Source organism: Oncorhynchus masou, chromosome 31, assembly GCF_036934945.1.
Source record: "Oncorhynchus masou masou isolate Uvic2021 chromosome 31, UVic_Omas_1.1, whole genome shotgun sequence".
Lineage (NCBI taxonomy): Eukaryota > Metazoa > Chordata > Actinopteri > Salmoniformes > Salmonidae > Oncorhynchus > Oncorhynchus masou.
Window position 1 is genome coordinate 24,176,853 of NC_088242.1, and position 121,896 is coordinate 24,298,748.

At 43.2% G+C, this 121,896-nt stretch overlaps 2 protein-coding genes across 3 annotated transcripts; both read left to right on the forward strand.

The window, feature by feature from the left end:
* Positions 1 to 1,927: 1,927 nt before the first annotated feature.
* On the forward strand, positions 1,928 to 3,923 carry LOC135523606 (large ribosomal subunit protein eL38). The gene is made up of 5 exons (XM_064950387.1): positions 1,928 to 2,003; positions 2,211 to 2,237; positions 2,892 to 2,952; positions 3,149 to 3,271; positions 3,851 to 3,923. Exons 2-5 carry the CDS (start codon positions 2,235 to 2,237, stop codon positions 3,874 to 3,876), a joined length of 213 nt encoding a protein of 70 aa, XP_064806459.1. The 5' UTR covers positions 1,928 to 2,003; positions 2,211 to 2,234; the 3' UTR covers positions 3,877 to 3,923.
* A 3,471-nt stretch (positions 3,924 to 7,394) lies between these two features.
* LOC135523607 (protein tweety homolog 2-like) lies at positions 7,395 to 120,575 on the forward strand. 2 transcript variants are annotated; one of them, XM_064950388.1, is made up of 15 exons: positions 7,395 to 7,820; positions 38,486 to 38,658; positions 69,460 to 69,571; positions 87,992 to 88,212; positions 91,702 to 91,797; positions 98,389 to 98,461; positions 107,916 to 107,985; positions 108,143 to 108,198; positions 115,318 to 115,410; positions 115,504 to 115,596; positions 115,751 to 115,893; positions 116,212 to 116,403; positions 116,623 to 116,701; positions 118,081 to 118,107; positions 118,815 to 120,575. In XM_064950388.1, the coding sequence occupies exons 1-15, from the start codon at positions 7,692 to 7,694 to the stop codon at positions 118,893 to 118,895; spliced, it is 1,638 nt and encodes a 545-aa protein (XP_064806460.1). In that variant the 5' UTR covers positions 7,395 to 7,691; the 3' UTR covers positions 118,896 to 120,575. The 2 variants fall into 2 exon arrangements, with proteins under 2 accessions (XP_064806460.1, XP_064806461.1); XM_064950389.1 differs by lacking the exon at positions 118,081 to 118,107.
* The last annotated feature ends 1,321 nt before the right edge of the window (positions 120,576 to 121,896 follow it).

The window sequence follows — 121,896 nt, forward strand, 5'->3', positions numbered from 1 at the left end:
ATTTGGCAAAAGTCACAAAATACACTTTAATATATTTCTGCAAATATGTAGCTAAATACCCCGGGAGTCCTCTTATATTTGGGAACTTTACAGTTCTATTTTTAGACCTTTATTTAACCAGGTAGGCAAGTTGAGAACAAGTTCTCATTTACAATGTCGACCTGGCCAAGATAAAGCAAAGCAGTTCGACACATACAACAACTCAGAGTTACACATGGAGTAAAACAAACATACAGTCAATAATACAGTAGAAAAAATAAGTCTATATACAATGTGAGCAAATGAGGTGAGATACGGGAGGTAAAGGCAAAAAAAGGCCATGGTGGCAAAGTAAATACAATATAGCAAGTAAAACACTGGATTGGTAGATTTGCAGTAGAAGAATATGCAAAGTAGAGATAGAAATAATGGGGTGCAAAGGAGCAAAATAAATAAATACAGTAGGGGGAGAGGTAGTTGTTTGGGCTAAATTATAGATGGGCTATGTACAGGTGCAGATAGCTAGCTAGCTAGCTATGCTTAACGACTGTTATCCAGGTAGCATATCTATTTAATTGGCAAATTCACTCCAGCTAGCTATCTACTCTGATTTCAGAGCACTCTTGTCTGAGTGTGCCAGAGCACAGAATGACTGATGAATTTACCAACACCTATCACCTGCTGAAAATGACCGGTGTCAGTAAACATAGGCAAAAAACGTAATAGTTAGTCATGGACACTCTATATAACATGTTAACAGCCTAACCAGCTCTGCTAGGTCAACTAAAATAAGCTAGCCAACTGTAGCCAGTTAGCTTGGTTGGGACAACACCGTATGCATTGGCAGGCAATTATGATGGCCAACTAGCTGAAAAAGTTTGAGAGTTTGAGCAATAGTGAAGGCCATCATTGTAAATAACAATTTGTTCTTAACTGACTTGCCTAGTTAAATAAAGGTTAAATAAATACAACATCTAGCTCATGTGTTTTTTGATTGCTACATATATAGATACGCTAGCATATTAGCCACATTATGACTGACTTGTGATCATTGCCCTTGCTAGTTTGATTGTATTGACATTTCCAGCCTTAGGTACACTTGTCAGTTTTTGTCCAAAATATTGAGTCATTGAACCTGAAACAGTTCATCCCGGATGGAGGCAGCAAACAACGTCCCAGGCCAGCTGTGATATACAACCTGATAGCAATATTTTTTGGACTATCATGAAATTAATTGGTGAATTATATGAATCATGCATTGAACTGCATCCATCTATTCTGCCAACAATACCTTAGTGTATGTCATGGAACTTTGAGTTACATATAACCTATTTTCAAAACCTCCTATGAAGCTTGTTTTGTAACATAAACAGGGAATTTGATATATGTGACTGATTGTCTGTTTTGTTTCATATCTGCAAAGCAGTCCAAATGCTATCAGTTCCGCTTTAATGTTTAGGTAAGGATACATTTGTGAAAGAGAAAGCAAAAAGGAAGAGAGGCCCAATTTGTCAGAATCTGTCTCCCTCCAGCAGGTGGTGTTTTTTCGTTGTTTCGCCCACCAATCACGGAGTTTTTGTATGGAGGTCAATGTGAGTGTCGAATTTAGCCAACAAAAACATGTATGGCTTATTTGGTCGAATTGAAGTTTCGTAATGCTTAAATTGTTAGGAGTGTACTGATATAAGTAGGACACGTGACATCACAGCAACTGCGAGAAGAAAAAAAGCGTTATATAGGAGTTGTCTCGAAATGGCTATGCATATTAATTTCATAAGGCTAGTAGCATAGCGTCTCGCCATTGAATACCGGCGGTTGACGTCAACAACCGTCATCGAATAATCAGGACAGTGTCGCTTTGTGGACAACAACCTCCGTTTTGACGGAAAGACATATCAGTACATCCATACTCTTTGGAGAAAGTAGTCCGTATTACATTTGTCCTCCATGAGTCGCCGTAACTTGACTATAAAGATTGCGTCAGCGGAAGTTCCACCCTCTTCATCCCCTCTCTTGCAGGCTGTGTAAGTTGCACATTTTTCATACATACAGAATGGAAAGTAAAATCATTATTCATCCTTCTTATAACTGACAAATACATCCACGAAATAATTCAACAAAGATCTTAGAAACATTAGTCCACATAATTCCGCAGTTATTTAGTTTTCCATGGATTGTTATTCGACCTTAAATATATGTATACTAACCCTTGTATTTCTTCCGTGTTCCAGGCTTCAGTCCGCAGACACCGCAAGATGGTGAGGACCGTTTTCGCTACATTTACATATCTATAATTGCACGATAAACAACATTTTCATTAGCCTAGTGCGGATTAACGAAAATGGGCATAACGTTACCGCTAATTTATCTTTGCCGTGTTGTCACAGCTAGTTATGGTAGCTAGCCGAGTAGGCTAATCGCTTGTACGGGCCACAGCCGGTGCGGCCTTAACGGTAGCCAACGTTAGTACATTGTTAACTAACAAACTGAGGTGGTGTAATGTGTCTTTCGTTAACGTGAACTGAAATGTCAACAAATCCAGCGGTAATAATTTGCATTGAAAGGCATATCTGTCAGCCATGTTCTAGTTAGTAGAGCATGTCTTCGCAAGTTGTCCAAACATCACAGGCTGTCTCGTGCATGTGATGCATTTACACGCTTGCCAGAATAAGGATGGACCTAGTGCTAATTTTCGATTTAACCAGAATCTTTAGTTCCACCGGTCCACTGACAATCTTCATATTACTTTTTACTTAGGTGTTCTCCCCATGGCTAGTTAACCACATTGCTAACATAGCTAGTTATCATGCCATGTTAAGGTCCTTACGTTGAGGTTACCTCTGGTTGGGTGATTAGTTGTTGCAGAAAATGGTATAGCTGCTGTGTACTTATTCTTCCCTGTTTTATTTTAGCCACGCAAAATTGAAGAAATAAAAGATTTCCTGCTTACAGCAAGAAGGAAGGATGCCAAGTGTAAGTATTGCATTGTTGCCCACTACTCTGCTTTTCTGACGGACTAAAGCTGATGGTATTTATAGTAATTTAAGTAAGCATTTCACTGTTTACGAAGCATGTGACTAATTTGATTTCTCCCCCCACATAGTATTTTGCATTAATTCCAACTGCAAACCATGGTGTTGAATGTTCAGATTCATCTGTTGTCCCACAGCTGTAAAGATCAAGAAGAACAAGGACAATGTCAAGTTCAAGGTGCGTTGCAGCAGGTACCTGTACACCCTCGTCATCACGGACAAGGAGAAGGCCGAGAAGCTGAAGCAGTCCCTGCCCCCAGGTAAGATTCTCATCTTTCATCACATGGATTGTAGTTGGGATAGTAAAACCGATGCATCTTGTGTCTTATAGGTACGTCTAGAAAGACCTTGGTCCCGAAGAGTAGTGACAATGTCCGGTCTAAAGATGTGTCTCTTGTCAATGCATAGTGATTACAAATTGAATGTGGTTATGAAGTAATCCTATTGGTTGTTGTGCAAGTTGTCCAAACACTACATGCTGCTTGGTGCTAGTGGTGCATTTACACGCTTGCTAGAATAATGATGGGCCTAGTGCTTGATTTCGACTATCAGAAATTGAGTTCCACCGGTTCACTGACATGTGTATGCCTAAATGTTTTTAGCTGTCAATCTGGACAAAACAGAAAAATAGATTTTTAGGGGGGATGGGTTCTGATAGAAACACTGCTTGCCTCAAGTTGTCAAATATCAATACCAAATTTAGAGATTAAGCATTCTACTCTTTCCTGAACAGTCTAATCATGTTAATAGTTCATTTGTAACTTTACCACTGAAAGTATGCAGTGAGGATGGACACAATGCACATGTAGTTTTTAACCATCTCTCATTTCTCTCTTCAGGTCTGGCTGTGAAGGAGCTCAAGTAGAGGACCATCTTTGTGTACAGTGAATTGTAATAAAAAGAGGAAAACAATTTTGTCTTGGTTATGTTATGCCACTACAGTACATATGTCAATGCTTTGTGGCTCGTAATTGGAGCAAGGCATCAGTGAATGTATGCCCAATTAAGTTACTATGGATTCATTTGAAGGGCTGGTTTCCCAGACAGATGAAGCCTACTCCTGGATTTTGGAGCGCTTTCAATTAAGATTCTCAAATGGAAAATACTATTTAGTCTAGGACTAGGCTTACTCGTCTGGAAAACTGTCCCTAAAAATAAGAAATGACATGGATCTGTGGAGTTGTCAAATCAAAGTTACTGACTACAGATGGGCCCAATACTCCAGAAATGGTGTAATCAGATCGCAATTGGTGGCTACTAGCATGGTGACTGCTTACACCTATCCAATCTCTTATAGACCTGTGCTTACCTCAAAGACCGATGCCTTCATTTATACCTAAATATAAAGTAAAATGTCAACGCTTTTACTGAGTTACAGTTCAAATAAGGAAATCGGTCAATTGCAAAAAATTCATTAGGTACTAATCTATGCATTTCACACAACCGGGCTGGTGCACAGCTAGTAGTGGGCCTGGGGGAGCATAGGCCCACCCACTTGGGAACCAGGTCCAGCCAATCAAAGTGAGTTTTCCCACAAAAGGGCTTTAATAGAGAACTTAGTTTCATCAGCTGTCTCAGACAATCCCACAAGTGAAGCTGGTTGTGGAGGTCTTGGGCTGGCGTGGTTACCTGTGGTTGTGATGCCTGTTAAACATACTGACAAATCCTCAAAATGACTGAGGTGGCTTATGATAGAGAAATTAGCAATTATTTACCACTTTTCCCTCCCCAATTTGTAGTTAAGTCCCATCGCTGTACCTCCCCTACGGACTCAGGAGAGGTGACGGTTGAGAAGCCATGCATCCTCCGAAACAACCATGCCAAGATGCACTGCTTCTTAACATTGCTCGCTTAACCAGCGCCTTAGACTGCTGCGCCACCTGGGAGGCCCGAACATTCAATTCACTAACAGCTGTAGTACACATTCTTGCAGTCAGCATGCCAATTGCATGTGCTCTCAAAACTAGAGATGTGGCATTATGTTGGGCACATTTTAGTGGCCTTGTATTTTCCCAGCACAAGGTGTGACTATTGTTTAATCAGCTTATTGATATGCTGCACTCGTCAGGTGGATGGATTATCTTGGTAAAGGACAAATGCTCACTAACGTGGATGTAAACAAATTAGAGAAATACGCTTTTGCTTATGGAACAATTCTGGCATCTTTTATTTCTGTTCATGAAACATGGGACCAACACTTTATATATTTTTTGTTGTTGTAGAGGTGTTGACAAAATAGTAAACTAGATGAGAAAAAAAAAAGCATTCGCGCACAGTTATGCTGATCCTGGAATTGACCTGGGCCTGGTTTCTGATAGCAATGGATTTTGGGTGTATGAGTAAACATGTATCTTACTTTTTCCACCACTAGTTTACCCAATGGCATTTCATACCTTAGGGACAAGAATATTATAATAGATGTAGGCTATTATAGTACTCTTCTGATGGCTGGAGTGGTAAGGAAAGTGAATGTCCACATGCTAATTGTGGCCATTATTGAAAGTTAAGTTTGGCAGGCTAAATTCCTTAAGCATGATTAACTGAAGAACAGGCAGTGTATGGCACAATAGACATGCACGTGTATGGGTAAAATGCTGGATTTCTATACCAGCTGTCAGACCAGTGCATAGTGATCATAATCGGTCTCATAAGAAGACTCATCCACTTCATAGAACGTTCATGTTGTTTGTTACAGCAGGCTCATTAATATTGTACAGTGTTTTAGTTTATCGGACACTGTTGGAATGACCATAGCATTGGCTACTGTCTACAACAAAGTAGACTAGACAGACTGCCTCACCACTGTGATCTGCTTGGATAAAAAGTTTTGCATCCCAAATTGCACCCTATTCCAAATGTAAAACCATTTTACCAGAATCCTATTCCCCATACTATATAGGGTGTTTGCAATAGGGGAATTGGCTCTTCTGCTTTTGGAGAACCCACTATGGATGCTGTCAACACTGGGGCAATGTACAGAAGCTGATTGCAGACTGAAGACTTGGCCAAATATTGAAAATGCAAATCTTATACAGAAGCAATTTTCTGAGGTACAGTGCATTCGGAAAGTATTCAGACCTCTTGACTTTCCAAATGTTACTTTACAGCCCTATTCTAAAATAGATTAAATGTTTTTTTTCCCTCCATCAATCTACACACAATACCCCATAATGACAAAGCATGTTTGCTCATTTATTTAAAAAAAAAAGGAAATATAAAATCGATGCAAGTATTCAGACCCTTTACTAAGTACTTTGTTGAAGCACCTTTGGCAGCGATTACAGCCTCAAGACTTCTTGGATATGACGCTACAAGTTTGGCACAACTGTATTTGGGGAGTTTCTCCCATTCTTCTCTGCAGATCCTCAAGCTCTGTCAGGTTGTATAGGGAGCATCGCTGTACAGCTATTTTCAGGTCTCCAGAGATTTTTGATGTGGTTCAAGTCTGGGCCCTGGCTGGGCCACTCAAGGACATTTGTCCCTGCAGAACTACAGCCAGTGACTGTCCAGCTTTTGCCAACGACCTTTCTTTCTCGGGGCTGTAAACCCAGACCAGCTCACCAGACTCAGAGTGCCTCCTCCAGGTGTGCACATTATTGTTTATTTTCTGCCTCACACCTGCGCTCATAAGCTGGTCATTGGCGAAAGTGTGGGCTGTGTCCTGGAGTCTCCTGGCATACTCCCTGAATGCCATCTCTGCAGGGGTGCAGATTCATCCTCTGAATGGCACACATACACAATCAATGTCTCAATTATCTCAAGTCTTAAACATGATTTGTTAACCTGTCTCCTCCCCTTCATCTACACTGATGGGATTTAACAGGTGACATCAATAAGAGATAATCGCTTTCACCTGGATTTACCTGGTCAGTCTGTCATGGAAAGAGCAGTTGTTCCAAATGTTTTGTCCACTCAGTGTATATATTTATATTCTGGTTTCTGACATTACTCATTCTGATACTTCTTAATGTATCTTTTTTTTTGCGGATTGTGTGTGTTTTTTGTAATTAAAAAAAATGTGCTAGGTATTACTGCATTCATTTCTGGAGCTAGAAGCACAAGCATTTTGCTGCACCTGAGTTAACATCTGCAAATCTGTGTACATGACCAATAAACTTTGATTTGAGTTGTTGCTTATACATTACTTTGACATTCAGGAAAAAAATAACATCTTATTAAAATATGTCTATCTTTAGCCTATAAGTTGCATCTTTCCATGCCATACTTTTTCCCATTCTACTTATTTTCCTTAGACTACCATTCAGGTTCCTGGGATATGTCTATGCTCCCTGCAGGTTCTGCGCGCCTTCGCCTCGTGTCCCGTGCCCCTTATTCATGCGCGCTCCCGTACAGGGACATTTCTTTTCTGTGGTGGGATCGCTCAAATGTGAAAGACTGGACCAGCGGACAGGATGGCCGTGGCTGAAACGGCGTGCTAATTTTATTTTTCCCAGATAATGTTGGGATGCTTTCCTTTAACGACTTCCCTGCATCTTTTGTCTACTGTGCGTTTCAACGGGTCTACACTATCCAGCATGCTTTTCCATAATAATAGCTTATTATTGCTTTGTTACAGAAGACGGAACTGATGAGGATACTTCCAACAGCAGATGAGCTGTCTGTTTACGAAAGACAATAAACGAACTGTACTAGATCTTGGATAACAAAACTAGTGCCGGGATGTCTTCGATACGGGATGATTATATTGCACCTTGGTGGACTTATTGGCTACACAATTTTCCTCATGTCAACCTGAACTTCCAGCCCATCGATAGCACCTTCACCCCCCAGGATCAGAACTACCAGCAGGTTAGTTGTGCAGACTCAGATTTGACCCACGCCGGGTCTCATAATTTGTATCCCAAATGGAACCTTATTTATTAGTGCACTACTTTTCACCAGGACCCATAGAGCTCTGGTCAAAACAAGGGTTTAAATAAATATATGCGATGTGTTATTGGATATGGTCTAAACCCCCAAAAGATCCCCTTCCATCAGGATGATCAAATGAACCAATTGCTGAATCTGATCATTTCTGCCAACAGCAGAAGTTTGATAGGCCTATAGGACAGTCTGCAATGCAATGTTTATTTGGAACATTACATTTAATCTGTGTTATTACATATAATATCATTGTCATTTCTGGGCTACTCTATATCTCTCAGCTGACTATTCTCAAATGTCTATTATAAACTGAGTGGTATGAGCCCTGAATGCTGATTGGCTGACAGCAGTGGTATATCAGACCATATATGACAAAACATTTATTTTAACTGCTCTAATTACATTGGTAACCAGTTTATTATAGTAATAAGGCAACTCTGTTTTTTTTAAATATATGGCCAATATACCACGGCTAAGAGCTGTGTCCAGGCACTCCGTGTTGTGTCGTGGTAAGGAACAGCCCTTAGCCGTGGTAAATTGGGCATATACCACACCCCCTCGGGCGTTATTGCTTAAGTATCTTGCTGATACATTTGGGAACCCCCAGCATGTTTCTATGGCTTAATCCCAAATGCCACCCTACTATTCCTTATATAGGGCACTACTTAATGAAAGTAATCATGTGTGAACATCAGACTCAGTATATTTCAAATGTATCTTGCAATCACACATAACAGAGTTGATGCTTGTAGTTTTTACAATAGCATAAATCTGTTTAGCTTTTGGCTTGGGTTGAACTACAGAGACCGTGCACATTGTTTCCTCAAACCTCTAAATGGCTAATCAAGCCTTGGGATGAGTAATGTTTCAGCTGTTACTTTCCACAAAGACTGGGTTTATTTCAAGGATTCTGTTATTTTCTATAGTGTAGAGTCAGTGTAGAATAGACAGTCTAAAATAGGGGCAGACACCATACAGTACTTTTTCAAAGCAGCTATAGTGAGACACCCACTCTATGTCTGCTGGTTGTAATTAAGTCATTATTGTGGAACCTTTGCTGTGGGGGTGAACAAGTTTAATGGGAAAGCGTTAGGAAGAGAGAAAGGGATAGTGAGCGAGCAGAGAGGGGGTAGAGAGATGGGGAGAGAAAGTGGGAGAGGAGCTATGTAGGTCCAGTGTGGCTCAGTTGGTAGCGCGTAGCATTTGCAATGTCAGGGTTGTGGGTTTGATTCCTACAGGGCACCAGTATGAACAAATATGGAATCGTATACACTCACTACTGTAAGTTGCTTTGGATAAGGTGGTCTGCTAAAATACCCACAGTTGTAATCAGAAGTTTACCTACACCTTAGCCAATTACATTTCAACTCTGTTTTTCAAAATTCCCTGTTTTAGGTCAGTTAGGATCACCACTTTATTTTAAGAATGTGACATGTCAGAATAATAGTAGAGAGAATAAATTATTGAAGCTTTTATTTCTATCATCACATTCCCAGTGGGTTAGAAGTTTACATACACTCAATTAGTCAACTCAGCAAAAAAAGAAACGTCCTCTCACTGTCAACTGCATTTATTTTCAGCAAACTTAACATGTGTAAATATTTGTATGAACATAACAAGATTCAACAACTGAGACATAAATTGAACAAGTTCCACAGACATGTGACTAACAGAAATGTAATAATGTGTCCCTGAACAAAGTGGGGGTCAAAATCAAAAATAACAGTTAGTATCGGGTGTGGCCACCAGCTGCATTAAGTACTGCAGTGCATCTCCTTCTCATGGACTGCACCAGATTTGCCAGTTCTTGCTGTGAGATGTTACCCTAATCTTCCACCAAGGCAACTGCAAGTTCCCGGACATTTCTGGGGGGAATGACCCTAGCCCTCACCCTCCAATCCAACAGGTCCAAGACGTGCTCAATGGGATTGAGATTTGGGTTCTTTGCTGGCCATGGCAGAACACTGACATACCTGTCTTGCAGGAAATCACGCACAGAACGAGCAGTATGGCTGGTGGCATTGTCATGCTGGAGGGTCATGTCAGGATGAGTCTGCAGGAAGGGTGCTACATGAGGAAGGAGGATGTCTTCCCTGTAACGCACAGCGTTGAGATTGCCTGTGACACACCGGCCCAGACCATGACGGACCCTCCACCTCCAAATCTATCCCACTCCAGAGTACAGGCCTCAGTGTAAAGCTGAAAAAAAATGTTTGCTGAGTTTATTTGGTAGCATTGCCGAAAATTGTTTAACTTGGGTCAAACGTTTCGGGTAGCCTTCCACAAGCTTCCCACAATAAGTGTCAGGATTTGGCCAGGGTTGTTCCGGTTTTTGGTCACTAGATGCCCCCATTGTGCTTTTTGACCTTTTGCTTTCCCTTGATCCCCATTATTATTTGCACCTGTGCCTCGTTTCCCCTGATTGTATTTAAACCCTTAGTTTCCCTCAGTTCTTTGCTCTGTGTTTGTATGTTAGCACCCAGCCCTAGTATTCTGTGTACTCTTGTTGATCCCGGTGGACGCTCTTGTGGAATTCTGTTTTTTTGTTCTTGTTTATTTATTTTTGAGTATCTTTTGAGGCTTTTTATGCTTTACCTAACACCTTGTGGATTTACCTTTTTGTCTTGGAGGATTACCTTGTGGATTACCTTGTTCTTGTGGAATTCCTTTTGAGGTTGTGGAGTTACATGTTTTCCTGAAGGACTTCACTTTTTACTTTATTAAATACACCGTCTCAAGTACTGCTGTGTCTGCCTCCTCTCCTGGTTCTGCTGACTATTCGTGGCTCAGTTGGTTAAGTGACTGTTTCTCACTCCGGAGACCCGGGTTCGTAACCGGGTCCTGACAATAAGTTGGGGGAATTTTGGCCCATTCCACCTGACAGAGCTGATGTAACTGAGTCAGGTTTGTCGGCCTCCTTGCTCGCACACGCTTTTTCAGTTCTGCCCACAATTTGTCTATCGGATTGAGGTCAGAGCTTTGTGATGGCCATTCCAATACCTTGACTTTGTTGTCCTTAAGCCATTTTGCCACAACTTTGGAAATATGCTTGGGGTCATTGTCCATTTGGAAGACCCATTTGCAACCAAGCTTTAACTTCATGACTGATGTCTCGAGATGTTGATTCAATACATCCACGTAATTTTCCTCTCCCATGATGCCATCTATTTTGTGAAGTGCACCAGTCCCTTCTGCAGCGAAGCACCCCCACAACATGATGCTGCCACCCTCGTGCTTCACAGTTGGGATGGTGTCCTTCGGCTTGCAAGCCTCCCCCTTTTTCCTCCAAACATAATGTTATTATGGCCAAACACTTCTATTTTTGTTTCATCAGACCAGAGGACATTTCTCAACAAAGTACGATCTTTGTCCCCATGTGCAGTTGCAAACCGTAGTCTGGCTTTTTTATGGTGGTTTTGGAACAGTGGCTTCTTCCTTGCTGAGCGGCCTTTCAGGTTATGTCGATATAGGGCTCGTTTTATTATTGTGGATATAGATACTTTTGTACCTGTTTCCTCCAGGATCTTCACAGGGTCCTTTGCTGTCGTTCTGGGATTGATTTGCACTTTTCACACCAAAGTACGTTCATCTCTAGGAGACAGAACTTGTTTCCTTCCTGAGCGGTATGATGGCTGCGTGGTCCCATGGTGTTTATACTTGCGTACTATTGTTTGTACAGATGAACGTGGTACCTTCAGGTGTTTGGAAATTGCTCCCAAGGATGAACCAGACTTGTGGAGGTCTACAATTGTTTATCTGTGGTTTTGGCTAATTTCTTTTGATTTTCCCATGATGTCAAGAAAAGAGGCACTGAGTTTGAAGGTAGGCCTTGAAATACATCCACAGGTACACCTCCAATTGACTCAAATTATGGCAATTAGCCTATCAGAAACTTCTAAAGCCATGACATAATTTTCTGGAATTTTCCAAGCTGTTTAAAGGCACAGTCAACTCAGTGTATGTAAACTTCTGACCCACTGGAATTGTGATACAGTGAAATATAAGTTAAATAATCTGTCTGTAAACAATTGTTGGGAAAATTACTTGTGTCATGCACAAAGTAGATGTCCTAACCGACTCTCAGGCCAAAGAGTTCAGTCTTGGTTCCAAACTTCTTCCATTTAAGAATGATGGAGGCGGCCTCCCGAGTGGGGCATTGGTCTAAGGCACTGCATCACAGTGCTAGCTGTGCCACTAGAGATTCTGGGTTCAAGTCCAGGCTCTCTCTTAGCCAACCGCGACCAGTAGACCCTTGGGGTGGCGCACAATTGGCCCAGCGTCTTCCAGGTTAGTGGAGGGTTTGGCCGGCAAGGATCTCCTTGTCCTGTTGTGCACTAGTGACTCCTGAGGCGGGCCGGGTGCAGTCTCCAGTTGTCCGGTGTTTCCTCTGCATCATTGGTGCGGCTGGCTTCTGAGTTAAGTGGGCATTGTGTCAAGAAACAGTGCAGCTTGGTTGGGTTGTGTTTCGGAGGACCGGCACGCAACATTTTCACAAAAGGTACATTGCGCCTGGCCACGAAACGAACCGAAAATGCAGTCACCTACAACGTGAAACTTTTTCCGGATTAACTACATAATATCGACCGAAACATGGCAAACGTTGTTTGGAATCAATCTCAAGGTGTTTTTTCACATATCTTCATTGACATTTGATCTGCCTACAAATACGTCACAATGCTGCAGACACCTTCTTTCACAGCCATATAAGGAGATCATGAAAGACAGAGCCTCAAAATCCTTGTCATTTCCTGGATGCCAAGTCATCTTGGTTTTGCCTGAAGCTCACGTTAAAGGGCACGCACAGAGAAGATATTTGTATTTCTGGACACGTTCGAGCATCTTTTTGTGACAAAATATCTTGTTTAAAACGGGGACGTTTTTCTTCCAAAAATGAAATAGCGCCACCATAGGTGTAAGAGGTTAACCTTTGCCTCTCCCGAGTCTGTACGGGAGTTGCCCTGATGAGACAAGACTGTAACTACCAATTGGGGAGAAAAATGGTTAAAAAAATAAATAAAAATAGAAGTATGATGGAGGCCTCTGTGTTCTTGGGGACCTTCAATGCTGCATTCATTTTTTAGGTACCCTTCCATAGATCTGTGCCTTGACACAATGCTGTCTCTGAGCTTTACAGACCATTCCTTCGACCTCATGGCTTGGTTTTTGCTCTGACTTGGACTGTCAACTGTGCGATCTTATATAGACAGTTGTGTGCCTTTCCAAATCATGTCCAATCAATTGCATTTTTCACAGGTGGACTCCAATCAAGTTGTAGAAACATCTCAAGGCTGATCAAAGGAAACAGGATGCACCTGAGTTCAATTTTCGAGTCTCATAGCAAAAGGTCTGAATACTTATGTAAATAAGGTATTTCTGTTTTTCATTTGTAATAGATTTAGAAAAATAAAAAATAAAACTTTCACTTCGTCATTATGGGGTATTGTGTGTAGATTGATGAGGAAAAAAATAGACAAACATTGGCAGTAGACTGACCTTACTGAAGAGCTCAGTGACTTTCAACGTAGCACTGTCATAGGATGCCACCAATCCAACAAGTCAGTTCGTATTTTTTTTTGCCCTGCTAGAGCTGGCCCTGTTATTGTGAAGTGGAAACGTCTAGGAGGAACAACAGCTCAGCCACAAAGTGGTAGGCCACACAAGCTCACAGATCAGGACAGCTGAGTGTTGAGACACTCCCTACCGAGTTCCAAACTGCCTCTGGTTCATCGGGAGCTTCATGAAATGGGTTTCCATGGCCGATTAGCCGCACACAAGCCTAAGATCACCATGTGCAATGCCAAGCGTCAGCTGTAGTGGTGTAAAACTCGCCGTTTTGGACTCTAAGGGTTTTCCTCTTCTGAGGAGGAGTAGCAGGAAGGATCGGAGGACAAATGCGAAGCGTGGTACGTGTTCATATTGCTTACTTTCAATAGAATACTGAAAAGTACAAAATAACAACATCAATAAATGAAACAACGAAACGAAACAGTCCTGTCTGGTAACATACACAAAGACAGAAAATAATCACCCACGAAACACAACAGAAAGCTGGCTACCTAAATATGGTTCTCAATCAGAGACAACGATTGACAGCTGCCTCTGATTGAGAACCATACCAGGCCAAACACAGAAATAGCAAATCATAGAAAAACTAACATAGACAACCCACCCAACTCACGCCCTGACCATTCTAAAACAAAGACATATAACAAAAGAACTAAGTTCAGAACGTGACACTCTGGAGCAATAGGAACGTGTTCTCTGGAGAGATGAATCACCCCTCACCACCTGGCAGTCCGACGGATGAATCTGGGTTTGGCAGATGCCGGAAGAACGCTACCTGCCCCAACATCAGTGCACGACCTGACTAATGCTCTTGTGGCTGAATGGAAGCAAGTCCCTGCAGCAATGTTCCAACATCTAGTTGAAAGCCTTCCCAGAAGAGTTGAGGCTGTTATATCAGCAAAGTGTGGACCAACTCCATATTAATGCCCATGATTTTGGAATGAGATGTTTGATAAGCAGGTGTCCACATACTTTTGGTCATGTAGTACACATTTATCCCTATTAATTTCTCCTGAGACCAGATAGGCCCACCAACCCTCCTCTTCCGACTCCCACCCTCACACTGTCAGTCCACAGAGCACTTAACACTAGGAAGGAAATGGCTGTGGTATGAGAGAGAGAGAAAGAGAGAGAGAGAGGGGGAGAGAGATGGGGATAGGGAGAGAAACCCCTACTCAGCGCTCCGAACTGACTATGGTATGAGTGAGAGCGAGAGGGGGGGGGGAGTGCTGGTCTCTGTAGCTGTCTGTTTCCATTAGCTGTGACAGCGTGGGGAGAGGGGAAAGTCAGGGCTGTTAGGGGTGGGAGGAGAGAGGATGAAGGATCTCCATGGGAGACCACTGAATCCTGCTGGTACGACCATCAACCACCACCATGCAGCCTGATAGCCCATAGCGAGGGGTGGAACTTTAGAGCACTACGCTACACTAGCCTTCCACACGCGCCCGAACATACACACACGTACAGACACACAGACAGTACGCTAGCTGGTCACACGCTGCTATCTCAATCTGTCCCTGTACTAGGCTTCTTTGCAGTAATGCTGCAATTTGAAGGCAATAAATTGACACAGTAGTCAGACCATAACATTCCATAAGTTATGGCTCCCACAGTGATTATTGATCACTACAGCTGCTTTGACCATGCTATTACTGGTGATAGTCAGTAGAACTGATGGACACTGAAGATCACTAGTCCCTCTTTATTATCCCTTAATTGCAGGTCAGTGACCATATTGAAAGAGAATTGACTCCAATCAGCCTACTCGCCCACCAATGCATTGTGGAACCGGCTATGCGCTACTCTGTCTGGCACCAAAAGCCGGAGTAAGTCAATAATGTGTCTAAATGTATCCACGTACACGCCTCTCTGTACTGTATTGTACTGTATTGAATACAGTAGAACTGCTGGTTGGTTGAGGATATGATTCCTTTCTACAGACAGTGCTATGGTGACCGAACAAACTTTAGCCTATTCAATGTAGAAAGCTAAGTGTTAGACAATAAAGAATTCAAATTAGGAAACAAGACGGTATCCAATTCTCTCTACTCAGTTTGAGCAGATATTGCTGTCGTCGATCTCTCCACACAGTCAGACTGTAGAGGGAGGTTATTGAGTGGCTCCCCATGCATGGCTCAGACTGCATGTCAGAATGAGCTGTAATTGGCCAGTTTGAGCAGAGCCAATGTTTGTGAATTCCTCCGGTTGGCTGGTTGGCTGTGGTCCACAGAAGAATGAGGTGGAATTCAGGGTCACGGTCTTAGTGAGGGCTGCTTTCTTTCTGTTGGGTTTAGTATGTGTGTGTATTATGGAAAGGATTGCTGATTCTCAAGTATGCCTGGCCTGTAGATTCTCACCCACCCTTGGACAGAAAGAACACTGCTCATGTGAATCACCTGACCTGACCTGAGAAATGAATGAACTGCAGAATGTTCCTCAATGGTAATTTAGCCTAATGCTCTTCGGACAAAAATAATGTTTTAATGTTTTAGCATCATGTCTTCTGTTTGGTATGTGTCTTTGGACTTTTGTTGGATGTCTGTGTAGAAGCTAATGAATTTTAGATAGCTACAATTCATTTGTCTATGTCTTTAGTCACGTGTTAGTCATTTTGGCCTCAGCATGCATTGCGTTCCCTGCAGTAAGATCTGTACTGCTCCTCATCTCACTCACCAGAACAAGAAAGGAGGGCACAGCCCAAAAAGAGTTCTCACAAAAATAGGTCAGCGCCCTATTTCTCCTCATATCGCACTGCCAGCCTCAGAGTGTGTGTGTGTGTGTGTGTGTGTGTGTGTGTGTTCGTCAGAGAGGAAGAAATGTCTCATTACAGAGGAGTGGATAGGTCAAAGGGTCCCTATCCATATGATTCATCCACTTCCTTCCCTGCTCTGTGACCCAAAGCTGTTCATGAGAGGGAACAGGGATGTGGTGTGGTTTATGTTTGTATTATGCAATTCAATTGGATCAGAGTCTTCACTAGAGGCCCACAACTGAGGCAAGGCAAGCAAGTTGTTACGACCGTTACATCATTTATTTGTTGAATATCTTAGTCTTTTGGCAAATGGTCAGAAACAACAGGTAATAGGCCTAACTTGTAAATAAATCATGTCATTGGTGCTAAATAGCTGCTAATGTACTGTATGGAAATACTTAGGCTTCATCTCATAGGCAAAAACGTTGAGTCAGCTGTATAAACCTGCAGCTGTATGTTTATATCTGCATCCCAAATGGCACCCTATTCCCTATATAGTATACAAATGTTGACCCAAGCCCTATGACGTGACATTTGAGTCGTAACCTATCAGTCCATGGAGAGGTTCTTTAGGAGCTGTACTGTTGAGACCCTCTTGGGAGACTGTGATAACACAGGTCAGGGTTGGGCAGCTGTGGTACAGGGCACGCACAAACACACCAGGACCCTGCAGGGCTGGCCACATTGGGGTTCTTCCTTCCTGCTAGCTGACTTTGATGTCATATCCTGTCAGGTGGCCAACACTACTGTATGTAGATTAGACTATCCAAAGATTTGTCCCACTGACTCAATATTCGAGATAGGGGGAAAAAATATACAGTTGACAATATCGCAATATTATTTTTGCCCTAGTTTGCTGTATCTGCACCAAAACACCAGTATTTTTCCTTCATAGCTTGTTTTACATGTTCTTTTGAAATAGGGGAGCCAATTCATTTTCAGCACTTTTATTTTCATGACTGATCAAAACTAGTTGGCTTATGCTCGCTCTTGTCTCTCTGGAGCAGACATACTGTATAGTGAGCAATATATTTGGAACATCAAATCGCAATAAAATAACATATAGAATCACAATACATATAGAATCGTAAGATACGCAATACATATCCATATTCAGATTCAGAAAGCTTTAATGTCCTCAGAGGCTAATCATCTTGCAGCAGCCATAAAACATATAACATCTAAAAATGTCAAATAAAGAGCAAAGGATATTTACAAACAAATAGGCAGGGTAAGTGCAATTTCATAGTGCAAGTGCTAAGTGCAATTAGTCCAACATTTGTTAAGTTGCAGAATTGCATGTTATTTTTTTTTACCTTCGGTAGTCTGTATGTAGGTCCAGAGGGGAGGAGCTGGAATTCAGGGTGGAGTGGATGGGAAGAGTCAACCACTGTTTTATTCACCTTATGAAGGACTCTGCCCAGGTAGAGAGATGACAGCCCTTGCTGTTGCTGCCCAATGATTTTTCTGCAAGTCCTGACTATCTTGCCCAACCTATTTGTCTGTGCAACCTTGATATTCCCAAACCAGCAGGTCAAGCAGTAGGACAGAATGCTCTCAATGAATGATTCATAAAAGAGAACCATGATGGTTAGATCAACCTTAAAAAAAGTTCAGTTTCTGTAGAAAATACAGTCTCTGTTGGCCTTTCTTAAATATAGCGTCAGTACATTGTTCCCAGGACAGTTTGTTGTCAATAACTAGCCCAAGGTATTTGTACTCCTCCACTATTTCAACAGGCTCACCTTTTTATCAGTGATGGTGTGTGCATGGTAGTGTTCCTTCCGAAGTCATCACCATGCCTTTTGTTTTTGATGTATTTAATATTAGATGGGAGGACTCACACCAGACAGTAACATCCTATTGGCACCTAAGTATCGTGATAATATCATGAGGTCTCTAGCCATTCCCAGCCCTACTCAATATGGTCCATCTCAAGTTATCATTTAGCTCGATTGGACTCTCACTACGTGGTTGATTTATGCACAACCGGTTAGAGAGGTGTGCAGATGGTACAGGGCATGGCCCACAGTAGTACTACTACAGACTGTACATGTGGTCATTATGCAAAAATATCCCATGTTCAAATGGAAACAGTAGTCACCTGTTGGTTTTAACATGTTAAGACCTTATCCAACATTGTTAATAACCCAGGGATGACTAGGAGAGGATCAGACACTCACTGGCCTTTCAACTCCACTCAGTTCACCTCAAAACCCCTCCTCCTGCCATACAGGCCTGCTCTCGGTCGATGGCCCACTGTAGATCAGAGTAACCTATAGCCATAGATGGGCAGCATCTCTGTGTATTTGTAATACGTTTCTTTATAGCTGTTCACAATTTTGTGGCCCCCTTTTACCCTACATTGGGATCAAAAGTCTGATGGCACTACAGTGTGATGAGAGCTACTGCTAAATGAACTAAATGTTAATGTACATGCAAAAATGAACCATTACAAAGCATGCTGTGTATTAAGAAGTCTACACAGAATACGTAAGAGATGGACGTTCTGCTTCTTCGCTAGGACGAGAAACACGATTGGATGGAAGAGGAAACTGAGGTGGATGAAGCTAACAGTACAGAAAGTGAGAATGAGTGGGTTTCAGTGGCAAATACAAAGGGATACAAGAAAAGTAAAGCTGTGGTGGAAACTGCTAGACTCGTTTGTTACTGTTCTTTGATGAAGAGTCTCTCCCTTCTCATAAAAAGTTAGGATTCATGAGATACCCTGTTAGAGCTTTTGTGCACAAGCCCCTTCAGTGTCATACATGTAAAAGATTTGGTCATGTGTCAAGTGGGAAGAGTATCGTATGCCAGATGAAGCGAAATGCTGCAACTATGGAGGTGAACATGCGTCTGAATTCCTGGAGTGCCCTGTTAGGGTGAAGGAGAATGAGGTGGCAGGGGTGAGGAGTGTCCAGCGTGTCTCCTATATGGAGGCGGTGAGGAGATTGGAAGGAACGAGTGTCGGGGAAGAAACAACAGTAGTCGAGCCACCATGACAGTGAAGGGTTCTCATCAATTGAGGGACAGTGAAATGCTAAATGTTAAAAATGTGGACTTTGTATTTTTTATTGCAATGGTCATAAACTGTACAGCACAATCGGAGAAGAAGTCTAAGAAAATGTGAGTCATTGTGAAAGCCGCTGAACGTTTTTGGGGTCTTCGTGATTTCACAGCCAAGGCCGTGCAAGAAATCCTGTCGGTGAATGTACCTCCATCACAGGCCCCTGAGCCTGTGTAGGGATGGATGTCTTTTGGAGTGGACTGTGATTGAAGAAGTGTCTCTGTCCAGTTTCGAGGAGCGTCTGTCCAAACTGGTGAGACATACTGTACGAGAACTTTTACAACCCTTCGATGCGGTTGTATTCAGAGAAGCACGCAAAAGAAAACAGCTGAAGGGAGATATCACGGATATCACAAAATTTGAACATCGATACTGACATGAAAGAAACATGGAAAAGGATTTGGAACCGGTATGTTCGCAATCTGAAAAGGGTGAAGGAGACAAGGAATGGGGCTGCCTCTGGTGTGTGTCCAACAAAAGTCGTCTAAAATAAATCAAATCAAAATCAAATCCAATTTATTGGTCACATACACGTGTTTAGCAGATGTTATTGCGGGTGTAGTGAAATGCTTGTGTTTCTAGCTCCAACAGTAATATATATATCCTGCAGTAATATCTAACAAATAATATCTAACAATTTCACAACAATACACACAAACCTAAGTAAAGGAATGGAATTAAGAATATATGAATATATGGACGAGCAATGTCAGAGCGGCATAGACTAAGATACAGTAGAATAGAATAAAATACAATATATACAGTGGGGCAAAAATGTATTTAGTCAGCCACCAATTGCGCAAGTTCTCCCACTTAAAAAGTGTAATTTTCATCATAGGTACACATCAACTATGACAGACAAAATTAGGAAAAAAATCCAGAAAATCACATTGTAGGATTTTTTATGAATTTATTTGCAAATTATGCTGGAAAATAAGTATTTGGTCACCTACAAACAAGCAAGATTTCTGGCTCTCACAGACCTTTGAGGCTCCTTTTAAAGAACAAAAGTTTATCTCAATACTTTGTTATATACCCTTTGTTGGCAATGACAGAGGTCAAATGTTTTCTGTAAGTCTTCACAAGGTTTTCACACACTGTTGCTGGTATTTTGGCCCATTCCTCCATGCAGATCTCCTCTAGAGCAGTGATGTTTTGGGGCTGTTGCTGGGCAACACAGACTTTCAACTCCCTCCAAAGATGTTCTATTGGGTTGAGATCTGGAGACTGGCTTGGCCACTCCAGGACTTTGAAATGCTTCTTACGAAGCCACTCCTTCGTTGGTCGGGCGGTGTGTTTGGGATGATTGTCATGCTAAAAGACCCAGCCACGTTTCATCTTCAATGCCCTTGCTGATGGAAGGAGGTTTTCACTCAAAATCTCACAATACATGGCCCCATTCATTCTTTCCTTTACATGGATCAGTCGTCCTGGTCCCTTTGCAGACAAACAGCTCCAAAGCATGATGTTTCCACCCCCATGCTTCACAGTAGGTATGGTGTTCTTTGGATGCAACTCAGCATTCTTTGTCCTCCAAACACGACGAGTTGAGTTTTTACCAAAAAGTTATATTTTGGTTTCATCTGACCATATGACATTCTCCCAATCTTCTTCTGGATCATCCAAATGCTCTCTAGCAAACTTCAGACGGGCCTGGACATGTACTGTCTTAAGCAGGGGGACACGTCTGGCACTGCAGGATTTGAGTCCCTGGCAGCGTAGTGTGTTACTGATGGTAGGCTTTGTTACTTTGGTCCCAGCTCTCTGCAGGTCATTCACTAGGTCCCCCCGTGTGGTTCTGGAATTTTTGCTCACTGTTCTTGTGATCATTTTGACCCCACGGGGTGAGATCTGGAGCCCCAGATCGAGGGAGATTATCAGTGGTCTTGTATGTCTTCCATTTCCTAATAATTGCTCCCACAGTTGATTTCTTCAAACCAAGCTGCTTACCTTTTGAAGATTCAGTCTTCCCAGCCTGGTGCAGGTCTACAATTTTGTTTCTGGTGTCCTGTGACAACTCTTTGGTCTTGGCCATAGTGGAGTCTGGAGTGTGACTGTTTGAGGTTGTGGACAGGTGTCTTTTATACTGATAACAACTTCAAACAGGTGCCATTAATACAGGTAACGAGTGGAGGACAGAGGAGCCTCTGAAAGAAGAAGTTACAGGTCTGTGAGAGCCAGAATTCTTGCTTGTTTGTAGGTGACCAAATACTTATTTTCCACCATAATTTGCGAATAAATTCATAAAAAATCCTACAATGTGATTTTCTGGATTTTTTTTCTCATTTTGTCTGTCATAGTTGAAGTGTACATATGATGAAAATTACAGGCCTCTCTCATCTTTTTAAGTGGGAGAACTTGCACAATTGGTGGCTGACTAAATACTTTTTTGCCCCACTGTACATATGAGATGAGTAATGCAAAATATGTAAACGTTATTAAAGTGACTAGTGTTCCATTATTAATGTGGCCAGTGATTTAAAGTCTATGTGCTAGTGATGGTTATGTAACAGTCTGATGACCAGTCTACGGTTTTACTGGCTATAAAAACGGAGTCATTACTGAATTAAGTAATGTAACAAATCCAACATTAAACCTTGTAAACAATTCATTTAGACCCAGCGTTTATTTGAAACAGGTGTTAATTTTCTGAAATGTGTGCCGTTGTCCGGCTAATGAAAGGGACAATCGGCTATTTGAGGCTCTTATGTTTAATTGAAGTTTTACGGTATTTTCTTTATGCAGATTCTAGAGTAATGGAATTACCACAGCCTCTAATCTGGTTTAACCAGGCTAGAATACATGTGGAATGACCGCATCCTCTAGTCTGGTTTAACCAGGCTAGAATACATGTGGAATGACCGCATCCTCTAGTCTGGTTTCACCAGGTTAGTATACATGTGGAATGACCGCAGTCTCTAATCTGGTTTAACCAGGCTACAATACATGTGGAATGACCGCAGCCTCTAATCTGGTTTAACCAGGTTAGAATACATGTGGAATGACCGCAGCCTCTAATCTGGTTTAACCAGGCTACAATACATGTGGAATGACCGCAACCTCTAACCTGGTTTAACAAGGCTATAATACATGTGGAATGACCACAACCTCTAATCTGGTTTAACCAGGCTACAATACATGTGGAATGACCGCAACCTCTAATCTGGTTTAACCAGGCTACAATACATGTGGAATGACCGCAGCCTCTAATCTGGTTTAACCAGGCTAGAATACATGTGTAATGACCGCAACCTCTAATCTGGTTTAACCAGGCTAGAATACATGTGGAATGACCGCAGCCTCTAATCTGGTTTAACCAGGCTACAATACATGTGGAATGACCACAGCCTCTAATCTGATTTAACCAGGCTAGAATATGTGTGCTGACTGACTATAACCACTTCTATATATCCTAATTGTAGAGAACTTGGTTTAATTTGACACCGGGGCTTGGTGGAGATTCTCAGATAGCCAGCCAGGCTGAAAGAAGAATCGTTTGCATCGGGACAAAAGATGTCTGCCAACCACGTCTAGCCGTCCAATCTCAGTTGTACGCCACAAACACGTGTTTCTATAAAAAGCACTTTAAGAGGCCGCTCACACGTTCTATAAGTGTGCCATGGCTGCGTGGAGTGATATAGGCCGAATGAATAGACTTTCAGTTATGCACTTACACACTACTAGAACACACACACATACACCGATCTTTCTGCCTTATGGCTTTGCCTCCAGAGACTCCTTGGGAATAATGTTCCGCTTCAGTGCCTACAAACAATCCCTTCCTACAGACCTCCTCCTTTCTGTTGTCTTCATTCCTCCTTCCTTCCTCCCTCCTTTGCTACCTCCTTCATCTGTTTATCAGTGGTTCTCTCATCTCTGCCTCTCCCCCCATCTTATATAGATGAAAGAACCATTGTGTGTGAGCCATTGAAATAAACAACATGGTGTTGATTCAACAGCAGACGTCCTACGATATGGGACATGAGAATTCTTGTGGCTGGAGTTATGAGGAAAAAGCATGTGGGGTGTTTCTCCTTCTTTCCCATCCAATGTAGAGATGATATCGAATATCTACAGTGCATTTGGAAAGTATTCAGACCTCATCCCTTTTCCACATTTTGTTATGTTAAACTGAGCAAGGCCTTGGTCAGGAAGATGACCAATAACCCGATGGTCACTCTGACAGAGCCACAGATTTCCTCTGTAGAGATGGGAGAAACTTCCAGCAGGACAACCATCTTTGCAGCACTCCACCAATCAGGCCTTTCTGATAGAGTGGCCAGACGGAAGCCACTCCTCAGTATAAGGCACATGACAGCCCGCTTGGAGTTAAAGGCAGCTAAAGTACCCTCATACCATGAGAAACAAGATTCTCTGCTTTGATGAAATCAAGAGTGAACTCTTTTTTTTTTCTTATTGCCATTCATCACATCTGGAGTAAACCTGGCACCATCCCTACGGTGAAGCATGGTGGTGGCAGCATCATACTGTGGGGATGTTTTTCAGAGGCAGGGACTGGGAGACTAGTAAGGATCGAGGCAAAGATGAACAGAGAAAAGTACAGAGAGATCCTTGATAAAAACCCGCTCCAGAGCACTCAGGACCTCAGACTGGGGCAAAGGTTCACCTTCCAACAGGACAATGACCCTAAGCACACAGCCAAGACAATGCAGGAGTGGCTTCAGGACAAGTCTCTGAATGTCCTTGAGTGGCCCAGCCAGAGCCAGGATTTGAACCTGATCGAACATCTCTGGAGAGACCTGAAAATGGCTGTGCAGCGATGCTCCCCATCCAACCTGACAGAGCTTGAGAGGATCTGCAGATAAGAATTGGAGAAGCTCCCTAAGTACAGATGTGCCAAGCTTGTAGCGTCATACCCAAGAAGACTAGAGGCTGTAATCCCAGCCAAAGGTGCTTCAACAAAGTACTGAGTAAAGGGGCTGAATACTTATGTAAATGTGATATTTCAGGTTTTTTTTTAATACGTTTTCAAAAAGATCTAGACACCTGTTTTTGCTTTGTCATTATGGGTTATTTTGTGTAGATTGATGAGTTTAAAAAAAATATTTAATACATTTTAGAATAATGCTGTAATGTAACAAAAGGTGGAAAAAGTCAAGGGGTGTGAATACATTCTGAATGCACTGAAAGTCCTTTCATTTGATGTCTTTATGTTTATTAAAGTCTACACTGAGCTAAGCTTTTGTCCTTTGATTTGTGATTATGTCATTTGAAACATTTTCACTCAATTGCTGAGATTTTCTCTGGCTCGTGTGATGGGGTTGGGCCGGGAAATGGGACAGTGGTCAGGGTTTAAAACTATGGCTCTACTGTTGTGGAACTACATTTGACCTGTCTATCCTCCTGGGAAAAAGAGAAACTGACCGCTGCCAGTTTTGGCCTGACAGTTTAGGTCTGAGCATGGTTTGTCTGAAGTATGACCATTGTATTCTCTCAAGTTACTTTTGTTGGCTTGTCTGTCTGTTTGTTTGTTTGTTTCGCTGTCGATAAAGTGGATTCTGCCTCTGGGTATGAGTTTAGATTGTTAATGGTATTTGTTTCTGTTGGCTCTGTCTCTCCCTGAGGTTTCAAACTGTGGCTAGGTTAGCTATAAGGGTCCGCAGATGGATGATAGGATCGTTAAATTAAATACATTTTTAGATCAGGAAAATAACTTCCCACAAGTCCACTTGCCATATGTGTAATGCGGTTTCAAAATGAACAAACACTGTTAGTCCAGTTGTAATGGAAAACCAAGACCCTTCTCATTTGATGGATATTTTATGGCTTTGTCCGCAAGCATATCGATCTTTTCACACGGCTTATGGCTTTGCAGATTTGCTGTCTCGTTTTCTCTCCTCATCTCTCTCTCTCTCTCTCTCTCTCTCTCTTTCTTTCTCTCTCTCTCTCTCTCTCTTGTTCTCTCCCTCCTCTCCTCATCTCCTCCCCCATTTCCCTCCTTTACTCTCTCTCCCCCCTGTCTCTCCCCCAAACAGCAGTGTGTACCCTAATTGTCATAGCTCACAGTGATTCACTTTAGACTACTTAGCTCCTGTGTTGACTATTTGAGATGTCTATTCCATGTAGTCATCCTCATCCTATGCCTCATACGTAATCCGTTGTGAGCGGTGGTCACACACACACACACACACACACACACACACACACACACACACACACACACACACACACACACACACACACACACACACACACACACACACACACACACACACACACACACACAAACAGTGCCACAGGCAAGCAGGCCCCCTCTAGCCCAGCAGAAGGTCATTAACCTCAATCTGTCTCCATCCAGATAGGGTTCTGTTGATTAGCATCGCTCCTTATTGCCATCTATGGAGCTGGGACTGCAAATGTACTGTTGTTGTGTTCACATGGGCTGTCTGTCCTTCTGTCCACCCCTGGTACTGATCTTACAAGACAAGTCACTATACTGTATTATGTAATGTAGGCATCAAGGTTTATTCTTGTCTAATGTCCATAAACAGGCCTTTGACCAAAGCAAAGTGAATGCGACCAGCAATGGGATCCTTTTACAGACTCCCTTGTGTGTATTGGTATTTCTCATTTTCTTACAGTCTATGCATTTTATAACAAAGCACAAACACGGTTGTTCTTTTGTTATCAAGGCCAGGCTTTATAAGGTGTGTGTGAGAGAGTGTTTGTTTGCCAAGCACGGCTCCACCAATGTTTTGTGAGCTAGGACGACAGGACAAGTGGATTCATGCAGCAGGCAAGTGAAATTCCCTCCAGCAGAACATAGTGGATGCCTGCTATAGTAACCGGGTTGGACAGGGGTGGCTGTGTGGGGGTCTGCGATGGATGGGGGATGGGTCTTCTCTTTGTTGTGTGGTAGGAGTATCACACACTGACCTCTCCAAGGCCCCTGGGGTGAGGGTTGGGGTTCAGGGTCTGGGAGGAGGGTTAAGGGAATGGGTAAATACTCCAACCTTGATTGTACACAGCATAAAGGCATGAACAGATCGCTAGGATTGTTGAGAGTCTGCCGGGCGAGAGTACTTAGCACGTCTGAATAGAGTCTCGACCGTAATTGCAAACTGATTCTACGTGTAGAAACGTAAGAAAATGTAAGAGGCTGTCGCCAACGCCGGGTGGTCCCTATAATAACACACCACTCCGACACCAAGCGAATGAACGGCAGACTGACGATCGGTCTTGTTAGTTTCCTCCTTAAATGTTGCCCTGGTGGAGATACCTACCTGACTCTGCTGGGATGGTCAAATTAACTCTTGCTTTACTAACTAAGAATATACCCACTGGGCCCACATTGGTTGAATCCATGTTGTTTCCACATAATTTTAATGAAATGGAATAGACGTTGAATTGACATCTGTACCCAGTGGGTTGCCTAAGGTTGGTGACAATACTGAAGTTATTCTCCTCACACACGGTGTGCGGATGCGCCCACACAACCACAGACACACACACACCCTCACACACCACCTCGTTTACCCCCAGAGATGGCCTGTGTTGAATAACACAGTGCAGGCCAGCATGACAGATTCTCTGAGACCTTTAGCATTGGGTTGTAGTAGTGATGCAGAATTGTAGAGGAGGAGACAGAAGAACTTCCCCATCCCCCTCTTCCCGTCTCATCCATAACCCATGACTCCTCCGCTTTCTACTTCTCTAGCTTTCCTCTTCCCTGCCCTCCTCTCCCTGTCCTCTGCTCTGCTCTGCAGGGACTTTATGGTGTCCTAGCTGTACATGGGCAGGGCTCTATCCACATCTCCGCCTAAATTGAACAAAGTAGGCGCACACAAACAAATTTAGGAGCACAATTAAAAATATTTGAGGTAATAAATCCTTAGACTCCTTATTTTTCTGCGCGGCAGGTAGCCTAGTGGTTAGACCGTTAGACCGTTGGGCCAGTAACCGAAAGGTTGCTGGATCAAATCCCTGAGCTGACAAAGTAAAAATCTGTCATTCTGTGCCTGATCAAGGGAGTTAACCCACTGTTCCCTGGGTGCTGAAGACTTGCATATTGATTATGTCAGCCCCCCGCACCTCTCAGATTCAGAAGGGCTGGGTTAAATGCAGAAGACACATTTCAGTTGAAGGTATTCAGTTGTACAACTGACAACGTATCCCTCTTTCCCCTTCCCCCTAAAATGGTCGCACTGTAGAGCCCTGATAGGCAGGCCCAGCTGAGTGCACTCTTCTGGAAACACCCTCCACGTGTCAGAGTAGAACAGTCAGAGACTGGGAGAATTAAGGAAGACACTGGGGCAGACTGCTTCATTGGCATTTAGAGAGTGTTGCCTCTCACCTGCCTTGTAATTATTCCGTCTTTACTGCCTTAACTGTATCCAAACTCCCAGAGCAAGTTCTCAAGGCAGTGTGTGTAGGTTAGTGATGCGGGGTAGACGGTTTCAAGGAAAGGTCAACCGATTAACCGGAAGGGCCGATTTCAAGTTTTCATAACAATCGGAAATCTGTATTTTTGGCCACCGATTTGGCCAATTATTTTTTACACCTTTATTTAACTAAGCAAGTCAGTTAAGAACACATTCTTATTTTCAATGACGGCCTAGGAACAGTGGGTTAACTGCCCTGTTCAGGGGCAGAATGACAGATTTTTACCTTGTCAACTCGGGGATTCGTTTTTGCAACCTTCCGGTTACTAGTCCAATGCTCTAACCACCTGCCTTACATTGCACTCCACGAGCAGCCTGCATGGCAGGCTGACTACCTGTTGCTCGAGGGTAGCAAGAAGCCAAGGTAAGTTGCTAGCTAGCATTAAATGTATCTTATAAAAAACAATCAATCTTAACATAATCACTAGTTCACTACACATGGTTGATGATATTACTAGTTTATCTATCGTGTCCTGCATTGCATATAATCGATGCGGTGCCTGTTAATTTCTCAACGAATCACAGCCTACTTCGCCAAACAGGTGACTATTTAGTACTGGCGTTGCACCAAACCTAACCATAAACATCAATGCCTTTCTTTAAAATCAGTACACAAGTATATATATTTAAACCTGCATATTTAGTTAATATTGCCTGCTAACATGAATTTCTTATAATTAGGGAAATTGTGTCACTTCTCTTGCGTTCCTTGCAAGCAGTCAGGGTATATGCAGCAGTTTGCCTGGCTCGTTGTGAACTGTGTGAAGTGTGAACTGTGTGAAGTCCATTTATTCCTAACAAAGACCGTAATTAATTTGCCAGAATTGTACATAATTATGACATAACATTGAAGGTTGTACAATGTAACAGCAATATATAGATTTAGGGATGCCACCCATTAGATAAAATACGGAACAGTTCCGTATTTCACTCAAAGAATAAACGTTTTGTTTTCAAAATTATCGTTTCCGGATTCGACCATATCAATGACCAAAGGCTGTTATTTCTGTGTGTTATTATGTTATAATTAAGTCTATAATTTGATATTTGATAGAGCAGTCTGACTAAGCAATGGTAGGAGGCAGCAGGCTCGTAAGCATTCATTCAAACAGCACTCTTCATTGTGCTTCAAGCATTGAGCTGTTTATGACTTCAAGCCTATCAACTCCCGAGATTAGGCAGGTGTAACCGATGTGAAATGGCTAGCTAGTTAGCTAGGTGCGCGCTAATAGCATTTCAATCGGTGACGTCACTCGCTCTGAGACTTGGAGCAGTTGTTCGCCCTGCTCTGCAAGGGCCGCGGCTTTTGTGGAGCGATGGGTAACGATGCTTCGAGGGTCTCTGTTGTCGATGTGTTCCTGGTTCGAGCCCAGGTAGGGGCGAGGAGAGTGATGGAAGCTATACTGTTACACTGGCAATACTAAAGGGCCTATAAGAACATCCAATAGTCAAAGGTATATGAAATACAAATGGTATAATAGAGAAAAATAGTCCTATTATTCCTATAATAACTACAACCTAAAACTTCTTACCTGGGAATATTGAGGACTCATGTAAAAAGGAACCACCAAATTGAACATGTTTCATTATTTATTTGAGGCTAAATTGATTTTATTGATGTATTATATTAAGGTAAAATAAAAGTGTTCATTCAGTATTGTTGTAATTGTCATAATTACAAATAAATCGGTATCAGCTTTTTTTTGGTCCTCCAATAATCGGTATCAGCGTTGAAAAATCATAATCTGTCGACCTCTAGTTTCAAGGTCATTAAATATTATGTGCTGAAGGGTGGTTGAATAAAGAGAAACAATACCTTAAAAATTCCATAAATGTATAATTATTGTTACATTTATATAGGCTACATTGAGGTTTTTCTTTTATTATTTTAAGCTATTTTAAGCCTAAACTTTAGGGTTTAACTGAACGTGCGCCAAACAGCCCACACAGCCAATGGCCAGAAAAAGTTAACGTCAATCTACAGAGTTAAAAAGGACATTGTTGAAGTTAATTCAGTAAGACAAAAGCTGTGAAAAGAGAGTTGAAAATAAAGAGAGAGAGAGGAGGGCCAGAAAGTACTGATTGAAAAAGATTTGGTGAGGTAGTAAAAGATTGTGAGGCTCTATACATATTTTACAGTCACAAGACCGGACTTCAAATAGGCCTATGGCATCTCAAGGGAACTGTAGCCTACTGTTTAGATGGGTTAAATGGAAACTGAAATCTTGACATTGACTAACCAGAATAGCCTACAGTTTTTTGGCAAACTCCAAAGACCTCTCACAGGTGTTGCTCGCGGTTTGAGCAAGAAAACAATAACTTTTTTATTTGATAAATTTAATGAAGTGCTGCCCATAGCCTATAGATGAAGGGCCTACATGTATCAGCTTTCACAGTGAATGCTTTTGTTTATACGTTTTGTGCAAATGAATTGAACATCGCCAAAAGCATCATCAAAAAAGATTGCGCCTCTGGAGTAACGGACATTCTGGGGTAATAAATAGATAACCGTTCTCTTGTAATACTCGTCCCGTGCGAATAGAACTATAGCCTTAATAATAACTCCTGCAGAATTAAGCATTTATTGCATTAAAATTATACACCAAATGTAGGCAAAATTTGGACTTGGAAACAGGAGTGGAGAAATATGATATATTTATTTATGCATCTTGAGAGAATACAATGCTCAGTTAGATACCATCTGTAGAGGTCCTGTCTGCATCATAAAAGCTGATAATATTTCAACCACATAAAATATGTATCGAAGCCAAACTGAAATCTTATCTAAAACACGTTGGGTCATTTTCACAGCATTCTTTTTTTCCGTATGACTGGTCAAACTAATGTAATTTGGACGTTTTGCCCAGAAAATCTTGCCCCCTTTATTTTGCTTTATTGTATTTTCTCCCCAGTCCCTAAATGTCTTTGCTCAGCGAAAGCTGAGAGAGAGAACTTCACCGATGTCAATTAGATTGAAGAGAAGAAAAAAAAGAGAAGCTAGCTATATGTATCTAATTATAGACAAGTTGACAAACAAATAGCCGACCAAAATGTCAGAAATGTTCACTTTATCACATATAGTTGGGCGGTTGCAGATGAACAAACAGCTGACCAGCGCACCACTAGTGTAGGTCTTCACTTGCCCGAACTGTATGTATGTAACTGTATGTATGTATGTATGTATGTATGTATGTATGTATGTATGTATGTATGCATGTATGTATGTATGTATGTATGTATGTTGTCTTTGTAAAAGTGTACTCTCCACTGTCAGAGCACAGGAGCACATAAGCTTATAAGCTTGCTTGTATCTTCTTTAAATCACTGACGTGACTCGTTCATCCCCTGTCCTCATCAGTATATGTCACTAGTGTGTTCAAAGCTGTCATCAAGGCTAAGGGTGGCAACTTTGAAGAATCTAAAATGTATTTTGATTTGTTTTTTGGTTACTACATGATTCCACATGTGTTATTTCGTAGTTTTGATGTCTTCACTGTTATTCTACGAGCTCGATGCCTTCTGTGCTCGCTTCGAGGCGGGCGGCACTGGGGCATGCACGGGAGTGCCAGCTGTTCTGGATGACTGTGTGATGCCACTCTTGGTGGCCGATGTGGACAAGGCCTTTGAGCAGGTCGGCCCTCACAGAGCAGCTGGGCGGACAGATTGCCGGGACGTGTGCTCGGAGCATGCGCGGACCGGCTGTCGGGTGTCTTCACTGACATTTTCAGTGTCAGAGTCTGAAGTGCCTACGTGTTTCAGGCGGACCGCCATGGTCCCTGTGCCCAGGGAGGCGAGGGTAACTTGCCAAGATGATTGCCGCCTCGTTTGGAGCATGCGCGGACCGGCTGTCGGGTGTCTTCACTGACATTTTCAGTGTCAGAGTCTGAAGTGCCTACGTGTTTCAGGCGGACCGCCATGGTCCCTGTGCCCAGGGAGGCGAGGGTAACTTGCCAAGATGATTGCCGCCTCGTGGCACTCACGTCAGTAGCCATGAAGTGCTCATGGCTTACATCAACGGCATCCTCCCAGACACCCGAGACTCACTCCAATTCGCATACAGCCCCAACAAATCCACAGATGACGCAATCTCAATCGCACTCCACACTGCCGTTTCTCACCTGGACAAAAGGAACACCTATGTGGGAATTCTGTTCATTGACTACAGCTCAGCGTTCAACACCATAGTGTCCACGAAGCTCATCACTAAGCTAAGAACTATGGGAATAAATACCTCCCACTGCAACTGGATCCTGGGCTTCCTGACAGACTGCCCTCAGGTGGTAAGAGTAGGCAACAACACGTACGCCACACTGATCCTTAACACTGGGGCCCCTCAGGGGTGTGTACTTAGTCCCCTCCTGTATTCCCTGTTCACCCACGACTGCGTGGCCAAACACAACTCCAACACCATCATTAAGTTTGCTGACAATACAACAGTGGTAGGCCTGATCACCGACAACGATGAGACAGCCTATAGGGAGGAGGTCAGAGACCTGGCAGTGTGGTGCCAGGACAACAACATCTCCCTCAATGTGAGCAAGACTAAGGAGTTGATCGTGGACTACAGGAAAAGGCGGGCCCAACAGTCCCCCATTAACATCGACGGGGTTGTAGTGGAGCGAGTCGAGAGTTTTAAGTTCCTAGGTGTCCACATCACCAACAAAATATCATTGTCCAAATATACCAAGGCAGCCGTGAAGAGAGCACGGCAAAACCTTTTCCCCCTCAGGAGACTGAAGGGATTTGGCATGGCTCCCCAGATCCTCAAGAGGAACTGCGGCTGCACCAACGAGAGCCTCCTGACCGGTTGCATCGCCGCCTGGTGTGGCAACTGCTTGGCATCTGACCGTGGGGCGCTGCGGAGGGTAGTGCGAGCAGCCCGGTACATCGCTGGGGCCAGGCTTCCTGCCATCCAGGACCTATATAATATAATAGGAAAGTCCATAAAATTGTCAGAGACTCCAGTCACCCAAGTTATGGACTGTTTTCTCTGCTACCGCACGGCAAGCAGTACCGGAGCGCCAAGTCTAGGACCAAAACAGCTTCTACCCCCAAGCCATAAGACTGCTGAACAATTCATAAAATTGCCACCTGTCACGCCCTGGCCTTAGTTATCTTAGTTTTCTTTATTATTTTGGTTAGGTCAGGGTGTGACATGGGGGATTTATGTGTTTTGTCTGGTCTAGGGGTTTTGTATGTTTATGGGGTGTTTTCTGGTCTCTGTGTTTATGTAAGTCTATGGTTGCCTAGGTTGGTTCTCAATTAGAGGCAGGTGTTTATCATTGTCTCTGATTGGGAACCATATTTAGGCCGCCATGTTCTTTGGGTATTTTGTGGGTGGTTGTTTCCTGTGTCAGTGTTTGTGCCACACGGGACTTTTTCGTTGCCAGTTCACTTTGTTATTTTGTATTTGTGTTCATGTTCATGTTGAGTTTTCTTATTAAATACCATGGACACTTACCACGCTGCATATTGGTCCAATCCTTGCTACACCTCCTCTTCAGAGGACTCGGTACCGGTGTCCCTTGTATATAGCCTCATTATTCTTATTGTGTTACTTTTTATTATTACTTTTTATTTTAGTCTACTTGGTAAATATTTTCTTCTTTTTGAACTGCACTGTTGGTTAAGGGCTTGTAAGTAAGCATTTCACGGTAAAGTCTCTTGTTGTATTCGGCGCATGTGACAAAGTTTGATTTGATTTGACTTCTCAAACCCCAAACCCTGGGCTGGTCTACTTGGTCTGTTCCCGGAAGTCTCGCGATTTTGCACATCTGGGTTTAAAAACTCTGTGGTTGTAATGTAAACCACTCCCTCGTTGCCTCCTTGGAGATTTATTTTCCCTGCCTTTTGGCAGCACATGATGCTGCCTCTTTTGTCCCAACAGTCCCATGCTCCCTTGGTGCAGCAGTGTGAGAACCAGTGCTTGTAAGCTACAAACTGTTCCCGTCCAGCCTCAGCCTGTAAATGGTTGAGGCTATTCAAGAAGGTGTGTGATGGACGGCTGAAAAGGCTGTCTGTCTGTCTCAGCTGGGACTGGGAGTGATACTTATAGCAAGACTGCTCTCGACGTCAAGTCAGTTAACCTGACAGGAATGAAAGGACGAAACCAGACTGCATTATCCAAATTGTCGGTCACGATGCTGAGAAACTGCAATCGGCTATTAGTTAGTTAGGCTAGTCGTTGCTGTGGCTGAAGCACCTCTTTTGTTCTCCCATGTCCTTATCATGGCCGACTCCTGCCCCCCTCCCGCCCCCCTCTCTCTTCCGCTATCCTTCTCCTCTACCCCATTCTCTCTCTTTCTCATCTCTCCACACACCATGTTGTTTTTCTATACTCATCATCCAATATTATGTTTTACTCCCTCCTCCACCCCCTCTCATCCCTTCCTTCCCTCTCTCCCTGGGAATTCATTTCTGCTGAGCTACATCTTCCTATCTTCCTCTCCTCCATCACTGCCTCCAAGTCCCCCCCTCCCCCCATCAAGGGATGAGGTAGAAACAAAAAGTGGGGATGTGGTGGTGGTGGGTGAGTGGAGGAAGGAGGGTGTTGCCTGCTTAGTCCAAGCCCAGTAGAAACTGGGGCAGCTCTGAGCTCTGCAAAGCAAACCCATCGATTCTCACCTCTGCGTTTATTTCTGTAGTAAAACAAGTTACAAATGATGGATGAAATGTAGCACATTGGAGTAAAATCAGTCTAAAATCAGTCTAAAATACTTTGTATGAATAATGGTGTGTGTTTCTGGCCTGAGAGTGATAAATTGTGTCTTCAGGGAGAATGATCAAGCTATTTACTATAAAATTACATTTTACTCTGATGCCTAGTGATGGTCTCTTCTCTCAGTGTGTGTGTGTGTGGGGGGGGGGTTACCAATAATCCCCAAAATTTTCCACAAAGATAGGCGTTAGGTTTAGTGTGAGGTTTAGGGTTAGGGGTTAGGGAAAATAGGATTTTGAATTTAGGTTCCTACAAGGATAGTACAACATATGCAGTGTGTGTGTGTGTGTGTGTATTTCCCAGCTCAGTGCAGAATACAGTTGATCCCATTATAATTTTTTAAAAAGTATGTATTTTTCCACCCCCACTCTTTTACATGAGAGAAATGACAGGAGACAGGGAGACAGAGAGAGTGGGGAGTGATTTTGTTAAAACCGTGAGTGCAGACACTGAATCAACTCTCCAACTCTTCATAATATCCTAGTTTATTAATTGAATGCCTTATAGCTCTTAGCCCTATCCTCACCATGTTCCATATTCTCTCTCTCTCCATTTTTCTTTTCTGTCATCCACCACATAGGCCTATTCATTCCTTACCTCCGTACCTCCCTGTTTGCTCAAGAGGAATCACAAGATGCAGTGTGTGTGGCTTCAGCAGGGCTGCCTGTCACATGCTGCTTAATTCAAATAGGCTGGGAGTGATAATTCCCCTTTTCACTCATCCTCAGTGCTCCCTCGACAGAGACCAAGGGCAACCACCAAACCTGGCCGTTGCCATGGCGATGCGAAGGGGGGCGGGGGGAAGGTTAGTGGAGCTCATTTGCCCCTTCCCAACTCCCATCTCCTAGCCAAGTGGTTTCATTCCGACCCCTCCCCCATAATCTCACCCCAACAGCCCCCCTGTAGCCCCCATCTCATCTAATATCCTCACCTAAAATGCACTGCAGGACCCCCTCCATCTTCTCTCATCCCCTTTTGAGTACTTCTCACTCCAGGGTTGTTAACCCTCCACCTCCAAGTCACTCCCGCACTCAGGGTCATCACCCCCATCCAACCCCCACCCCTTAACCTAACCAGGGTCCGATTTGATTTGTTTTACCAAGAGCACCTTTTAACCCATTTAAGCTAAGTGGGTGCCTTTTTTTGACCACACACACACAGAGACACCAATAAACATCTGTGCTACAGCGAACAGACTGTTTCTCTCTACACACATGCTCACACCTCTATCATCAAACATGTTCTACGGTAGGGATGGGCATCTGCAGCCCCTCATGAAGAGTTCAGATTTTGTGGTCCCCACCCCCATCAAAGTTGCCCATCCCTGTTCTACAGGGGATGGGTGGGCAGTATGACAGAAGGGTAAGAAAAGGGGGGATGGGGATGAGGGTCCTATGGTCTTTTGATTGAACTGGCCCCCTCTGGACACTTCCTCTATGGTAGCATTCCTAATGGTACCCCTATATAGTGGACTACAGGGCTCTGATCAAAAATAGTGGACTACATGCAGAATGGGGTGCCATTTGGAATACAGCCTATGTTTTATAGCTGGGTATTGATTTCACCAGATGAGCCCTTTCTCCCCTTACCTCCCCCTCTCTGCAGGAGAGGCATGTAGCCATGAAAATGGGACATGAGGCATCAGGCATCCCTCCCTCACTCCTCAACAGATGGAGGTGAGGTTGGAGGATTAGGAAGACGGGGCATAATGGCGATTAATCAGGATGCAAAGAGGCGTGAGGAATTAAGATAACTAGCCTGGTATGTATGCATACTGTACGCATTGAGGTATTATGGTTATGGGCTTACATTCAGAACAGCTCTAACTATAATGCCCTCAATAGTATTACAGAACAGGTGACATCATCACAGCACGTAAACAGACAGATGGCTATGGACAGACAGGCAGACAAGCAGAAAGGCAAACCGGCAGAAAGGCAAACAGACATACAGGCAGGCAGGCTGGCAGACATACAGCCATACGGACAGACAGATAGACAAACGTAAGATTGACAAAGAGGGTGAGACAGAGAAAGAGGCATAATAATATGGAACAACAAATAATACTATTGCTGTCTTGGGTTGCTGTCTGGGTAGCTATTCTTGTCCCATCCCCTTCACCTCTCTCTGGAGGAGGGAGGGATGGTGTGAGGGAGTGAGGAGGGATGTGGAAGGAATAAGAGAGGGGTATGAGAAAGCACCTGCTCCCCAGATGAAACTGAAGGAAGAAGGGATCCTCCTCTCTACTCACCTCTCCCCTCTCATCTCCTTTCTTTTCCTCTCTACTCTCCCTTCCTCTCCCCTTCTCTCTTCTCCTCTCTTCTCACCTCACCCTCTGCTCCTTCCCTCATCTCCTCTCCCCTCCTCTACTCACCTCTTCTCCCTCTACTCACCTCTCTCCTCCTCTCTACTCCCTCTCCCTCCTCTACTCACCTCTTCTCTTCATCTCTCCTCTCTACTCCCTCTCCTCTCCTTCCCTCTCTCTCTCCTCCTCTCCTCTCTCTCCCTCTACTCACCTCTCCCTCCTCTCTTCTCCTCTCTACTCACCTCTCCCCTCCTCTCATCTCCTCTCCCCTCCTCTCTCCACTCCTCTCCCCTTCCATCCCCTCCCTCCTCTCATCTTCTCCCCTCTACTCATCTTCCCCTTCTCATCTCCTCTCCTCCCTCTCACTCATCTCTCCCCCATCCCCCTCCTCTCATCTCCTCCCCTCCTCCTCTCATCTCATCTCCTCACCCCTCCTCTCCCCTCTTCTCTTCTCCTCTCTACTCACCTCTCGCCTCCTCTCCCCTTCTATCTTCTCCTTTCTACTCACCTCTCATCTCCTATCCCCCCTCTCTTATCCTCCCTACTAACCCCACCTCACCTCTCCCCTCCTCTCATCTCCTCTCCCTTCCTCTCATCTCCTCTCCCCTCCTCTCCTCTCCCCTCCTCTCCTCTCCCCTCCCCTACTCTCTTATCCTCTCTACTCACCCCTCCCCTCCTCTCCCCTCCTCTCCTCTCCCCTCCTTTCATCTCCTCTCCCCTCCTCTCATCTCTTCTCATTTCCTCTCCCCACTCCTCTCCCCTCCTCTCTTCTCCTCTCATCTCCTCTCACAGGTTCATGACTACATTTCTCCTCCTTTGGCTCTTATCCACACACATTCAAATGATGTGCCATTTATGCAGAATACTTTGCTCTCCTCATTCAATTACATTTCAATCCAATTTAATGGCTTTATTGGCATGGAAAACATATGTTAACATTGCCAGAGAAAGTGAACTAGATAATAAAGAAAAGGGAAATAAACAATACAAATGGACAGTAAATATTATACTCACAAACGTTCCACAAGAATAAAGACATTACAGATGTCATATTATGTGCAAATAGTTAAAGTACAAAAGGAAAAAAAATAAACATAAATATGGGTTATATTTACAATGGTGTTTGTTCTTAACTGGTTGCCCTCTTCACAAATCTTGCTGCTGTGATGGCACACTGTGGTATTTCACCCAATAGATATGGGAGTTTATCAAAATTGGGTTTGTTCAAATTCTTTGTGTATCTGTGTTCTCTGACTGTCATCACTCAAGCTTCATTCAATCTTTATCTGGATCCTCAAAGGATCAGAGAGTGATGAGTGTCAGTGCTGATGCTGTGTGTTTGGTGTACCTATGCATCAGTATGCAAACTGAACAAATGCTCAAAGAAATTACATCTAAAATAGCTGTAGTGAATGAGTTGCCATGCAGAGTGAGTCCCGAGGTTGAGGATACCTTCTACTGTGTGTTCTGTTTTTGACATTGACATTGATATCCAGTTATTTAACACTCTCTCCCCTCTCTCTCTCCTCTATTTCTCACTCTCTCCTCTATTTAACACTCTCTCCTCTATTTAACACTCTCTCCCCTCTCTCTCTCCTCTATTTATCTCTCTCTCCTCTATTTCTCTCTCTATATATATATATATATATATATATATATATATATATATATATATATATATATATATATATATATATATATATATATGTCTCTCTCTTTCTATCTCTATCCTCTATCACCCCCGTCTCTCTTGCTCTCTCTCCCTCCATCTCTCCCAACAGTCATTAATCTTCCTGGGCTGTGTGGCGGCTGCGGGCCTGGGCCTGAATCTGCTCTGTCTGGCTATCTACCTGAGCTGTCTGTGCTGCTGTCGGAAAGACGAGGATGAGGAGAGCAAGAGGCCCAACTCCTGCTGTGTCACCTGGTCCGCCGTTGCCGCTGGACTCATCAGCTGGTGAGAAAGACACTATTACAATTACTAACCCACCTACAGTATGTCATGGTAGTCTGTTATGGGACTAGTGGCGGGCTCATAGTCCTGAGAAAATAGAAAATGTCCACAGACAATTGGGTAGGTAGGCGGCCGCAGCACTCCAAATGTTTCATTAATAAAAGTCATCCGTGTAAGGGAATTCCGTCTTTTTTCACCCAACTTTGAACCTAAATCCAATGACATGGTGACATTTTCTGTGGATTTCACGTTAATTGACAACTCAACCAAATGTAAATCAAAACTAGAAGTTCAACTGACGTCTGTACCCAGTGGGTTGTTTCCCCTCATCAATGTTGTTATATATCAAGGGAAGTACTTAGAATGACATTAGCTGAAAGAATTCCCTTTGATCAAAGACAAGGAGACAAACAAAAATGTACTTCAAAGAACTTTTCACAACCTCACTCTCTTTGTGGTAAAACTTTACAAAGGCTTAAATTATCTAATAGAATCTGTCTGTCAATAGGGTCTGTGGGGAACCCCTTGGCATGTGGGTTACATCATCTGATCTGTATTGATAAGGTGTCCCAAATAGCACCCTATTCCCTATTTAGTAAAATAATTTTGACGGGGTTTATAGGGCTCTGGTCAAAAGTAGTGCGCTATGTAGGGAATAGGGTGTCATTAGGGATTCATCCGAGATGGTCGTCCGCACAAAGTGCCCTAATTGAATCTGTTTGGAGCAGTGGGCACTTGTGTCCTCCATCTCATGACTGTCATCATCTCAGCCCAGTGCTCTGCTCTTATTGAGTTATGCTGGTCACTGGCATTTCCTCCCGTCAGCCATGCTGCAGACACACACACAAACACATGCACACACACACACACACACACGCAAACACACACACACACGCACACACACACACAAACACACACACACACACACGCAAAACACACACACACACGCAAACACACACACACACACGCACACGCAAACAGACACACACACAGACTCACATTGCATTCAGGAAGTATTCAGACCCTTTTTGTTACGTTACAGCTTTATTATAAAATGTATTAAATATATTTTTTTCCTCATCAATCTATACACAATACCTCATCATTTTTACAAAATTATAAAAATGTAAAACTCGCGTCTTCTTGGGTATGACACTACAAGCTTGGCACACCTGTATTTGGGGAGTTTCTCCCATTCTTCTCTGCAGATCAATTCAAGCTCAGTCAGGTTTGATGGGGAGTGTCACTTCACAGCTATTTTCAGGTCTCTCCAGAGATGTTCAATCGGGTTCAAGTCCCTGGCTGGGCCACTCAAGGACATTCAGAGACTTGTCCGGAAACCACTCCTGCATTTTCTTGGCTGTGTGCTTCTGGTCGTTGTCCTGTAGGAAGGTGAACCTTCGCCCCAGTCTGAGGTCCTGAGCGCTCTGGAGAAGGTTTTCATCAAGGATCTCTCTGTACTTTACTCCGTCTCCCAGTCCCTGCCGCTGAAAAACATCCCCACAGCATGATGCTGCCACCACCATACTTTACCGTAGGAATAGTGCCAGGTTTCCCCAAGACGTGACGCTTGGCATTCAATCCAAAGAGTTCAATCTTGGTTTCATCAGACCAAAGAATCTTTAGGTGCCTTTTGGCAAACTCCAAGCGGGGTGTCATGTTCCTTTTACTGAGGAGTGGATTCCGTCTGGCCACTCTACCATAAAGGCCTGATTGGTGGAGTGCTGCAGAGAGGGTTGTCCTTCTGGAAGGTTCTCCCATCTCCACAGAGGAACTCTGGAGCTCTGTCAGAGTGACCATTGAGTTCTTGGTCACCTTCTCTGACCAAGGCCCTTCTCCCCCATTGCTCAGTTTGGCCGGGCGACCAGCTCTAGGAAGGGTCTTGGTGGTTCCAAACTTCTTCCATTTAAGAATGATAGAGGCCACTGTTTTTTAGGGACTTTCAATGCTGAAGACATTTTTTGGTACCCTTCTCCAGATCTGTGCCTCAATACATTCCTGTCTCGGCACTTTCCTTCAACCTCATGGCTTGGTTTTTGCTCTGACATGCACTGTCAACTGTGGGACCTTAGATAGACAGGTGTGTGCCTTTCCAAATCATGTCCAAATAATTGCATTTACCACAGGTGGACTCCAATCAAGTTGTAGAAACATCTCAAGGATGAGCAATGCAAAGGGTCTGAATACTTATGTAAACAAGGTATTTCTGTTTTTTATTTTGAATTGCAAAATTTCTAAAAACCTATTTTTACTTTGTCATTATGGGGTATTGTGTGAAGATTGATTAGGATTTGTATTTAATCTGTTTTAGAATACGTCTGTAACGTAGAAAAATGTGGAATAAGTCACGGGGTCTGAATACTTTCTGAATGCACTGTACATAAATATACACACACACACACACACACACACATTAAGTGCAGTGGGGTGATCAATGTTAACAGATACCTTATTTAACTCTTTCAGTTCACTGCTGTTGATAAAGACACAAACAGAGGCACAATAATGAATCTCATTGTCTTTAGGCTAGGGTATATTGTTAAACCACACTGACACCACTTTAAGGGATAATCCACCCCAAACCACTAATTCCTTTGATTAAAAGTGTGAAATAGTGTTAAATCCCACAATGCTTGCAGTTAGTCTCTGCCCAGAGTGAGGGCAGAGTATGTTTCTTTCCCACAGAGATACTTTGAGGAGATGGGAAACTCCATTAGAATCGTATTAATGCCCATTGTGTATGTGGCCCTTGCGTTGTCATTGGACCGCGCCGTGCATTCTGGAAGATTCTGAGACAAGGAGAGCTCTCTTTCAATGAGTGAATGGGAAACTATTGAGCACTAGCTCAAAAAACGAACATTAGCATGCATTCCATGAACAAGAAGTACAACATTGCAAATCTTTTCCAAGATGTGAGATAATTAACTTGTTCTCTGTAATATCGTATAGCTTTGGAGTCATGACATTACATACTTTCGAGGAAAATAGGCAAGTTTCTGGACTCATACCCTGAATTTGAAAAGGGATTGCGTGACGATTAGCTTAGCAACTGCGTGATGCAGCATGACAACGTGAATGCGATGAGTCGACAGCCAGTTGGGTGGGGCATTTCTCCACTCATTGCCCAATGGGATTCCTATCTCCTCTTTTCTGTATTATCTCTGTTTCCCACATCTAAGCGAAATATATACTTTGTCATGAGGATATAAACGGATGGATGTGTTCTACACAAGTAGGCCCATACGATCTATTGGCTGATTTGGTGATCTGGAATGGAGGTCATTGTTTTTAAAGCGTTATGAAACGTGACAGTGTGTTATCCTCTATCTCCAGTGACGAGGATTGTCACTATGATGCGTTCCTACACGATTATCTGATTTCCACATACGGACCAATTAGAAGATCAATTATGGGGATTTTTTTTATTTTACCCACTGATGGAACATGTTCTTTCACCAAATTGACCGGAGATTTATGATTTTTATTTCTGGGAGTGGATTATCCCTTTAAGGCTGAACAGCTATACCCTAGTTGTTTACGGTTAAGTGTGTTGTCTGACACATTTACTCTGATTTCTCTCTACTCAGATATCCTGCTTTGTCTCATCAACTGTACTGCAGTCAGAAGACACTGAGTTAAAAGACACTTACATTTTCATTACGTGTGACAGCATCCTACTTCCGGCGCCGACAGAGATTAGTACCCCAGGTCATTAGTACCCCAGGTCATCTTAGGTTTCATTACATACAGCCGAGAAGAACTACTGTATATAAGATCAGCGTCAACTCACCATCAGTACGACCAAGAATATGTTTTTCGCGACGCGGATCCTGTGTTCTGCTTTACAAACAGGACAACGGAATGGATCGCATGCAGCGACCCAAAAAAAAGACTCCGAAAAAGAGGGAAACGTGGCGGTTTTCTGGTCAGACTACGGAGACGGGCACATCGTGCCCCACTTCCTAGCATTCTTCTTGCCAATGTCCAGTCTCTTGACAACAAGGTTGATGAAATCCGAGCAAGGGTAGCATTCCAGAGGGACATCAGAGACTGTAACATTCTGTGCTTCACGGAAACATGGCTCACTGGAGAGACGCTATCCGAAGAGGTGCAGCCAACGGGTTTCTCCACGCATCGCGCCGACAGAAACAAACACCTTTCTGGTAAGAAGAGGGGTGGGGGTGTATGCCTTATGGCTAACGAGGCATGGTGCGATGAAAGAAACATACAGGAACTCAAATCCTTCTGTTCACCTGATTTAGAATTCCTCACAATCAAATGTAGACCGCATTATCTACCAAGAGAATTCTCTTCGATTATAATCACAGCCGTATATATCCCCCCAAGCAGACACATCGATGGCTCTGAACAAACTTTATTTAACTCTTTGCAAACTGGAAACCATTTATCCGGAGGCTGCATTCATCGTTGTTGGGGATTTTAACAAGGCTAATCTGAAAACAAGACTCCCTAAATTTTATCAGCATATCGATTGCGCAACCAGGGGCGGAAAAACCTTGGATCACTGTTACTCTAACTTCCGCGACGCATATAAGGCCCTGCCGCGCCCCCCTTTCGGAAAAGCTGACCACGACTTCATTTTGCTGATACCTTCCTACAGACAAAAGCTAAAAAAAGAAGCTCCCACGCTGAGGTCTGTCCAACGCTGGTCCGACCAAGCTGACTCCACACTCCAAGACTGCTTCCATCACGTGGACTGGGACATGTTTCGTATTACAGTCAATCACGTCAAATAACAACATTGACGAATACGCTGATTCGGTGTGCGAGTTCATTAGAACGTGCGTTGAAGATGTCGTTCCCATAGCAACGATTAAAACATTCCCTAACCAGACACCTTGGATTGATGGCAAATAGGTCCACAGACGATGCAATCTCAACCACACTGCACACTGCCCTAACCCATCTGGACAAGAGGAATACCTATGTGAGAATGCTGTTCATCGACTACAGCTCGGCATTCAACACCATAGTACTCTCCAAGCTCGTCATCAAGCTCGAGACCCTGGGTCTCGACCCCGCCCTGTGCAACTGGGTACTGGACTTCCTGACGGGCCACCCCCAGGTGGTGAGGGTAGGTAACAACATCTCCTCCCCGCTGATCCTCAACACTGGGGCCCCACAAGGGTGCGTTCTCGAGACCCCTCTCCTGTGGACTCCCTGTTCACCAACACGACTGCGTGGCCACGCACGCCTCCAACTCAATCATCAAGTTTGCGGACGACACAACAGTGGTAGGCTTGATTACCAACAACGACGAGACAGCCTACAGGGAGGAGGTGAGGGCCCTCGGAGTGTGGTGTCAGGAAAATAACCTCACACTCAACGTCAACAAAACTAAGGAGATGATTGTGGACTTCAGGAAACAGCAGAGGGAACACCCCCCTATCCACATCGATGGAACAGTAGTGGAGAGAGTAGCAAGTTTTAAGTTCCTCGGCATACACATCACAGACAAACTGAATTGGTCCACTCACACAGACAGCATCGTGAAGAAGGCGCAGCAGCGCCTCTTCAACCTCAGGAGGCTGAAGAAATTTGGCTTGTCACCAAAAGCACTCACAAACTATGTGACAAATAAAATTTGATTTGATTTGATTATTTAAGCCTGTTGCCTAAAATGGAGAATGGGTCATCTGTATCACTCCCTCTCTTTTTAACAATTAATTAAGTTATTATTATTTTGGGATGGTGCATGCAAGCCGTCAGTCCTGGCCTGGGCAAAGGTAGGATAAGTGTCTTTAAGCTCTTGAGTCCCAACATGTTAAACCAGGGATGTCCCAAAGGAATATATTTTTTACACAAAAGGCTAAACATGTTAACTTCCCTCATTAGAAGACTTTTCAACATAAAAAAGACTGTCGCAACAAATATCAATGAAGACATGAAAGGCAACCTTTTCAGACCTCCATGAATGGAAATGTTGCTTCAGTTAGTATTTTTTATAATATCACATACTTCAATGTCAAACACGATGGTGTTTTTTCCTCTGACAACACTGCTTTGAGTTGTCTGTATCATCCTCTCTAATTCGCTAAGTGTCTTTTCCAAATGTGATAATAGTGTGTGTCCCAAATGGCACCCTATTCCCTATGTAGTGCACTACTTTTGACCTGGGCCCATATGGCTCTGGTCAGAAGTAGTGCACTGTATAGGGAATAGGGTAATATTTGAGATACATCCAAACAAACAGCAATTGAGCCATGTATTCTCGTAGTAATTAAGTCTCCTAGCAGCTAATGTGATATTTATTGTGGGTTCTCCAGGTTGTGGACTGACTTCGGCTCTGGGCTGTCTATAGATGGAGTCTTTCGTAATATTATTATAGTGTCCAGATCCTGGTTATTTGTCTCCTTCAATGCCTGTGTGAAATGAGATAGATGTCTCTAGAGAGAGTCATTGTGTAATGTACACAATGGGAAACCCAGCACTCCAACTAGAAGTGTGTCACAAAACAAACAATACCTCACAATAATGGGATTCAAAGAACTGAACTAAATAGTGTCTGATAATGACATACAGGTGTGTGAACAGGTGATCAGAATTCAGGTGATTGGGATCTGGAGAGTGAGCTGTGTTCAGGGGATCTACGTGTTTGAGAGTGTGAGTTCGAAGCAGACGTTACACATTGGGGCTCCTTTTGTTTTGAAACTGGTGTAGCGGACAGATACTAATCCCGTTACTTTGACCCTTGGTGTCTGGGGGAGATTTAAAGAGCTTATGTGAATATAATTTAAACGTGTATACAGACTAGTTCTCTATTTTCACATGAATTGTGTGACTGTGATCGCATTACACTTTTATTATGACGTATTCAACAGTTGATGGTAGTGATAGTCTGATGGTAGTGACATAAAAGAAAAGCGTGATGGTGCCGGAGAGGATGGCTGCCATTTTATTTGCTCTTATTGGCTCTTAACCAACCGTGCTTTTTTTGTTGCATTGTTTGTAACTTATTTTGTACATAATGTTGCTGCTGCCGTCTCTTGTAACCGAAAAGAGCTTCTGGACATCAGAACAGTGATTACTCACCTCGACTTGGACAAATAATTTTTCTTTAATGAGTCGGACACAAAGGATATACTCCAAACACCCGACAGGCCCTTATCCCTGTCATTCGCTGGAGAAAGAAACAGAAATTTAGCAGAAGGAGATCGGGGTGCCTTGTGAGGATCTGGCGACGAGTCGCTAATCTGCCTTTGCCATCCATATTGTTAGCAAACGTTCAATCGCTGGAAAATAAATGGGACAAACTGAAAGCATGTATATCCTTCCAACCGGACATTAAAAACTGTAATATCTTATGTTTCACAGAGTTATGGCTAAATGACGACATTAATAGCATACATGTGGCAGGTTATACACTATCGGCAGGATAGAACAGCAGCCTCTGGTAAGACATGGGGCGGCGGCCTATCTATATTTGTAAACAACAGCTGGTGCACGATATCTAAGGAAGTCTCAAGGTTTTGCTCGCCTGAAGTAGAGTATCTGACCAGAATGTCTTGCTCCCAGACAGACTAAACAACTTTTATTTGCTCGCTTTGAGGACAATACAGTGCCACTGACACGGCCCGCTACCAAAACCTGTGGACTCTCCTTCACTGCAGCCGACGTGAATAAAACATTTAAATGTGTTAACCCTCGCAAGGCTGCAGGCCCAGACGACATCCCCAGCCGCGTCCTCAGAGCTTGCGTAGGCCAGCTGGCTGGTGTGTTTACAGACATATTCAATCAATCCTTATCCCAGTCTGCTGTTCCCACATGCTTCAAGAGGGCCAGCATTGTTCCTGTTCCCAAGAAAGCTAAGGTAACTGAACTAAACGACTACCGCCCCGTAGCACTCACTTCTGTCATCATGAAGTTCTTTGAAAGACTAGTCAAGGACCACCCTGGGTCTCGACCCCGCCCTGTGCAACTGGGTACTGGACTTCCTGACAGGCAGCCCCCAGGTGGTGAGGGTAGGTAACAACATCTCCATCCCGCTGATCCTCATCACTGGAGCCCCAGTGTGCGTTCTGAGCCCTCTCCTGTACTCCCTGTTCACCCACGGATGCGTGGCCATGCACGACTCCAACTTAATCATCAAGTTTGCAGACGACACCACAGTGGTAGGCTTGATTACCAACAACGACGAGACGGCCTACAGGGAGGAGGTGAGGGCCCTCGGAGTGTGGTGTCAGGAAAATAACCTCACACTCAACATCAACAAAACAAAGGAGATGATCGTGGACTTCAGGAAACAGCAGAGGGAGCACCCCCTATCCACATCGACGGGACAGTAGTGGAGAGGGTAGTAGTTTTAAGTTCCGCGGTGTACACATAACAGACAAACTGAATTGGTCCACCCACACAGACAGCGTGGTGAAGAAGGTGCAGCAGCACCTCAAGAGGCTGAAGAAATTTGGCTTGTCACCAAAAGCACTCACAAACTTTTACACGTTCACAATCGAGAGCATCCTGTTGGGCTATATCACCGCCTGGTACGGCAACTGCTCTGCCCACAAGGCTTTCCAGAGGGTAATGAGGTCTGCACAACGCATCACCGAGGGTAAACTACCTGCCTTCCAGGACACCTACACCACCCGATGTCACAGGAAGGCCATAAAGATCATCAAGGACAACAAGCACCCGAGCCACTGCCTGTTCACCCCACTATCATCCAGAAGGCGAGGTCAGTACAGGTGCATCACAACAGGGACCGAGAGACTGAAAAACAGCTTCTTTCTCAAGGCCATCAGACTATTTGTCACGGCTGGCTGAAGGACTGGACCAAGGTGCAGCATGGTAAGCGTACATTTTATCTTTATTAAAAATGACACCGACAAAACAAAGAACAAAACCAAACCATGAAGCTTTGGGCTATGTGCCCTGAACAAAGTTAACTTCCCACAAAACAGGTGGGGGAAAAAGGTACCTAAGTATGGTTCTCAATCAGAGACAATGATAGACAGCTGTCCCTGATTGAGAACCATACCAGGCCAAGATATAGAAATACAAAACATAGAAAAAAGGACATAGAATGCCCACCCTAGTCACACCCTGGCTTAACCAAAATAGAGAATAAAAAGCCTCTCTATGGCCAGGGCGTGACACTGTTAAACAGCCACCACTAACATTGAGTGGCTGCTGCCAACATACTGACTCAACTCCAGCCACTTTAATAATGTAAAAATGTATGTAAAAATGTATCACTAGCCACTTTAAAACAATGCCACTTTTATATGTTACATACCCTACATTACTCATCTTATATGTATATACTGTACTCGATACCATCTACTGCATCTTGCCTATGCCTTTCTGTACCATCACTCATTCATATATTTTTATGTACATATTCTTCATCCCTTTAGATAGTTGTTTTGAAATCGCTAGGTTAGATTACTCGTTGGGTATTACTGCATTGTCGGAACTAGAAGCACAAGCATTTTGCTACACTCGCATTAAAGTCGGCAGGGGAGCTAAGTGGTTAGAGTGTTGGACTAGTAACCGAAAGTACAGGAAAACACTCATCCAGAGGCTGTGCTCCTAGTGGCCGGGGACTTTAATGCAAGGAAACTTAAATCCGTTTGACCTAATTCTATCCTCCTGATTCCTGCTTACATGCGAAAATTAAAGCAGGAAGCACCAGTGACTCGGCCTATAAAGTTGTCAGATGAAGCAGATGCTGAACTACAGGACTGTTATGCTAGCACAGATTGGAATATATTCCGGGATTCTTCCGATGGCATTGAGGAGTACACCACATCAGTTGCTGGCTTCATCAATAAGTGCCTCATTGACGTCGTCCCCACAGTGACTGTACGTACAAACCCCAACCAGAAGCCATAGATTACAGGAAACATATGCGCAGAGCTAAAGGGTAGAGCTGCCGCTTTGAAGGAGCGGGACTCTAACCCGGAAGCTTATAAGAAATCCCGCTATGCCCTCCGACAAACCATCAAACAGGCAAAGCGTCAATACAGGACTAAGATTGAATCAAGCGTCAATACAGGACTAAGATTGAATCAATCTACACCAGCTCCGATGCTCATCGGATCTGGCAAGGCTTGCAAACTATTACAGACTGCAAACTATTACAGACTACAGACTACAAAAACAGCCAAGAGCTGCCCAGTGACACGAGCAAACCAGACGAGCTAAACTACTTCTATGCTTTCTTCGAGGCAAGTAACGCTAAAACATGCATGAGAGCATCAGCTGTTCCAGAAGACTGTGTGATCACGCTCTCCGCAACCAATGTGAGTAAGACCTTTAAACAGGTCAACATTCACAAGGCCACAGGGCCAGACGGATTACCAGGACGTGTACTCCGAGCATGCGCTGACCAACTGGCAAGTCTCTTCAGTGACATTTTGAACCTCTCCCTGTCTGAGTCTGTAATATCAACATGTTTCAAGCAGACCACCATAGTCCCTGTGCCCAAGAACACTAAGGTAACCTGCCTAAATGACTTCCGACCACTAGCACTCACATCTGTAGCCATGAAGTGCTTTGAAAGGCTGGTCATGGCTCACATCAACAGCATTATCCCAGATACCATAGACTAGAGGTCGACCGATTAATCGGAATGGCCGATTAATTAGGGCCGATTTCATGTTTTCATAACAATCGGAAAATCTGTATTTTTGGGCAATGATTTCCGTTTCTTTTTTTTTTGTTTTAAATGAGATTTTTATACCATTTATTTAACTAGGCAAGTGAGTTAAGAACGCATTCTTATTTTCAATGACTGCCTAGGAACTGTGGGTTAACTGCCTTGTTCAGGGGCAGAACGACAAATTTTCATCTTGTCAGCTCAGGGGTACCAATCTTGCAACTGCACAGTTAACTAGTCCAACGCTCTAACCATTGCACTCCACGAGTAGCCTGCCTGTTACGCGAATGCAGTAGAAGCCAAGGTAAATTGCTAGCTAGCATTAAACTTATCTTATAAAAAACAATCAATCATAATCACTAGTTATAACTACTAATCCAGTTTAGCAGGCAATATTAACCAGGTGAAATTGTGTAATTTCTCTTGCGTTCAATGCACGCAGACTCAGGGTATATGCAACAGTTTGGGCTGCCTGGCTCATTGCGAACTAATTTGCCAGAATTTTACGTAATTATGACATACATTGAAGGTTGTGCAATGTAACAAGAATATTTAGACTTCGGGATGCCACCCGTTAGATAAAATACCGAACGGTTCCATATTTCACTGAAATAATAAACTGTTTTCGAAATTATAGTTTCCGGATTCAATCATATTAATGACCAAAGACTCGTATTTCTGTGTGTTATTATGTTATAATTAAGTCTGATTTGATAGAGTAGTCTGATTGAGCAGCAGCAGGCCTGTAATCATTCATTCAAACAGCACTTTCATGCGTTTTGCCAGCAGCTCTTCGCAAGCACAGCGCTGTTTATGACTTCAAGCCTATCAGCCTAATGGCTGGTGTAACCAATGTGAAATGGCTAGCTAGTTAGCTGGGTGTGCGCTAATACTGTTTCAAACGTCACTCGCTTTTAGATTTGGAGTAGTTATTCCCCTTGCGCTGCAAGGGCCGCAGCTTTTGTGGAGCGATGGGTAACGATGCTTCGAGTGTGGATGTTGTCGATATGTTCCTGGTTCGAGCCCAGGTAGGGGCGAGGAGGGACGGAAGCTATACTGTTACACTGGCAATACTATAGTGCCTATAAGAACATCCAATAGTCAAAGGTATATGAAATACAAATAAAGAGAGAAATAGTCCTATAAATACTAAATTAACTACAACCTAAAACCTCTTACCTTGGAATATTGAAGTCTCATGTTAAAAGGAACCACCAACTTTCATATGTTCTCATGTTCTGAGCAAGGAACTTAAACGTTAGCTTTTTTACATGGCACATATTTTACATGGCACACATTACTTTTGCATTATTTAAACCAAATTGAACATGTTTCATTATTTATTTGAGGCTAAATTGATTTTATTGATGTTTTATATTAAGTTAAAATAAGTGTTAATTCAGTATTGTTGTAATTGTCATTATTACAAATTGTAAAATCAGCCGATTAATCGGTATCTGCTTTTTTGGTCCTCCAAGAATCGGTATTGGTATCGGCATTGAAAAATCATAAACAGTCGATCTCTACCATAGACCCACTCCAATTTGCATACAGCCCCACCTGGACAAAATGAACACCTGTGTGAGAATGCTATTCATTGACTACAGCTCAGTGTTCAACACCATAGTGCCCTCAAAGCTCATCCACAAGCTAAGAACCCTGGGACTAAACACTTCCCTCTGCAACTGGATCCTGAACTTCCTGATGCCCCCCTGATCGGTTGCATCACTGCCTGGTATGGCAACTGTTCGGCCTCTGACCACAAGGCACTATACCAGGCGGTGTCAGAGAAGGCCCTAAAAAAAAAGACTCCAGCCACCCTAGTCATAGACTGTTCTCTCTGCTACCGCACGGCAAGCGGTACCGGACCGCTAAGTCTAGGTCCAAGAGGCAACTAAACAGCTGATACCCCCAAGAAATAAGACTCCTAAACATCTAATCAAATGTCTACCCAGACTATTTGTATTATCTATGCATTGTCACTTTAATAACTCTACCTACATGTACATATTACCTCAATTACCTCGACACCGGTGCCACAGCACATTGACTCTGTACCGGTACCCCCTGTATATAGCCCCACTTATTGTTATTTTACTGCTGCGCTATAATTATTTGTTATTTTTATCTTTTACTTTTTTTTAGGTATTTTCTTAACTGCATTGTCAGTTAAGGGCTTGTAAGTAAGCATGTCACTGTCACTGTAAGGTCTACCTGTTGTATTCGGCACATGTGACAAATATCATTCAATTTGATTTACTGTAACTGCTAACTAGACAACAGAGAAAGAGTATCATGGTGCATTTCCAATGAAGATTTACCCTGGTGTTTTACCCAGATAGCCTCAGATAGCCTTTTCTGTTTCCAGCTCCACGGTCCGGGTCCTGGGACTCACTGGGCCTTGACCAGAGGCCAAGGCAAGGCGGCTGGGGCTTTTCAGGCAGAATTTACATAACAATGGCTAACTGTGAACACAGGTTTACACCTTTGATGGTTAACACCTTCTCACAAACCAACTGTTTTGATTATGCAGAGTTTGTTGATTCTGCTCTCCACTGTCAAACCTAGCTACGGAAAAACAATTCCCCCACAATAACATAAGTGTGTATACACTAGTGTAAGACTGGTGTTGTAGGTGAAAAGCAGCAGAGCATTAGTCAAGGTGTCCCCCACTCCCTCTCTCAATTTCAATTTCAATTTAAGGGGCTTTATTAGCATGGGAAACATATGTTTACATAGTCAAAGCAAGTGAAATAGTTAATAATAATGAACAGTAAACATTACACTCAAAAGTTCCAAAGGAAATAAAGACATTTCATATGTCATATTATGGCTGTGTACAGTGTTGTAACGACGTGAAAATAGTACCAAAGAAAAAATAAATAAACATAAATATGGATTGTATTTAACATACATATAAATGGTGTTTGTTCTTCACTGGTTGCCCTTTTCTTGTGGCAACAGGAGTTTATCCAAATTGGATTTGTTTTGAATTCTTTGTGGGTCTGTGTAATCTGAGGGAAGTATGTGTCTCTAATATGGTCATACATTTGGCAGGAGGTTAGGAAGTGCAGCTCAGTTTCCAGCTCATTTTGTGGGCAGTGTGCACATAGCCTGTCTTCTCTCGAGAGCCAGGTCTGCCTACGGCGACCTTTCTCAATAGCAAGGCTATGCTCACTGAGTCTGTACATAGTCAAAGCTTTCCTTACATTTTGGGTCGGTCACTATGGTCAGGTATTCTTCCACTGTGTACTCTCTGGTTAGGGGCAAATATCATTCCAGTTTGCTCTGTTTTTTTGTTAATTATTTCCAATGTCTCAAGTAGTTATATTTTTGTTTTCTCATGATTTGGTTGGGTCTAATTGTGTTGCTGTCCTGGGGCTTTGTGGGGTCTGTTTGTGAACAGAGCCCCCAGACCAGCTTGCTTAGGGGAATCTTCTCCAGGTTTTTCATCTCTCTGTAGGTGATGGCATTGTTATGGAAGGTTTGGGAATCGCTTCGTTTTAGGCGATTGCAGAATTTAACGTCTCTTTTCTGGATTTTGATCATCAGCGTGTATCGGCCTAATTCTGCTCTGCATGCATTATTTGGTATTTTATGTTGTACACTTGGGGATATTTTAGAAGAATTCTGCATGCAATGGGTTCTATAAAAGATTCAAGTATTTTTTGCCAGATCCTAATTGGTATGTCGAATTTTATGTTCCTTTTGATGGAATAGAACGCCTATCTTGCCTTGTCTCTCAGATCGTTCACAGCTTTGTGGAAGTTACCTGTGGCACTGATGTCTCTCTCTCCCTCGCTCTCTTCCACTCTCCCTCCCCCTCTCCTTTCCTCCCTCCATCCCTCCTCTCCTTACTACAGTATCTGATTATGTTTGGCACATGCTAGCTGCTGATCTGTTGTGACGTACTGCAATTGTTGTCTGTGACGCCACATGTAGCAGCTGGCTGGTAGTTGTGGGTATGTGTAGTGCTAGCTCTGTGTAGTACTGGGTCCTGTCCTGTCCTGCCTGGCTCTGCCTCCCATCATTAGCACACAAACGCTGCCCAATTAGCCCCACATAGCTGGCCCTTTATGGAGGCTGTGGGTGACGCTGTGGACATCTGGACCAGACCTGGGTTCAAATAGTGTTTGTTTTCTTTGAATTACGGAGTGTTTGATTGAGCCTGGCTGGAGTGTCAGATGGACTGCCAAACAAATACTACTTGAACCTATGTCTGATCTGGTCTTAGACCAATAACACCAGAGCCGTTACAACAAATCAAATCAAATGTTTTCTGTTACATGCGCCGAATACAACAGGCAACCTTACCATGAAATTCTTACTTACTGTAATACAATACAATAGCTGGGTTATAAACAGGGAGTAACAGTACCGAGTCAATGTGGGGGGGGTACAAGTTAGTCAAGGTCAATTAGATAATATGTACATGTAGCACAGGAGGTTGGTGGCACCTTAGTTGGTAAGAACGGACTCATGGTAATGGCTGGAGCGGAATGAGTTGAACGGTATCAAATACATCAAACGCATGTTTTCCAGGTGTTCGATGCCATTCCATTTACTCCATTCCAGCCATTAGTATGAGCCGTCCACCCCCCAGCAGCCTCCACTGACATGTTGGTAGGGGTAAAGTGCCTATTCATAGATAATATTCACCAAGTAGCGGGGGGGGGGTCAATGCAAATAGTCTGGGTAGCTATTTGATTAGCTGTTCAGCAGTCTTATGGCTTGGGGGTAGAAGCTGTTAAAACTTCTTTGGGATAGGGGGCAGCATTTTCACTTTTGGATGAATAGCGTGCCCAGAGTAAACTGCCTCCTACTCAGTCCCAGATGCTAATATATGCATATTATTATTAGTATTGGATAGAAAACACTCTGAAGTTCCTAAAACTGTTTAAATGATGTCTGTGAGTATAACGGAACTCATATGGCAGGCAAAAACCTGAGAAACAATCCAAACAGGAAGTGGGAAATCTGAGGTTTGTAGTTTTTGAACTCAGCCCCTATCGAATACCCAGTGGGATATGGGTTATTTTGCACTTCCTAAGGCTTCTACTGTGAAGTGGGAGCGAATGAGAGCTGTTTGACTAAGGGGTCTGGCAGCAGCCTCGTTCTCAGTCACGCGCGTTCACATGAGAGGTATCTCTCGTTCCATTGCTTTTCTACAGACAATGGCATTCTCCGGTTGGAACATTATTGAACATTAATGATAAAAACATCCTAAAGATTGATTCTATACTTAGTTTGACAAGTTTCTTCGACCTGTAATATAACTTTTTGAACTTTTCATCCCGACTGGACCTGAACGCGCGTTTGGATTTGTTTACCTAACGCCCTAACAAAAGAAGCTATTTGGACATAAATTATGGACATTATCGAACAAAACAAACATTTATTGTGGAACTGCGATTCCTGGGAGTGCATTCTGATGAAGATCATCAAAGGTAAGTTAATATTTCTAATGCTATTTTTCACTAATGTTGACTGCGCAACATGGCGGATATTTATTTTGGCTGGTTTGGGCTCTGAGCACCGTACTCAGATTATGCTTTTTCCGTAAAAGTTTTTTTGAAATCTGACACAGTGGTTGCTTTATCTTCTTGCGACTAGGTGGCGCTATTAAACATTTTGGATGAAAAACGTTCCCGTTTTAAACAAGATATTTTGTCATGAAAAGATGCTTGACTATGCATATAATTGACAGCTTTGGAAAGAAAACACTCTGACGTTTCCAAAACTGCAAAGAATTTGTCTGCGAGTGCCACAGAACTGATGTTACAGGCGAAACCCAGATAAAAATCCAACCAGGAAGTGCCGCATTTTTTTAAACCGCCTCATGCCAACGATTAACGAGAATTTTATCTTTAAAATGGTGCCTAATACTTGTCTGTTTGAGAAATTTGATTTATGAGATTTCTGTTGATTTGTATTTGGCAACCCTGCAATTTCATTGGCTGTTGGCGAGGGGTTCCGCTAGTGGAACGGGTTTGCGTTCCCCAGTCCTAGACAGGTTAGGAAGCCTTTTGAACCTAGACTTGGCGCTCCGGTAACTCTTGCTGTGGGGTAGCATAGAAAACAGACTATGACTAGGGTGGCTGGAGTCTTTGACAATTTTTAGGGCCTTCCTCTGACACTGCCTGGTATAGAGGTCCTGGATGGCAGGAAGCTTGGCCTCAGTTATGTACTGGGCTGTATGCACTATCCTCTGTAATGCCTTGTGGTTGGATGCTGAGCAGTTGCCATACTTGGCGGTGATGCAACCAGTAAGGATGCTCTTGATGGTGCAGCTGTGGAACTTTTTGAGTATCTGAGGACCCATGCCAAATCTTTTCAGACTCCTGAGTGGGAATAGGCGTTGTCGTGCCTTCTTTGCTATTGTCTTTGGACCCTGTAGTCCATGATCATCTAATTTGTCTTGATCACGTTGAGAGAGAGGTTGTTGTCCTTGCACCACACAGCCAGGTCTCTGACCTCATCCCTATAGGCTGTCTCATCGTTGTCAGTGATCAGGACTACACTACAACCATTGTGTCGTCAGCAAACCTAATGATGGTGTTGGAGTCGTGCAGGATCTAGTTGCAGAGGGAGGTGTTTAGTCCAGGGGTTCTTATCTTAGTGATGAGCTTTGAGAGCACTATGTTGATGAACGCTGAGCTGTCATCAATGAACAGTTTTCTCACATAGGTGTTCCTTTTGTCCAGGTGGGAAAGGGCAGTATGGAGTGTAATAGAGTCATCAGCGTCATCAGTGGATCTGTTGGGGTGGTAGGCAATTTGGAGTGGGTCTAGGGTTTCTGGGATGATGTGAGCCATGACCAGCCTTTCAAAGCACTTCGTGGCTACAGACGTGAGTGCTACGGGTCGGTAGTCATTTAGGCAGGTTACCTTGGTGTTCTTAGGCACAAGGACTATGGTGGTCTGCTTGAAACATGTTGGTATTACAGACTCGGTCAGGGACAGGTTGAAAATGTCGGTGAAGACACTTGCCAGTTGGTCAGCGCATACTCTGAGTACACGTTCTGGTAATCAGCCTTGTGAATATTGACCTGTTTAAAGATCTTACTCACAGTGGCTACGGAGAGCGTGATCACACAACAACAGTTGTTGCTCTCATGCATGCTTCATTGTTGCTTGCCTCGAAGCACACATAGAAGTCAATTAGATCATCTGGTAGGCTTGTGTCACTGGGAAGGTCGCGGCTGCGATTCCCTTTGTAGTCCGTAATAGTTTGCAAGCCCTGTCACATCCAACGAGCGTCAGAGGCGGTGTAGTAGGATTCTATATTAGTCCTGTATTGACGCTTTGCCTTTTTGATGGTTGGTTGGAGGGCATAGCAGGATTTCTTTTAAGCGGTTAGAGTCCCGTTCCTTGAAAGCGGCAGCTCTACCCTTTAGCTCAGTGAGGATGTTGCCTGTAATCCGTGACTTCTGGTTTGGGTATGTACGTATGTACGGTCACTGTGGGGACGATGTCATCAATGCACTTATTGATGAAGCTGGTGACTGATGTGGTATACTCCTCAATGTCATCGGATGAATCCCGGAACATATTCCAGTCTGTGCTAGCAAAACAGTCCTGTGGCTTAGCATCTGCGTCATCTGGGAGTCAGTTGTACTTCCTGCTTTTGCTTGTAAGTAGGAATCAGGAGGATAGAATTATGGTCAGATTTACCAAATGGAGGGCGAGGGAGAGATTTGTACGCGTCTCTGTGTGGAGTAAAGGTGGTCTAGTTTTCTTTCCTCATGTTACACATGTAACAAGCTGGTAGAAAGAGGTACAGTGGGGCAAAAAAGTATTTAGTCAGCCACCAATTGTGCAAGTTCTCCCACATAAAAAGATGAGAGAGGCCTATAATTTTCATTGATTGGGAAGATTGGGAGAATGTCATATGGTCAGATGAAACCAAAATATAACTTTTTGGTAAAAACTCAACTCGTCGTGTTTGGAGGACAAAGAATGCTGAGTTGCATCCAAAGAACACCATACCTACTGTGAAGCATGGGGGTGGAAACATCTTGCTTTGGGGCTGTTTTTCTGCAAAGGGACCAGGACGACTGATCCATGTAAAGGAAAGAATGAATGGGGCCATGTATCGTGAGATTTTGAGTGAAAACCTCCTTCCATCAGCAAGGGCATTGAAGATGAAACGTGACTGGATCTTTCAGCATGACAATGATCCCAAACACACCGCCCGGGCAAAGAAGGAGTATCTTCGTAAGAAGCATTTCAAGGTCCTGGAGTCTCCAGATCTCAACCCCATAGAAAATCTTTGGAGGGAGTTGAAAGTCTGTGTTGCCCAGCAACAGCCCCAAAACATCACTGCTCTAGAGGAGATCTGCATGGAGGAATGGGCCAAAATAACTTGTGAAGACTTACAGAAAATGTTTGACCTCTGTCGTTGCCAACAAAGGGTATATAACAAAGTATTGAGATAAACTTTTGTTATTGACCAAATACTTATTTTCCACCGTAATTTGCAAATAAATTCATAAAAAATCCTACAATGTGATTTTCTGGATCTTTTTTTTCTCGTTTTGTCTGTCATAGTTGAAGTGTACCTATGATGTAAATTACAGGCCTTTCTCATCTTTTTAAGTGGGAGAACTTGTACAATTGGTGGCTGACTAAATACTGTTATTGGCAAACAGACACGGACCATTTGGTGAAACATAAGATATTACAGTTTGTAATGTCCAGTTGGTAGGATAGTCTCGAACAGAACTCATCCAGTTTTTTATCCAATGATTGCACGTTGGCCAATAGGACGGATGGTAGAGGGGGGTTACCCACTCGCCGACGAATTCTCACAAGGCACACCGGACCAGCATCACCTGTATCATTGTCGCTTCTTCATGCGAATGATGGGGATTTGACCCTGGTCCTGTATCAGCAGTAAATCCTTTGCGTTAACTCATTGAAGGAAACATCTTCATCCTGTTTGAGGTGAGTAATCGCTGTTCTGATATCTTTTCGGTCCTAAGAGACTGTGACAGAAACATTATGTACAAAATAAGTTACGAAGAACGCCATTTATCTCACAATTACAATAAATAAATATTCACTTTGATTCTCCCATACATTTACAGTGACATAATGGGGCATATAAGAGAGGGACAAAGGATGGTGCACTTTTACGAGCTCTTAGAGAGAGTTCTATTACAGTTCAGCTTTACCACCATGGAAGGATGCTGTTTCAAAACTGGCCAATTGTTTCCCTCTTTATGTCCCTCTGTCAGAGATAAAAGAGTAAAATCAATAGCCTTTATGTGGTGTTCAGTCAATTTTAGAGGATCTACCATGCCTTCAGAAAGTATTCATACCCCTTGACTTATTCCACATTTTGTTGTGTTACAGCCTGAATTCACCCATCTACACACAATACCCCATAATGACAAAGTGAAAACATGTTTTTTAGACATTTTAGCAAATGTATTGAAAATGAAAATGAAATATCTAATTTACATAAGTAGGTACATAAGTAAGTACATAAGTACACCCCTGAGTCAATACATGATAGGATCACCGTTGATAGTGATTACAGCTGTGAGGGTTTTCTGGTTAAGTTTCTAAGAGCTTTGCACACCTGGATTGTACAATATTTGCACATTATTCTTTTTCAAATTCTTCAAGCTTTGTCAAGTTGCCAGATAGCAATTTTCAAGTCTTGCCATAGATTTGTAAGCCGATTTAAGTAAAAAGTGTAACTAGGCCACTCAAGAACATTAAATGCCCTCTTTGTAAGAAACTCCAGTGTATATTTTTATTTTATTTTTTTCACCTTTATTTAACCAGGTAGGCCAGTTGAGAACAAGTTGTCATTTACAACTGCGACCTGGCCAAGATAAAGCAAAGCAGTACGACAAAAACAACAACACAGAGTTACACATGGGATAAACAAACGTACAGTCAATAACACATTAGAAAAATCTGTGTACAGTGTGTGCAAATTAAGTAAGGAGGTCAGGCAATAAATAGGCCATATGGCGAAGTAATTACAATTTAGCTAATTAACACTGGAGTGATATACCTGCTGGAGCGCGTGTTACGAGTGGGTGTTGCTATGGTGACCAGTGAGCTGAGATAAGGTGGAGCTTTACCTAGCAGAGACTTATAGATGACCTGGAGCCAGTGGGGTTGGCGACAAATATGTAGCGAAGACCAGCCAGCGAGAGCATACAGGTCTCAGTGGTGGGTGGAATACGGGGCTTTGGTGACAAAACTGATGGCACTGTGATAGACTGCATCCAATTTACTGAGGAGAGTGTTGGAGGCTATTTTGTAAATGACATCCCCGAAGTAAAAGATCGGTAAAATAGTCCGTTTTACGAGGGTATGTTTGGCAACATGAGTGAAGGATGCTTTGTTGCGAAATAGGAAGCTGATTCTAGATTTAATTTTGGATTGGAGATGCTTAATATGAGCTTGGAAGGAGAGTTTACAGTCTAGCCAGTCAAACCCTAACCCTAGGTATTTATAGTTGTACACATATAGTTGTACACACAAGTCAGAACCACCTAGAGTAGTGATGCTAGTCGGGTGGGTGCGGGCAGCGATCGGTTGAAGAGCATGCATATTTGGCCTTGTGTTTTAGGATATTTTTCTATTGAAAATGTACATTTTTCTCCCAGTGTCTGTTGGAATGCATACTGAACTAGATTTTTTTCTTCTAGGATTCTGCCTGTGCTTAGCTCTATTCCATTTATTTTTATCCCAAACAATCTCCCTAGTCCTTGCCGATGACAAACATACCCATAACATGATGCAGCCACCACTATGCTTGAAAATATGGAGTGGTACTCAGTGATGTGTTGTGTTTGATTTTCTCCAAACATAATGCTCTAGGACATTAAGTTAATTTCTTTGCCACATTTTTTGCAGTTTTACTTAATTGTTTTGGAAAGGGGTTGAATTATTTTTTATTCAAGACAAAGGTTAAGGTTAAGCTTTTCAGTTTTAATTAACCTTTAAACATTTCTAAAAACATAATACCACTTTGACATTATGGTGTATTGTGTGTGTCCCATTGACACAAAATCTAAATTGAATCCATTTTAAATTCAGGCTGTAACACAACAAAATGTGGAAAAAGTTGGTGTGAATGGGTGTGAATACTTCCTGAACTTTCACAAGTTCAGAACTGCCACAGCTTTTTAAAATCATTTTCGTTTTGTTCTGGCACTGGATGTAAAAAATAATAATTTTGAGATCAAATTTCATGGGCAGTTATTATTTTTGGATAAGCTTGTACATGGGCAGACATTGGATGCTGTACATCGACTGAGTTTTGTAGTATAGTGCCCATAATTGAGGTTATTAGATGCACAAAATAGCTTTATTTAATTTGGTTGGAGTGAGTTGTGTTAGGACCCCAGGGGTAGTATTTGTGGTGCCTGAACAGAATCCCAATGTGACATCTTCTGTCTAGCTGTCACGTTCTGACCTTAGTTATTTTGTTATGTCTTTGTTTTAGGATGGTCGGGGTGTGAGTTGGGTGGGTAGTCTATGTTCTTTTTTCTATGTTGTGGTTTTGTGTTTGGCCTGGTATGGTTCTCAATCAGAGGCAGGTGTCGTTCGTTGTCTCTGATTGAGAATCATACTTAGGTAGCCTTTTCTCACCTGTGTTTTGTGGGTGATTATTTTCTGTTCTGTGTTTTGCTTCACCGTTCAGGACTGTTCGTTTTGTCGGTTTTTGTTCAGTGTTCAGTATTCTTATTAAAACAATATGACACTTACCACGCTGCGCATTGGTCCTCCTCTTCTTCCACTCACGACGAGCGTTACACTAGCTGGCCAGCGTATCATGATGCCAGTTTGCTACAGTAGTAAATGTTAAATCTCTATCCCTCTTTGACCCTGCTATAGAGAACGTGTGTCACAGTGATCAAATCATAGTTAAGGAAGGCTTACTATATACAGTGTAGAGGTCGACCGATTATGATTTTTCAAGGCCGATACCGATTATTGGAGGACCCAAAAAAGCAGATACCGATTAATCGGCTGATTTAAAAAAAAAAATTGAATAAAAAAAAATCTATTTGTAAAAATGACAATTACAACAATACTGAATTAACACTTATTTTAACTTAATATAATACATCTAAATCAATTTAGCCTCAAGTAGATAATGAAACATGTTCAATTTGGTTTAAATAATGCAAAAACAAAGTGTTGGAGAAGAACATAAAAGTGCAATATGTGCCATGTAAGAAAGCTAATGTTTCAGTTCCTTGCTCAGAACATGAGAACATATGAAAGCTGGTGGTTCCTTTTAACATGTGTCTTCAATATTCCCAGGTAAGGAGTTTTAGGTTGTAGTTATAGGACTATTTCCCTCTATACCAGTTGTATTTCATTAACCTTTGACTATTGGATGTTCTTATAGGCACTTTAGTTTTGCCAGTGTAACAAGTATAGCTTCCGTCCCTCTCCTCGCTCCTCCCTGGGCTCGAACCAGCAACACAACGACAACAGCCACCACATCGAAGCAGCTTTACCCATGCAGAGCAAGGGAAACAACCACCCCAAGGCTCAGATCGAGTGAAGTTTGAAACGCTATTAGCACGTGCTAACTAGCCAGCCATTTCACTTCGGTCACACCAGCCTCATCTCGGGAGTTGATAGGCTTGAAGTCATAAACAGCGCAATGCTTGACACACAACGAAGAGCTGCTGGCAAAACGCACAAAAGTGATGTTTGAATGAATGTTTACGCGCCTGCTTCTGTCTACCACCGCTCAGTCAGATACTTGTATGCTTGTATGCTCAGTCAGATTATATGCAACACAGGACACGCTAGATAATAGTAATATCATCAACCATGTGTAGTTAACTAGTGATTATGATTTATTGTTTTTTATAAGATAAGTTTAATGCTAGCTAACAACTTACCTTGGCTTACTGCATTTGCGTAACAGGTAGTCTCCTTGTGGACGAGAGAGAGGCAGGTCGTTAATGTGTTGGACTAGTTAACTTTAATGTTGCAAGATTGGATCCCCCGAACTGACAAGGTGAAAATCTGTCTTTCTGCCACTAAACGAGGCAGTTAACCCACCGTTCCTAGGCCGTCATTGAAAATAAGAATGTGTTCTTAACTGACTTGCCTAGTTAAATAAATATTAAATACAGGTGTAAATAAATAAATATATATATATATATATATATATATATATATATATATATATATATATATATATATATATATATATAATTTTTACAAATCGGCAATATTAAATACATGTGTAAAAAAAATATATATATATATATATATATATATATTGTTTTTTTTACACCTGTATTTAATATTGCCGATTTGTAAAAATTATAATCGGCAAATCGGCCCAAAAATACAGATTTCCGATTGTTATGAAAACTTGAAATCGCCCTAATTAATCGGCCATTCCGATGAATCGGTCGACCTCTAATACAGTGCATTCAGAAAGTATTCAGTCCCCTTGACCTTTTCCACATTGTGTGACGTTACAGCCTTATTTTAGAATGGATTAAATTGTTTCTTCCCCTCATCAATCTACACACTATACCCCATAATGACAAAGGAAAAACAGATTTTTTGAATTTTTTGCGAATGTAAATCAAAACCGGAAATATCACATTTACGTAAGTATTCAGATCTTTGCTGAGGCACCTTTGTTCAGTACTTTGTTGAAGCGATTACAGCCTCACAAGTCTTCTTGGGTATGACGCTACAAGCTTGGCACACCTGTATTTGGGGAGCATTTTTCTTTGCAGATCCTCTATTAACTCTGTCAGATTGGATGGGGAGCATCGCTGCACAGCTATTGTCAGGTCTCTCAAGAGATCTCTCAAGAGATGTTTGATCCGGTTCAAGTCCAGGCTCTGGCTGTGCCACTCAAGGACATTCAGAGACTTGTCCCGAAGCCACTCCTACGTTGTCCTGTAGCGCTCTGGAGCAGGTTTTCATCAAGGATCTCTCTATTCTCCCAGTACCTGCCGCTGAAAAACATCCCCAGAGCATGATGCTGCCTCTGCGCTTCTCCGTCGAGATGGTGCCAGATTTCCTTCAGACATGACGCTTCGCATTCAGGCCAAAGAGTTAAGTCTTGTTTTCATAAGACCAGATAATCTTGTTTCTCTGGTCTGTGTCCTTTAGGTGCCTTTGGGAAAACTCCAAGCGGGCTGGCATGTGCCTTTTACTGATGTGTGGCTTCCGTCTGGCCACTCTACAATAAAGGACTGATTGGTGGATTGCTGCAGAGATGGTTGTCTTTCTGGAAGGTTCTCCTATCTCCACAGAGGAACTCTGGAGCTCTGTCAGAGTGACCATCGGGTTCTTGGTCACCTCCCTGATCAAGGCCCTTCTCCCCCAATTCCTCAGTTTGGGCGGGCGACCAGCTCTAGGGAGAATATTGTTGTTTCCAAACTTCTTCCATTTAAGAATGGAGGCCACTGTGTTCTTGGGGACATTCAATGCTGCAGACATTTTTTGGTACCCTTCCCCAGATTTGTGCCTCGACACAATCCTAACTCTGAGCTCTACAGACAATTCCTTCAACCTCATGGCTTGGTTTTTGCTCTGACATGAACTGTCAACTGTGGGACCTTATATAGACAGGTGTGTGTCTTTCCAAATCATGTCCAATCAATTGAATTTACCACAGGTGGACTCCAATCAATTTGTAGAAATATCTCAAGGATGATCAATTGAAACAGGATTCAGCTGAGCTCAATTTCCCAATCTGGCCCTCATACCATCATGGTCATCTAATCAGCCCCAGCTTACAATTGGCTCATTCATCCCCCCTTCTTCCCCTGTAACTATTCCCCATGTCGTTGTTGTAAATGAGAATGTGTTCTCAGTCAACTCACCTGGTAAAATAAGGGTTAAATAAATCACTTTTTTTTCAAGTGTCATAGCAAAGGGTTTATTTTCAATAAATTAGCAAACATTAAAAAAACTGATTTTGCTTTGTCATTATGGGTGTGTAGATTAATGAGGATATTTTTTTAAATCCATTTTAGGATGTCTGTAATGTAACAAAATGTGGAAAATTCAAGGGGTCTGAATACTTTCCGAATGCACTGTAAATGCATCATCGCAAAGATGAATATGTGTGCAGAAGTTGGAGTTGGAGTTCTTTAGCCAGAGGCTAAATTTCAGTTCTCTCTCTGCGAATTTGCTTTCTCTCATCCTCTGTTCCAGTTTGTGTGTCATGGACATGACAGTACCACAGATGTTTGCTATGCGTATACCAGGGGCCATATCAAGAGTCTCAGAGAAGGTGTGCTGATTTAGAATCAGTTTTGCCTTTTAGATCACAATGAATAAGGACAGAAGGGACTTGATCATAGGTCAGCACCTATGGTCCCTGAGCCATCTACTACTCAGTCTGTCTGATGGTCACCAGATATTTATCTGCGTTGAGTTATACTAACTCTCTCTCCCTCCATCTCTCTTCTTTTTCTCTAATCCCCTACCATCGTCCTGTTAATGAGAATGATTCAGATATTTCAGAGAAACCTTTTTCCCCAGGCTGCTATTATTTGCTAGGCTTTGCTTTTTTCTTTCCTGGATGTTTTGAGGTTTCTCTGTATGTGTGTCCCAAATGGCACCCTATTCCCTATATAGTGAACATCTTTACAACTTTACAGTAAACAAAGTAGTGCACTATAAAGGGAATAGGGTGTCATTTGGGACTCATTCTGTGTGTCTCTAGCATCATACAGCTTGTTCAAACGCAGGAACATGAAAGAGGCAGATTCCTGACAGTATGTTTTTGACACCGGGCTAATGTTTTGGTGTGGAAAAAGTAAAGACATCCCACAGACATGATGTAATGCGTTAACATCAGTACTTTATTCATAGTGAGAAATGCATATTCTCTCTCTTCTCTTTTTCCCTTTCCCTTTCTCTCTCTATTTCTCTCCTTTTTTTTGTATTTAGTTTTTTTGGTGGGGGGGGGGGGGGTTGATCAGCTTTAATGTTAGAGATAAATTGGAGCTACCACCAATGTAATTATTTATATTTTGCATATACAGTTGAAGTTGGAAGTTTACAAACACCTTAGCCAAATACGTTAAATTCAGTTTTTCACAATCCCTGACATTTAATCCTGGTAAAAAATCCCTGTTTTAGGTCAGTTAGGATCACCTCTTTATTTTAATAATAAGAAATGTAAGAATAATAGTTGAGAGAATAATTTATTTCAACTTTTTTTTCGTTCATCACATTCCCAGTGGGTCAGACGTTTACATACGCTCAATTAGTATTTGGTAGCATTGCCTTTTAATTGTTTAACTTGGGTCAAATGTTTCGGGTAGCCTTCCACAAGCTTCCCACAATAAGTTGGGTGAATTTTTGCCCATTCCTCCTGACAGAGCTGGTGTAACTGAGTCAGGTTTGTAGGCCTCCTTGCTCCCACACGCTTTTTCAGTTCTGTCCACAAATTTTCTATAGGATTGAGGTCAGGGCTTTGTGATGGCCAATCCAATACCTTGACTTTGTTGTCCTTAAGCCATTTTGCCATAACTTTGGAAATATGCATTGTCCATTTGGAAGACCCATTTGCGACCAGGCTTTAACTTCCTGACTGATGTCTTGAGATGTTTCTTCAATATATCCACAAAATGTTCCATCCTCATGATGCCATCTATTTTGTGAAGTGTGTAACCGATGTGAAACGGCTAGCTAGTTAGCTGTGGTGCGCGCTAATATTGTTTCAATCGGTGACGGCATTCACTCTGAGTCCTTGAAGTAGGGCCGTGGCTTTTGTGGCGCGATGGGTAACGATGCTTCGTGGGTGTCAGTTGTCGGTGTGTGCAGAGGGTCCCTGGTTCGAGCCCGGGTCAGGACGAAACTTAAACTGTTGAGACTATCACAGTGCAGGTGCATTTATACGGAGACTTGATTACACACAGGTGGATTGTATTTATCATCATTAGTCATTTAGATCAACATTGGATCATTCAGAGATCCTCACTGAACTTCTGGAGAGAGTTTGCTGCACTGAAAGTAAAGGGGCTGAATAATTTTGCACGCCCAATTTTTCAGTTTTTGATTTGTTAAAAAAGTTTGAAATATCCAATAAATTTCGTTCCACTTCATGATTCTGTCCCACTTGTTGATTCTTCATAAAAAAATACAGTTTTATATCTTTATGTTTGAAGCCTGAAATGTGGCAAAAGGTCGCAAAGTTCAAGGGTGCCGAATACTTTCGCAAGGCACTGTACATATGGACAGTACCAAAGCAAATTATTTAATGATTCCGTCTCTTCGCAGCTAAATCTGCAGAGCTGCGAAGGTTGTATCCCCCATATAAATAACATTCTATTGGTTGCAAGAATTTTATATAATAATTTAAATTGAAAAATTCAAAGTTTGAATCCAGCATCGTTTTGCATATCAGTTCATAAACCATTTCTCAACGCAATGGGAGACAGAGGAAGCTTCTCCTTTGAGTCACAGAATGTGTCCCAAATGGCAACCTATTCGCTATGTCGTGCACTACGTACACCAAGTGTACAAAACATTAGAAACACATTCCTAATATTGAGTTGCACCCCCTTTTGCCCTTAAAACAGCCTAAATTCGTCGGGAATGTCTGGGATTTTTTTGGGGATATTGCCCGATATTGACTCCATTGCTTCCCACAGTTGTGTCAAGTTGACTGGTAGTGGATCTCTACTCCGAATTGCTCGTTCCATACATTTGCAGATGGATACACTGTTTCCATGAAGGGATGCACCTGATTGGCAATGATGTTCAGATATCCTGTGGCATTAAAAGTTGCGCCATTTTATCAAGGGGCCCAATGTGTGCAATGAAAATACACCCCCCACTATCACCCCACCATCACCAGCCTACAATGTTGCCATGCAGCATGATGGATCCATGTACTCATGTGGTTTTCTGTATACCCTCGTCCGGCCATCAGTGTGAAACAGCAGCAACTGGGATTCATCAGACCAGGCAATGTTTTTCCAATTCTCTAGTGTCCAGTGTTTTCATTCCTTAGCCCACTGCAACCGCAGTTTCTAGTATTTTGCTGAAAGAAGTGGAACTCTGTAAGGTTGTTTGCTGCCACACCCCATTCGTATCAAGGTACGTCGAGTTGTGCATTCTTTTATGGGTCTTCGGGTACCAATGTTGTACTGGACTGTCAGTTGACTAACTGTAGCCCGTCTGTTGCTCTCCACAATTCGTATCAGCCTCCTTTGTCCTTTTTCATCAGTTACCCGTTTTCGCCCACTCACCTGGATTCACCTGGTCAGTCTCGGTCATGGAATGAGCAGGTATTCCTAATGTTTGTACGCTCAGTGTATATAGGGCCCCATTTGGGACACGTCCAGTGATAGACACTGTTACGAATGTGGAGGTTTCCCTCAGAGCCTAGACTAAGTTATGCCCACTGGGACTGACCTGTGGTCCTCATCTGGCATCACTTTACTGGACCAGCCATAACAGGAGGAAGTGGGTGTTTTAATATACTGCAAGGGTAGGCTGTATAAAGTGTGAGGTTCCAATAATCAAGAGATACTGAGAGAGGATTATCTCCACAGTAGTTGTGTTAGTGTGGTAGAGTGGGAAGGGGAGGGATAGGCACAGTAGTGTGAAGATAAAGTATTAGTAGAGATACTATGATAGGGGGACCACTGCTTGTGTTACTGAGAGTACTGAGTACTGTCAGAGTACTGTCACAAAATAAATACAAATACAATTTGATTTGATTCTGATGTCCATAGCACACAAACTCAAAGAGGGGATGAGAAAAAGGACATTTTTCGGAGAGAATTGAATTTCAGCCTACTGCTAAAATATGTGTATGTGCTTGCCTGTGTGCATGTTAATAATGCTTAGTAATCTAAGGTTGCCTGGATTAATACAGAACCATTTATTATGATAGTGCATAGGTCTGTTTTTCTGTATGACAGTGGACTACAGGAAACTTCTCAGTGACTGGATGAATGTTGTGTGACTCTGTCCAGTTGTTTTTCTGTCTATGTTCAGCACGTTCCTATTATTACTGACCAGGGAAAGATAAAGACCGGCACACTGTTGAAATAGAGGAATAAGGGCCTCCCGGGTGGCGCATTGGTCTAGGGTACTCTGGGTTTGCGCCCAGGCTCTGTCGCAGCCGGCCGTGACCGGGAGGTCTGTGGGGCGACGCACAATTTGCCTAGCGTCATCCAATTCAGGGAGGGTTTGGCCGGTAGGGATATCCTTGTCTCATCGCGCACCAGCGACTCCTGTGGCAGGCCGGGCGCAGTGCACGCTAACCAGGTCGCCAGGTGCACTGTGTTTCCTCTGACACATTGGTGCGGCTGGCTTCCGGGTTGGATGCGCGCTGTGTTAAAGAAGCAGTGCGGCTTGGTTGGGTTGTGTTTCGGAGGACGCATGGCTTTCGACCTTCGTCTCTCCCGAGCCCGTGCGGGAGTTGTAGTGATGAGACAAGATAGTAACTACTAACAATTGGATACCACGAAATTGGGGGAAAAAGGGGGTAATTTTTTTTGAAAGAAATAGAGGATTAAATCCAGGGAAGCAACATTAACCTCAGCCTCCATAACAGTGTCTGCGATCCCAAATGGCACCCAATCCCTTACATAGTGCACTACATTTGACCAGAATCCTATGGGCCCTGGTCAAAAGTATCTCACTATATAGGGAATAGGGTGTCATTTGGGACACAACCAATATGACTCACGTGAATCTCTTAACTGTGCTGTGTGTTTCTTAATTTGCTGTGAGGTTTTATGTCTTTGTCACATTTTATTTAATGTGCACTTATCTATTTGATCTACTAAACTTTTTAGACTGAAAAAAACGAAGAATGGTGGTTCGCACACAAACCTTTTCACAATCATCAACCAAACTAACATACAGTATTCTTCTAGCTTGCACGATACCCTCAAGGTGGGGATGTGCAACGAAGCTCAAGCTTTCATGTTTCCATTTTAGGGGTTGTAGTCATGACAGCGCACCATAACTTTTGACAACTCTCACCCTGGGAGCTGCAAAAGGCAATGACGGAATAATATATAACAGTTTATAATTGTGGCAAAACAACCTCCTTTAAACGAATGTCAATTATTTATTGGATCAGTCGTTGGTACTAAGTACTGTATGTTGTATATGTTGTCTTATACTGATTAATTTATCAGAAACGCTAACCTGCATCTTCCTTCCTGTCTCTCTCGCTCTGTGCAGTGCTGCGGTGGGAGTGGGTTTCTATGGCAACAGCGAGACCAACGACGGGGTTTACCAGCTGACATACTCCCTGTACAATGCCAATCACACCCTGGGAGGGGTCGACAATCTGGTGGGTGGCACTACAGACTCAATACATAACCTCTAAGTTTGCTGTACATTATCACTTTGCTACATTACCACTACATTACCATACACTACATAACCACACAGCTGACGACTCTCTGTACAACACCAATCACAAGCTGGGAGCCGTCGACAGCCTGGTGGGTACAGTAGAATGACTACTCCTCCCAACTCCCCCTATTATACTGCTGACAATTGCCCACTATTCTCTACCCACCCACCCCAATCCTACTCCCTATCCCGCGGGGACAGACTCCCCATGAACAAAGAACCATCCTCCTCCTCTGTCCTCCTTGGTGTGACCCTTACTTTACACTGTGAGGCCCTTCCTGGCTATTTATATCTGTCTCATTTTTTCAATTTGTGCTAAGAAGTGCTGATGATGACACGTAAGGAGGCACCCAAATCCAGCTTTATACGTCAATTTCACACTCTCTGGGGCGTTTTATCACTCAGATAATAAGGCTCAGAACTCTACAGGAAGTTTTGTCAGTGGGATTTCAGTTCTATTTTCTCTTAGTGCTAAAAAGGAGCAAGCTATGTTTGATCCCAGCCATTTATAGGCAGAAATGCACAGAAATGTTGTGATGTATAGACCTTAATGGTTGAACATAGGAATCAGATTTCCTTAATTCTGAATTTGATTAAATATGGTCCAATTTAAGATGCCATCAGCAGATGCTATTATCCAAAGACACTTGTAGTTAACACTTATAGCGCTATATACTGTATATTCAGTGTAGCCTAAATGGCCTATGCAGGAATCAAACCCTGCTTCAACCAAGAATAGATTGAGCCATGGGAATCACCAAGTCTCTGATCAATATGTCACACTCCCCTGGTGACTGGGATGGTTATACAGCCTCTCTGGTTTATTATGACATCACCATTACATCACCCACTATCCTCCTTCCTTATCACCTCCCTCAGCAATAAAGGAGGAAGTGGATCATCGTGAGAGCGAGAGAGAGAAGGACTTCAGATGACTTCTATGAACGCTGTCAAAGAGCATGGATTAACACCCCATCTGTGTTAAAGGAGTAAATTAATGTTTCCGTAGCTAGCTGTCTCTCTCATGGCTGTGACTCACACTGCTGAGCCCGAAAACACACATAGCCGGTTTACCGGGCACAGATTAAGCCTAGTCCAAGACTAAGATGCCCTTTTAATGGAGATTCTCAACTGAGCTTGGCCGGGAAACTGGCCCACAGCGTATAGAACCAATGAGCCTGATTCCTATCTGAGCTGTTAGTCCTGGTCTTCCAGTGGTACAAAGGCCTTACTGTGTCTTATAGACAGACTCCACAGTCTCCCTTCACAATCAGACTCCAAACACACACACTCACACACACACACACTCCACAGTCTCCCTTCACATAATCAGCCGTGAACCCAGGAAGCAAAGACCTTTGAAGAGGACCAATGGCCGGGCGTCCTGATAGGCTGCTTCAGTGTTCAAGTCTCCTTTCTGACAACAATGGCTGCTTTGGCTTTTGCCCCCGCCACTCAGATGCCTCCTCCTCCCCCTCTCCACACACTCTTCAGAAGTCGGTTCACATCCAAAGTGCAGATCTCTGACTAGGAGGGGATGGAAATGAAACACTTAACAGTCATCGTCAATGGAAGTTGGCTGCTTTTTAACTTCACAGTCACCATCAATTTTCCCAGCTTTGGTTGAGTTAGTTAATTAGTTCTGGACCATATGGCTGTGTAGATTTCTATCAGCCTCCCACACAGAAAACTGGGAATCTGAATGAACAATCAGACACACAGTTAGAAGACGTTCTTTTCTGAAGAAGAAGCCAGAAAAGCAGTCTGCTGCTGATAGCGTAATGGGAATTACGGGAATTTGGAATGCTTGGTCTATTGTGTAATCTTTAAGTGATATCCCATATGAACTAGGAACTCTGCAGACATTCTATAAATAAATTGTTATATTCTTTGCTGAGGCTTGGAGGAAAGAGATGGTGAATGAAGAGAGAAGTTTTGACAGCCAACTGTCAGAACTCTAGCCTGGTCCCAGATCTGTTTGTGTTGTCTTGCCAACTCCTGCCAATGACCATAAAAGTTAGCAAGACAGCACAAACACATGTCAGACCAGGCTATCAGTGTTGCTTGTATTAGTCAGTCAGAGAGCAAGGTTACATCTCACTGTGGTTGGGACCTGGCCATTGACATAACTGTAAATATATTTCCCTCAACCAAACACGCTCTCATCGTAATAGGCTTTGTCTGGAAACAACGGACATTAAAGATGAGTTATTTTACACTGTATGTGACTAAAGAAGGATTTACGTAAGCAACCAAGTTCAAAGAATCTTGGAGAGAGAATGTTTGAAAATTGTTGAGGGGAAGGAAGCAGGGTTGTGTATGGCATTGAGTTGACAAGCCTGCCTGGTTGGAGGTCTCTGAGTCCCAAATGGCACCCTAACCCCTGCATAGTGCCAGAAGCATGCTACCCTGCATCCCACTGCTGGCTTGCTTCTGAAGCTAAGCAGGGTTGGTCCTGGTTGGTTCCTAGATGAGAGACCAGATGCTGCTGGAAGTGGTGTTGGAGGGCCAGTAGGAGGTACTCTTTCCTCAGGTCTAACAAAATAAATAATAATATCCCAATGCCCCATGGCAGTGATTGGGGACATTGCCCTGTTTAGGGTGTTGTCTTTCAGATGGGATGTTAAATGGGTGTCCTGACTTTCTGTGGTCACTAAAGATACCATGGCACTTATTGTAGGAGTAGGGGTGGTTGTCCTGGCTAAATTCCTAATCTGGCCCTCATACCACCATGGTCATCTAATCATCCCCAGCTTACAATTGGCTCATTTGTCCCCCCTCCTCTCCCCTGTAACTATTCCCCAGGTTCTTGCTGTAAATTAGAATGTGTTCTCAGTCAACTTTCCTGGTAAAATAGTGCAAACATAATACTGCACCATAGCACTCTGGTCAAAAGTAGTGCACTCTGTAGGGTATAGGGTGCCATTTTGGATGCAGACTCTGTGTGTAATGGCTGGTGACTGACTGAGAGTTGGACCTGAGCCTGGGTCTGAATCTGGGCCTATAGACCCCTAGGTTTTATTCCTGTCCCAGATCAGGGATTTCAGAAGGGCATCCCTCAGGTCATTAACCTGCTGGCTGTTGCAGCCTTGGCATCCTTACACATACTGTGCTGCAGCTAGAACAGGAACATGAAGGTCAGCCTGACTTTGTCACAGGATGGTGTCAACATACAGACAAAGGTTTTAGAACAAATACTCATTCAAGGGTTTTTCTTTATTTTTTACTATTGTCTACATAGTAGAATTATAGTGAAGACATCAAAAAGTGCATATGGATTCATGTTGTAACCCAAAAAATATATTTTATATTTGAGATTCTTCAAATAGCCACCCTTTGTAAGAGATTTCCTCCTCTTCTTCAGAAGAGGAGAGGCGAAAAGGATCAGAGGACCAATATGCGGCGTGGTAAGTGTCCATGGTTCTTTTTAATACGTAATGTACACATGAACAACTGACTACAAAAAACAAGAAATGTGAAAACCCTAAACAGTCCTATCTGGTGCAGACACAGAGACAGGAACAATCACCCACAAACACACAGTGAAACCCAGGCTACCTAAGTATGATTCTCAATCAGAGACAACTAATGACACCTGCCTCTGATTGAGAACCATACTAGGCCAAAACATAGAAATACCCAAAATATAGAACAAACAAACATAGACTGCCCACCCAACTCACGCCCTGACCAAACTAAATAAAGACAAAACAAAGGAAATAAAGGTCAGAACGTGACACCCTTTGCCTTGATGACAGCTTTGCACACTCTTGGCATTCTCTCAACCAGCTTCACCTGGAATGCTTTTCCAACAGTCTTGAAGGAGTTCCCACATATGCTAAGCACTTGTTGGATACTTTTCCTTCACTCTGCGGTCTGAATCATCTCAAACCATCTCAATTTGTTTGAGGTCAGGGGATTGTGGATGCCAGGACATCTGATGCAGCAATCCATCACTCTCCTTCTTGGTAAAATACCGATTACACAGCATGGAGGTATGTTGGGTCATTGTTCTGTTGAAAAACAAATGATAGTCCCACTAATCCCAAACCAGATGGGATGGCGTATCGCTGCAGAATGCTGTGGTAGCCATGCCGGTTAAGTGTGGCTAGAATTCTAAATAAATCACAGATAGAGTCACCAGCAAAGCACTCCCACACCATAACACCTCCTCCTCCATGCTTTACGGTGGGAAATTCACATACGGAGATCATCCGTTCACCCACACCGCGTCTCACAAAGACATGGCAGTTGGAACCAAAAATCTCCAATTTGGACTCCAGACCAAAGGACAAATTTTCACTGGTCTAATGTCCATTGCTCATATTTCTTGGCATATGCAAGTCTCTTCTTCTTATTGGTGTTCTTTAGTAGTGGTTTCTTTGCAGACATTCGACCATGGTTAATCAAACGCATTAAGAAGGAAGGAAATTCCACAAATTAACTTTTAAGAAGGCACACACCTGGGTATCCCTTCCTGCTACAGTATCCAGCCACGGCCACAGTTGTTCCCTGTCTACTCTGCACCAGGACTGGTTCCATGGCTGCCATCACTACAGCAATGTTACTTTCAGCCACCTTACATGTATGGGCTTCAGCAAACATGAGGCTACAGAGTTGACATGTTTGACCATGGACTACTGACTGATTTCACAGACTGTCACAAGAGACAATTTGCAGAATATGCGTATAGATCATTAAAATTGATGGACTGTTGATCAATAGTATGAGAAAAGACTGCTTATGTTAGACAGCTGGTCAACGGATATGGACTGTGAATATAACTTGTTAGTTATATTTGAACTGTGACCCTTGACCTCTGCTCAAGTACTACCTTACAGAAGAGGATTTTGTAGGTCCAGTGCATACGGACTGTTGAAGAAGACAATGTTGGTAATGTTGGGACAACATTTATTTTGTCGGGGAGAGTGTGACAGGTTAAAGGAAATATTCATAGCCTGTTACACATTTAAAAAGTATTAGTAAGTTCATAGTATGTGAGGATCTTAAAACATCTAAGGTTAAAAAGATCATGCATTCAGTATTAGTTGATAGAGATTGAAAACATTCATAATTGTGTTAAAGTTAAAATCCGTCAAGCATACAAAGGGTATGAATTGTGAGAGTAATGTGTAAACATTATATTGATTACTTTATTTTGTGGTGCCTAAAAGTGTTAATCTGTGATCTACTAAATGCTCTTAATCTATGAGCCGGAGATCGATTGCTCTGGTCTCCACCCATATTCCTGGGGAAATCGCGGTCTTTTCACATTGAACTAAAAGTTGAATTGAGAAAACAACACCGTATCACTCTCGTGATTATTTCTCCCCTGTTTTCAGGTACGTTATTGATGACAAAAAAGAGTAATTTAAATGTAATAACTCGCTAACATGTCAAGAGTGTTTAAGGTGTATCTTAGTAACATCTTGAGGAAGTTAGAGTTAAGTTTGCATAGAGTAATATGAGCCCTGCTCGGTTGTAGCGAAGAATAGCATCGTACTTGTCAGGATTTGGCCAGGGTTGTTCCGGGTTTTGGTCACTAGATGCCCCCATTGTGCTTTTTGACCTTATGTTTTTTCCCTTGTTCTCCATTATTATTTGCACTTGTACCTCGTTTCCCCTATTTGTATTTAAACCCTTAGTTTCCCTCAGTTCTGTGCTCTGTGTTTGTATGTTAGCACCCAGCCCTAGTGTTCTGTGTTTTCCTGTCGATTCCGGGGGATGCTCTTGTGGAATTCTGTTTTTGTTTTTGAGTGTCTCTTGAGGCTTTTTTGTGCTATTCCTACCACCTTTTGGATTTGCCATTTTTGTATTTAAGGACTTCTCCTTTTTTTACTTTATTAAATACACCGTCTTAAGTACTGCTGTGTCTGCCTCATCTTCTGGGTTCTGCTGACTATTCGTGGCTCAGTTGGTTAAGTGACTGTTTCTCACTCCAGAGACCCAGGTTCGTAACCGGGTCCTGACAGAAACACAGAGCCAAAAATGAACCCAGAGGCAGCCAGTTCCCAGGACCTTTTTGCCATGCTGTCCCACCACCAGGAGACTGTCCAACGCCACGAAGCCGCCCTGGTTCAGCAAGAGGCCTTAATGGCTAGACATTCTCATCTTCTGTCGGAGATGCTGACTTCCATTAAGCAAATATCTGATCGTCTTACCCCGGCAACAGTTCCCGTCCCAGTACCTCAGATTCACGTACCCATGGCAGTTAACCCCCTGGCTGAACCTCGTCTTCCACCTCCCCAACGGTTCTCAGGTGATCCAAGTGCTTGTAAAGGGTTTCTCACCCAATGTTCTCTCTCCTTTGAGCTACAACCCTCGTCGTTTCCCACCGACCGGTCTAAGATCGCTTATATCATCACCCTGCTGTCGGGAAAAGCCCTGGCCTGGGCTACTGCTGTGTGGGATGCCCATAGTTCCTGCTGTGCCAGCTACTCTGCCTTTGCTGAGGAATTCAAACGAGCGTTTCAAGGCCCAAGCAGTGGTTCTGACTCAGCCAAACAGCTCCTGACTCTCCACCAAGGTTGGCGCAGCGTGACGGACTATGCCATCCAGTTCCGCACGGTGGCAGCAGCAAGTGGCTGGAACAACGAGGCGCTCACGGTGTGCTTTCTGAAAGGCCTTTCCGACACTATCCAAGATGAACTGGCCACTCGGGAACCACCGGACAATCTCGAGTCCCTGATCAAGTTGGCCTCACGCATTGACCAGCGTCTGAGAGAGAGAGAACTCAACCGTAGACCTCTAGCCCCTATCAGTCCCAGCTCCGAGTCCCCACCTTTATCCTCGCTGGCTTCATCGGAACCCATGCAGATTGGACGCATCTCCCAGGCTGAGAGAGACCGCCGGATGAGGGAGCGACGCTGTCTATATTGCGGCAAACCGGGCCATTTCCGTTCCACGTGTCCCGGGCTCCAGGGAAACGCTCTGTCCCGTACAGACCGGGGGAACTGTAACGGGAAACATAACCTCCTCCCATCCGTCCAACTCCCGTCTGCTCATTCCAGTCACCCTCTCCTGGGACAACCACAAGCTTCACCTTCAAGCCTTGGTAGACTCTGGAGCCGCAGGTAACTTCATGGATGGTGTCTGGGCGAAGGAGAATGGCGTTCCCTCTGAACCTCTAAGTGAACCCATGAGGGTCACTACATTGGATGGAAGCCCTTTGGGATCTGGACTTGTCACTCATGTCACTACCTCCTTGCGACTTTCAGTTTCACAACACCAGGAATTGATGAACTTTCATTTGATCTCCTGTTCCGAGTTCCCTCTCGTCCTTGGATACCCCTGGCTTCACAGCCATAACCCTCACATCGACTGGTCTGTGGGCACTATCAAGCAGTGGGGTCCTACGTGCCAAGCTACTTGTATTTTCCAGAATTCCCCGAGTTCTACTCCCGAGTCTTTAGAATCCATCGACCTGACCCGAGTTCCCGAGTGTTACCATGACCTCAAACTGGTGTTTAGCAAACAGAGGGCCACCATGCTACCACCCCATAGACCTTACGATTGCCCCATCGACCTGTTTCCGGGCACTTGCCCCCCAGGGGTCGGATCTTTTCCCTATCTCCACCCGAACGAGCTGCTATGGATACCTACATCAAGGACGCTCTGGAAGCAGGCCTCATGCGTCCATCCACCTCCCCGGCGGGAGCAGGGTTTTTCTTTGTGGCCAAGAAAGACGGTGGATTACGTCCTTGCATCGACTACCGGGGACTCAATGCCATAACCGTCCGTAACCGTTACCCGCTACCCCTTATGGCCACAGCCTTCGAGCTGCTCCAGGAAGCAGTTGTTTTCACTAAGCTTGACCTGCGGAACGCATACCATCTTGTGCGGATCAGACCTGGTGACGAGTGGAAGACCGCTTTCAACACGCCTACTGGTCACTATGAATACTTGGTGATGCCCTTCGGCCTGACCAACGCCCCAGCGGTGTTCCAAGCGCTCATAAACGATGTGCTTAGGGATATGCTTAACATATTTGTGTTCGTTTACTTGGATGACATCCTCATCTTCTCGAGCTCCCTTCAAGAACACACTAAGCATGTCAGACAAGTACTCAAACGCCTCCTGGACAGCCATCTGTACGTTAAGCCGGAAAAATGTGAATTCCATTCATCCCGAGTACAATTCCTGGGATTTGTAGTGGAACCCGGTCGAGTCCAAATGGACCCCAGGAAGGTAGGGGCGGTAGCGGATTGGCCCACCCCCAAATCCGTTAAGGAAGTTCAGCGTTTCCTGGGCTTCACAAACTTTTACCGCAAGTTCATCAAGAACTTCAGCTTGGTGGCAGCCCCTCTCTCAGCTTTAACCAAGGGTGGCAATGCAAGGTGTTTGTGGGGAAGAGAAGCTGAGACGGCCTTCCAAGGACTCAAGCAGCGCGTTCTCTCTGCTCCCATCCTGATACTACATTACATTTACATTTAAGTCATTTAGCAGACGCTCTTATCCAGAGCGACTTACAAATTGGTGAATTCACCTTCTGACATCCAGTGGAACAGCCACTTTACAATAGTGCATCTAAATCATTAAGGGGGGGTGGTGAGAAGGATTACTTATCCGACTACGGATGAACCATTTGTGGTGGAGGTAGACGCATCAGAGGTTGGTGTTGGAGCTGTCCTGTCTCAGAGGGGTGAAGACAAGAAGCTTCATCCGTGCGCTTTCTTCTCACACCGGCTTACCCCGACTGAGGGGAACTACGATGTGGGGGATCGTGAACTCCTAGCGGTTAAGATGGCATTGAAGGAATGGAGACATTGGCTCGAGGGGGCTTCTCACCCGTTTCAAGTGCTTACGGACCACAAGAATCTGGAGTATATCCAGCAGACTACAAAAAACAAGAGAAGCGGTTGAACTCTAGACAAGCTAGATGGTCTCTTTTCTTCAATCGATTCCAGTTTATCCTCACCTATCGGCCCGGGTCGAAGAATCTCAAACCGGATGCCCTGTCCCGAGTCTACGCTCCTGCCATTCGAGATGACACGGACATGCCTGTCCTTCCTGCTGCTAAGATTGTGGCTCCGATCTCGTGGCAAGTTGAGGATACCGTGAGACGTGCTCAAGCTAGCGAACCGGACCCGAAAGGAGGTCCTGCCAATCGGTTGTTTGTCCCCAAGGCAGTGAGGACTCAGGTCCTTCTGTGGGGGCACTCCTCTCGCCTCACCTGTCATCCGGGCGTAGGTCGCACCTTGGAGTTCATCCAGCGTAAGTTCTGGTGGCCTACCATAAGAGAAGACGTTGCCACTTTCGTCAATGCCTGTCCCGTGTGCTGCCAGGGCAAATCTTCTCACCTCCGCCCTCAAGGACTCCTTCACCCTTTACCTGTTCCCCACAGACCCTGGTCCCATATCTCATTGGACTTTATTACTGGACTTCCTCCATCCCATGGCAATACTACTATCCTAGTCATAATCGACAGGTTTTCAAAGGCGGCCAGGTTTGTCCCTCTGACTAAGTTACCTTCTGCCAAGGAAACGGCTGAGTTGGAAATTAATCATGTGTTCCGAGTCTTCGGCATTCCTCAAGATATGGTTTCTGACAGAGGTCCCCAGTTCGCCTCAAGGTTTTGGAAGGCCTTCTGCCAACTCATGGGGGCTTCTGCCAGTCTATCTTCAGGGTACCATCCGGAGTCCAACGGCCAAACAGAGAGGATGAATCAAGAGCTGGAAACCACCCTCCGATGTATGACTCGTGACAACCCGTCCACATGGTCATCCTTTATTGTTTGGGCCGAATACGCGCACAACACCTTGCGCTCCTCCTCCACTGGTATGTCCCCGCACGAGTGTCAGTTTGGCTATGCTCCTCCATTGTTCCCGGACCAGGAGGCAGAAGTCAGAGTGCCTTCAGCCTTGAAGTTCGTCAGACGCTGTCGGCTTATGTGGAGGAAGACCCGTCTTAATCTTATGCGTTCCTCACAGAGGTACCAACAACAAGCCAACAGACGTCGCCGTCCCGGGCCTACCCTGCGCCCGGCCAGAGAGTCTGGCTCTCCACAAGAGACTTACCTCTACGGGTGGAGTCTCGCAAGCTGTCCCAAAAATACATCGGTCCCTTCAAGGTTGCCAGGAGAGTTAACCCAGTTTCTTATCGCCTACACTTACCCAGATCCCTTAAGATTAATCCCACATTTCACATTTCATTGTTAAAACCTGTTGTTTTTCTCCCCTTGTCCCGGCAGACAGACCTCCCCCTCCGCCTCGTGTCATTGGAGGCCAGCCGGCTTATACCGTCCATCGGATACTGGATTCCCGCCGGGTGCAGCGGTCCTGGCAGTATCTGGTGGACTGGGAAGGCTACGGTCCCGAGGAGCGCTCCTGGGTTCCTGCCAAAGACATCCTGGATCCTGACCTCATTCGTCAGTTCAGGGCCCTCCACCCTGAGAGAGCTGGTAGGAACGTCAGGAGCCGTTCCTAGGGGGGGGGATTCTGTCAGGATTTGGCCAGGGTTGTTCCGGGTTTTGGTCACTAGATGCCCCCATTGTGCTTTTTGACCTTATGTTTTTTCCCTTGTTCTCCATTATTATTTGCACCTGTACCTCTTTTCCCCTGATTGTATTTAAACCCTTAGTTTCCCTCAGTTCTGTGCTCTGTGTTTGTATGTTAGCACCCAGCCCTAGTGTTCTGTGTTTTCCTGTCGATTCCGGTGGATGCTCTTGTGGAATTCTGTTTTTGTTTTTGAGTGTCTCTTGAGGCTTTTTTGTGCTATTCCTACAACCTTTTGGATTTGCCATTTTTGTATTTAAGGACTTCTCCTTTTTTTACTTTATTAAAACACCGTCTTAAGTACTGCTGTGTCTGCCTCATCTTCTGGGTTCTGCTGACTATTCGTGGCTCAGTTGGTTAAGTGACTGTTTCTCACTCCAGAGACCCAGGTTCGTAACTGGGTCCTGACAGTACTGAGAGTACCTGCCATTTTATGTCCATTGTGAATCAACATGTGCGTTGTTAATAAGATATTTTGCTGTGTTATTCATATAATGGTTTTTCTGTTGTTTTGTAATGTGTTACTTTTGTAAAATGATTGAACTAAAAGTTGAATTGAGAAAACAACACCGTATCAATCTCGTGATTATTTATTATTAAGGCGTCGCTCTCTGACCAAATATGATGTCCAATAGGATATACTACACCCTTAATGATAAAGTAAAAGCTTGTTACCTTCTAGGATCTCTGCGTAATACATACAAATGTGATTTGACTCGTTGAAACAACGTTTAGGGTGAGATTTTCACAGATTCCTTTCTTTGCAAATAGAACGAGTGGAAATACAAAATTGATCGTGGATGCTATATGGACCTTTTTAGGATATGAACAAGGATTGTCTCTAACAAAACAACACTTCATGTTATCTCTGGGACCCTTTGGATGATAAATCATAGCAAGATTTCAGAATGTAAGTACACATTTCACCTTCAGAGATGAATTTCTCAAACCTATCGAAATGAAAAAAGTGTTTTGTTGTTAGGAGCTCTCCTCAAACAATAGCATGGCATTTCTTCGCAGTAATAGCTAGTGTAAATTGGATAGTGCATTTATATTAACAAGAATTTAAGCTTTCAGCAGATATAAGACACTTATATGTACCGACATTTGTTGTTTCTCTAAAATCTGCGATCTTGATATAATGTGCTGCATGATTTACAACTGTTCGGTTGACGGAACGCCGATTCTTAAGAAGTTTAAATGGAAGAAGTTTGGATCGACCAAGACTCTTCCTAGAGCTGGCCGCCCTGCCAAACTGAGCAATCGGGGGAGAAGGGCCTTGGTCAGCGAGGTGACCAAGAACCCGATGGTCGCTCTGACAGAGCTCCTGTGGAGATGGGAGAACCTTCCAGAAGGACAACCATCTCTGCAGCACCCCACCAATCAGGACTTTTTGGTTGTGGCCAGACGGAAGCCACTTCTCAGTAAAAGGCACATGACAGCCCGCTTTGAGTTTGCCAAAAGGCACCTAAAGGACTCAGACCATGAAAAACAAGAATCTCTGGTCTGATGAAACAATGATTTAGATCTTTGGCCTGAATGCCAAACATCACGCCTTTAGGAAACTTGGCACCATCCCTACGGTGGGTCTGAATACTTTCCGATTTCACTGTACATATAGTCATTGAACACTGGTCACTTTAATAATGTTTACAGACCGTTTTACCGACTTCGTATGTATATACTGTACTCTAGTCAAGGCTCATCCTATATAACTGCTGCTGTACACATCTTTTCTTTTAATGTACTGTCCATACTGTCTATACACCATCACGTGTGTGTATATATATATATATATATATCTTCCGTTCTCTGACATTGCTTGCGCTCATATTTGTTTTGTATTGTTAGGTATTACTGCACTGTTGTAGCTAGAAACATAAGCATTTCGCTGCACCTGCAATGACATTGGCAAAATATGTGTACGAGACCAATAAAATGTTATTTGATTCAAATTGATTTGGATGATCCTAGAGAGCATCAGATCATTTAAGAAGTAGATATTCTATTTCTCTCTGCACATTTTACAGTAAGGTTAAAAAACTTGTTAACGGTACAGGTTCCCCAAGGGGTACCACCCCCCCCCCCCCCCCGCTCAACTCAAACGGTGGCACACAGAATGCAAAAATATTCTTCGAAATATTTAACCTCCACACATTAACAAGTCCAATAGCTCAAATGAAAGATAAACACATTGTTCATCTACCCAGCGGGTCAGATTTCTAAAATGTTTTACGGCGAAAACATAGCACATATTTATGTCAAACCACCACAAAGACACAGACGATATGCAGCCATTTTGTCGAACAAAAGATGCAATCACAAACATAGGATTAAAAGAAAAATAATTCACTAACCTTTTGAAAACTTCATCAGATGACAGTAATAGGACATGTTACACAGTACATTTATGTTTTTTTCAATAATATGCAATTTATATCCATAAATCTCCGTTTACATTGACGCCATGTTCAGAAAATCCTCAAAAATGTCCGGAGAAATTATAGATAGCTCCGCCAGATAACAGAAATACACATCATAAACTTTGACTAAATATACATGTTCTACATATAGTTAGAAAGATACACTGCTTCTTAATGCAACCGCTGTCACGTTTATTTTTAACGTTACAGAAATCGTTCACTATGCAATAATCTGAGGCGGCGCTCAGACGTAAGCAATATTTCTCCGCTATGTTGGAGTCAACAGAAATACAAAATTACAACATAAATATTCCCTTACCTTTGATGGTCTTCGATCAGAATGTAGTGGAAGGAGTCATAGTTACCCAATACACCATTTTGTTTCAGTTCGTGTGTCTTTGTATTAGCATCTGCTACCACTTTCAGCTGAAATGCATCCAAAATGACTTCTGGTCCTGAACAGTTGCGCATCAAAACTTCAAAATTGCATATTATATGTCGACTAAACTGGTCAAACTAAGTGCAGAATCAAGCTTTAGGATGTTATAAACGACAAAACAATTGGCGATTCAACCGGACAAAAGCAATTCTTCTCAGGCAAGCTGGAACAGAGGAAGGTCTGTGTCCAATTTGCGCTCTAACGCACATGTATTTTCTCGCGACACCCACTCCTTTGCCTCCCAAAGGGTCAAAGCTCGCAGGATTTGCACAATTAAACGCTCTACTGAATGAGGACATCTAGTGGAAGACATAGAAAGTGTTTCCAGATCCATAGCTGGTTGGGAAGGGTGGGGGCGATGACGTCAAAGTTGCCCCAACTTTCAGGTTTCCAAAACTAGTTTGGGAGATTGGCTGCCCTGTGAGTTCTGCTATACTTACAGACATAATTCAAACGGTTTTAGATGCTTTAGAGTGTTTTCTATCCAATAATTATTATTATATGCATATATTGGCAATTTTGGACAGAGTTTTTTTCAGTTTACTATGGGCACGCAATTCATCCAAAGGGGGCAGTATTGTCCCTAGCCTTAAGTATTTTAAGGGTTATCTTCGGGTAAAGAGATAGGAATTGATTAAGTCTAGGGTAAAGGTCTGGTTATGTAAGAGCATAGTTGTTGTGTACTGTTAGTCTTGTAGAAATACAGCTGTAATATGTCTAATTAGCATCACTACTCTGGACGGTTCTGACTTAGATTATGTGGACAACTACAACATAATCACCTAGGTGTCTGGCTAGACTGTAAACTCTCCTTCCAGACTCACATTAAGCATCTCCAATCCAAAATTACAACTAGAATCGGCTTCCTATTTTGCAACAAAACATCCTTCACTCATGCTGCCAAACATACCCTCGTAAACTGACCATCCTACCGATCCTCGACTTCTGCGATGTCATCTATAAAATAGCCTCCAACACTCTACTCAACAAATTGGATGCAGTCTATCACAGTCCCATCCGTTTTGTCACCAAAGCCCCATATATTACCCACCACTGCGACCTGTACGCTCTCGTTGGCCTGCCATCGCTTCATACTTGTCGCCAAATCCACTGGCTCCAGGTCATCTACAAGTCTCTGCTAGGTAAAGCCCCACCTTATCTCAGCTCACTGGTCACCATAGCAGCACCCCCTCATAGCACGCACTCCAGCAGGTATATCTCACTGGTCACCCCCAAAGCCAATTCCTCCTTTGGCCGCCTTTCCTTCCAGTTCTCTGCTGCCAATGACAGGAAAGAACTGCAAAAAACATTGAAGCTGGAGACCCATATCTCCCTCACTAGCTTTAAGCACCAGCTGTCAGAGCAGCTCACAGATTACTGCACCTGTACATAGCCCATCTGTAAACAGCCCATCCCCATACTGTATTTATTTATTTATATTGCTCCTTTGCACTCCAGTATCTCTACTTGCACATTAATCTTCTGCACAGCTACCATTCCAGTGTCTAATTGCTATATTGTAATTACTTCACCACCATGGCCTATTTATTGCCTTACCTCCCTTATCTTACCTCATTTGCACTCACTGTATATAGATTTTTATTGTTTCTACTGTATTATTGACTGTATGTTAACTGTGTGTTTGTTTATTCCATGTGCAACTCTGTGTTGTTGTATGTGTCGAACTGGTGTGCTTTATCTTGGCCAGGTCGCAATTGAAAATGAGAACTTGTTCTCAACTAGCCTACCTGGTTAAATAAAGTCAGCAACACTGACTTCCCTATTCAGACATGTGCCTTGAAGTATGGTTTAAGTGAAGTGAAACTTCTAGCATCATGCAAAAGGTTGTTTCTTTTTGCAAAGCCACTTTCTCTTTCCTTCCTCAACTCCACTTATACTCTCAATGTCTTATGCCATAAAAAGTCAATTCTGGTCTCTTTGTGGAATTTAGACCTACAATAGCTTTCAAATCGTTCCCCACAACATCCACCATAGACAACCATTCTGTGGATATTCTCATAACCTCCCCTCTATGTGTGTCAATCATTCAATGTCAATCATCTTTTCTTCTAATGAAAGATTTTGTCACTTTCATATTCTTTAGAACCCACAAACCAAAATGGCTCTTAACCCCTCCGTAAGGACAGACTATCTATTTTGAGATATAAAACGTCAGCTGTGGTCACCATCACATCGCTGGGTTTTTTCAAGATTTTATGAACCCAATTTAACCAATGGAGGAGAAATCCATCTTTGGGTGGCAGGATGGCTGCAGCACTTTAGAGCCATGATCCATTTAACGCCTGAGCTCATCCATTCAAATTTAATTGAAGGAACCCTCCTCCTCTCCTCTCCTCCTCCCTTCCTTTCCTCCTCTTCTCCTCCCTTCCTCTCCTCCTCCTCTCCATCGAGCAGAGAGTTAGTTTGAGCAGGAGCACGGTATTCTATTCACACAGCATCCTTGAGTCCTGATATCCCAATCTCACAGCACCAGTTGTTCTGTAAACACCAGAGAGAATCTCACAACATCAGGAACCATCTGTGTCCTTGGTTTTTTCCATTTGACATCAGTACTATGCATGATCATGTGATTAATATATGCTGCGGAATGCAAGTGCAACACATGAAAACGGAAATGTAATAATCATGTGGAGTTTTCCCGAAGTCGTTAACTCCTGCTCAGTTCTCTTGGCGTGAACAGAGCCGCATATATTGTATGGAGCTGCACCTAAGTTTCACCCCTGCTATGTTCCCCTGACGGGAATGCAGCAGCCTTGAATCATATGGAGTTGCATTGCAGGTCTACAAGTTTTGCCATAACACCCAATATTTTGTGAGAAATTGTCTATTGAGAGAAACTCAAATGTGTGTGTGATTGGATGGATTCACTATACACTGTCCAACAGGCAATGAAAACATAGTGTACATTCCAAATACCACCCTATTCCATACATAGTGCACTACTTTTGTGACATACCCGTAGTGGATGGATGATAACAGCAGAGCCACAGCCATACGTATCTACAGGATCATTTGAAGCAATGTGATGATGAGGATCAGACGAATTGATACAGGCAACCAACTGGATCTAGTGACTCCCTAGGCTCTACAGATAACATTCCCATGCAGTCCCAAAGAGCTCAGATACATGCTTTCCCAGCAATGATTTCATCTCCCGGGTTTGAGGAGTTGAAATAAAGCCGTGGAAATTAGGTAGTGGATCAGATAACAGTAGCACACCAGACGTATGTTGTTGATAAACTCTGTCTTTCAGGCTACCTCCCAAATGACACCCTATACCCTAGCCATATGGGTCCTGGTCAAAAGTAGTGCACTAAATAGGGAATAGGGTTCCATTTGGTTTGCATATTCTGTTTCTGTAAGACAGCCAGCCAGGCTGGATAGTACAAGTGACTGTGGTACATTGTAGCGTAATGTGTTTGTTCCGTATTTGCCAATTCCATCCAAAAACCTTTGCATGTCACCTCAACTCCCTAAACCAACCCTCTGACTAGCTTTATCTTCTTCCCCTGGTTCCTCATCTCTTTCACTTTCTCTTTCTTTCTCTCTCTTTCACTTTCTTTCTTTCTCTCTCTTTCACTTTCTTTCTTTCTCTGTCTTTCACTTTCTTTCTTTCTCTCTCTTTCACTTTCTTTCTTTCTCTCTCTTTCACTTTCTTTCTTTCTTTCTTACTCTCCCCCTCACTTACTTTCTTTCGCCCTCTCAGATACTCTCTTTCTTTCTGGCTATCCCTTTCTGTCTCTCTCAATCTTAATTCCCTTTATTTCTCAATTACTCTCACTCTTTCTCTCTACCACCCCCCCTCCCGCTCTCCATATAGCCAAAGGCAATCTAGTGAGTGAGGAGTCCACGTATATTGAATACCAAACTATCTCATAACTTCCACCCAGCAGCCCCCCAGAACCAAAGCACATCGCTGTCCCCACCTCTACAAACACATAAACAATATGAGCGGTCTGTACGCCTGCTGAATGCCAAGTACCTAGGGCTAAATGGAAGCATTTATTGCCCCTTTTAATTATCAAATACCAAGATGTCACTGACTCTGAAAAACATTTCCCAGTCAACAACCCTCTCCCTGGAACTATGTTGTAATTAAGTGGGAAGCGAAGTGATAGTGTAATCCTGCTCCACATTGGGGTTGTGTCCCAATTAAATGGCACTGTATGTGCATTACTTTTGAACAGAGACCTATGGGCCCTGGTCAGTAATAGTGGTCTATATAGGGAATAGGGTGCCATTTTGGATGCAGTATTGGTACTCCTTTCATGTTATGTGTATTTGGCAAAGAGTGTCACAGAAAAATGTGAGTAGGAGGAAGTTTATAATTCTCTTGCTTGTTTGTTTAGTTGTTTGTTTCAAGGAGGCTGTTGCCCTGGTTGCTAAGCCTAATTTGCAGCAGTATGATTAGGCTGTTTAATTATGTAGAAAACCGTGTAGAGTTTATTTCTACATTAGCCTATAATTAAATGAGAAAATATACCACCGTGGTGACCCCAGAATAACAGAACAAAGTCATCCCTGGAGAACCAACGTCTACTGAATACCCTGTGCAAGTGACATTCTCCCACGTCATACTTTCGGGGCCTTTCCCCTAATCTTTTGAATGGGCTTGGCAAATATATCATCAAATTTGTGAAAACGTTGTAATTTAAGATATATCTGAAATGATATTAGTGTTTGTGGATCTGCTAGATGTCGTTTACGAAGTTCTTGCACTGAAGACCACCAAGGCCCATTGTCAAGCCTGCCCTGTAATACTCAGCTAAATCCGCTATGGGCCGTGGGCAAAAGTAGTGCACCAAATAGAGAACACAGTGTCATTTAGAATGCAATCTAACTATTGTTATTCATATGGAAGTTAATGGAGTATTCTGTGTACTCACACTAATCCTCCTCCTTCATCTTCTGCTCCTCCTCTTCTCCTTCTCCTCTCCTCCTTGCCTCTCCTCCTCTCTCTCTCTCCTCATCTCCTCCAGGTGACGGGCACCATGGGTAGCATGGAGAGTGGTCTGAAGCAGCACCTGGCGAGGCTGGATGAGATCTTCGCTACGCGGGGAGACTACGTACAGACCCTACGCTTCATGCAGCAGATGGCTGACAACGTCATCAAACAGTTGTTGGGCCTGCCTGACTGGGACATGGCTAAAGTAGACCTGGCCGCTGTCGCAGACCAGACCGCATACGTAGAGTACTACAGGTATAGACCAGACAAAACCACATATAGACCGTGTGTGTGTGCGTGCATGTTTGTGTAGGTGCGTTCGTGCTTGTGGGCGTGTGTAAGTGTTTGTGTGCGTGTGTGTGAGTTAATGAATGCTACCTCTTATCGGTAACCCATCTCACCCTGTGCTCTGCATGTTCAGATAGTTTTTACAACGTTTGCACAACAATAATACGACCTTATTGAGTTCAGATGAAAACATAGACCAGCTGAGAGCCTTCACATTCAGTGAGTTATTACTCATGTATCAAATTCCCTGTGATGGTGTTCAGCTTGACTCTAAATTTGGCTGAGATGCACACAGTAAGAGTGATCACTGAAGAGACAACAGGCACCAGGCACATGGTCCTACATCCTGTTTATACTGTACCCTCTTGAATGCCACAAGAGATGAGAGGGGGGAAGAGATTGAGGAGAGAGGGAGACTGTGATATGAGAGACAGACAGAGAGCGGAAGAGGAGTGATGGGAGAGAGAGAGAGAGAGAGAGAGAGAGAGAGAGAGGAGGAGAGCGAGAGAAGAAAGACAGAGAGAAACAGAAAGAGATTGAGAGAGTGAGAAGGAAGGGAGAGAGTAATGGACATAAGATGGGGTAGGGTTGGGGGGACATAGCCATAGCTTTCAGAGGATGAAATATTTATGCGAATGGATTTGAGCTCATCCATTATTAAATCATCTAGACTGGATCTGTTCCTACATGGGCTAAAGCCAGAGACCACTGACCACAGTTACAGCACTGCTTCTATTCTGTTCTGACTGGAGCAGATGCCTTCAGATGAGGGCACAGAACACACATCGTCAGTAAAAATTAAAGACATCAAGCACACAAATAGCCTACTCCATGTCTATTCATACACTGACACACACACACACAGTCACGCACGCACACACTCACTCACATACAGCCTACACCATGTCCATTCCTAAACTGACCAGACCTCAGCAGAAAATAATTGTATTTTGTAGTTTATTTTGAAAATGCCAACTTTTCAACTCCTCGTGGTAGTCGAATAAAGAGAATCAACTAAAGACAGGTATTTCCTTTGATATTCAAATACAGGTCTCAGAAAAACTATATTTTAAGGTATTTGAATATACGGTGCATTGGACAGTATTCAGACCCCTTGACTTTTTCTACATTTTGTTACGTTACAGCCTTATTCTGAAATGGATTCAATTGTTTTTTTCTCTCGTCAATCTACACACAAGACCCTATAATGAAAAGCTCAAAATGGGGACAGACAGACGCTACAAGCTTGGCACACCTGTATTTGGGGAATTTCTCCCATTCTTCTCTGCAGATCCTCTCAAGCTCTGTCAGGTTGGATGGGGAGTGTCGCTGCACATCTATTTTCACATCTCTCATGTCCCATCTCTGGCTGGGCCACTCAAGGGCATTCAGAGTCTTGTCCCAAAGCCACTCCTTCGTTATCTTGGCTGTGTGCTTAGGGTTGTTGTTCTGTTGGAAGGTGAACCTTTGCCCCAGTCGGAGGTCTTGAGCATTCTGGAGCAGGTTTCAATCAAGGATCTCTCTGTACTTTGCTCCATTAATCTTTCCCTCGATCCTGACTAGTCTCCCAGTTCCTACTGCTGAAAAACATCCCCACAGCATGATGCTGCCACCACCGTTCTTCATCGTAGGGATGGTGCCAGGTTTCCTCCAGACTTGACGCTTGGCATTCAGGCCAAATAGCTCAAATTTGGTTTCATCTGACCAGATAATCTTGTTTCTCATGGTCTGAGTCTTTAGGTGTCTTTTGGCAAACTCAAAGCAGGCTGTCATGTGCCTTTTCCGGAGGAGCGGCTTCCATCTGGCCACTACCATAAAGGGGTGATTGGTGGAGTGCTGCAGAGATGGTTGTCCTTCTGGAAGGTTCTCCCATCTCCGCAGAGGAACTCTGGAGCTCTGTCAGAATGACCATCGACCAAGGCCCCGATTGCTCAGGCAGTCAGCTCTAGGAAGAGTCTTGGTGGTTCCAAACTTCTTCCATTTAAGAATGATGGAGGCCACTGTGTTCTTGGGGACCTGCAATGCTGCAGAGATGTTTTGGTACCCTTTCCCAGATCTGTACCTTGACACAATTCTGTCTCTGCATTCTACAGACAAGTCCTTTGATCTCATGGCTTGGTCTTTGCTCTAACATGCACTGTCAACTGTGGGACCTTATATAGACAGATGTGTGCCTTTCCAAACCATGTCCAATCAATTGAATTTACCACCGAATGTAAGTTATTTGAAAACAAAAAATCTAACTAACTGATTGGATTAGTTTAGAAAATGTACTTTATTGTATGTTATTTATCTTTGTGTTGCATACGATTAATTAATTCATAAATCTATCCATATACATGCACAAACATAGATATTGAAACAAACTATTCTAAAAAATCTACCTGCAATAGAGCATGCTGGGAAATATGATAATGATGGGTGTGGTTTTGGTTCAAAGTGATGTGTTTGAGTTTCAGGCCCTCAAAATTAAGCCTTATGAAATACGTATTGTGTTAAATATATATTTTTTATATATAACATATTATTCACTTAGGATCTCACTTGGTGAAGTCTATAGGACACAAAAATGGATGAATGCAACAACCATGTCTCTGTCCTTAACAAATACAGTCATGGGTGGTACCTCTACAATTTACTCAAATAATGAATAATGCTTTACACTAAGCAGTGTTAATTTAACACTATTCTGGTGTTTATATGGGTCCACAGACTCAACACTTTCGGTGTTGATTTCACACTGTCAGTGTTCATTTGTTTGTGTTTTAACACTGGAATACTGGGCGCCTGTTCAAATATTTAAAAAGTAGTTGCTTTCTCAGATCTGTAGTCAAATCTCCAACGGAACTGTTTGTTCCACCAAAAATAGTGACTTTCTATGAAGCATATTTATATCCCAGGTCTGACACTGACATACACTCACACAAATATGTCCACATGTCCAACCAATCCTCCACTGACATACACAGAGACATCCAGTGTGATGTCTGACGGTATGCGTCCTATTGGGTTAACCAAAGGGTCCTAAGTGTCAGCCAGTCGTGTGTAAGCTAGGGACATGAGCCAGCCAGCTGACTCTCATTTGGGTTGCAACTTGGTTGGCTGCTCCCTCAGCTGAATCTGCACATTACTGTAACCATAGAAATAGAAGTACTAGCTCTGCACATTACTGTAACCATAGAAATAGAATTACTATAACAGTATTTCCATTCAAGTCAATGTTCTCTGGTGGGTGGAACGGCGGCCATATTGAATGTACCCATAGGAATAGGCAATGAATATACGATAAGGGAGTTATATTTCTGTTATATTTCTGTGACTGTAACACTGTCATTCTCTCTGACGTTTAGGACCTAGGTGCCTCACCTACCTGCTGCTACTGATCCTAGATCTGTTACGCTGTTTCTCTGACTCACTGACAGACTGACTCTCTGTCATTCTCCCTCTGTCCTCTAGGTGGCTCACCTACCTGCTGCTACTGATCCTAGATCTGGTCATCTGTCTGGCGGCTTGCCTGGGCCTGGCCAAGCAGTCTCGCTGGCTGCTGACCACGTGAGTAGCCTACTGCTCCTATTTCTGTTCTGTTCAATTCTTTACTATATTGTTTGGTCTGTCGATGCACTTGATTGAATTGGCTGCTTGGAGATTTGCCATGCTCATTTCCAAGAAATATACATTTGTGGTTGATTGAATTGACTTGGAGTCGTGCCATAACTGCCATTTCAAGAACCCCCCCACAGAATTTCAGGAGTGTTACTTGACCTGTGTTATGCGTCTTACATAACTTACATGAATTACAAATGCACTTGACTGAAATGGAAAAGGGAAGCCTTTTTTCTTTCTCACAGCCCGGTCTGGAATAGCTTGAATTATTTAGTTCTTCGTTTGTTGTGTGAAACTGTTTCAAGCAGTGGTAGGGAAGCAGGAGAGCAACCAACTTTTTGAAGGGATATGTTGAAGCGAGAGAATTTCTATGAAATATAAAATAATTACTAAATGTACATCTTCACACACATACAACCTCCCATCTCATCTCAGTATCTATAGTCATCAATAACGATTTCCACTATAAGTACTCCAGCTCCTGCTGTACTGTGAGAGGGATTCCACAGGGCATGTAATGCATCACTCTGTGCACACACACACACACACACACACACACACACACACACACACACACACACACACACACACACACACACACACACACACACACACACACACACACACACACACACACACACACACACACACACACACACACACACACACACACACACAGCATACAGTAAGCATGTACTCATCCAGTCCCTCTGTGCTCCATGCTCACCCATGCGCATAGCTCCCTGTCTCTTTCCATCAGTCATTTGGGCTGAGAACCAGGCTTATATTATATCCTCAACCAACAGCCCCTTAACACACACACTTCAATGAGTCAGTGAGTCAGGCCTCCCAGGGGAGTTTCGATCCATTCCATTCCACTAGGCATTTTACACATTTGAGATTAATTACAGTTGTGAAGGCCTGCTTGTGGGGTTTATGATGTGTGAACGGAAGTTCTTGTGGGCATCAACCCTATTCTTGGTGCCCGGGGATAGAGAGAGGAGAACTTTAGGTAGCACACAGCACCTATGTTTGTGGGGCCTAGCTGTGCAGAATATCCCAAATGGCACCCTATTTCCTATATACGTAGTGCAATAATGGGACGGGCATTTTAAATAATTTTACTATTCGAATAATATAATAATATCGTATGTCCGGATAGTCTAAAAACATGTTTTTTTGTGACAATGTTTAAACTTGGACACCTGTTTGCTGCGCAGACTCAGAAGAGACGGTACACAATGTAGCAGGGTGGGGATGGCAGGGGCTGGTGGTTTTTCATTTTTACATTTCACCTTTATTTAACCAGGTAGGCCAGTTGAGAACAAGTTGTCATTTACAACTGCTACTTGGCCAAGATAAAGCAAAGCAGTGTGACAAAAAGAACAACACAGAGTTACACATGGGATAAACAAACGTACAGTCAATAACACAATAGAAAAATCTGTATACAGCGTGTGCAAATTAATAAGTAAGGAGGTAAGGCAATAAATAGGCCATAGCGGCAAAGTAATTACAATTTAGCAATAAACACTGGAGTGATATATGTGCAGATGAGGATGTGCAAGTAGAAATACTGGTGTGCAAAAGGGTAGAAAAACAAAAACAATTATGGGGTGAGGTAGGTAGTTGGTTGGATGGGTTATTTACAGATGGGCTGTGTACAGCTGCAGCGGTTGGTAAGCTGCTCTGACAGCTGATGCTTAAAGTTAGTGAGGGAGATATAAGTCTCCAACTTCAGTGATTTTTGCAATTCGTTCCAGTCATTGGCAGCAGAGAACTGGAAGGAAAGGCGGCCGAAGAGGGTGTTGTCTTTGGGGGTGACCAGTGAAATATACCTGCTGGAGCTCGTGCTACGGGTGGGTTTTGCTATGGTGACCAGTGAGCTGAGATAAGGCGGAGCTTTACCTAGTAAAGTCTTGTAGATGACCTGGAGCCAGTGGGTTTGGCGACGAATATGTAGCGAGGACCAGCCAACGAGAGCATACAGATAGCAGTGGTGGGGAGTATATGGGGCTTTGGTGACAAAACAGATGGCACTGTGATAGACTGCATCCAATTTGCTGAGTAGAGTGTTGGAGGCTATTTTGTAAATGACATTCATTTTGGATTGGAGATGCTTAATATGAGTCTGAAAGGAGAGTTTACAGTCTAGCCAGATACCTAGGTATTTATAGTTGTCGACATATTCTAAGTCAGAACCGTCCAGAGTAGTGATGCCAGTCGGGCGGGCGGGTGCTGGCAGCGATTGGTTTAAGAGCATGCATTTTGTTTTATTAGCATTTATGAGCAGTTGGAGGCCAATGAAGGAGTATTGTATGGCATTGAAGCTTGTTTGGAGGTTTGTTAACACAGTGTCCAAAGAAGGGTCAGATGTATACAGAATGGTTGGCTGCGTAGAGGTGGATCAAGGAATCGCCCGCAGCAAGCGCGACATCATTGATATAAACATAAAAAAGAGTTGGCCCGAGAAGTGAACCCTTTGGCACCCCCATAGAGACTGTCAGAGGTCCGGACAACAGGCCCTCCAATTTGACACACTGAACTCTCACTGAGAAGTAGTTAGTGAACCAGGCGAGGCAGTCATTAGAGAAAGCAAGGCTGTTGAGTCTGCCGATAAGAATGCAGTGATTGACAGAGTCGAAAGCCCTGGCCAGGTTGATGAAGACGGCTGCACAGTACTGTCTTTTATCGATGGCAGTTATGATATCGTTTAGGACCTTGAGACCAGCTCGGAAACCGGATTGCATAGCGGAGAAGGTACGGTGGGATTCTAAATTGTCGATGATCTGTTTGTTCACTTGGCTTTCGAAGACTTTAGAAAGGCATAACAGGAAGGATATAGGTCTGTAACAGTTTTGGTCTTGAGTGCCTCGCCTTTGAAGAGGGGGATGACCATGGAATGAGTGCTGCAGGATGCAAATTTCAGTTTGAATCTGACTGTGTATATTGGTTCCTAACTTCCCTGAAAAGTTGCATATCGCGGGGACTATTCGATGCTAGTGCAATACGCCACAGGATGTTTTTGTGCTGGTCAAGGGCAGTCACGTCTGGAGTGAACCAAGGGCTACATTTTTTGAATGGGGCATGCTTATTTAAGATGGTGAGGAAAGCACTTTTAAAGAACAACCAGGCATCCTCTACTGACGGGATGAGGTCAATATCCTTGCAGGATACCCGGGCTTTGAACCGCATCACAATAGACATGCCAAACAGGAGATGTATAAATATATATATATCATTAATGCAATTTCAATGTTTGAGTTGCTTTGTGTATCACCAATTTTGTAGTGATGGGAAAACAAAGCTTCCTGAGGCATTGAGCATTTCCAGCCAAATTTGTCGATAATAGGTTATTTACATGAGCCTTTGATCAACACATTGTACACCAGTGGCACCTGCTGGTCAAAATAATTTAGCGTTAGCCAAATTATTATAGATAACGTCGCACACACCGTAGCGCGTGCACAGGGTAGCCTTTTTGTCTTCTACTGAAACCAATAGCAAACCAATCAGGTGGTTGTTCAACAAAGTAAAACTTTGGATGTTATTGATCACGGGGCGGCAGGGTAGACTAGTGGTTAGAGCGTTGGACTAGTAACCGGAAGATTGCGAGTTCAAACTCCCAAGCTGACAAGGTACAAATCTGTCATTCTGCCCCTGAACAGGCAGTTAACCCACTGTGCCCAGGCCATCATTGAAAATAAGAATTTGTTCTTAACTGACTTGCCTGGTTAAATAAAGGTTAAAAGGTCAAAAATAAAAAAACAACTTGCGTCTGATAAAGTGATGCAAGCATCTGCACACTGCTTCGAAGTAAAATGCTTAGCGGTTTTGATGCATGCTCCGGTATAAACCGTATCACCACACATTTTCTTGAGATGATTTTACTGCAACACTGCTCATTACATCCAAGTTTCTTAACATAGGAGTTGCAAAGAGCTTTCTGTCAAGGTGAGCTCATGAATATCGGCTCCCCACCCACTCAGCCTGTTTGTACCTTTTCATAGTTTTTGAGCATATCAATCCCCAGAAATATTATCGTGATGTTTCTGGCAATTTTACATGGGAATCAGAATGACTGTTCAAGCCCTTTAAATATTCACATTTTAATGATAACATATTCACTTGAAGTCTTTGGACTGAAACTGGATGTATGCAATGAGCATGTCTCAGTCACTAACAAATTCATTCATGGTAACTCTACAATTCACTCGAAAGGAAAGGCATTCTGGGAAATATTCAAATTGCAACTAAAGCTTTACACTTAGCAGTGTGTTAATTCAACAATATTCAGTATCTAGACAGGTCCGCACTTTCATTGTTAATTTAACACGGGGGAATTTGTTGTGTAGAACCAGCTGACCTGCTTTTCTCTATGATTTGACTATTAGATGTTTTTAAAATAGTTTAACCATGTTAAAATGAGAGTTCAGTTCACGTAACAGGGTTGACCTTAAAATGAGGGACAGACGTAAATTAATCACTAATCACATGACATAAATAATCATCTTCAGAAATGACTGAGTCAAAGCAGCAAAATAACTTGGGGGATTAAGAATTTTGGGGATTAAGTGGGGCACACGTCATAAAAACTAGATTCAAAAGTTTGTTGTTTTAGTACATTAAGAATTTCCAATGTCATGATATATCCTTGTGTGTAGCAATGTCACATGTGTAATTTGATTTAATTGAGACAAATCTATTTGATTGTTAAAATGGGCCTATGATTTCCTTTAAAAAAAAAAGTGTACTCTTGCAAGTATTCTAATACTGACGTCCGTTCAGATATTTCAATATTCAAATAACCATGCCTGCCCATCCCTATATAGCACTATATAGAGAATAGGGTACCATTAGGACACAACCCAGAGCTACCCTCTCTCTGTGTTGGTGTGTGTGTGCATCAGGCTTTATGTTTATGTCTTGTTTATGTATCTGTCTATGCATGTAATGAACCACCCAGGCTTCATCTGCCACTGCCCCAGTCCCTGCTCCTTCTCATAGATCAGTGATCTGCCTGCCTGAGCACAAAAGCCAATGGTAGCTAGATTGATTTGAAGCTGACTTGGCGGCCCGGGGTTGTGTGGCCTGGACTTACGTGGTGTAGTGTTGTTTGTTCAATAAAGGCACGCTGGGTTATTATTTCTGCCGACTGGGTCACCCAGAGCACACACACACACACTCTGTCTCTCGCTCACTTTAATTGAGGCCTCCATGGCCCAGTGGACCCACATAACCACTCATTAAGCACTTACAGTACAGTAGGGCAGAGCGGGCACCTATCCTTCCACACCACTGACTTCAACCACCCACCGTAGTTCCCAGAGGTCATACGCACACACAGCCTGTGTAGCCCCCCAGTGTGCAGACACACAAACACACACACACAAATCAGAGAACATACACCGCTGTTATGCTCTTGAGGAAGACCCTTGATTATGGATTTTATTGCACATATATTCAACTTTTCTCATGGGCTATACAGTAAATGGCTGTCAAAGCTGCATATTCTCAACTCACAAATAAGACTACTACTGTTAATAATGAACTCCTTCTTTATCATTCTGACTGTGCTCACAAACTGTCCTGACAGACAACGACCCTGGCTTCTCTTCTCACACGTCAATGCAAACACAGGAAGTGAGAGGACGGGTGTGTGAGAGAGAGAAGGGTCGTACAGCTGTGGGAACTCACAATGCCAATTATGCTGCCAGTTGTGGATTGGATTAGTAGGAGAGCTGTGATGTGTTATGACCTGAATGATGCACACCACACACACACACACACACACACACACACACACACACACACACACACACACACACACACACACACACACACACACACACACACACACACACACACACACACACACACACACACACACACACACACGTACACAGACACGGCTCAGAGAGACAAATAGGCTGATTGTATTCCTAATCACTTACCGCACACATTCATATTGCATGTGATGAGAGAGGTGGCTGGACAACTCAACACTAGTCCATTTCATTTTCTTGGAAATATTGTGGTAATTTATGATTGGACCCAATGAGTATTGATCCCCTTGCATGCATATGTAGATTATGTGAAATAGCTAGCCAACTAGCGGTTCATGCTAGCAGTGTTGGTGATGTCACTCTCTCAAAAGCAATGCATGTCTGTCCATGGGGGGGGGCGTTTTAGAAGAGAGCAGGGAGGATGAATGTTCCATTGCCTGCATCATGTACTCGTAAAGAGGCTGTTATCGACTGGAGGACAACAGAGATGACGCACCCTGACATCTTACCTCCTGTTCATACGCTGTTCACTACAGAGAATTCTCAGTCTCCAGAGAGAGGCCTTTGACCTTTTTGTTGTATGACTGACAAGGCAGAGTGAAAGCCCAATCAGATAATGACATCATCATCTTTGATTCTCACATCCTTGATGACCACAGATTTCTAATGTTTTGTGACCAGTATTATAGTTATTCTAGTGTGTTATTAATAGTGTTATATACCCACAATTCTGTCTCTCTGTGTGTCCCTGCAGGATGATGGTGTTTGGGGTGCTGACATTGATCCTGAGCTGGGCGTCTCTGGGAGTTGACCTTGCCGCAGCTGTGGTGAGTGACTGTGACTCCAAGGCCTGTGTCCCAAATGGAACCGAATACAGTGCATTCGGAAAGTATTCAGACCCCTGCACTATTTCCACATTTTGTCATCAAATTTATTTATGAAGCCCTTTTTACATTAGCTGAAGTCACAAAGTGCTATACAGAAACCCAGCCTAAAACCCCAAACAGCAAGCAATGCAGATGTAGAAGAAAGTTGACTAGGAAAACCTCCCTAGAAATGCAGGAACCGAGGAAGAAACCTCGAGAGGAACCAGGCTCTGAGGGGTGGCCAGTCCTCTTCTGGCTGTGCTGGGTTGAGATTATAACAGTACATAGCCAAAAGTTTCAAACGTTCATAGATGACCAGCAGGGTCAAATAATAATAATAATCACAGTGGTTGTAGACAGTGCAGCAGGTCAGCACCTCATGAGTAAATGTCAGTTGGCTTTTCATAGCCGAGCATTCAGAGTTAAAAACAGCAGGTGCTGTAGAGAGAGAGAGAGAGAGAGTGGACAGCAGGTCCGGGACAAGGTAGCACGTCCGGTGAAAAGGTCAGGATTTCATAGCCGGAGGCAGAACAGTTGAAACTGGAGCAGCAGCACGACCAGGTGGACTGGGGACAGCAAGTAGTCATCAGGCCATGTAGTACTGAGGCATGGTCTCAGGGCTCAGGTCCTCCGGGAGGGGAGGGAGAGAGAATTAGAGGGAGCATACTTAAATTAACACAGGACACCGATAAGACAGGAGAAATACTCCAGATATAATAGACTGTACCCTAGCCCCTCGACACAAACTATTGCAGCATAAATACTGGAGGCTGAGACAGGAGGGGTCGGGAGACACTGTGGCCCTGTCCGACGATACCCCCGGGCAGGGCCAACCAGGAAGAATATAACTTTGCCAAAGCACAGCCCCACACCACAAGAGGGATATCTTCAACCACCAACGTACTACCCTGAGACAAGGCCGAGTCTAGCCGAGTATAGTACCAGTCAAAAGTTTGGATACAACTACTCATTCAAGAGTTTTTCTTTATTTTTACTGTAACACATATGGAATCATGTAGTAACCAAAATACTGTTAAACAAATCAAAATATATTTTAGATTCTTCAAAGTAGCCACCCTTTGCCTTGATGACAGCTTTGCACACTCTTGGCATTCTCTCAACCAGCTTCATGAGGAATTGCTTTTCCAACAGTCTTGAAGGAGTTCCCATATATGCTGAGCACTTGTTGGCTGCTTTTCCTTCACTCTGTGGTCCAACTCATCCCAAACCATCTCAGTTGGGTTGAGGTCAGGTGATTGTGCAGGCCAGGTCATCTGATGCAGCACTCCATTACTCTGCTTGGTCAAATTGCCCTTACACGGACAGATTTCCACCTGTCTAATGTCTATTGCTTGTGTTTCTTGGCCCAAGCAAGTCTCTTCTTATTATTGGTGTCCTTTAGTAGTGGTTTCTTTGCAGCAATTTGACCATGAAGGTCTGATTCACGCAGTCTCCTCTGAACAGTTGATGTTGAGATGTGTCTGTTACTTGAAGCATGTATTTGGGCTACAATCTGAGTGGCAGTTAACTCTAATGAACTTATCCTCTGCAGCAAAGGTAACTCTAGTTCTTCCTTTCCTGGGGTGGTTTTTGTTTTTTTGCGACTGCACTTGAAGGATCTTTTAACCTCTCTGGGATATGTGGGATGGTAGTGTCCCAACTCGCCAACAGCCAGTGAAAGTGCAGGGCGCCAAATTCAAAAATCTCATAATTAAAATTCCTCAAGTATTTTACACCGTTTTAAAGATAAAACTCTTGTTAATCCAGCCACAGTGTCTGATTTCAAAAAGGCTTTACAGCGAAAGCACCACAAACGATTATGTTAGATCACCACCAAGTCACAGAGAGGAGTTACAAAAAGCCCAAATAGAGATAAAATTAATCACTATGTTCAGTAGTTCTAAAACATGCAGTGATTTTGCAGAGAGCCACATCAATTTACAGAAATACTCATCATAAATGTTGATAAAAAAACAAGTGTTATACATGGAATTAGAGATATACTTCTCCTTAATGCAACCGCTGTCTCAGATTTCAAAAACACTTTACTTCACGGAGAAAGTAAACCATGCAATAATCTGAGTACAGCGTTCAGACAACAAAGCATATTTGCAATGTTTTTTTAAGACCTCTACAATCTGCCCTGTCATGCTGTCAATTAACTTCTGGGCCACTTTCTGACTGATGGCAGCCCATTCTTGCATAATCAATGCTTGGAGTTTGTCAGAATTTGTGTTTTTTTTTGTCCACCCGCCTCTTGAGGATTCAAGAGAAGTTGACAAGTTCTCAATGGGATTAAGGTCTGGGGAGTTTCCTGGCCATGGACCCAAAATATCGTTGTTTTGTTCCCCGAGCCACTTAGTTATCACTTTTGCCTTATGGCAAGGTGCTCCATCGTGCTGGAAAAGGCATTGTACGTCACCAAACTGTTCCTGGATGGTTGTGAGAAGCATGGCATATGATTCACACCGTTTCCATGCTCATCAAACCATTCAGAGAGCATTCATGCCTTGTGGGGGGGGGGGGGGCATAGCCATGGTAGCCAAAATAATGGCCTGCCCAGCATTTTTAAACATGACTCTAAGCAGGAACCACACCTGTATGGAAGCACCTGCTTTCAATATACTTTGTCTCCCTCATTTACTCAAGTGGTTTCATTATTTTGGCAGTTATGATATGATAATGGGCCTACATATACAGCAGTCTTCACTCTGTCCAGCTTGTTAACAGTCGTCGAAAAAAATCTATGTATAGAGGACCATTTTTTGCCCCTATGGGCCCTGATCAAAAGTTGTGCACTATGTAGGGAATAGCGTGCAATTTCTGAAACAACTCAAGACCATGTCTATGTCCATATCCAACTGTTACTGCTACTGTGCTAATCAATTCTTACCATGGCTGACAGCTAAGACGAATTGCTTTGGGGCCATGATTGTTCACACTCACTTTGAAAGTGTGTCTGTCTTTGTGTGCCTGTGCGAGTCTGAGAGAAATCACATTAAATAGCTTTCCGTCAGAAGTCCTGAGGGATATGCCTTCATATATGCTCTGAATACATAACCACAACGTGTTCACATAAAGCCATAATGCATTTACATAGACAATTACTACTGCTGTCTAAAAAAGTGTCATTGGATGCCTGTGTCTTGGATCAGATTAAACCAGGTATGAAAAGATATTGAGGAGAAAGAGTTAGAGAGAATAGGGCAGCAGGAAAAGGAGGAGAAACCAGGTTACATTTAGTTACCAGAGGTTTGAAATCTGAAGGTTATTGGTGCCTACCCTTGTTTCATCCTTCATCCTCCTGGGAACTAGTCCCTCTCTCTCCTGAAGGTTTTGATCATCACTACCTATCAGCTGTGAATTAACTTAATATAACTCAACCCCATAACTACTACTAAACAGCTGTTACAGTAACCAGTAAACCAGATCATGAGTCATCATTTATAAAACCAACTGGTCAATGATGTTATGTCAGGGATTATGTGATGAATGATGGTCCTATCCGGGTCTTGAAATTCCATCACATCTCAAATGAGAGCGATTACTCATATGACTGTATCTCTGTTTATATCCTGGAGAATCTGAATGCATGTGAATTTCTGGTTTGAATACAGGAAGATGAATAGATGCTGCTGTGTTTGAGTCACCACATGCCTCAGGCTCGTCGTGTTCCCTTTCTCTTTAGTTTGTTTGTTGTTGTTCCCCCCAGATTTGACTTGGGGCTGTGGATCATGGAAAATGCATTGTGCATAAGGCAAAGGGCTAGTTGCTGAACGCAGGCTACAATCCAACTGAAAGATTCAAAGTCAATATTGCATGTTTTATTTTAGGCTGTAGTTTAGGTTGAGACTTCAAGGCTGGGTTTGATCATACATGCACGTACGCACACATACGCACACACACACACACACAGCTCATTTAACTGGGCCACACCATGCAGCCAGGCCTGGATACAGCAGCTCATAGCTTTCTATGATATCTACAGTGCCTACGCTGCTTCCTCTCAATGAGGTGTTAATATAATACCATTTTTTAAATTTAACTAAACAAGTCAGTTTAGAACAAATTCTTATTTTCAATGACAGCCTACCCCGGCCAAATCCTAACAGTGCTGGACCAATTATGCGCCGACCTATGGGACTCCAGGAGTTAAGGACCAAAGGCTCCTTAACAGCTTCTACCCCCAAGCCATACGACTGCTGAACAATTACTCAAATGGCCACCAGACTATTACATTGACCAAAACCATACGTTTTTTCATTTTTATTTTTGTATCATCATCATCTTTAAAATGAACAAGACAAAACAAACATTCAGATAGGATGATGGGGACAATTTCAGTGAAAAACACAAGAGGGCAACAGTACTTGTGCAAAGTTTCAGACTGATAACTTCCAAAATGAGTGTGCTACATGACATTTATCATGAAGTCACCCAGGTGTCCCACACAAGTAGCCCAAATGTACCGGGACAGAGGGGCAGCTCGGGACAGAGGGGCAACTCTGGGCTGAGGGGCTTTTGCGCCTCTGGGCTGAGGGGCTCTGGCGCCTCAGACTCCGGCGGCAGAGCCGGACAGGCGGGAGGCTCCGGCGGCAGCGCGGGACAGGCGGGAGGCTCCGGCGGCAGCGCGGGACAGGCAGGACCACCTGCAGGGAGGAGACAGAGACAGCCTGGTGCGTGGGGCTGCCACAGGAACCACCAGGCTGGGGAGACCTTCAGGAGGCTTGGTGTTAGGAGGAGGCACCTGAAGGACCGGGCTGTGGGAGAGCACTGGAGCTCTGGTGCGCAGCCTTGGCACCACTTCCCCAGGCTGGACAACTACTTTAGCCCGGACCCTCCAGAGTGCAGGCACAGGTTGAACCGGGCTGTGGGTAAGCACGCGAGATCTAGTGCTTACTACATGCACCTCTCCCTTTGGCTCCACTCCCACATTTGCCCGGCACGAGCGGAGCGCAGGCAGAGGACGCACTGCACCCTCCCAGCGCCCCGGAGAGACAGCACGCAGAGCAGGCGCAGGATACCCTGGACCAAAACTGCGTACCGGCGACCAGACCCGCTGAGCAGGCACCATACGCCCTGGCTCGATGCCCGCACTCGCATGACACTCTCGGGGGGCTGCCCTATAGCGCACCGGGCTATGGACACGTACTGGCGACACCGTGCGCTTAACCGCATAACACGGTGCCTGAACAGTAACGCGCTGCTTATAATAAGCACGAGGAGTGAGCTCAGGTCTGCTAAATGGCTTTAGCTCCACATCTCGTGTGCCACCTCCCAAAAGAATTGGGGCTGCCTCTCGTACCTGCCGTGCTGCCTCCTCATATCGCCGCCGCTCAGCTTTCGCTGCCTCCAGCTCTGCTTTGTGTCGGCGATATTCCCCAGCCTGTGCCCAGGGTCCCTCTGCGTTCAGTATCTCCTCCCATGTCCAGGAGTCCTGTGATGCCGGCCGCTGTTGTTGCTGCTGCTGCTGCTGTCGTCGCTGTCTTTTACCACGCCGCTTGGTCCTTGGTTGGTGGGTGATTCTGTAAGGGATTTCCTCCTCTTCTTCAGAAGAGGAGAGGCGAAAAGGATCAGAGGACCAATATGCGGCGTGGTAAGTGTCCATGGTTCCTTTTAATACGTAAATGTACACATGAACAACTGAATACAAAAAACAAGAAATGTGAAAACCCCAAACAGTCCTACATGGTGTAGACACAGAAACAGGAACAATCACCCACAAACACACAGTGAAACCCAGGCTACCTAAGTATGATTCTCAATCAGAGACAACTAATGACACCTGCCTCTGATTGAGAACCATACTAGGCCGAAACATAGAAATACCCAAATCATAGAAAAACAAACATAGACTGCCCACCCCAACTCAAGCCCTGACCATACTAAATAAAGACAAAACAAAGGAAATAAAGGTCAGATAGTGACAATATCTAGACTTAGATTTAGCTTTCCCTGACTTAGTCGCCATACTGATTAACTTCTTGAAACTCCCCATCCCAGATCCGGGATTGTGACTAAAGCCTCAGGCTCATTAGCATAACGCAACGTTAACGATTTCTGAAAATCGCAAATAAAATTAAAATAATGCGTTTGCTCTCAAGCTTAGCCTTTTCTTAACAACACTGTCATCTCAGATTTTCAAAATATGCTTTTGAACCATAGAAATTGACTAATTTGTGTAAGAGTATGCAAAGCTAGCATAGCATTTTGTGTAGCATGTAGCACGCAACATTTTCACAAAAGCCAGATAACCAAATAAATAAAATCATTAACTTTGAAGAGCTTCGGATGTTTTCAATGAGGAGACTCTCAGTTACATAGCAAATGTGCAGTTTTTCAAAAAAATATTATTTGTGTAGGACAAATCACTCCGTTTTGTTCACGTTTGGCTATGAAAAAACCCTGTATACAGTTATAGCCTGAAGCTAATTAGCATAATGTAACGTTAACGATTTCTGAAAATCGCAAATAAAATGAAAATAATGCATCTGCTCTCAAGCTTAGCCTTTTCTTAACAACACTGTCATCTCAGATTTTCAAAATATGCTTTTGAACCATAGAAATGGACTAATTTGTGTAAGAGTATGCAAAGCTAGCAATGCATTTTGAATAACATGTAGCACGCAACATTTTCACAAAAACCAGATAACCAAATAAATAAAATCATTTACCTTTGAAGAGCTTCTGATGTTTTCAATGATGAGACTCTCAGTTACACACCAAATGCGCAGTGTTTCCTGAAAGCTTCTGTGTGTAGGAGAAATCGTTCCGTTTTCTACATTGCGCCTGGCTACTGAAACGAACCGAAAATGCAGTCACCTACAACGTAAAACTTTTTCCGGATTAACTACATAATATCGACCGAAACATGGCAAACGTTGTTTGGAATCAGTCCTCAAGGTGTTTTTTCACATATCTCTTCATTGACATGCAGTTCGTGGAAGCTTGCTTTACTCTGTGTATTGTTTGGAAAAATACTGGCAGGTGACTTTTGCGCACCAATTTCGGCGCAGGACACCGGGCGGACACGTGGTAAATGTGGTCTCTTATGGTCAATCTTCCAATGATCTGCCTACAAATACGTCACAATGCTGCAGACACCTTGGGGAAACGACAGAAAGGGCAGACTCATTCCTCTTGCGTTCACAGCCATATAAGGAGATCATGACAAACAGAGCCTCAAAAATCCTTGTCATTTCCTGGATGCCATGTCATCTTGGTTTTGCCTGAAGCTCACGTTAAAGGGCACGCACAGAGAAGATATTTGTATTTCTGGACACGTCAGAGTGTTTTCTTTCGAACAGTAGCAATTATATGCATAGTCGAGCATCTTTTTGTGACAAAATATCTTGTTTAAAACGGGAACGTTTTTCATCCAAAAATGAAATTGCGCCCCTAGAGTTCAAAGAGGTTAATATATAAACAGCTGAAGATACGCTTTACCAAAACAACGCTGTGTGTAACATGCGTTGTAACATGCGTTGTAACATCCGGTATGAAACTTCAATGGCGAATGACCCTCTTTACACCGGAGTTTACGACATGGGTTGGTCTTCCAACACATAAACATTACATATTGCCGTTTACCTTAGCTCATTGGCTATCTACCCAGCTAGATTTCAAGACAATCAGTGGTCATTGGGTTAAAATAGTCAATCAACGAAACAGCGGTCATATCATTGGTTCACAATGATGTCATTACTTGTTGTCTTCAAATTGGTTTCTTTCAGTCAATACGTCCCGCGAAATGACCCATCACATTTAGTTGTGTTACAAACAAACCAGTTGATTGCAATGAAACCCAACATGACTGGAAAAGTCGTCGAAAATGGAATGAGACGGAATTCACGACACAAGCGGTTCACAAAATGTTTCGTGTTAGGCTATAAAAATGGATTTTATCAAACAAAAGACCATTCATTGTGTAACAATGAGCATTGGGATTGCAAACAGAGGAAGATCGTCAAAGGTAAACTATTTATTTTATTGCAGTTTGTGATTTTGTTACGCCTGTGCTGGTTGAAATAGTCGTTTTTTATGGGGCTCTATCCTCAGATAATCGTGTCGTATTCTTCCGCAGTAAATCCTTTTTTTAATCTGACAACGCAGTTGGATTAGCAAGATTCTAGGCTTTTGAATCATGTGAGACACTTGTATTTTCATGAATGTTTAATATGACTATTTATGTAGCGATCACCATATGTTGTCGAATTTCATCCCGCTAATGGGTTCGGTGCACAGAGAGGTTAAGGGCTTGTAAGTAAGCATTTCACGGTAAAGTCTACACTTGTTGTATTCGGCGCATGTGACAAATAAAGTTTGATTTGATTACGGCCGGTTGTGTTACACACGCATGCGCACACGCTCCCAGGCACAGTTAGAAGGATTATATAGTAGATACTATATCATTCACAAATCTAGGATCGGGCCCCCCTTGACCATGTAATCATGGATACCCCCTCCCTTGGAATGGAAGAATGGAATGAATCTATCTGATCATCTTGGAACAAACAATGTGTACAGAATGGTGTAGAATCAGGAAGTGGCACACCATAGAGCACCCCTGTGATTTGTTCCAAACATAAGCATCCGGACCTCAGTTTGCCTCTAAGCAACCCAGGCTTGTGTTTATAGTCCCCCAAAAAGTGTGTGTGTGTGTGGATGTGTTTAACTATTCTTGTGGGGACCAGAAGTCCCCACAAGAATAGTAAACAAACAAAAAGTTGACCAAGTCACCACAAGGTCAAATGCTATTTCTAGGTGGTTTAGGATTAAGGTTAGAATTAGTTAGGGTTAGAATGACGTTAAGGGTCACTGTTAGGAGCTAGGGTTAGTTTAAGGGTTAGGAGCTAGGGTTAGGATTAGGATTAGGTTTTTGGTTTAAGGTTTAGGTTAGGGTAGGAGTACAGGCTAGGGGTTAGAGAAAATAGGATTCTGAATGGGACTTAATTGTGTGTCCCCACAAGTTTAGCTGTACACGACTGTGTGTGTATGTGTTGCTGCTGATGCTGCAGTTGTTGTGATGTTGTGACACTAATGAAGGGAGGGAAACTCCTGCCATCTGAAGTAAAAGAACACCGGGGCACATAATACATTAATGCATAATGAATTCCTTCACAAGAATAATTATAGACGGAGCAGAGCGGCCGGTATGAAGCACACACACACACACACACACACACACACACACTCTCTCTCTATAGGCTTTATGGAACAATATACTCACAAACAGTTGGATTTGGAGAAGAGGCAAAATAGGCAGCTTTTCATCTGTGGTATATAGAGGCTCATTAGTTGAACTCCGAGAGACATGTACGTATTCCTATTAAACACAGGAGGGGGTGTGTGTTTGATAGACTACATTGACACTAGTTTTGTGGTTTTTAAAAATGTCCTTTCTTCTTGTGTTCAGGGCACCAGTGACTTCTGTGTGATCCCAGACAAGTTCATCATGAACCAGACCAAGGACCTGATCAGTTCTGGTGAGTTAAAGACAAGCTTTGCTTTTGATGTCACTTTAATGAATCTGTAATTACAAGGTGTTAATACCCACCCCGGGCTGTAATCACATTATACTTAAAGAGATCAATGTTATTGCTGAGTCTTTCTGACTTGTTGGTGTCTCCCTGTTCTCTACAGATATAGTGCATTACTACCTGTACTGCAGCCAGACCCTCCCCAACCCATTCCAGCAGGTAATACTCATCACCAGCAGCACCGGGTCAATGATACCTGCTTTGACGTTTCTGTCTCCCTGTTTCTGTCTCTTTCTCTCTACCTTTATCCCCTTCTGTCTTGTACTCACACTCTCTCTGCGGCTCCCCCCTCCACCTCCTCCTCCTCCTCCATCCCTCCCTTATGGTGTTCAGTAAGGTCTCCAAGAAGGAGAGGTGGTTTTTAGGTCAGGGCAGTGAGAAGTAGTCTTTCTCTCTCCAGCCTCAGCTAGCTCCATAACCCAGTAGAGTTCAGATCCTATTATGCTGTGCTTGTAGACATGCCCCGAAGGTTCAAGAGAATGCAGCAACAGAGCATTACCCAGCCTGCTCAGTCAGCACACATTCACCTGAGTGTGGAAGCAGCGATCGCTCACTGAGACACACATACACTCACAGTTATTGGATCGTAGACATGCCACCGAGACAAATTCTGAAAATGTTTAGATCAAAGGAGATCAATTATGGCTGCTGCCATGGCTGCTGGTTTGGGGTAATTGACGGTCTCACTTCAATTAAGGACTGTCTGTCCCATTGGGCACTCATTGTCCCAGTCTATTTTGTAATGGTTGGGGACACTCAAACTGTTGTTTTGATTTACTGTGATGTGACAGGTTAACCCATTAATGATGTTAGATGCTGTTTGATGGTTTAAATCTACACCGCAAATTCTCCAGTGTTAAAAATCATAGCAAAATGAACACAGTGTAAAAACAACACTGAAAGTGTTGCGACTGTGGTAGTGTTTCCTCTAGTGTTTCCTCTAAAATGTGTTAGCATGGCGCAGTGGTCTAGGGCACTGCATCGCAGTGCTAGCTGTGCCACCAGAGACTCTGGATTCGAGCCCAGTCTCTGTCGCAGCCGGCCGCGACCGGGAGGTCCATGGGGCGACGCACAATTTGCCTAGCGTAGTCCGGGTTAGGAAGGGTTTGCGACTCCTGTGGCGGGCCGGGCGCAGTACACGCTAACCAGGTCGCCAGGTGCAGTGTTTCCTCCGACACATTGGTGCGGCTGGCTTCCGGGTTGGATGTTCGCTGTGTTAAGAAGCAGTGCGGCTTGGTTGGGTTGTGTTTCGTTGATGGAGAGCCGCATGCAGGCGGCTAGATGCTCTCCCTGCAGTCTGTTCCTCAAGTCTGTTTTGACCTGCAATAACAGAAAGAACAATAAGAGAAGGGAGAGGGACAAAGAGGATCTACTTTCACATTTAAATGTTCTTACTCGTTTCATTGCAGAGAAGTCCCTCTTACAATTAACGGAAGACACTGGTATAGTCAGTGCAATTTCTGCCAACTGGCTAAGGCAGGGGTAGAGCTGCCCCCACTCAAATTGCGAGGCCAGCTTTGTCATTGCCGTCAGCTGATTCAACCCCTGAAATACATGAAAAACAAAAAGATGTACAGCATTAAAGAAGAGCCAACAGAGTGGTAGTTCAACAGGAAAAAGGGTTGGGCAAAACTGGCCTAAAATGTTCTCTTCAAAAGATTGTCACACTCATTCGATACTGTGAATGCTCCAACTAGCACATGTTGCTTGTAAGAGGGCCACTCTTGGAGCACAGCAGCCTCTGGCGCTTGCACAAACTGCCTGGTGAGGAGGATCAGGTTAACAGTGTTTATCCTCTCACTGGAGAATGCAGACTGAGTTCCCAACACACTGGAGGCCCCCGGAATCTCCAGGTGTTGGAACCTCTGGTCTAGGCTGTCCTGGAGGCCCCCAGAATCTCCCGGTGTTGGAACCTCTGGTCTAGGCTGTCCTGGAGGCCCCCAGAATCTCCAGGTGTTGGAACCTCTGGTCTAGGCTGTCCTGGAGGCCCCCAGAATCTCCATGTGTTGGAACCTCTGGTCTAGGCTATCCTGGAGGCCCCCAGAATCTCCAGGTGTTGGAACCTCTGGTCTCGGCTGTCTTGGAGGCACCCAGAATCTCCCGGTGTTGGAACATCTGGTCTAGGCTGTCCTGGAGGCCAACAATATATGGATCCATGACCTAATTACAGCACAAAGCAGAAAATAAGTGATTAAGAGCTGTTTGTTTTAGTTTATCCAACACACACAATGTAACATTGGTTTCATCACAACATTTGAAAATAAATGTTTTTACCTCCTCTCTAAACCCAGCTCAGAACTGCTTCCTGGTCTTGGTCTCCACCTGGCCTCTCCCTCTCCTCCTCCTTGATGTTGAATGCGCCCAAACCCATTGGGACATCGAGGTCCTGGTGGAGTTAGCTCAGAAATTACCCTGGGGGCTGGGAATCACCAGAATGTTTTATGGCAAGGAGTGATGCCATTGTCACAGGGACCTACAGCAAAAGAGTTGTTTTGCTTGAAGTAATTATAATGAAGTGTCCGAAGTTCTTAAATATTTCATTGAGTAGTGCTGTCCTTTGACTCTGTTAAACTGAGACATTTGCCCATGTTTGAACATGAAGATAGAAAAGAATGTACCTGCTCTTTTATGGCCAGGATGTTTACATTCTCTAATTGGAATATAATTTGAAAGTCACGCCAGGTGAGGCAGCACGTCCGCCAGCGGGTAAAGTGCTGCCACAAATCTGTAGAGTTAGAAATGTTTGTCACTCAAAAATGATCCATCAATTGACAATACAAAACAGGTTTTACAAGCCACATCGTGGACCACTCAAATATAGTTTTGAGACACTGAATGCAGTAATAACAACATAGTACATTATTTAATTTGGAGTCCACTATAATCTACAATACATCTAGGCCTACCTGTACGTGGCACAGAAAGCGTAGAGCAGGGATGCAAACTGGTGAGGGCTCTAAAGGTGACACATTTTTGGGACACTGAAACATGCAAAGAATTAAATATATATATGTGTGTGTCACGATCGTCTGTAGAATTAACGGACCAAGGCGCAGCGTGCGTAGAGTTCCACATGTTTAATAAGTGAAACCAAGCAAAACAATACAGAACAAACGAAACGTGCCGTCAATGCAGTGTTCACAGGCACTACACAAAAACAAGATCCCACAACAAACAGGTGGGAAAAGGCTGCCTAAATAGGATCCCTAATCAGAGACAACGATAGACAGCTGCCTCTGATTGGGAACCATACCAGGCCAACATAGAAATAACAAAACTAGAATGCCCGCCCTAGTCACACCCCGACCTAAACCCAAAATAGAGAATGTGTAGTTAACTAGTTGGCTAGCTAATGTACCTTTCTTTCAGTTTCTCACACAGGTGCACTCTGAGGTGATTCAAGTTAATTGTGTTTCGGGCCATAGAGCTTATGTATTGTGCGCTGGTGCATTCTGAAGTGATTCAAGTGAATTGTGTTTCTTGCGCAGAGCGTCTGTATTGCACACTGGTAACTGGTACGTGTTTCTTGAGTTGCTTGCTGCCTGTCACAGCTCACAGAACTAAATAGCCTTCAGAACTGTATTGAACCCAGACAGATTATTTATTTACCAAGAAATGTGAATATGCTTTACAGAACTTTATTGAACATATGTTTGGTAGAAATAGAATGTTTATTTTGGTGTGGCAGCAATGATTCTACCATGGCGCAGCGCCACACTTAAATGAACGCACAGGGAACACTGGTCTGTGGACACATATAGACACCAGAACAGTGTTAAATTAGCACACTGGTTGGTGTAAAGCCTTATTAAAATATTTGCAGAGTGCCTTGTCTTTCGGGAAAATTGTAGAGTTACCACTCATGACTATTTGTTAGTGACAGAGACATGGTTGCATTCATCCATTTCGGTCCTATGGACATTACCAAGTGAGATCCTATATGTTATCATCATTTTTTGTTATTATTTAACAAACTACCTTACATACAGTATTACATGAGGCCTTATTTTGAGGGCCTAGTTTTACTCTAACACAGGGGCCTCGAACCCGTACGTACACAAGGGTGTATGTACCCTGTAGGATGTTAGCAATTATAATGAAAGGTTTACACTATTCATCTATGGCAAAGATACTTATATGTTTCCCTTTTCATCTGTGTCTGGTGTTAGCTAGCAGCCAGCATGGAACAAAAGAGGAGAAGGGTCGTTCAAAACTCTGACATTGCTGTCAACACATCCATCAGTGCTGCTGTGAACTGCATCACAAGAGACATGCCAAATTGGGAGATGCATAAAAATGATGCAATTTCAATATTGTTTGAGTTTCTTTGTATATCACCAAATTAGCTTGAGATGATTTTACTGCAACACTGCATCCAAGTTCCTGGTAGTTAGCCATGAGAGAAAAGGTATGTTTTCTCAAATTTTGAGAATTTCCATCCCCAAAAATATTCTGGGTAAAATCTTAGTCTCTCAAAAGACTATTTTGCATTGGAATCAGAATGACTGTTCGGGATCTTTAAAGAGGTGATGGGTAGAGAGGCTTATGCTGCCACCCACTGTAGTAACAGCAGAGGTGTAGGCATACTGGTAAACAAGAATACACCCTTTTCCCTTATATCCCAGCGCACAGACCAAAAAGGCTGTTTTCTCATTTTGAATTATACCTTACATGGTGAAAATACACATTTATTTCTTTGTATATCCTCCCAGGGGCAAATCTGATCTTTTCAGATATAGTTCAAGAAATATTAGATCAAATCCAGAAGGGAACTATTATTTTAGCAAGTGACCAAAATCACACATTCAGCAAGTTAGACCGACACAGCAATAAAAAAGGCAAATTCAAATTCATCTCTACAAATAATTTACGGGACAGCTGGAGGAACAATGGGTACATATTGAAGATGTGCTCATCCCCAGAATATTTTCACGTGTCTATTTTGAAAGGATTAAGCTAAGAACATTAACAACTTCATAATTAAGAACATAAACAATATAAAATCCAATTAAATGGATTCTACAACAACCAATATCACTCCCTAAAAACACACCCCTATGAAACAATCCTTGGACAGCTTTTCAGAATCCAGCGATAAATTGGCCCACATGGAAAACTAAAGGCATAGAAACTGTAAATGACTTGTTAATAGGAAATACAACTATTTCCTTGACAGAATTAAAAAGCAATTGTGGGCTGACCAATGTTTAATTTATTTTATAAATGCAACTTAAACATTTTATATCATGAAATTTTATTCTGAAATCTTTTTGACATCAGAGCAATGTTGAGGGAGTCCTATTTGAGTCAGAAAAGGATAGTCATATGAATGGTAAGATATACAAAACCTTGCAGAGAGCTGACAATCTTGCAGAAAATATATATAAACTAACTGACATTGGCACAAGATGTAGTGCTGGAACATAACTAACGAAATTACAGTTAACGAAAATGTACGCTTAATCCAGTATAAAGTCATGTTTAATACAAGAGACAAAATTCACAAATTCTACAGCACAATGGCAGAGACATGTCTTAAGTGTAAAACTAACAATGACTAAATAATTCATGCCTTCTGGGAGTGCTATAAAGTCCAAAAGTTATGGGCAGAGTTAGTAAATTGGATGTCAGAAGTTTTATGATTAATCCGTCCATCTGTACATTTCAATATGCTGCATATGAGGGTGTGGTTACATACCCAATGGGTTAGACTATACTTTTCTTGTCAATCATTTTGAGAAAAAAGTTTACTTAAAAACTGGAAATCAAATGATTCTCCATTGATAATAAGGATCCGACCCTTTTTTTTATTTTATTTTTTCGCCTCAAGTGACATACCCAAATCTAACTGCCTGTCGCTCAGGATGTGAAGCAAGATTATGCATATTCTTGATACCATTTGAAAGGAAACACTTTGAAGTTTGTGGAAATGTGAAAACCTATATATTTAAACAAGCAATTCTCAAAATCATCATGCATTAGAGCATGCTGGGAAATATGATAATGATGGTTGTGGTTTTGGTTCAAAGTGATTGTGTATGAGTTTCAGGCCCCTGTTTCCAGGTAAAACTAGGGCCTCTACATAAGGCTTGATGAAATACATATGGTATTGTGTTAAAGAATTTAGTGTTTTTATGACATATTCGCTTAGGATCTTGCTTGGAGATAGTCAATAGGACCGGAAATGGATGAATGCAACAACCATGTCTCTGTCACTAACCAATAAAGTCACGGGTGGTAACTCTACAATTTACTCGGTAGACAAGGCACTCACAGTGTGTTAATTTAACACTGTTCTGGTGTCTATATGAGACCACAGACTCATGACTTTCAGTGTTGATTTAACGCTCTGTGTTCATTTTTTTGTGTGTTTTTGAACACTGGAGAATTTGCTGTGTAGGGTTGGAGTCATAGGGTTCATACTACGCTCCCAGATCAGTTTCTAAGGGGTAAACTCATGTGGTTTACAGTCTACTTGCTGTTCTTGGGTGGAGTGCACAGGGCAGAGCATGCAGATTCTGTTAGATGAGACTAACTTGCTGTTAATGATTGGCTTTTGTCTCCCTATGCTGGACAAAAGCTGAACTGACAAGCCCACTAGTGTATTAAAGTTATAATTCATCCCAAACCATGAATTCCTATGATTAACAGTTTAAATAACACTAATATATGAAAACAATATTTTTTGTTAACACATTTTTCATTTTGTTTTTATAGTAAGGTTGGTAGCAACATGTGAAAAATAGTTGTGGAAATCTGTTGCAAATTGGCTTGCTCTCTGCCAGAGACTCTGGGCTGGCTGGCTAGGTAGCTAGCTAGCCAACGTAAATACACACATTAAGTTAATATCCGCAAGCGAAATATAAACTTTGTCATGACGATATAAACGGATGGATGTGCTCTATACAATTATGCCCATACCATCTATTGGCTGATTTGGCGACTTGGAGTGCAGGTAATTGTCATAAAACCGTTATGAAATATGATAGTGTGTCATCCCCTATCTCTAGTGAGGAGAACCATGTAGCTATGACGCGTTCTACACGATTTCCCGATTTCACAGATGGGCCACTGAGCAAATCATTTTTACCCATTGACAAAACATTGGCTTTTACCAACCTGACAGGAGTTTCATGATTGTTTTTTCTGTGGGTGGATTATCCCTTTAAATGTACACTACCCAGAATTTGGCATGTTGTTTTGTGTGCGTGCGTGTGTGCGTGTGTGTGTGTGTGTGTGTGTGTGTGTGTGTGTGTGTGTGTGTGTGTGTGTTTGCAGTCTCTGACCATCTTCCAAAGATCCCTGACCACCATGCAGATCCAAATACAGGGCCTGCTGCAGTTTGCTGTGCCTCTCTTCCCCACCGCTGAGGTCAGTGTTGAATTTACCTGTGGCATAATGCATCCCGTCTGTGTAAGCATAGAACTTTTTGAGTACTGAATCCTACACTTGTCTTCTCCACAGAGAGACCTATTGGGCATCCAGCACCTGCTCAACTCCTCAGAGGCTAGCCTCCACCAGTTGACTGCCCTGCTGGACTGTAGAGGACTCAACAAGGTACAGGACACCACCACTGAATCCCACGGCATGGATCTAGTTCCTTGTGACAGTGGCTCTGCTGTGTACATCTCTTCACTTCACAACATGTCTCAGAGAGATATTTTCTGCAATCTGCAAATGTATTTGTTTGTTTCCTCCCTCCACACTGTAGGACTACCTGGATGCGCTGATCGGTGTGTGTTATGACGGGGTGGAGGGCCTGCTATACCTATGCCTCTTCTCTATCCTGGCAATTTGTGCCTTCTGTGCCATGCTGTGTGCCATCCCCCGGGCATGGACACATATCGCCAGCAGGTCAGGAGGTGCCCTCCCACTGAGTCTCTTTCATTACATTTACATGACATTTTAGTTATTTAGCATGCACTCTTATCCAGAGCATTTTGCAATCAATGCATTCAACTAAGGTAGATAAGACAACCACATATCATGATCACGAGAATAGCAAAACCAGTGCTAGTAAGAATCACAGTCACTATCTTTCTCTCTCTATCGCCCTTTTATAGAACAAGAGTGTAAACATCCATTGTGTTTATACTGTACATACACCTTACCAAGTCACTAAATCATCCTCAAAATCTATGCCACTGACCTCCAGCCTTCCTCTTCTCTCAGGGAGCGTGATTATGACGATATAGACGAGGAGGACCCATTTAACCCTCAGGCCAGACGCATGACGACCCACAACCCCAACCATGCCACCAACGTGCACAGCTTCTGCAGCTACAGCAGCAGTATGGGTAGCCAGAGCAGCCTCCACCCGCCTGCCGCACAGGCTGGGTCCAATGCACCCGTTTCAGAGTACATGTGAGTCAGAGTCCAGCCCTGGCCTGGTGTGGAGTGTATGGTAATGCACAGTCTAGTGTGCTATACGTACTGAAGCTAAAGTTAAGCTAACTGTGAAATGTAGTCATCATGATTGCTAAGATGACATACTGGCCCAAAGTGCTATGTTCTTGTGCTGTGGACACTTTTTTGGTGATAGGGAATGTTTGTTTAACTCACTCCTTCGCTCTCCCTTCTCAGGAACCAGTCGGCGCTGTTCGGGGGGAACCAGCGGTACGAGAACGTTCCTCTGATCGGGAGAGGCTCACCGCCCCCCTCGGTGCGTTGGGTCCCAGAGGCCATGTCTTTCTTGTGATGTCACTCAGGGTCGGGGTCAATTCCAATGAGGAAAATTGGAATTTCAATTTGAAATTTGTTTGCTTTCTGAATTGACTGAATTTAAATTGATCCCAGTCATGATGCCACTGTCCCACATACTCTCAAGTCAATCAGCATTGTAATACTGATCTCTCTCTCATCACCAGGGTTTCTGTTCTGTTATTTAATTGATTCAGTGACCTGGTAGGACTTGTTCCTGTGTTTACTTTCTGTTTGCAATGTCAACTCTGGTAAAGACCTGACAGCTGGGGCTCAGACTGCTCTTTAACTCGAGCTTGAGGCTTTTCCCCTAATGATGCTCTCTCTGCCTGATGCCTTCTTTAAATTGCTCAAGTCAGTCTTACTTAGACTTGAAGTTGGTCTCGTAGTTTGTTTCTCACGAGTTGTGACAAGAGTGTTTTTCTCATGATATAACATCCATATGATAATACATTTCCAATACTGAAATCCATCAGTAAGTCTTTTGATCATGGTCATAATGTTGATGCCATATCAGAGAGCACATTTCTGACTTTGTGCCTTTACCTTTGTGTCTACCCACCATAACTGTAGATTGTTGACTCATTACCCAAGTAGTAGGACAGTGAAAGAGAAGTTTAACATGGACATAACATGTTACTTAGACCAATGCCCAGGGGAGGATGTCACAGGTGTTAGTCCTTATTTGGTCACTTTCCTTCTCTCTTAAAGTATCTCTCTCCCCTTCTCTCTTTCACCTCCCTATATGGCCTCGTAGTGGCAGCTCTTTAGAGCTCTTTAGACTGTGCATTACCATTCTCATTTCCTGTCGAGGAGACAGGCCACGTTTTTAGGATGAATACATCAAGCTTAACCATTCAAAATGCCTGCTGTACCTAATTAAATTTGATAAAGAGACATATATCATTCATTTCATATATTATGGGTATCTACTGTAGCTGCCTGCCATCCTTCCCTTGGGATGACGTTTTTATATTTGACTGAAAATAAGGTTTATTACCTGAGACTAATGCTGAGTCCCAAATGGCACCTACACAACATCTTATTTATTTTCTTTTAAAAGCAGTGGATTGTATAGGGAATAGGGTGCCATCTGGGACGAACTCTAAAGTGTTAAACCGTATCTACCTCTGTGCTTTCCCCTGCCCTCTCACTCTACTACCATTTGGCTGTGAGGATTATGTCATGTGGTGCCTTTCTGGACCCATATCTACCTTTCTGCAAAGCGTGCACTCTACCTTTTCAGCTAACAGCTTCTTTGATATTTTTTGTTTGTTTGTTGTTTATATGTTTGTTTGTATTTCATTTCTTACTTCCTTATTTTTTTATCAACTTTTGGAGGTATACACTCAGCAATTTAGAAACAGAGTAAGTTGTTTTCTGTTCCTCTTTGGACCTCTCTACTGTCTGAAGGACAAGATAGACTCCCAATTGCTTTCCCCCTGCCTTCGTTTAAAATCATCTCTTTTTTATTTACCTCCATTTTCATTTTGGAACTGCATTTTCTATTTCACCTCTGGCATGGCTTTGAACTGCAAACCTTACTGTTCATGACATCATCATCGTCATCATTCCATGTTTGACCCAGTCAGGTCTGTTTCCCCGTGCTGTTGGGAGTGTGGTGGTGTACCCTATCCTCACATCTCCTCCCTGGGTTGGGACATGTTTTCAGAGACACATCGGCAGCCCTATGTGTGCATGCCGCAAACCTTCCCTCTGTGTAATTCTATAGCTGTTACCGCCATAAGGTGCCGAGCGTCAGGCTTGTCGTTTTGCTTGGTCTGGTGCTATAGAATTCTAGAGTCATGGTATGCCCCTTGTCTCACCTTCCGCTTGAGAAGGCTTGATCCATAAGAAGGGACCTACAGTGTTGTCTGACTGATAGTCCAATCAATGTTTGGCATAGACACAGTATTGTCTCCCCTAGCTACCTACCCTCCCTTCCTGTCTCGCTGGTTAGATACTGTTCTGAAAGAGTACTATGTTATTCTATACTGTTGTGCGTTTCATTCACTATAAGTCACCTGGTGTTGTCTCTAATTGTGTGTCCTGTGATATTATGTTTTCCCCTACAGTACTCCCCCAGCATGAGGGCTACTTACCTGTCCATGACTGAGGACCAGATCAGACACTTTGGGAATGATTTCCAGGCATAGAGCTGCTCCTCCCTCGATCTTTCTTCTCTTTCACTTCTGCCATCTCCGAGAGGGGTCCTCAAACAGGCGAACACGCACACACACACAAAAACAACTACTCCAGCAGTGTGTGACTCTGTGGCTGCTACACGGACCCTATCCTCGTCCAACTCACTGGAATGGACCAAGGCCTGATATGAGGAAAGGTGTCACACACACAGTGGTCCCATCCCAAACCCCAGAGCATAATGTGTATGTCTCAGTCACCGTGACTCCAGCCCATATTCTATTATATGATTCTATTCATTCTATTTGTAATAATGATATATTTTAAAAACACTAACTTGATTCATTCACTCCGATGAGACAAAAGCAACTTTTACAATAAATTACTTTAATAATGATCTAAATTGTTCAGGAACGAATGATTTGTATACATCTATTTTGAAGTGAAACGTCTTATAAAACATATTTTAAGAATTGAAGCATGTTTTTGGACCTATAACCACTCCCTATTCTCCAAAACAGATTTTCTGTAATTACAGTATATATACTGTAAGTCTATGACTGCTTGTGACTATTCCTCTCTTGCTAAAAGACATTCTCTACCTGACCTCTTCAAAGACTTGATGTGGACTGCTGAACTATCTGGAGGAACCAGCCACAATATATTAATTATTCAAATCAAAAGAAGGAACCATACCATTCTGTTGATATCTGAAATTGGCCAAGCACAACGACATCAGAAATGACATTTTCACATTCTTAGAACTGAATACTGTAATTTCGACTGTCGGAGGGTCCTCCTTTTCCCTCCAAGGCAACAGACAACATATGCCATAATATTAGTTATATGTTTCCACATACAGTTGAGACCTAAACCTTGTGAAGCACAAACTCAACCCTGATTGTATGGTAGGGCCTGGGATAGTGACCCTACACAATGCCCAACACTGATTCTTCGCAGATACCCCTCTGTGTTGCTTGCTCTTCTCCATTCAAAAGGTCTCGCACGGTGTCTGACACAGGATTTTATGTTTTGAGCCATCATTTCAACGACTAAGACATGTTACAAATGTAATTTGTCCACATACGGTAACTGATGCGCATTTAAACTATACTGTATGTTGACTTCTCTAAATACCTTGTACGTTTACAGAATGTTGTGTCTTATTTTGTAGTATTTTTTATTCATTTTAGGGTTGTCCTAATGTACCACTGGTTGTGCGATATCTGTAGCTTGTTTTAAACCAATAAAGCCCTTAGGAGAGCCTTGCTCTGCCATAATATCAGATATTCTTTTCAGAGGCCGTTGTTAAATGATGGCATTCGGTTGGATGTGTATTGTAATAGTAGCATATCAACTTGAGTTCTGGTCATGACTTGCAAGCGGCTGCAAACTATCATGGTGAGAGAAATAGTGTTCAGACAGCAGTTTTAACCTTACTAGTGATCCTTTTCTTCCATTTTGAGAAAACATATCATACTCTTAATGAACAGGCCGGTTTGAGCTATTGTCAGATAATGTTTAATTCTGTAGGATTTTATAATATTATTTTGTTTGTTTTGTTAATTTTTTCAGTTTGAATGCATGTGAAGTAGCACTGTCTAGAACCATTGAGAGTGGTGCTTGATGTGAATCTATCCTCAGAGATGGGATATAATTGTGAATTAATAATAAAATACTTTTGAGTATTCTCATGTTGTGTTTGGTGTATCTTCATTCTATGAATGCCTTATGCACATTTTTTTTTAAGTACCAAAATGAAAGTGTGGCTAACCTGACCGACACTTTGCATAATTAAGTGGATGTGAAAGACCATCAGCCTAAATGTAATGACGACTTGGTTAGCCACACAGGTGTACAGGGCAAATATAATTTGACATAGTCATTGAGTTACACCGAGCTCCTGTGCAAACCATGCTTTTTCAAAACTCTGTCCTGGGGCTTCTTCTTCAATGAGGTTTAACTGTGGTTGGAATCCAATAAATGTTGCATTACCTAATAAACTGGAATATACTTCCCTTATGCTTTGTTTGAAAAAAGGATATATAAAAATATACAGTATATACAGTTGAATTCAGAAGTTTACATACACCTTAACAAAATACATTTTAACTCAGTTTCACAATTCTTAACATTTAATCAGAGTACAAATTCCCTGTCTTAGGTCAGTTAGGATCACCACTTTATTTTAAGAATGAAATGTCAGAATAATAGTAGAGAGAATTATTTATTTCAGCCTTTATTTCCTTCATCACATTCCCAGTGGGTCAGAAGTTTAAATACACTCAATTAGTTTTTGGTAGCATTGCCTCCAAATTGTTTAACTTGGGTCAAACGCTTCAGGTAGCCTTCCACAAGCTTCCCACAAAGAAGTTGGGTGATTTTTGGCCCATTCCTCATGACAGAGCTGGTGTCAGGTAGGCCTCCTTGCTCGCACATGTTTTTTCAGTTCTGCCTACATATTTTCTATATAATTCAGGTCAGGGCTTTGTGATGTCCACTCCAATACCTTGACTTTGTTGTCCTTAAGCCATTTTGCCACAACTTTGGAAGTATGCTTGGGGTCAGTGTCCATTTGGAAGACCCATTTGCGACCAAGCTTTAACTTCCTGACTGATGTCTTGAGATGTTGCTTCAATATATCCACAACATTTTCCAGCCTCATGATCCCATCTATTTTGTGAAGTACACTAGTCCCTCCTGCAGCAAAGCACCCCCACAACATGATGCAGCCACCCCCGTGCTTCACAGTTGGGATGGTGTTCTTTGGTTTGCAAGCCTCCCCCCTTTCCCTCCAAACATAACAATGCTCATTATGGTCAAACAGTTCTATTTTTGTTTCATCAGACCAGAGGACATTTCTCCAAAAAGCACAAATCTTTGTCCCCATGTGCAGTTGCAAACCATAGTCTGGCTTTTTTATGGCGGTTTTGGAGCAGTGGCTTTTTCCTTGCTGAGTTGCCTTTCAGGTTACGTCGATATAGGATTTGTTTTACTGTGGTACTTTTGTACCTG

Coding starts and splice junctions, on each gene's coding strand:
- LOC135523606 (XM_064950387.1), top strand. Junction 2,953..3,148: donor AAGAAGGAAGGATGCCAAGT/GTAAGTATTGCA, acceptor GTTGTCCCACAG/CTGTAAAGATCAAGAAGAAC. Junction 3,272..3,850: donor GAAGCAGTCCCTGCCCCCAG/GTAAGATTCTCA, acceptor TTCTCTCTTCAG/GTCTGGCTGTGAAGGAGCTC.
- LOC135523607 (XM_064950388.1), top strand. CDS start 7,692: ATGTCTTCGATACGGGATGATTATATTGCACCTTGGTGGACTTATTGG. Junction 38,659..69,459: donor GCCGCTGGACTCATCAGCTG/GTGAGAAAGACA, acceptor CGCTCTGTGCAG/TGCTGCGGTGGGAGTGGGTT. Junction 118,108..118,814: donor CTCAGCAATTTAGAAACAGA/GTAAGTTGTTTT, acceptor TTTCCCCTACAG/TACTCCCCCAGCATGAGGGC.